The sequence below is a fragment of the Xyrauchen texanus genome, chromosome 39 (genome assembly GCF_025860055.1).
Source record: "Xyrauchen texanus isolate HMW12.3.18 chromosome 39, RBS_HiC_50CHRs, whole genome shotgun sequence".
Taxonomy (NCBI): Eukaryota; Metazoa; Chordata; class Actinopteri; order Cypriniformes; family Catostomidae; genus Xyrauchen; species Xyrauchen texanus.
Window position 1 is genome coordinate 10,389,740 of NC_068314.1, and position 137,563 is coordinate 10,527,302.

Consider the following 137,563-nt stretch of genomic DNA (forward strand, 5'->3'; position numbering starts at 1 on the left):
CATATGTATAATTTCTGAGTACTTTTCACACCTCTTGTCCTATGTTATATTGCTAGCTACAAAAAAAAAACTTTTCATGTCATTGCAGGTCAACGTGCACACCAGATGATGGAGACTGATCCAGACTGGGAACCATCCCTACATCTGGGCCACACACAGACACTGCACACTCTGCAAGATGAAGTGGCAACAATTAAAGAAACACACACTACAGTCAGCTGATATGATGGCCCACCAGGCTGGAGGAGATGGTCAGTTACACACAGAGGAGGGGGAACAGGAGGTTGGAGAAAGTGATCAGCTTTACACTGAGCAGGGAGAACAGGAAGCTGGAGGAGATGGTCAGCTACACACTGAGGAGGGGACACATGATTCCCCTCAGGATGTGGCAGTGGCACAGACTGAATGTAACTTGTGTGTGCACAGATGTGCAGAAGTAAACCGCCTGTTGGAAGAAAACAGATAGCTGCGGCATGAACTCGCTGAGTACAGGATATCTGATGTTTTTTTAGGAGATGATGATGATAACGTAAAGTACTATACAGGTCTGCCAAACCTGTGAACCTTTATGGCCTTAATACATTTTTTGGTGCCTCTCATTTCAGACCAAAAGCAAATTCTCACTCCATTTCAAATGCTTCTGTTAACCTTTATGCGCCTAAGATTTGATCTGCCTGCACAACACCTGGCCCATCTCTATCATGTTTCCCCAAAGACAGTGTACAGAACTTTCAATTAAATATTGTAATTTGTATATGAAAACCTGAAGCATTCAATTGTATGGCCAGACAGAGACACTTTGCACAAAATTATGCCTCACCAGTTTGAGGAGTCTTTTGGACACAGAGTAGCAGTGATTATTGATTGTTTTGGGATTTTCATAGAGACACCATCCAATCTGAAAGCGCATTCCCAAATGTTTTCCAGCTACAAGTACAATCACACTATGAAGTATTTGATAGGTATTACACCCAAGGGATCTATTTGTTTCATACCAAAATGGTGGGGTGGCCGTACATGTGACAAACATATAACACAGAACAGTTCTGCATTCTGTGCTGATGTATTTTGATCTATCTAATGTATACAACTTTTTTTAAATTCATGCAACTTTGTTTCTACTAATTCCACTGTGTCCACCTACAGTTTAAGAATACATTTTGTGCTGATGCTTTATCCTGCTTGCCACATCTCCTGTTATGCATTTTAAAACTTCTTTTTCAACCAGCCTTACATGCACAATAAAGGATGTAATATGGCGTTTTTCGAACATGTGGTGTTCTTGATTGTCCACTTTGACAGCCAAATGAATTATGGAAACCAAATGCTGTACACACAGGGTAAGGTGTAATGCTAGAATGCACAGAAGTCACATGTTGACAACTACTTACAATAGTCATAATAATAATAACTGCAATAATAGTAATAATATTTTAATCTAATATGTGTAATATTTATAATATTAATATGTGTAATAATAAATTTAATAATAATAATCAGTGGTAGACAAAAACAGAACATGTAATGAAGTACTATAAGTAAATGTAAGTACAATTTAGTAAAAAAGTAAATACTGAACTAAGTAGAGACAATAACATCACATGTTTAGAACAAACATGTTTTTGAAATGTACAAATTGGACAAATGTAAACATTACAAATGTACAACTTGGACAAAAGGAAACTGTGCAATTCTTGCTCTCAGGCTGTGTGGGCACATAAGGCCTTAAGATAATCTGATACATGTCTGTGTAACATGAGCAGCATCAACAAGTAAAAATAACAATATTACTAGATTGTTATTACTAGAATGGAAACATCTAACATGCTAGGCAGCTGCTTGGGCTTAGGTGGAACAACAAAAACAGATCCAACTGTCTTCTCTGGCAGGTGCTTGCAATCTCTTTTCTTCACCTCTCTGCAGCCGATACCTTCAAAATGGCACCTCTGTGACGTCACACATAGTAAACACACGTGACTGACAAAGACCGATTGTATGTAAACAGTGAGGTGATTGAAGAACCGTTAGAGGAAAAGGACATGGTTTGTTTAAATGATGGGAGAGGGACGAGACTAGATGTACACAGGGAATATGACAGTATTGGATTTAACTTTGGTGTTGAATAATTTAGCAGGGAAATGTGAGTGGGATGTATCATATGAAACATCAGTCGGAGGTGATTATTATCCAGTATTTTGTAGAAAATTATTACAGGGAAATAAGCAACAAGGAAAAGAAATGGGGAAGTGGATATTTGACAGTGCTCCATGGGAAGAGTTTAGTTTTATTTGTGAGAGATCTGCAATGAAAAATATTTATATAGCACTGATTAGATCAGTGTTAGACTGTTACGTAAGTAGGAGAGGCAGACGAGGAGTGGGGATCTAAACGTGGGTTCTTTATTGAACAAAATGAAAATAAACAAGACAGGAACAAAATGAAAATAAACAAGACAGGAACAAAGGAAACATCCACGAGGGGAAAAATGAAACCAAAACATCAAGGGAACACGAACAGGGTGAACAGGGTGAACAGGGTGAACAGGGCAAAGCATCTACTTCAGACATCCACAAACAACGATCAACAATGACTGGGGAACAAACAGGGTTTAAATACACAAACACAATGATGACTAAATGACATGCAAGTGAGAACAATGAAGTGCATGGGCCGTGATGAGGGCAGGGAATTATGGGAAGTGTAGTTTATGACAGTTGACAGGTGAAACACGGGGCAGACAACGGGATCGTGACATAGACTATGGAAGTATTGCTTATGACTCTGTATTGTAGAAGCTGGATGTGATAAGCTCAAGTTTTGAGATTTTGTTGTGGTGCTTTTAAAACGACTCCTGTATCTGCTCTTCAGGTTGAAGTGGGTGAAATGGCATTACAAATCAGATGCAAGCAGTTAATGATGAACTACTGGGTAAATCTTCAAGATCATTCAGAAGACCATAATCCAACAGTAAAGGTACTGGAAAAGGAATAGTGACAAAGAAGCAAGAGAAATGACTTTAAGTCAGAAAAGATACATTCCTACAGTATTGTTGTCAATAACTCCACCATGGATGTTTCCTGCAGTATTCGTGGATTTTTATATTCTAGAGTTAATGAAAGTGTATAAAGAATCTGGAAATATTGTAGATGTTGTTGAAGATTGGCTACAAACTGTATATCAAGCATTTGTCCAAGTATACACTGATGGATCTAAAGATCCTAGTACAGGGAGAACAGATTTTGCTTTCAGTGTTCCATCCTTAACGATTTCTGTTAATAGGAGAACATCAGATAATTTGTCAGTATGCTCAGTAGAGATGATGGCAATTGCAACAGCATTACAGAAGATAGAAGATACACAAATCAAAAAGGTTTTTCTTTGTACAGATTCATGTTCGCATTAAAGTCACTGCAATCATTCACATCTCACAGTGTCTAATATGTGTAATATATTCAGATATATGAAAATCTGTATAGATTTGGAGTGGTGGTGGTGTAGTGGTCTAAGCACATAACTGGTAATCTGGTAATCAGAAGGACGCTGGTTCGAGCCCCACAGCCACCACCATTGTGTCCTTGAGCAAGGCACTTAACTCCAGGTTGCTCCAGGGCGATTGTCCCTGTAATAAGGGCTCTGTAAGTCGCTTTGGATAAAAGCGTCTGCCAAATGCATAAATGTAAATGTAAATTTAAGAATATGAACATTATGACAATATATTTGTGGATACCAACTCACAGGGGGATAAAGGGCAATGGAGTGGTTGAAGGGTTAGCAACACAGGCTTTGGAAAATGAGGAGATCATGAATATCTCACTTAGTAAATATGAAGCAAAAGCAATAATTAAAGCATATACTACTAAGGAGTGGAAAACAAAAATGGGATACAGGAAACACAGGACGGCAACTTTATGAAATACAATAGGAAGCAGGAGTAGCGAGGATAGCTAAAAGAAGCACCAAAGAGGAAAATATTTTAACAAGATTAATGGTTGGGCATACCATGCTGAATAAAACTTTAAAAATAATAAATAAACATCCAAGAGGTTTGTGTGAGCACTTTGGAATAGAGGAGTCTGTAGAGCATGTTATATGTGTCTACAAAAGTATTCTAATGAACGAGAAACTATGAAGAGGGAAATTAGAAAGGTGGGAGTGGAAGAAATAAAGCTTAAAAATATACTTATTTATGGATTAAAGAGTGCATAGCTTGTTTGCACATGACGTGATGGAAGTGATCACAAACTCAAAATTCCCATGTTTTGCATTCTCAAACTGAGAAACCACAAGGAGCTTTTATCGTGTACCAAAAGTTGTTGTTCATAAGGGGGAAAATGCAAGAAATTGACTGAAAAACGCTGGAAAAATGGCTTGTAAACCTGTGTCTGCTGTCTGGAGGAGCCAAGTTGGATAATGTCATGTGTGCAGCGACCACTTCATCAAAGGTAAGTTAATACAACTTATGTCGCTATGTTTATGTAACGTTAGCTGTTTCCATACTTTGTAAAGTTAAAGTAATTGTTTTTTCTTCTTTTTGAGTTTGTACCTCTGTAACTGAACAAAAATACGTAACTATAGCAAAGTTAATTATAAAGTATTTGCAGGCGAACGTAAATACCCTGCCATGCAATTCATTCTCCGTCATGTTTTGCAATGATCCATGTCTTTTGTGGGGTTTCGGCAAATCTTTGAGAGTGGTTAACCTAATCACGTAAAAAAACGTAATGCTTACAACGAGAGGCGCCGCAGCGTTTAATGTTTGTTGTTAGGTTAATCCACAGGACAAAAAGAAATGCTACTCACTCGGGCGAAAACCAGAAGACAGTCATTGGGGAGCACCTTGGTACCGTGGTGGTTGACCCAACCACTAACAAAAAAGTTGTATGCCTCCATACTTTTGTATGCCCTTTCATTTGTTTTCTGGAGTAGAAGGATGTCTGGAGGACAAGGTAGTTGCTTATATCTATCGCCTCGATGGCAGGCAAGTATTTCAATTCAGTTGAAAAATCGCTCCTCTTCATAACATAAGGATCACGTCCAACATATGTTGTGATTTTCTGTTTATATCTTTCTCTTGTAATCGCGTCTAAACTAGTACAGTACAGTACAGACTTTCCTCCATTTTGTCCATTCTGCTTTTCACTTCCTGCCCGCCATCTGAATTTCATGCGTCATAAGAAACGCGTGACTGCAAACAAGCTATTTCATTATCTCAAGAAAACAGAGCTGATTAAGAGAATTTATTTATTTATTTATTTTTACGAAATGGGTAAACTCTGGTCTAGAGTCCAACACAGTAGGTGGAGATAATGCACCTTAACGTTGGTGCCACCCGCCATAAAACCGAAGAAGACTCATATTCAGCATTGGTTAGTCTGGCAAGTGGGCAGCCATCATCCAGAGATGATATAGTCTGTGAAATTGTACAAAGCATATTTAGAATTAACATAGGCCTACTAGGCAATGCCATTACTTCTTATGGGTACCTTCTCACGTAGGGGTAGAAGGGAATGAAGGAGGCTGATTATCTGGCAAAGCAACCTTAAAAAGATCAAGTGATAGACATCACACTGGGTTAAGCAGAATTAAAGGGACAGTTAAGAGAGCTTGCCAACAACAACTGGCAAGATAGATGGGATAATGAAGAGGGAGACATCTATTTATTATTCAAATACAGAATTGTGTTGGGATTGGCAATTATTGGACAAGGAGAGAAGAAACAACAATCAAATATCTATGTATTGGCCACTCTGGACTAAACAGTTCACTTGATATAATAGGAAAGCATGTATTAGGAAACTGCATTTACTTCGATCAGCTGGAAGCTGTCAAGCACAATTAAGATTAAGTTTAAAAAACAAGGGTATCAACATATCTCAATAGACTTTTTTTTTGCAATATTCATCTAGTCAGTGCATAGTATACGATGCATTGTTGGAATATCTAAAAGAAACTAGTTTGTATAACAGAATTTAGTCTTCCTTTTTCCTCCGCTTCCCGATGTTCCACACTGACACTCCAGTCCAGTTGGTGGTGGTGATGCACCATTTGCTGGTTTGCTAACCGCCAAAAAAAAAAAATGAAAAAGAAAAAAGAAGAAGAAAAAAAAGGCGTGGCTTCTGACACGCGGGAATTGGCGGTTTTGATAGTTGTGAAATGTTTTTCTGTCGTCGGTTTCTTTCCTGAGCTTAAAGACGATTTTAATGTTTGTCATCTTTGCTGTTTCAACTAGGCTCTCCACACAGTGGTCAGACGTGTTGTTTTAAATAGATTGAGAGTGGCCGGATTCCCCGGAAAAAGGGCAATTTGTCATGGAGTCTTTTCAGAAAGTGGAGAAGATAGGAGAGGGAACATACGGGGTGGTTTACAAAGCAAAGAATAAAATCACCGGTGAGACTGTGGCACTCAAGAAAATCAGATTAGACACGTAAGTATCTCTCATCTGGTTTTGTATCGTTTTAGTGTTTACTCCATACATTCTGCTAGGTACTTCATACAGTGCCTCTCTATTTCATCTTTATGCATGATAAAATGTATATGTTACGTAATTTACGATTAATAAGGCACATGAAACCGCACTTTGTCACAGCATTGTTCGTTTCATTGTTTACTCAGAAGTCAAGATAAATGTAGACGAAACAGACTAGCGTAGTTTGAATTGTATCATAATGCTAGTTAACACAAATCTTAAGTTGTTGTTGTCTTCAGAGACTTCAGAAGTGCCGTTAAGGGTTATTTATTTGATCATAAACTAACACTTGCATTTTTTTATTGTTGGTCTTATTTCAGGGAGACTGAAGGTGTTCCCAGCACTGCCATTCGTGAGATCTCTCTGCTGAAAGAGCTCAATCACCCAAACATCGTCAAGTATGAACAGCCCTGTGTCTGATCGTCTGTTTTCATTCATTTAGCCTCGAAACCATTTTATAACTTGGGTTTATGTTCATACTTCGATCATGAAATTTGAGACCGATCACTAATATTTTAACAAGGTAATCGGCTGATACCGATCTGAGTGTGGCCACTGCCACTTTTACAAGTGACATGTTGCCATTATGTTTATGCAACACACTGTAAAATTACATTAAGTTTACATTATGAAATGCTAACATTTATTTGAATTGAAAACGGTTCTAAATTATGTTGTCACAAAAATCAAATATCATTGTGGCATACTTGCAAGTTAACACCACATGAACATCACACACATCAGATATGTTTAAAAATAAGAGAGATATTTCCAATACAAGCTCAAATCATTTCAGAGAGAAATCAAGATTTGTTTACTGTCTTTGGCATTTTGTATAACTGTGTGAAGATGCTGTGTTCCATTCACGAATGCTTAGAATTACTAGTAATTTATGCTTTGAAAGCTGAGCAAGTACTCAATCATTAGAGTAGCAGTGTGTGATTTTGTGTGTTCTGTAATTAAGAAAAGGTCAACTCTGAATCTAGTCACAATCGCCAGTCACAGGTTTAAGCAGGGGCATCACTAGACTTAAGTGACATCCGGGGCTTAGCTCACAAGATTCCTTCCATGACAGGGCCTGAAATTCTGTGCCAGATTGCAGGTATTGCGCACAATTTGAATAATTCCCGCAAGTTCCATGTTCCTAGTGCTGTACATTCCCACACACTTTACAGTCCAGCTGCAAATTACTAAACCAATAAATACAGATGAACAAATCGATAAACTTGTTTTTGTATCAAACTGTAATTCCAGAAGAGGCATGAGTATCTCTCTCTCACATGCAGCTGTTTAGTGTGAGTGTGCGCAGTGAGGAGCACTTTGTCAATTAGTTACTGAATTTAAGATGTTATAGATTCATTAACTTTTCAAAACCAATGCAACACGCAAATTACTTTATACTGCATCTCCGTTAGCGAGCGATGTGATAATACTATCGCTCGCATTTATAATTAACTAAGCTGTTAACATTGCAAGCGCATGACGTTGGAGCTATCTATATTTCGAACGACTGTCCATCAATCATAATGCAGCACATTTTACATGAAAGGCTGCATGGTGAAGAGACAATTAAACACCTGTTTCATCTCTTTAGTGTTCCATCCAGGGATGGAAATTAACAGGGGAAAGAGTTCCTGTTGTTTTATTGATAATCTAATCTATTGATGATCTAAAAAAGGACTAGTTCCAAATACATACATTGCATACACGCTTCATTTGAATTTCGCTGAACATAATTTTTTCGTGCCGCCAGTTGTGCAGATGTTGCAGTCCGTGGCAGATGCCGGATCTCAACGCGCTCAGACGTGCACTCCACTTCATGCTCCACATCAGTTTGTTGTCATGCTCAATTACCTGAACCTTTGCTCCATTCATTCAAAATCTACTGTCCCAGTGAGTAACAATATCGCTCCCTGTGCTATAGTCTTCTATGCCCATCGGCTCATTTGCACCTGTCTTTTTGCAAAGCCTCTGCTAGAAGCAAAAAGTGCAGGAGGGATGGATGTTATATATTAAGTTAAGTCTGCAAGAACACAATATAATGTTACCAAATGCTACAACGCAGTTAAAAATAATATGAACAAAAATAATATCTGGATAAATAGCCTTGATATTAAATAAAATATTATTAATGATACAATAATGATTTTACATTAACCACTTTGTGTTTTAATCACATCTTTGACTCATTTTGATTACGAAAATGTTTTTTTTTGCATTGTTTAATTCAGTTGGCATGGAGTTGCTAAGTATTTAATGTTCTGATCTACTGGCATAACAATCGTACTCCATACAAAATATCCTTATAAAGTTCATTGTTACTGACATACCTTCTTCATTCTGAGCAGTTAATGCTGAATAAATTCTTGTTGGATCGCTGATGAGTGAATTTGTTGCTAATTTAGTTATGGTAATTGTTAAAGCAATGGATTTAACCTGGGAAGATTCCATCTTAGAGAGTGAGTAGGGGTGCTCCGAAAAAGCTGAATGTCATTGGTGCGTGCATTAAATCCACTTGGTGTATGGATCGATAAAAACAAATGAAGATTAGAAATGATGTTTATAGATGATAGATTTAGAAATGAGGCTTGCATAATAAAACCTAATTGCCTCTGATACAGAAAAGCTGCACCCCTCTGAGAGAAAATAGAAAGCTCAAAGCAACTCAAGGCATTCGTAACATGTCTGATGAAATTGAGCCCAAACAGCAGGTAAAATGTCAAAATGCATACTCTCAATTAATGCAAGTGGGAATTAATTTACATTTGAAGGCAGAATTACTGACTGCCTTGTTGCTTTTGTACCCTGATGTAATTAACATTAGGCCAAGCTTTTATTATTTTTTTCGTCGCAAAAAAAAACATATTTGGAGCAATTAACAAAAGATCCAGGGCTTCTGCCCTAATAGCCAGGGTCTAGCTACGCACCTGGGTTTAAGAGATCAGCCGATCGAACAATGCGTCCCTAGTTCAAACCGATATGTCAAAGCAGGGTTCCCACAGATCCTTAAAGTCGTAAAATGTCTTAAATTAAATTTTCCAAAATTATTTCCCTTAAATTTTTATCTTAAATGATACAGCAGAAGTCTTAAGTTTGTTTATTTCAATAGGTCTTATTTGGGTGCGGAAAGACAGGAAACGTGATATGACCTGAAGTGATTATCAAACTTCAAAAGAATATTATTTAATTAAATAAATCCATGTGCTGCATCCTTCAAAGTGAAAATGCAGCACTGTTGTATTTTCTGTAAGCACGCGGGGGTTGTGAATGTTTCCAGCTGTTGCAGAGCAGTTCGCAATCATTAAGCCATATTGGAAATTTATGACAAGCTATCACTAAAGATCAACTGCTGATGATGTAGTGTTGATGAAATATGACAATGTTTACTTTTAATTGTTTATATTGTAATACGTTGTAGATTATTGTAGTAGTGCACATTTTATATCCCTTATTTGTTTGAGTGAGCAGCTGGAAGCAGTGAAATGCAAACATTTCAAAATAAGATTCCCCGGTGTATTTCAAAGTTAAAGTGCCTTTGAAGTAGGGCTGCACAATTAATCGAAAAACGAATCGTGATTACGTTTAAGGCTGCCGCGATTATGTAATTGTGAAAACTGACGATTGTAGCATTCGATTTTAGTCTGCTCCTGTTGCATGTATGGTTTCGATTTACAACGTGTCTTTGCAGCGGTTGAGTATTCTAACCAATATCTAACATGTCCATTGAGCAATGAAAAGGCAATGGCCAATGAGAGCCTCTTAGATTAGCCCTCCGTCCTATCTGTAATGATAACTGATCCTAATGCGCAAGTTTTAAACAGTCTGAATGCCCAGATGCTTGCTTGCTTGATGTTCTAGCTCTGTTTGCGTGGCACACAAAAATTAATACTGAAGAAAAATCACCTTACACTTGAAAACAAGCTGTAGAACAAGAGCGAAAAGCACTTTGTAATTATTTGGATACGTTGCATATTGCACCGCTTGCTTTGAACGTAGAGTTAAATATGACAAAACTAAAATGATCCTGTTCTAATCGAGGCACAGACATGGTGTAAATAATTGATTTATTATGCTGATTAGACAGCTTTGTTTTTAATAAGAGCATTCGCAAGAGTGCAGAACATCGTGCTGAGCATCACTGAGCTTGAGTCGAAATGCAGGGCTCAAACAGTGAGTGACAGCAATCAATGGAAGAGTTTGTCGCGTTGCTCTTTTTGTGTACAATTTATAAAAAATGTAATGACAGATTTGTTTTGCCATGTTAATAAGTGGGCCAATGTGAATTTGATTTGTACAAAGCTTAACTGTTCCAAGTGTGTTTTGGAGGTGTAGCCAACATAAAGAATATGGCATGAATAGCATATTTCAGGAATCACCATCATTGTTATCGCGTCTGCTAATAAGACTCATTTGCCACGCAGCTGGTTTTGGTAGATTTAACATTTAAGATTTAACATTTTCACGAATTACAAAAGTGTAAACTGATCGTAAACAAGATCACCATTGAAGATCTAACAGGACGAATGGTCCCCTGTCTTGCCACCAAAGGGCTCACTGAATGCAATAACTTGGTTGATTTAAATCAGTGTTAATAAGTTTGAATATTGAATATGCCATATTATTTACTGTACGTGGAGTAATAATTTTAGCAGTAATTTAGCATACAATATTAAATGTGTTCTATACCATAGATATCCATTTAAAATAATTTTAATTTGCCTTACCTTAACAAACATTATTACAATATGAAATACAATACCATATAATGCTTAAAAGAAACTGGAGTGCAGCTCGCCATCAATCAAGTCTGCGAAGAATGCACTATTTTCTTTAAACTCCATAAAGAATTCTATTAAATTAGGTTTAATCCATATGAGATTAAAAAAGACTCCACTTAGATTCTTTTGGATGCACTTAAATTGAGGAATTTCAGAGTATCCATTATTTTTGTATTGGATTGTAAGAGGAGACTTGTATGATTCCAGATTTTAGTAGAAGTTACATTAGCATTTCTTATAAGATTTTTTTTTTTTTAAAGCTATGCATCTTTAGATTCACAGAGGTTGATTATTTTTTTTCCCCTACAGGCTGCGAGATGTAATACACACAGAGAATAAGCTTTACTTGGTCTTTGAATTTCTTCACCAAGACCTGAAGAGGTTTATGGACGCCTCCTCTGTCACTGGCATATCCCTGCCACTCGTGAAGGTGAGATTGAGATCTTTTATTCAAGGGATTTCAAACTTTTTATGCCAAGGACCCCCAAATATGACAAACACATTGCAAGGGACCCCCTCCTAAGTTATATAATGGTCACTGTATTTTTGTGTATGAAGACTAGAGAAAATGTGTGATTGTGATATTATTAAAGACAATTTAAATAGTTTTTATATTGTTATTGTACTATAGCCAAAATAAATTAAAATATTATCTGTAGGGATGCACTGATGAATCAACAAATTATTGACCAAAATTAAAGCCATTGCCTATAACCAGCACTGTAAATCACCAATATCGACCACTGGAGTTTAATATCAACATTTTCATGCTTATGATTTTGTAATGTTGCAGTTAAACCCAAGTTCTATTGCTAAGAACTGCAAAAACAGAAGTAGTGCCCGACTGATATATCGTTCGGACGATATTAGCCTTTCACCTATATATCGGGATCGGTGTGTGTTTACCAATATGCGCAGATATGAAAACTTTTGAACATATAATGGAGTAAACAATGCTTTAGGATTGGTGTCATTACAGAGCGCACTCCGACTCCTCTGTTTATAGAGCTGACTCTGAGCTCTTGGTGGCTCTGCAGACGGGGCGGAGTTAAGCGGTGCAGACTTGAGTGGTGTCTTTTCGGTAAGCTGCTAACTAGTTTGAAATAAATACTGGAAAGTTAAACAATGACCCCATCATTTTCACTTTTCAATATAACTTTAACCCGGTACCTTGACAACCATGTCACACATGTCTGTTACAGTTAGCCAGCTATAGTTTGTCAGTGCAGTCAGTAATGTAGCAGATCAAAAGGTAAACATTAGAGCATTTTTTGCTACTCAGCAGATAACTGTGCAGTGGTGGATTGTGTTTGAGTGTTGATTTCATGCTACGCTGTTACCTAGTTAGTGAGATGCAATGCTGGTCCACCTTTACTCTATGTGACAACAAGCTCATTGCTAACTAGCTAACCACGTAGCTACTTTCATTGCTTGTCAGCTAAGTTAAGCTAATATGTAAACATGCTATCACCAAATTGTTTTGTTCAGGATTCACAGTTTGGTGCCCCCTTCAACCGAACAATTCCAGTCATTCCATATTACAAGTCTGGTTTTCCACCGTATAGCAGAATACAGTGTAACGCCGCTGTTTTTCTCTTGTCTCAGCAGGTGTAAATGCTTCTTTCTTTTTTTACAATATGCCCCTAAATGACTGGCAGAATTAAAATAGTCAGCATTTGACTGATACTAAACATACAGTACTGATGTTTTTGTTATTTATTTTTATTTATTCTGTATTTAAATGGTCAGCTTTTGACTGATACTAAACATACAATAAATAGCTTAAACATCAGTTCTGTGTTTTTATTTATTCTTTATTTTCTCAGTGTTCATTTCTAGAATTTGTTGACAATGTATAATAATAATGTAAAATATTCTTTGATAAAAATATTTAAGAAAGCAGCTTTCTGTGTACCTTTGCATAGTTATATTGTTGCACAATCCACATTATCGGCCACCATATCGCTAATCTGTGAATTTTTCCCCTCTAAAAATCGATATCATCTCAAAAATACCATATCAGTCGGGCTCTCTAAACAGGAGTATAAAACTATCTTTTAGAAGTGAATTTAAATAAATGAGTGTTTAATTTGGACACTTTTGTCCATACCGAGTGCAAATGTGTGATAACGGGATGTAACTTCTCAGATTAGTTTGATAGCCTTTGCAATGGCAGATCACAACAAAACCAGGGAGGGACTATCTCAGGTGGTAGCGACCAATGAGCCAAATGTCTGAGACCGAATGCCTAATATTAAAACACAATCTTGAGTAGGCCTAGACCACCTTTTCAATCGGCCTATGCAGCTTACTGAAATGTACTACCATTTCAAATGAAGGACTTCGCTATGCGAAGTTGCTTGAAATAAGAGAGGGGGACATCTACAGAGAGAGACTGTAGCAGGTAGGTGATTTTTGGAATACAATTCAAATTTTAATAACATTAACCTTCCCAATCATAGATAAATGTAATGAAGCCCACCTGCCCACATCACTTAAAATTTATTAACGGGTCAAAATGAACTAACTAATAAATCAGACAAATATGCTGGGAATAAAATACCCAAATAATGAATGCCCTGTGTGGGCCATTGGAAGGCGCCTGGCTGAAATGCCATTACCGGACAGTACGCTATCAGGGCCTTTAAAGAACTTAACAATTAGGAATTAATGGGGAGTCACGTGGCACCATGCGAGGTTTGGACGTGTGAATGGCGAGCTCTGCACACTTCGCTAGTTTTAATACTACTTGTGTCATAATCCAGTAAGATTCGATACACTCTGTTTCATAACTGTTCTATGAATACAATGACAAAGAATTCAAAAGCCTCGGGCTTTAGAGACATTAAAAGTAAATTATGTGCTCAAGCCGAAGCCCCTGAATAACAGGCCGATGTGGTGGAAGAGATCCAGCATCAACTGTCAACATGACGGCAATGCTGACGAAGGTTGTTGCTGACTTCGGGGATCTTGCTGTAATACATCAATCAGAGGTGGGAGCAAGTCACACATGTTCAAGTCACAAACAAGTCTTAACCATCAAGTGCAGTGCAGACAAAGCAAGTCAAGTCAGTGACTCGCCTCAAGCAAGTCGAGTCCTGATGAGTTTCAAGTCGAGTCAAGCCACGGTACTAAAATAACTAGAGGTTCACTTTTGAAATAAATATTTATTTTTGCTCTAAAAAGAACTTGTATTAGAAAATTGCGTTAATGAACATGTATATATTAGTAAATTGCATTAACATGCATGGTATTTTTATCATGGGCACTTAAATACTGTGAATACTTCTAGATACCCTATTATCTGAATTGTTTAGATTTTGAATTAACAGGTTAAAATTATAACACTGCGTGTATGCTAAAATGTGGTCAGATTTTCACATTGATCTAACAAAAACGGCTGAATGAAAATGCAAATTCGCTCTGACAGTAAGTACCGCTTAATGGAACAGCAGAAATATAGCTGTTACCCTGGAAACGCCTGTACACAAAGCAGCCCTGCGCTTATAACACTACTATATTAGGCATTATACGGAGGAAAGATGTAAAGAAAATGCCATCAAAGACTGTCAGTTCCCTTCAGAGATGCATTTATATAAAATAGTTATAAAGGTATTGCATTCAAGGGCTTTAGTTAAAGTCATCAGAAGTCAAAATCACTTTATTCAGTTTTTTAATGCCTGATAGAAAAGGCTGAGCTTATACATTTATTTTACCCTCTCTACTTCCCTGTTAATCTATTATTCAATCTCTACATCAGGGTTCTGTTTTAATAAAAAAATAAATAAATGTATAGTACTTTTAATGTTTGTTGCAAATCGTGCAAATTTACATCTTTTTTTTTTTTCTAAAACATTACCCGTTTACATGCTAAAAGGGTCTTGATGCAGTTCTCCTCGATAGTTTGACTTTCAGCCCACAACTGAATAACAGGCTGCATGACTATGATAAATGATTACTGCAAGAGTTAGATTAACATACAGGCGTGAAGGGACTTCAACATTTCTCAATTGCACAACTAAAAAATACATATATTTATTGGCCTCTGGCTTGCTTTTGCTCGCATGTCAATGATTACCCCTCCGTGTGTCGATGCCGAGATCTACTTTTATATTTAATTTAATCACTGAGAAGGTTTACCTGCAAAATTAGTAGCACCAAATATCTCAAGCAGCCTCAAGAATGGGCACAGAGTTAGCCGTATAACACTTTTCCTTGAGCAGAATATTGCACTACAGATAGCTACGTTTGTTCAAAGGGGAAAGCCAGATAGAAATAGTGCACTCATATGCATGGTTGCCAGATTGCACAAAATAAGTATAACATTAGACAGAATATTTCCAATTTGCGCAAGTATAAATCTCATATAAGTATATAAGTATAAATCATAACTGGGGCTGTTCTGTCTTATCTGGCAACCATGAGCATATTAAATGCTTGTGGAGACACGTTAGGTCCCAATGCAAGTTAACTGAAATATCCAATGTAAACAAAAATGCTTTTACGATTATGAGCTGCGGGCCACATTAAACCATGTGGAGGGCCTGATCCAGCCCGCGGGCCGTAAATTGCCCTTGGCTGCTTTAGCTGTTTGAGAGATTATCATTAAGTCTGCCTCGGCAGTCCTAAATAGTCTATCACTTGGGCGGCCACCGAAATATCTTCAATGGGAGGACCATGGCATTGCTCTTTCCCTGCTGTCCGTGACCCAGTCTAAATAGACCAGTTGAGAAACACTGCTTTAACTCACACACACTCATGTCAGACCCCCCTCGCCTCGCTTCTCTCTGACATTTTCTCCGCTGTGCATGTGTGAGTGACGCAAGTTGACGAGTCTGACAGGCAGACATGGAGGAAAGGTGATGCGCACGCGCATCTGAGATTCTCTGTCCGGTTGCATTTTTTTGTCAATACCTTAGATAAGCTAATGTACATGGTATCATAACCGTCAATTTTCAAACCGTGGTATACCGTGAAACCGGTATACCGCTGCAACCCTAGTCTGATGAAATTCGAGGTTGTGGTGGTTGTATCGGATGTTTTGCATTGCATATTTTCATACTTTTTTATTCACACAGTCCAGTTCGAAATCATTATATTTAAAGGAGATTATTTTGGGAACTCAACAATCATCTGTCATTTTGGCACGTTGTGAGCGCAGCGTTAACTGCGCAGATGCAGATCAGTTTATGCTGGCGGGCTTACATTTTTGCATATGAATTAATTTGTCGCAATATTTTTTAAACATTTACTTTTTATAATAAGTTATTGAGAATAATAACAATAAAAAAATTATTTGCGGCATCCACACACTACTCTCCACGTTCCCCACCGAGAGCAAACCACATTATAGTGGCCATGAGGAGGTTACCCCATGTGACTCTATCCTCCCTAGCAACCGGGCCAACGTCGTTACATAGGAGACCTGGCTGGAGTCACTCGGCATGCCCTGGATTCGAACTCGTGACCCCATGTGTGGTAGTCAGCGTCTTTATGCTGAGTTTACACTACATGATTTTAATCCGATTTTCACTCGTCGAAAATTTGTAGATCACTGACAAAAGCCCAAAATCGTGCTCCCTCCTTGTGCTCGACAATCGCAGTGTATGAATTATCAAAGACACGATTTGAGAGAAGCGCCGATGTGTCACCTATGTCCTCGAGATATCTAGAATGTTTAATAGGGATGCACCGAAATTTCGGCCGCCGAAAATGGCACTTTCGGTTTTCAGCCAAAAGAGAAAAAGGCAGAAAATATGAGCCGAAATTTTAATTTTTGCACCGTGGAACGTTTCTCACTGGATGAGTTTCGGCGGACCGATTATACTGGAGCACCAACTAGCGTTCATGACTTCAGACAACAACAAATCACAGTGAACATGAACGAAGAAGCTGACGAGACCGCTTTGGTTGGCCCCGTGGATGGGAAAGTTTGTTATAAAAAACGAACGGATGGAAGCGTCGATAAGAGCATGGTTGTGTGCAAGCTATGCAACAAGGAATTCGCCGCAGCACATCGAGCCTCAAGTATCACCTCAACGCAAAACATAATACAAAAATAAACAATATTTTGTTGCTTAAGCTTATGTATTCAGTCATTATTCAATGGTATACTAAAAATCCATGTGAAAAAAATTACTTCTCACTGTTCTCAGGTCAAATATTTATGCAATTAAAATGCGATTAATTTCGATTAATTAATTACAAAGCCTCTAATTAATTAGATTAATTTTTTTAATCGAGTCCCGGCCCTAATATATATATACACACACACACGCACGGAGTACAGCAAGATATTCTACAGGAAAGCACCCCGATCCACAGCAGTGCCACAACTAGCGCAGCTACACCACAACTTGAGACGTATTTAGCTGAACTACGCCAGACGCGACAATCCCCTTGACTACTGTCGCATAAACAAAGACCGCTTTCCTTTGCTTGCGCGGATTGCGCACAGGTATTTATCTGCCCAAGCACCAGCACAGAGAGTGAGAGACTGTTCAGTGCAGCATCTCATGTTCTTGATGAGCTTTCAGACAGGAGAGACTGTCAGAAAGTTTAGCAACTTTTGTTCTTGAAGAGAAACCTGTCACTTGTACTTAAATAGAAAGCGGTCCAATTTGATGTGTATAGCAATTACATTACACTTGTTCTTCACTTGAGGATACATCTGTCGTTACAGTTGAGGTTGGATTTAGTTCAATTACTGCTGTTTTGCACTGTTGTTTTGCACCATAATTTTCACTTAAAGTGTACATATGTTTACATAAAAGAATAGAGCACTGATCTATATATATATATATATATATATATATATATATATATATATATATATATAATTATATATTATAGTTATATATACACACTCACCTAAACGATTATTAGGAACACCATACTAATACTGTGTTTGACCCCTTTCGCCTTCAGAACTGCCTTAATTCTACGTGGCATTGATTCAACAAGGTGCTGAAAGCATTCTTTAGAAATGTTGGCCCATATTGATAGGATAGCATCTTGCAGTTGATGGAGATTTGTGGGATGCACATCCAGGGCACGAAGCTCCCGTTCCACCACATCCCAAAGATGCTCTATTGGGTTGAGATCTGGTGACTGTGGGGGCCATTTTAGTACAGTGAACTCATTGTCATGTTCAAGAAACCAATTTGAAATGATTCGAGCTTTGTGACATGGTGCATTATCCTGCTGGAAGTAGCCATCAGAGGATGGGTACATGGTGGCCATAAAGGGATGGACATGGTCAGAAACAATGCTCAGGTAGGCCGTGGCATTTTAAATGATGCCCAATTGGCACTAAGGGGCCTAAAGTGTGCCAAGAAAACATCCCCCACACCATTACACCACCACCACCAGCCTGCACAGTGGTAACAAGGCATGATGGATCCATGTTCTCATTCTGTTTACACCAAATTCTGACTCTACCATCTGAATGTCTCAACAGAAATCGAGACTCATCAGACCAGGCAACATTTTTCCAGTCTTCAACTGTCCAATTTTGGTGAGCTCTTGCAAATTGTAGCCTCTTTTTCCTATTTGTAGTGGAGATGAGTGGTACCGGTGGGGTCTTCTGCTGTTGTAGCCCATCCGCCTCAAGGTTGTGCGTGTTGTGGCTTCACAAATGCTTTGCTGCATACCTCGGTTGTAACGAGTGGTTATTTCAGGCAAAGTTGCTCTTCTATCAGCTTGAATCAGTCGGCCCATTCTCCTCTGACCTCTAGCATCAACACGGCATTTTCGCCCACAGGACTGCCTCATACTGGATGTTTTTCCCTTTTCACACCATTCTTTGTAAACCCTAGAAATGGTTGTGCGTGAAAATCCCAGTAACTGAGCAGATTGTGAAATACTCAGACCGGCCCGTCTGGCACCAACAACCATGCCACGCTCAAAATTGCTTAAATCACCTTTCTTTCCCATTCAGTTTGGAGTTCAGGAGATTGTCTTGACCAGGACCACACCCCTAAATGCATTGAAGCAACTGCCATGTGATTGGTTGATTAGATAATTGCATTAATGAGAAATTGAACAGGTGTTCCTAATAATCCTTTAGGTGAGTGTATATATAGATCAGTGGAATAGAGGCCCTCTGCCATTCTGTGTTCTGCCTTTTTGTTTGAATTAAAATTACTGTTGCATATTTAAACTTCTTCAAAGATGCTAGCTAAGTTAATTACTTGACTGTTGTTTTGCATATAATAGTTTTCTAAAACTTTACATTATTTGGATAATTGTTAATAAAATCTGTAAAATTTGATTTTTACAGAACTGAATGAAGAATAATATTTAATATAGTTTTAATATATTTTTTGTCCAATATTGGTGTGTTACTTTCAATAAAAGTGTGATTTATTTTATTGGTTTGTAGTTTTTCAATTCAGATTCATTAAATTCATGAAATTAATGATTAAGTAATAAAATAGGTAAAAAAAAAAAGTAAATTTCAGTTTTTGGCCAAGTGCATCCTGAATTTTCGGTTTCGGCCCAGAATTTAAATTTCGGTGCATCTCTAATGTTTAATATCTGGAGCTGTCTACGATTCAAAATCGTGAAATATGTTTTGACCTAATGCAACTGCAGCGTTGTCCTACAGCCAATGAGAGAGCAAGAAACGGGGCATGGGAAGTTTCAGTGGAGTCTTGATGTACCTGCAAAATAACAAACTAGCATGGCTGCGGTATCAAAGTCTCATTGGACCGAAGAAATGGAGGAAAAATTTGTGGAACATTGGCAGGAACACCAGTGCCTATTTTGTTTCATCTGATCTGTACCACAACCAGGTGGAGAAAGAGAAGAGTTGGAGTGAAATTGCAAATTTTTTTGGACAGTCTGGAAAGCAAATGGGTAAATTTTTCATTATGAGGTACTTTTTCATATTGTAACCAATAAAATGTATGATGCCTTTTGGGGATTAAAAACATACACCTCATATTCTGAAATAACATATGATCATGCATTTGTTTTCGTATCTCGTATCACTTCTCGCATGTACTCTGCCTAGACTACAAATTACGTTTCACTACAGAGCCGTCAAGGATTCGGCAATGGTGCAATGTTTTGTAATGCGTCGTGTTTATTCCACCTATTGGCTGGAGTTTGTTTTATAGATGTTTGAGTTGGGAGGGATGGATGCCGGTTGGCACGGTCACACGTGGGGTTAATTCGCAAGTTTTTTTTTTTCTTCCTTTTTTCTGTTTGTTTGGTTCTGGGGGAAGTTCGGGGTTTATATTTTTGTCTCACAATAAATTTTCTTTGGCTATTCAGGGCAAGACCGTCATACTTTCAGTAGGGGGACAAAGCAGGGAAGCTCTTGGCTAGATATATAATGCAGAGTTTTTTTTTTTATGTTTGTTTTTTTCAACCATTCCCTCAGTGAAATCTGCTGGTGGTGAAATTAAGAATTCTGTCTTGATCTTTGTAGATCCACATCTTTGTCTACTGATGAAGATATTTGAAACTTTTGTGGAGCCATTAGAACTCCGTAAACTGACGAATGAGCAAAAAAGTTTTCTTGATTCTTAGATCAGTCGGATTCTTAAAAAGCACAAAGATCCAAGCGAATGTAAGGGTTACCGTTCAATTTCCCTGTTTCAGCTAGATGTTATAATGTTTTCAAATTTTTGGCTAAACGATTAAGTTATGACATTTCTTATACATATAGATCAGGTGGGGTTTATTTGGGATCGTAGATTTTCTTATAACATTAGTCTTTTCATCAATATGTGGTCAGTGGCAAATGATCTGACTCTGTCGCTGCCATTCCACTTGATGCCGAAAAGGTGTTTGATATGGTAGAATGGGATTATCTTTTTAAGGTTTTAGAAATATACGGGTTTGAGAATACTAGAATGGATTAAGTTTCTTTATAGTAGTGATGGGTCGTTGCGAACGAGTCTGCTCTAAGAGCCTGCTCTTGTAGGTGAACGTTGGGAGCTGGTGCGCATATCAGAAGAACCAAATCTATTTATATATTATATATATATTTATAAATTTTGATGTGATGAATCAAAAGATTTAAATGAATAGAATTAATGAAAAAAGAAATAAAATAATACAGGCCTAAATACTCAAGTGCACACCTGTTGTTCCTGTCAATCAGACACGGAGTGTCAACCAATGAACCAAAGATGCGTGAGGGAGGGCGGTGCCAACTTATGTTCAGATTGTATTTGTTTTGAATTGTTACATTTACAGTGGGTACGGAAAGTATTCAGACCCCCTTAAATTTTTCACTCTTTGTTATATTGCAACCATTTGCAAAAATCATTTAAGTTCATTTTTTTCCTCATTATTGTACACACAGCACCCCATATTGACAGAAAAACACAGAATTGTTGACATTTTTGCACATTTATTAAAAAAGAAAAACTGAAATATCACATGGTCCTAAGTATTCAGACCCTTTGTTCAGTATTTAGTAGAAGCACCCTTTTGATCTAATACAGCCATGAGTCTTTTTGGGAAAGATGCAACAAGTTTTTCACATCTGGATTTGTGTATCCTCTGCCATTCCTCCTTGCAGATCCTCTCCAGTTCTGTCAGGTTGGATGGTAAACGTTGGTGGACAGCCATTTTCAGGTCTCTCCAGAGATGCTCAATTGGGTTTAAGTCAGGGCTCTGGCTGGGCCATTCAAGAACAGTCACGTTGTTGTTGTGAAGCCACTCCTTCGTTATTTTAGCGGTGTGCTTAGGGTCATTGTCTTGTTGGAAGGTGAACCTTCGGCCCAGTCTGAGGTCCAGAGCACTCTGGAGAAGGTTTTCGTCCAGGATATCCCTGTACTTGGCCGCATTCATCTGCAACCAGTCGTCCTGTCCCTGCAGCTGAAAAACACCCCCACAGCATGATGCTGCCACCACCATGCTTCACTGTTGAGACTGTATTGGACAGGTGATGAGCAGTGCCTGGTTTTCTTCACATATACCACTTAGAATTAAGGCAAAAAAGTTCTATCTTGGTCTCATCAGACCAGAGAATCTTATTTATCACCATCTTGGAGTCCTTCAGGTGTTTTTTAGCAAACTCCATGCAGGCTTTCATGTGTCTTGCACTGAGGAGCGGCTTCCGTCGGGCCACTCTGCCATAAAGCCCTGACTGGTGGTTGGTGCAGTGATGGTTGACTTACTACAACTTTCTCCCATCTCCCGACTGCATCTCTGGAGCTCAGCCACAGTGATCTTTGGGTTCTTCTTTACCTCTCTCACCAAGGCTCTTCTCCCCCGATAGCTCAGTTTGGCCGGACGGCCAGCTCTAGGAAGGGTTCTGGTCGTCCCAAACGTCTTCCATTTAAGGATTATGGAGGCCACTGTGCTCTTATGAACCTTAAGGGCAGCAGAATTTTTTTTGTAACCTTGGCCAGATCTGTGCCTTGCCACAATTCTGTCTCTGAGCTCTTCAGGCAGTTCCTTTGACCTCATGATTCTCATTTGCTCTGACATGCACTGTGAGCTGTAAGGTCTTATATAGACAGGTGTGTGGCTTTCCTAATCAAGTCCAATCAGTATAATCAAACACAGCTGGACTCAATTGAAGGTGTAGAACCATCTCAAGGATGATCAGAATAAATGGATAGCACCTGAGTTAAATATATGAGTGTCACAGCAAAGGGTCTGAATACTTAGGACCATGTGATATTTCAGTTTTTCTTTTTTAATTAATGTGCAAAAATGTCAACAATTCTGTGTTTTTCTGTCAATATGGGGTGCTGTGTGTACAATAATGAGGAAAAAAAAATGAACTTAAATGATTTTAGCAAATGGCTGCAATATAACAGAGTGAAAAATGTAAGGGGGTCTGAATACTTTCCGTACCCACTGTATATGCACTTTGTTTATATACAAACATATGCCGGCGATTTTACTGCCTGCTCTGGCTGCCCTTACTCGCACTTACGTTATTCAAGGACCCGAAAGCAGTTGCAGAACACAGGTTATCGCTTCACACTCATATCACGCAAATAATATATAAAAATATTCAGATAACTAAAATGCATTACATTCTTGTGGCAGAAGAGTTAATCATTGATAAGACAATACAAAAAGTGGCTTTAGAATACAAAGTATTGTTTACTATCATATTATTGAACATAAGCCAATCATATGCACACAGTTCATAGCAATCCATTTCGCAAGTGAATTTGTCAATCAATTCGAGATCTATTATGAGGGCTTGTTTAAGGACCCGTCAGTGTACACCTGCGTCAGGCATGCTTGTGCTACACAAGCATGCCTGACGCAGGTGTACATTGACGGGTCATTAAACAACGTCTCTGGTGTGTTTCATCATAAACATACCATTTTTAGGTCACTGTGTCAAGTTAAATATAGTTTAATATGAAGAACACATCTTGAGATACCTTAGTTCGAATTAGTGCTCCAAGCGTTTTGAACGTAACACATGTTTGTGTTGTGCTGCCTGCTGAAGGGTTGTTTTGATCACTGTTTAAACTGCGCGTTGCCATTCAGCTGAAGTTTCACTTACTGCCCTCTGGTGTAAACAGGTGGTACTACAAGCTTGCATTTCTCAGGAATCTTCCTCATTACAGTCTTGCGGCATTGCGATTGTTTTAACACGTTATTTTTTTTTATAAAATTAATCACCCAGAATGAACTCGTTAAATCGACAACGCTACTTTAAATGCAAATGTTTAATAGCATTCTTTTTCATTACAAACCAATGCATTTTTAAATACATTGTGGTTAAGGTAGAGTATGGTTTAATTTAATTAGGCATTTTTTAACACCGATTGTAGTAGTGTTGTCAAAAATACCGGTACCAAGTCGGTACTCAAACAAAAAATTATTTACGATACCAGAATTTCTGAAGGTACCGAGTACCGGGTCTACCCGGTACCCACGCAGAGGCGGGAACTTTCGAACGCTCGCAACAAGCAAAAGATTGCGTCAAGCAAAGCTGCTGTGGAGTCTCAACTGAATCGTGTCGAAATGAAAAGTGGGAAAAAGCCAGGTAATTTGAGGCTGATGAAAAGGGAAATTTCACAGATCAGCAAAAACCTATTTGTAAACAGTGCTTTCACAATTTTCTGACGAAAGGAGGAAACACATCAAACTTAATAAAGACAGACACCCGGATTTATTCAAGCAAATAAAGCAGGTGAGTTTAAAAGCATATTATCATTTGCATTAGGGCTAAAACGTTTAGTCGACATTATCGACATCGTCGAAAATACAAAATTGATGAGAAAAATGTTAGTTGATGAATAGTCGTTTGATCTCATTTAACGTAACATGAAATCACATTAAACTGTAACGATATCGCGTGAGAGCAGCAGTTCACACCTGCTGGAGGAAGAATTACACAGATCAGTCCAGATGCACTCTAAACTTTCACAGTTTATTTTATGTAGATCCCAAAGTATTAGGGAATGATTAAAAAAAAACTACAGTCAGAAGCATGTACCGTTGTGGAATAAGCGGATGCAGAGCTCTTTAAAGGAAACATCCCGGCGTAACATCTTAAATGCCGTAAAATTGCTTTATTAAAGTTCAAATAATACAGAAGCAGGTCATGTTAATAACTATAAACTCAGAAACTGGCATTTCTCTGTGTGGTCGGTGCCTCTTCTATGAGTTGCGCGAATGTCCCGATCTAAGGGGGAGAGATTGAAACTGCACCCGGCTGAGAGAGACTCTGCCTCGGGGAACTCCTCCCTCGCGCACTCACGCTTAATGCAGCTAGATTAGAATTTATTTAATCATAATATAGGCCTATGTCACTGTGCATTTCTTATCATGAAGAAAATTGGCAATATGCAGCTTTATTAATAAGAGAGCACTTTGCACATTAGTTTGTAAATTGTTTTTTATTAATTCTATCGTATGCTTGTTTATTTAGGCTTTTTTTTAGTACTTGGTAAAAACTTAAATTAAAAGTTGCAAAAGTTGAAGCAAATCTTATATAAGTGTTCAAAAATACTTTAAGCATACATTGTTCAGTTTTGTTATAATTAAAAAATTATATATTTAAATTAAAGTGTTGCTCAATGGCATATTTCTGTTCTTAGTTCTGCTGCTAATGTTTTGTGGACTTTGTTAATAAGAGTGTTGTTTAGTAACCTGTTTTTGCTTTGGTACCGAAAATGGTATAGAGTACCGTGAAATTTCACTGGTATTGGTACCGAATACTGAAATTTTCGCAAACTGAAAAAAATTCTAAACATATATATTTTTTAAAGAGCCATTTGGGAGCCATTTTTCTCACTGAAAAGAGCCGGAATGCCCATCACTACTTTATAGACACCCGGTAGCGGCGGTACAAACATGTGTATTAATTTCAGATTATTTTACTCTGTATATTCCTTTCCCCATTATTGTTCTGTCTTGCCCTGGAACCATTAGCAGCTGCGATAAGAAAGGAGAATGATTTTCCAGGTGTGATGGCATGAGGTGTGCCGCATAAGCTCCTGCTTTACGCAGATAATATTTTGTTATTCATCTCCAACCCCACTAGATCTATGCCTTGCCTCCACAGGATTAGGGCTGCACCTAACGATTATTTTTTATCTATTAATCTAACTATTTTTTTGATTAATCGATTAATCTAACCCTAACCGATTTTTCTAAAGATGTTTTATTATTATTTCTTGATTAATATAACAATTAATTAAACCAAAATAAATATAAAAAAAACTTGTCATTAATATTTCAAAATTGTAATAAATGATCTTCTCTTAAACACAAACAAATGTACAAGAAACAAAGTGTTCACTGCAGGGCTTTATTCTGCAACAAAAATAGCCCTGTTTTAACTGGTAATCTCAGTTTTACAGTACAACATTAATTTTATTTTGGAGAGATTTTATGTTGGACTGCTAATCTCGAGGCTGCACAATGTTTTTGATATTCCTCCTGAAAGTGACTTGGATTTTACATTTGGTTTAATTTATTTTGTTGTTGGATTGCTAAATGTAGAGTACTTAAATTGTATTTTGTAATGATTTTAAGAAAGAACTAAAGTGCAATATACATTTAGCAATCCAACAACAAAATAAATTAAACCAAATGTAAAATTCAAGTCACTTTTAAGGGGAATATCAAAACATTGTGCAACCTCGAGTTTAGCAGTCCAACATACAATTATTTTACAGTAAAATTAGTGCAATTTGAGTAACACTTAAATGTTTTTCTAACAGTAACACTTAAATGTTTTTCTAACAGGAATAACTCAAACTTGTGCATTCTTAATCAACTCTCAGTAAAAGAAACATTTGTAACAAAACAATTCACAAGGTAGGAACCTAATAATGAAAATTAGGGGTCACGATTGTGAAATTTGGCTGAAAATTAATTGTCAAACAAATAATTGTGATTATGACTATGATTACTGTTATAGGACTATGATGATTAAGGCGTTTCACGAATATAATGATTATTTATCATACAAACACAATGTGTGCTTCATGCACACAACAAAGTAATTTATACAAATTTAGATTGGGTCATGTAATAAAATAAGGGTATATGATTTCCTTTTCAGGCTTCAAAAACGTATGAATGACAGTCAAATAAAATTATAAAATAATTAAAATAATATTTTAATTTTCAAAATATGTCTATATAACTCAAATATATCTCTCTTATTTGTCCGATTTACTTTTGATCCATTGGACTTTCAATGTTTTGTTTTCTTTTGTTCTTTTGTAACCCAGCTAACCTGCATATCTATTATATTATATTATGCAATAGTAAAATATTTCTGCCTTAAAATCTTAACTTTCACACTTTATTTTAAGGCTCTCTCTCACAAGCCCTTATTTCTCATTAAGGAAAACTTTGAGATTCTGTTTTTGCATCGCGTGATTTACTCGCAATGTAGAGGGCTGCATGGCCGTTAAAGTAAACAGAAAATATAAAACGGCCAAATAACATAATTAGATGACGCGTGTTGTGAAGTTATGTTAGCAGCGGTGCAGAAATTACTTTTAACATGGCGATGAAACGTTTAGAAAATATATTTGAAGTGACTACTACTAACAGAAACACGTGTTGTAATACTATATCATGTTTGGGTGGGGACAAAAAGTAAACTACTTACGGTGCTGCCGTCTTGACAAGCGATCCGGGATGTTTCGCTTCAAGTGTTCATTCATGGTGGTTGTACGGCCATGTATACGCTATTTCAATTTGCATATCTTACACAGCGCTACATGGTTGGGTCTCCGGCTAAAATACTCCCATGCTTTAGATCACCATGGGCAAGTTTTTTTAGTTGCAGTTTGTTCTTCGGGGAATCCATGCTTAAACCGGGTGATGCCATTTTAATTATTCCATTGCGACGTACCGCATGTTATGCAAATCGACGTATTTCTGTAATCGATTACGTCTATAAATCGTCCCAGCCCTACACAGGATTATTAATTCCTTCTCTAAATTCTCAGGATACAGATTCAGTTGGTCTAAATCCGAAGCTTTGGCTCTGAAAGCATACTGCCCAGTAAATTCTTTTCAACCAGGCACCTGCCAGTGGCCCAAACAGGGCATTAAGTATTTGGTAATTTTTTTCCCAGCAAATCTGTGTAATTTTAGTTAACTGAGCCTTTAATAAAAAGGTTTTTGAATGATATGAGTAGGTGGGCTTCATTACATTATGATTGGGAAGGTTAATGTTATTAAAATTAATTGTCGTTGAATTTTGGAATACATGCTACAATCTCTCCCTGTAGATGTCCCCCTCTCTTATTTCAAGCAATTTGATGGCATAGCGTGCACCTTTATTTGGAATGGTAAACATCCCAAATTACATTTGAACAAATTACAAAGGCAGATTGACAAAGTTGGGCTAGGCCTGCCTCAGCACTTTTAATATTCCTTTCCAACTCCATGTTTCAAGAAGCAACATTCTTGTGCTCTTGGATTTTTTGGTGAATGAGGCATACAGTATCATCCGGCCCCTAAGATCTGCCTTGAGTGCCTCCCAAGCCACACCCATAGAGGATACTGAGGACCAGTTGGTCTACATATAAACATTGGTTTCAGCCTTTAATATTTGTTGGAATTCAAGATTTTGCAAAAGGGATACATTAAAGCGCCAACTATATGAATTCCTTTTCTCCATATGTGGCAGCACCTCTAAACTCACCAGGGGATGATCTGAGACTAAATTGGTTCCAATTGAGCAATCAACAATAGATGAAATGAGCGTATTAGATATAAAACAAATCTATTCTAGAATAAATCTTATGGACTGATGAAAAAAGTTAAACCTTACAAGATGGTTCAAAAGTCTCCAAACATCTGTAAGACCAAGATTTTTACACGTCCTCTTATCCGTAAATGTTGCTCTAGGGGGCTTCCACACTTTTGCTTGACTATGATCAAGGACCGAGTCCACCAAAAGATAAATATCTCCTCCCAATATTATGTAATGAGGGGTGCCAGCAGCTTGCAACCTCCAAGATCTATGAAAAAGCCCTGCTCATCAATGTTAGGTGTGTAAATATTAGCCAAAATACGACTGTGCTTCTGAATTTCTGCTAAAACAATAATAACTCTTCCTAATTTCTTTAATCTGTTTGAGACATTTGAATTGTATATGCTTATCAGTATAATTACTCCCCTGCTCTTACTTGAGCCAGCACTAAAGAAAAGATCCACCCCATATCTTTCCAAATGTTTCAGCTTCCTGTGGGGAAGGATGCATTTCTTGAAGTAACACTATCATATTTCTTATGCTTAGGAAGAAATAACCTTTTTATGGGGTACCCAACACTTTCACATTCCACGTGGAGAGAGACAATCCATTCATTAACATTTGACATTTTGACATAATAGAATAAATGGATTGTGTGTCAAAAACAAAATAAAGACCACATTCCAACATTAGTGCAACAATCAAACCCCTAACCAAACAAGCAGAAAAATTAAAACGTAGGGGGCCTGGGTAGCTCGTCGAGTAAAAACGCTGACTACCACCCCGGAGTCACGAGTTTGAATCCAGGGTTTGTTGAGTAACTCCAGCCAGGTGTCCTAAGCAACCAAAGTGGCCCGATTGCTAGGGAGGGAAGAGTCACATGGGATAACCTCCTCGTAGTAGCAATAATGTGGATTGCTCTCAGTTGGGAGCGTGGTGAGTTGTGCATGGATGCCACAGAGAATTGCGTGAAGCCTCCACACATGCCAAGTCACTGCGGTAACGCGCTCAACATGCTATGCGATAAGATGCGCGGATTGGCGGCCTCAGATGCAGAGGCAACTTCAAAATTCTAATTTTGGCCTTCAAATATTATCAATGTATTTTTTCACAAGGTTCTGGAAAGACCTTCATAGAACATAAAAAGGCAAATTTATTTTATTAAATTACATTTATCATTTAATTATTTTGCAACATACTGAGTAAATTATGTGTGAAAATCCCAGGAGATCAGCAGTTACAGAAATACTCAAACCTGATCTCCTGTGAGTTTTATGTGCAATAGTCTCTATAATTTACTCCGGATGGTGCAAAAAACATCCAGTGAGCAGCAGTTCTGTGGCTGGAAATACCTTGTTAATGAGAGAGGTCAACTAAGAATGGCCAGACAGTTTCGAACTGACAAGGTCTACGTTAACTCAGTTAACCGCTCTGTACTATTGTGGTGAGAAAAATAGCATCTTGGCACTGTTTGATGGCACTAAGGGGACCTACACAATATTAGGCAGGTGGTTTTGATGTTGGGGCTGATCAGTGTGTATATATACTGATATTATATTATCTTTTTTGTTATCTTATAAGTTTAGTAAATGGCAAAATATCAGTATCAGCCTATAGTTTTTGTTGAACTCATTATTGTATCAGCCAAGCTTTTTCATATTGGTGCATTATCTGGAAAAATATTTTGCCTATATGTAATGCTTTGACCTCGAACATTGTCTTTTTTTTGTTCTAACAAATGATTGAGTCATGTTAAATGCATAACCCTGAAGAGAAATATTTAGATTAAACTGAACCTTTTTTCTTTCTCTGAATTGTTTTACGAACCCCCTTCACGGCCCCCTTGGTTGTCCCTGGACACTAGTTTAAAAAATGGACAAACTTGATTCTGAAATGCATAATGCATTACACCAGGGATTAGCTTTAAATATTTTTTTATAGGGTGAAAATGAAATGGGTAAAACAATAGTTTAGTTCTTTGTTTTGCCATTAAATGTACATGTTAAAGATTTTATTCATCATAGAGGTCAAACGAAATAATATATATTCAGATGTTTATTGGGGTAGGTGGGCTGGCCAGGGTAGAAAAATAAAAGGGTTAGTGGGTACAATTAGCCAATACATGGTCTGTGAAATATATAGAGTAGGGCTGCACAATTAATTGAAATAAAATTGAAATCGCGATATGACCTCCTGCGGTTCTTAAACCGCAGAGGTCTGTGATGCAATTAAATAAATAGTCTGCATGCTGCTTGCTTCAAATTATTGTGCACAGCTCTGCTCTCTGTATTATATTAATGTTTTACACATTCTAAGAGCATGTCTGAGGCTCTTGATAGAGTGTTTGAGTCTGTTCAGAGTGGTTCTGTGCACGCTCCACATTCATTTCATGCTGAGAGAAACAGATGTGCTCAGAGTTTGCTTAATTGGGCTGAGTGTGTTTATATTTAAAGTGCTCCTAATTCACTTTAATTAATTTTGCATAATTCCAAATATGTTACTACAAAGGCTACTACAAATTATATGCAAATATAAATAATATACCCTGGCACTGGGTATTTGTGGACAGAGGAGGGGAAGATGTTATTATGGAGAGCACATTGTACAGCATTTATGAGTATGAACTCCGCTATAACCAGAATCTTCTGTGTTCCTGCAGTTTTTCTTAAAAATAAAAGCTAGGTAGCTTACTGTTTACTATTACTATAATAATAATAATAATACATTACCCTGGTGAGCCAAAACATTGACTGCTCACAGGTGAAATGAATAGCGTTGATCATATTTTAACAAGGCCACATTTCAATGGATGGTAAGCGAATAATCACTTCTCATAGACAATTTGTTGAATGCCTGAGAAATGGGCAGGAGTAAAGACCATATCTAAAATTATTTTGAATTTGAAATAGAATTTATACTGTCTTTTGTTTGTGGTGTCTCGTGAGCGCATCTTGCTTTGTCGTGTGCATGTACGGAAGTATGGCATGTCTGCACAGTGGTAAATTGGCACCAAAAATAAAAGCTTTCTATGTGGAGCGATAAACAATGAAATCATACGTCTAAGTTTATAACAAAAGGTTTCAATGGATGTTGGCGCTTATGGACTAAGCCATTCTGAAAGTATAAGCTGAGACAAAGATTTAAAAACTTGAATTTACTTCTATATTTACAATCTATAGTACAACGTTGCGGGGGACAGAAAAGGTTTGGTGCCTTTTATATATATATGTGAGTGAGTGAGCGTGCAACTAGCTTTGTCCTCAAAAAAGCTAGTTTGTGATCATCAGATATAGTCGCCATGTACAACTGCTGAATTATGGAATGCGAAGCACAGAGGCACAAGTGTCGTTCACTTTCGTGTGCATAATGACACGATAACAAACACACAAATTTAGCGACCCGCGTGGAGAGTTTCAAACATGAGCAGTGTTGCCAACTTGGTGACTTTTTTGCTAGATTTAGTGACTTTTCTTACCCCTTTAGCAACTTTTTTTCTAAACCACCTAGCGACAAATCTTTCCCGCCGCAGGCATACCTACAGTGAGTGGCAGACAGTTGACACAGTGGCACGGCAGTTGACACAGAAGTGAATGAGCTGGCACAGTCAACGTACGTGATAAATGAAATGTAAAATTTTTAGTTAAAAAGCTTTAAAGAAAATTAAACTTAGTATATATATATGTGTATAAAAATAAACTATCGTTGTATTTAGAACCCCATTAACATTACTTCAGCCCAATAACAACACAATATAAATCAATCGAACAGACGCCGAACTCAAGTCAGGCTCAACACAACTAAACCAGAACAATCGATTAATACTAAAGCTGCACCGTCCTCTCCATTAATGTACAGAACAATATGGATAAAATAACATGCATGAATACGTGTACATGTTAGCTGGGAGATGTTTAAAAGTTACACCTTATTAAAACAGACCTGAATGTCATTTTTAATCAACTTGGAATAATTAAATTGACTGGGTTCCAAAAAATAATGATTAAAAGGTGGGCTGAGACCCACAAATGGACAAAAAAGGTACACAGTGGAACAGGTACAATTTAAATATGAAGAAGAAAGTTTTTTTTCTCCTAGTTTCACTGTTTTAATTATTTGTTTTTGCCCAAAGAGAGAAAAGGTCTTGGTTGTTTTTAAGAGGACTCAAATGTGAACTCTTCAAGAGCATCCTTAGTCTCTATTATCAGTAGATAGAGCCTGGGCAAATTTCGGTCAAAATGAATCACTTACTAGTTTATTTATCATATCACAGTTTAAATCGCAATCACCATATTTGTCAAAATAATTGCAAAATGACTTTTCCTCAATAACGCAGGCCTATCATATAATCGTATAATATTTGTTATCTTATAGTGATTATTTTGTATCTATAAACGTAAATATATTTACATTTTATAATTATACAAATTATCCCTAAATCTTTCCATAACAGGGTGGACATGTTATGCTTGACAAGATCTGCCTAACATCACAAAATAAAGGAGTTATTCACTTTCAGATAATTATTGCAATATAAACATTGTTGCTGAATGATTGATGTCCACCTCCAAAGTGTGACTTTATTTCTCACTGTAAATATCTTCATTTTAATTTCACAGTATTGTGACATAATGGGGTGGACAATTAAATAAAGAGGGAAAAACAATCTCCACAATCAGTGTTGAAATGACCAATTTCCACAAAATAATACATTCTATGGTATTAAAGGCTTTGTTCACCCAAAAATGATCTCATAATTTACTCACATGCCATCACAGATGTGTATGACTTTTTGCCTGCTGAACACAAAGATTTTTAGAAGAATATCTCCGCTCTGTTGGTCCTTGCAATGTGAATGCTGCAAAAAAATCACATAAAGGAAACATCGAAATAATCCATGTGATTTCAGTGGTTAAATCCATATCTTCAGAAGCAACATGATAGGTGTGGGTGAGAAACAATCAAAAAAGTCTTTTGTATTTATTTTTTTTACTCATTCTCCACTTTCACTTTAACATCTGAAAGTCACATGTGGTGCCTGTTAATTTTCACTCTAAATCTCCACTTTCATTTTCACTTTCAGATGTAAGAGTCAAAAAGGACTTGAATATTGTTCTGTTTCTCCCCCATACACACATTGCTTCTCAAGATGTGGATTTAAGAATAAAAAAAATATTATTCAACATTCATACCCATTAGAACAATGCGTTTGTTTTTATTTTTAACATCGCTAGACTGATATACTGACATGCTATATGGAGATCTGTGTATGTGGATGTTTTATATTGTGTGTGTGTGTGTGTGTTCAGAGTTACCTTTTCCAGCTGCTGCAGGGATTGGCATTCTGTCACTCTCATCGTGTTCTTCACAGAGACCTTAAACCACAGAATCTGCTGATCAACGCCCAAGGCGAGATCAAACTAGCTGACTTTGGGCTGGCCAGAGCATTCGGTGTTCCTGTGCGCACCTATACACATGAGGTGAGAATAGGCATGTGACAGTATTTGGTTATACAGTATATCATGGTAATTAATATGCACAACATTATCATGGGCACTTCAAAATACCATAAATAATTCTAGATAAACTTTTAGCCAGTGTTTCGATTTTTCTGATCACAGTAGTTTTTATCCCACCAACAAATCAAGATTCACAATGCTTGTATGAGGCACAAATGGCACATGCGCACACTGATGTAAACAAACCAGCGTGGTCTAAAAGCATGACTGAAGGAGGAACGCAGCTGGCCCTTTATCCGCCTTCTAATAGGGTTAAGTGTGGAGGTATTTTGGGTTCCAAAAAAAATGCAGATGGAAGATGGTTTTCCTTTGTGTAAACGTGGCAGTGAAACACGAGAACACCTTGCACATGTTCTCATTTGCGGGACAGTCATTCTGTGCAATTCAGTGTGGTAAAATGTCAGCACTGCTCGTTTTTTCCAAACAGTTTTTGAAAGTTGGTAGACAACACTTTAAGAGACACCTAGCTAAGTGACAGCTAAGACGACAAAAAGTTAGCTGTTGTTGCCATTTGCAGATGATGTGTTTTAATGTTTTTATTACTTTTGTTTGTTTGTCATGTTTTTTTGTCACTCTTTCCTGATCAGTTTCACCAGTGATGAAAAATGTAGCAGGTGCTTGATTATTCTGACGTTTTATTAGAGATCTTAGTTGGAGGAGCAGTGGTGTTCTACAAGTGAGCCGGCGTGCTTGTGAAGCTTTATCAGCGCGAGTTTAGGATTCCGCTGCAGAGTATTCATCTGGCGAATGTCTTCTCCCTCGCAAACAAAATGGACAAACTGCTTCTGCTCACTCAAATAAGGACTTTTCTAACTCTGCTGCTCTGTTTTTCACGGAAACCTGGCTGAATGAAACCATCCCGGACTGCGTGTTACATCTGCCTGGCTTCCAGCTGTTCAGAGCGGATCGCATTGCAGAGTCTTCGGGAGAAACGAGAGGCGGTGTAGCATGCTTTTACATCAACAAAAGTTGGTGTACCAATGTAACAGCGTTGGAGAATATGTGCTGTCCTAATTTAGAAGTGCTCTTCATCAACTGTAAGCCTTTTCGCAGGTGTTTTCCTCGTTTATTCTGGTGAGTGTGTACATCCCGCTGATCACATCACAGACACAGTAACAACACACAGACACTTATCATTATTCTGGGAGCTTTTAATAAAGCTAAACTCACCCCTGAACTGCCAAAATACAAACAACACATCATATGAAATATACTGGACTACTGCTACACCACTGTAAAGGATGCATATCGCTCTGTCCTTCGAGCAGCTTTGGGACTCTGATCACTGTCTGGTTCATCATCTCCCGACATACAAGCAGAAACTAAAATCAGCTAAGCCTGTAGTAAGGACTGTAAAGATATGGACTAATGAAACAGAGCTGGAACTACAAGCCTGCTTTGACTGGGCTGGTTGGAGTGGTTTTTAAAGCTGCAGCCGCATACCTGGATGAGCTCACAGATACTGTGACATCATATATCAGTTTCTGTGAGGATATGTGCATCCCTACTAAAACATTTTTATCATTCAATAACGATAAACCATGGTTTACAGGAAAGCACAGATGGCTTCATCACGCACAAGGGGATACTTACAGATGTGGGGATAAAATATTGTACAACCAGGCCAGAAACACACTGACAAAGGGAATCAGACTGGCTAAAAGAAGCTACTCTGAAAGCTGAAGAAACAGTTTTCAGCTAATGACCCTGCATCTGTGTGGAAAGGCCTGAAAAGCATCAAGCGCAGCAAGAACATTGCTATTTATCCACGGTTTCTGGTTAGTGTAGATCTGTATTGTTTTGGTCGGCACTACATCTATGCACTTCCTAATGAAACACGTTACGTATCAGCGTGGACCTCGTTGTCGTCATCGGAGGCGGACCGGAACATCTCCCAGTCCATGTGATAAAAATAGTTCTGTAGCATAGAATCTGATTGGTCTGACCAGCACTGGATCACAGAGAGAGTAGCAATGGTCCCCTTGCATGTTGCAACTGATGTGTTGGAAGTTTTTCGGTGTGATTGACTTGAAGTTGGCTTTGTTAAAGTCCCCGGTCACAATGAACGCAGCCTCAGGGTGTACGGTTTCCTGCTCACTTATACTCCCATACAGATCCTTGTGTGCCCGGTCTGTGGCGGGATGTACATAGATGTGAAAATGACTGCTGTGAATTCCCTCGGTAGCCAGAATGGTCGACACAGAAGCATGAGAAATTCCAGATCAGGAGATCAGAAAGACTTGATGGAATGTACGCTCCTCTGATCACACCAGGATTTAACCACTCCTTTTACCTGAGTGGTTTTCCACAGGTTCGATGGCTGAGACCTCAGCAGACATCTAAGTTTCTGTTAATATGATAATGCAGCAGTCCCTCCTCTCTCTTTGGAAAGATATCCATGCTCTCAGCTAGCAGAGCTTGTTGTCCAGAGACTGAACGTGCCAGTTGAAGGCTGGGTTGAGGGGACGATTTACACAATGTCTTAGTCTGACAAAAACACCGGCTCTTCTTTCACATTAAAACAGCGTGTTGGCATTGAGGAATTTAAAGTCTGGTTTTTAGTGTGCTATTGAAGAATCAATGTCCAAAAGTGTTTGTCTATCCTAGACCTTAAGGCAGACAAAATACAAGGATTGTAGACAAAACAAACTAAATAAATGTAACATTGGATCGGAGCTTGCAGCGCAGCAGTCATACTCGCCGCCATCTTGCATCTATGGAAGGAATATTCCTGGTTCAATGCAGGCTTGGCTAAATCGACAGCATATGTGGCATTATATTGTTTACCACAAAAATTAATTTAGACTTTCCCTCTCTTTAACAAAAAGCAAAAATCTGGGTTATAGTGAGGCACTTAATATAGAAGTGAATGGGGGCCAATTTTTGAATGTTAAAATACACACTTTTTCAAAAGTACAGCCGTGGCCAAAAGTATTGGCGCTGACATAAATTTTGTGTTTTGCAAAGTGTGCTGCTTCAGTATTTGTAGATTATTTTTTCACATGTTTCTATGGTATACTGGAAAACAATAAGCATTTCATGAGTTTTAAAGGATTTATTGGCAAAAACATTAAATCTAGGCAAAGAGTCAATATTTACATTGTCGGTCCTTGTTCTTCATAACCTCTGCAATTCGCTCTGGCATGCTGGATATCAGCTTCTGGGCCCAATCCTGACTAATTGCGATCCATTCTTGCCTTAGTAGTGCTTGGAGTTTATCAAAATTTGTGGGCTTCTGCTTGTCCCCTCGCCTTTTGATGATTGACCACAGGTTCTCTATGGGATTAAGATCCGGGGTGTTGCCTGGCCACAGATCCAAAATTTCAATGTAATGATCTCCAAGCCACTTCATTATCACTCTTGCCTTGTGACATTGTGCTCCATCATGCTGTAAAATGCACGGCTCATCACCAAATTGCTCCTGGATCATTGGGAGAAGTTGCTCTTGCTGGACGTTTTGATACCATTCTTTATTCATGAGTGTTCTTGGGCAGAATTGTGAGAGATCCCACTCCCTTGGATGAAAAGTAACCCCACACATGATTCCATAGCTGACCCCTCAGGACACTCTGGTACGCCCTGAAGCCTTCTTCACTGCAGTTGAACCACTCTCCTTGAAGTTCTTGATCTGGTAAATGGTTCTTTTAGGTGCAATATTCTTTGCAGCAATTTCCTTGCATGCGAGGCCATTTTGATGCAAAGCAATGATGGCTGCACGTCTTTCTTTAGAGGTAACCATTGCAAACAAGAACACAATGATTGGAAGCACTTCTTCCCTCCTTTTATAACAATCAGTCTGCTCTTGTAATCCAATCAGAATTAATGTGATTTCACCTAACTAGTACTCATTCACACTTTCTCAGGAGCTGCTGATATGATTAGTGAAATGATGTTAGCTGGTCATATTGTGCCATTTGCCAAAAAAACAGTGAAATTTGGGTTTTTCTGATAAATTAAATTTTTTTGTCCAATGAAGCCTTTTGCAATTATTTAAAGTGCATCTGATCACTCAGTACGATTATCTAGAAACAATGTGAATCAACACCACTGCAACTGAAGTAGAAAACGTTGCGAAACATAAGTTATGTCACTGCCATTACTTTTGCACACGGCTGTATAGCCACAAGACTCACATGCGTATAAACATTATTTTTAAAAATTATTAAGAGTTCTAAAAATACTTACAAAATTTTTCTGAATAAAGTTATAGCTGATTTTACAACTTCGTTACCATTACAATGTAATGTCAACAAACCCTAAAATGACTGTAAAAATAAAATGTAAACTACTAAAACAAATAATATTTGAATTTTAACAGAACTATTGCAAGTGCTTATAGAAAATTATAAGCTTCACATTTCTGCCTTTTTTAAACTCTCCAAAAATTGGCCACATTCATTTTCATTGTCTCCAATCATTTCCATTGTAAGTTCCTCCACTGCAACCGTGATTTGTTTTTAGTTTATTTGTTTTAGTTTTTTTAGAAAAGGAGGGATGAGTTGAAATGTTTTGTGGTAATCAACATTAAGCTACAAATGCTGTCGATTTGAGCTGAACTTGTATTGAATACGGAACATTCCTTTAAACAACTTTACAGCTCAAATAAAACACGAGATTTAACAGAATAACAGTGCATTTATAGAATAAGCTTCACATTTCTGCCTTTTAAACCTCAACAAATTGGCCACATTCACTTCCATTGTAAGTACCTCATTGTAACCTTGATTTTTGCTTTTTTTAAAGAAAAGGAGGGACGAGTCAATTAAATTTTAACTACAGGTGGGCGATCTGACCAAAACCTTATATCACGTTATGAGTGATTTTATATCATGATAATGATATCATGATGTAGTAAATCATTTTAGGAAAAAATGGCTTGGCCTATGTATTAAATATACATAATATTGTCTATTTTTGGGTAATTCTGTTGGTAAATTAAAGGTGCTGTAAGTGATTTTAATAAAAAAAAAAAAATCATGGAAAGAGTTTGTAAAAAATAGTTCCTACTCCCTTAAAGATTTGAATGAAAGAAGAGTCCTGAAATATCTCACCGGTGTTTGTGACCGCTGCAGTCTTTAAACGAACATTAAAGGAATAGTAAACTCAAAAATTATAGTTTGCTGAATTTACTCTTGTCACTCAAGTGAATGTACTCCATTTTTAACTTCCACTGTTAACTGTGGGACCTTATATGGACAGGTGTGTGCCTTTCTAAATCAAGTCCAATCAACTGAATTTACCACAGGTGGACTCCGATCAAGTTGTAGAAACAACTCAAGGATGATCAGTGGAAACAGGATGCACCTGAACTCAATTTTGAGTGTCATGGCAAAGACATGACATGCGCACCAGCATGTCTCCATGGATCTCTGCCTCCCCGAGACTTATGGTTGTGCCCCTGCTGCACCCTCCTCCATCTCCCTCAGTTCCTCATTGTTGTATTCGGGCTCAAATTGGTAGGGTTGGGCGAAAAAATCTATTTCCTTCTAAAATCAAAATCCTCCATCGTGTTTGAAATTCTCTGAACTGTTTTGGTTTGTGAATTGCGCTTGGTCTGTACAAATTTCTCATGTAAACAATGACACGCTTCCTGCCTCCACGTGATGCATGTATTTACCAATGAGCTTACGTTATCCCTCTCATGAGTGTGCATCAGAGATGTACGGAAGCAAATATTTGTAGTTAAAAACAATATAAGTATTGTTTTGTTTCTTAAAATAATCAATCGTTTTGGTTCAGAAGAACTTTATTTGTTGATTGGACTTGTGTGGTTTATTTTGATGCACCCTAAATATGCATTTTGGATCATCAAAAAAATGGTGTACATTCACTTGCATTGTTTAGAGGAGGAGGCCTGAAATGAAATCTTAAATTCTGTTTTGATGAAGAAACCCATACATCTTGAATGGCCTTGGGGTGAACACTTCCTTTTACGCTTTTCACCTGTTAATAACTTTGCTCATTCTTAGATGTTGTATTTGAAGTGGATCATTGTGGCTATGATTCTTAATATTTGTCAGTTGAGGGCGCTATTCTGCCACTGGTAAAATTAAAGTCTTCATTTCTCAATTCTCAAAATGTAAGGCCATATGTCTTTCATTTAAAAGGGTCTTAAATTTGGGTCAGAAAGACAGGGATATGACCTAATGTGTTTGTTTTTGGCTATTAAAATGTATTTATTCCACCAGAAGACAAGAATAGATTTAACAAATGGAATTATACATTCAGAATCAATTTATAACCCTTTATACAGTTGACTTCCATCCCCTGAGGATTACCTATCTGCCAATCATCATGCTGTTTAGGACCCAGATATTTATATATATTTATCACCTATATTCAGGACCGCCCCATCACCCAAAACACATATTTTGAGATTTGAGTGTTCAGAACCTCACGGGTGAAATCCTGGACTCAGCCAAAATTCTTGAATCTTGGCACAGAACGAGAATGCATGGGGGTGTCCCCCTCCACCAACTGACATCGCCAGCAGGTAGGTGTATCCTTCAGACCAAGGCTAAACAATCTAGAGGGAGTCCAGTAAAAGCGATGTAAAATCTTAAATTGGATAAGACTGATCCCAGCATCTCTAGATATAGTCTTGATGTTCTTAAATTCTTCCCCATTCTCCTGCACCAAATTCAGATCTTTTTCCCATAACCTTTTAAGGGATGCCAAAGTCCATTCCCCAAAACTGGACAGAAAGGGGACTTATTAATGCATAATTTTGGGTTCAGCCACTTGCTGGGGACATGTGAATGGTCGTAAAACATACTTGGCATCTATTCTCAATTTGGCCAGGAACATCAGTGCAATAGCAAACTTCCGTTGATGTAAGAGTTTCTTGAATTCCTTGAATCGATCACGTTTCTCTCTTGTCAAATTCGCAAAATGTGGGAACAAGATCTCCTCGCGTAACAAGATCTTTATAGGATGATTTCAGAAATTTGGGCAGAATTGATTGGGGGCCTGTCTCCCTCAGCAGATTGCCAAGCCGGAACCCTGTGAGCTCGCTCGATTTCCAGCTTATTGCCTGTTATGTCGAGCAGACCCTGAAAGAGCCCGTCCAGGAATTTTGCCATATTCTGACCCTCTTCTGCCTCAGGAATTCCAATAATTTGGACATTTTTCCGCTGGCTATGTTTCTCCAAGTCCTCCAGCTTCTACCAGACATGCTCAGTCCACCTTGGTTGCTAGCGGATTAGCAGATAATTCCCTTTCTGATGACTCCAGATAATCAATCCATTTCTCAACATCCGCCTTTCTTGTAACCATCTCGGTGAATTTCGTCTCCATGGTAGTGATCGATCGACGTATTACAGCAAGATTCTCGATGACCTTTATCAGCATTGCTGACGTGTTCAACATTTCTTGCTGAATTTCCCTAATTTCTCAGACTAAATTGACTCTTTGAATTTGAATGATTTTGAATTCTTTGTCATTGTACTCTAGAACAGTTATGGAACAGTGGAGAAAATCTCACCCGTTTATGACATTAATAGTGTTAAAACTACCAAAGTGTGCAGAGCATGCCATTCACACGTCTGAATCTCACATGGCGTCACGTAACACACCTAATGTGATTATTAAACTTCAAAAGAATACAATCAAATGCATGCGCTGTATTCTGCAAACAAAAACGTGGCACTTTTGTCATTTCTTCAAGTGTGCGGGGGCTTGTGAGTGTTTCCAGCTGTTCTAGAGCAGTTTGCATTTAATTTAAGACATATCGAAAATTCTTGACAAGCGATCACTCATTTCATTTATGCATTTGGCAGACGCTTTTATCCAAAGCGATTTACAGTGCAATTATTACAGGGACAATCCCCCCGGAACAACCTGGATTTAAGTACCTTGCTCAAGGACACAATGGTGGCGGCCGTGGGGTTCAAACCAACGACCTTCTGATTAACAGCCCTGTGCTTTAGGCACTACGCCACCACCACTATCATCTGTTGTTGATAGTGTTGATGAAATATGACAATGTTTACTTTTAATTGTTTATATTGTAATATGTTGGAGATTATTCTAGGGGTCCACATTATATATCCCTGATCTGTTTGAATGAGCAGCTGGAAGCAGTGAAACTCATTCATTTCAAAATAAGAGTCCCCTTGCATTTCAGCCTTTTAAAGTAAAAAGGTCCATGCAATATATCAGATTTAATAAAGAAAGAAATTCCCTGGTTATTGGTGTTTTGGTTGCACATTACTGCATCTGGAATTTAATTCAACATTGACTCTTCAGAGACCACTGCAAAATTATCAGTTTCTTTGAATTTACCATTTATGGTTATGTGTTTGAGTGAAATTTAATATTTTTGTTTTATTCTATAAAGTACTGACAAAATGTTTTCCAAATAAAATGTAATTTAAAGCATTTATTTGCAGATAATAACAATTAGTCAAAATAACAAAAAGATGCAGTGTTCAATATTTGGTGGAATAACCCTGACTTTCAAACGCATCTTTCGTGCGTCTTGGCATGCAATCTACCAGTATTTCACATTGCTGTTGAGTGACTATGCCACTCCTGGCACAAAAATTCAAGCAGCACAGCTTTGTTTGATGGCTTTTGACCATCCGTCTTCCTCGATCACATTCCAGAGTTTTTCAAAGGTGTTCAGGTCTGGAGATTGGGCTGACCATGACAGGGTCTGGATCCCATGGTCCATGTAAATACCATCCGGGTAAATGTATATGTAAAATACAATTTCAGAGCGTCGCCTTAACGCATCTGCATTTCCTCTGAGCGCTTGCCATTGTTTTTCAATTGTCATTAATATACTGCTGAAGCCAGAAGTTTACATACACCTTAGCCAAATACATTTAAACTCAGTTTTTCACAATTCCTGACATTCAAACATAGAAAACATTCCCTTTCTTAGGTCGGTAAAATATCACTATATTTTAAGAATGTGAAATGTCAGAATAATAGTAGAGAGAGTGACTTATTTCAGCTTTTCTTTAATCATATTCCCAGTGGGTCGGATGTTTACATACACTTTGGTAGCATTGCCTTTAAATTGTTTAACTTGAGTCAAACATTTTGGGTAGCCTTCCACAAGCTTCTCACAATAAGTTGCTGGAATTTTGGCCCATTTCTCCAGGCAGAACTGGTGTGTAACTGAGTCAGGTTTGCAGGCCTCCTTGCTCACACACGCTTTTTCAGTTCTGCCCACAAATGTTCTATCGAATTTAGGTCAGGGCTTTGTGATTGCCACTCCAATACCTTGACTTTGTTTTCCTTGCTTGGGATTATTGTCCATTTGGAAGACCCATTTGCGACCAAGCTTTAACTTCCTGGCTGATGTCTTGATGTTGTTTCAATATATCCACATAATTTTCCTCCTCATGATGCCATCTATTTTTTGAAGTGCACCAGTCCCTCCTGCAGCAAAGCACCCCAACAATAAGTTGCTGCCTCCACCATGCTTCATGGTTGGGATTGTGTTCTTTGGCTTGCAAGCCTCACCCTTTTTCCTCCAAACAAAACCATCGTCATTATGGCCTATTTTTGTTTCATTAGACCAGAGGGCATTTATCCAAAAAGTATGATATTTGTGTCACCATGTGCACTTGCAAACTGTAGTCTGGCTATTTTTATGGTGGTTTTAGAGCATTTGATTCTTCCTTGCGAAGCAGCCTTTCAGGTTATTTCGATATAAGACTCGTTTTACTGTGGATATAGATACTTGTCTACCTGCATCTTCAATCCTTTGCTTTTGTTCTGGGATTGATTTGCACTTTTCGCACCAAACTACATTCATCTCTAGGAGACAATGCGTCTCCTTTCAGAGAGATATGATGGCTGCATGGTCCCATGGTGTTTATACTTGCATACTATTGTTTGTACAGATGAACGTGGTACCTTCAGTCTTTTAAGGATGAACCAGACTTGTGGAGGTTCACATTTTTTTGGCTGATTTCCACATGATGTCATGCAAAGAGGCACTGAATTTGAAGGTAGACCTTCAATTTAGTACACCTACCAGAAACTAATTGGCCCACTGGAATTGTGATAGTCGATTACAAGTTAAACAATCTGTAAACATTGTTTGGAAAAATTGCTTGTCATGCACAAAGTAGATGTCCTAAACAACTTGCCAAAGCTATAGTTTGCTAATATTAAATCTGTGGAGTGATAAAAAAAAATTTGTTTTAATGACTTAAACCAAAGTGTATGTAAACTTCATATTCAGAATAAATTACAAAACATTTTTCCTCTAAATTGCTTTTTGACTGTTACTGCTCTAAACTGTGTATCTTGCTTTCTAGTTTGGAAAAGCATTAGGTCTTGTGGAATAAGAAAGAGTAAACCTACAGAAAACATTTGTTAACCTCCCATAAAACTTAAGGGTTGTGGCAAGACCAGGAATTAATCTCTAGGAATATGCAGAGTTGTCATCTAAATTGGTCTAAAAATATTGTTGGGGTTTTGTTCAGCAGTGGGTTTGGTTATTAGCAATGATTAATAATTATCATAGATAAGTGTAATAATTTTTTTTTTTTGGGTAGTAAGTGTTCATTTCCTAATTGCTTATGCCTCAAAAGTTGAGAAAATGGCTATTATTCCCCACAGACTGACCAGGACAGTGATATTTTGAAATGTACCTATTTTCCAGAACATTCCAGATAGATCCAGTGCAGAGTAAACTTGGAGTAACTTCTAGAACTTTCCAGTAATATAAATAGTAGTATAAATACAGGGGCCTTAAGCCCACCAGTTCAGTTTAGTTCCAGCTGCCCAGGTGGATACATATCTGCATTTGTCTGAGATTGTATCAAGAGGCTGCTAGCATTCGGCAGATGCATTTTGCTATGTCTGCGGCCAATTTATCAAGACAAGAGTGAAAAAGTACACCATGGAAGCATCTGCTAAGATGTGTGAGGCCTACAAGGCATATTTTGGTATGCCTGTCAGGGATCAAGACAAACCCTGGGCACCTCGTTTCACCTGCGAGCACTGCAAAAAAAACTCTGGAAGGTAAGATGGACAATTGTTGCTCTGAATTTTATAAAATTATTTATTTTTTTTTTATTGTAAATGTTTTTAATTTTAAAAGTTTTACAATTTTCAAAGTTATTGAAAAAATATATTGTATATGAAAAATGTTGTGAAAATGTATCTCTTATACATTAGTCATGAGTGAAATAAATGTATTTTTGTAGGATGGTACAGAGGGGAAAAGAGAGCCATGAAGTTCGTGGAATCCACTGACCACTCGAGCAACTGCTAATTCTGCATGGTGGACCCAACGTCGGACTGGCAAGAATGTACCTGCTATCACGTATCCGGGCCTTCCTTCATCCATTGCCCCGGTGCCACACTGCCATGAGCTCCCCATACCCACTCCCCATACCCATCATTGAGGGGCAGTGGTGGCTCAGTGGTTGAGGCTCAGGGTTACTGACCAGAAGGTCGGGGGTTCAAGCCCCAGCACCACCTGGATGCCACTGTTGGGCCCTTGAGCAAGGCACTTAACTCCAGGTTGCTCCGGGGGGATTGTCCCTGTAATAAGTGCACTGTAAGTCGCTTTGGATAAAAGTGTCTGCCAAATGCATAAATGTAAATCTTTAGAAGAAAGTGACTACCGTAATTTCCGGACTATAAACCGCAACTTTTTTCCCACGCCTTGAACCTCGCGGCTTATACAATGACGCGGCTAATATATAGATTTTTCCCGCTTTCAAATTTTATACAAAATAAAAAAAAAAACATTCTGTGACGTGCTCAGTTTTTTGGCGGCGTGAAGCTTTCATTAGACCAATGAAATTGCCGAACGGGTTAAGGTCAAAACAACTTTTTTTGTTTACTGTTTATATTAAATCGAGCGCGCTCAAACTTCCCATCAGTCTGATTACGGTAGTCATTTTGTCACCCTCACCATGGCAAAGACATGGAGAAACGCATATGATGCTGCTTTCAAGTTGAAGGCGATTGATCTGGCTGCTGCACGGGAGCTTGGTCTTAATGAGTCGATGATAAGACGTTAGAAACAGCAGCGTGAGGAATTGACTCTAAATCTCACCCAACTAAATCTGAGGCTATACTCCGACACCGAAGGAGATGACTTCAGTGGTTTCAGTGCACAGGACGAGGAAGATAGTGACCAGTGACTTGGTAGGCTACTGTTTACTGCAAATGTTTTATTACAAGCCGTGTGTGGCAGCGGGGGCGTGGTCAAGCGCCCGTCCGGGAGAGAAAAGCTGTAAGGGCGCTTACACCTGCGCTAAATTATGTCTCACACCGGTGTCTAATTTCAAGTGCCCTGCTTCACGTGGCCTTCTTGGGAAAACTGTCACACGGGCACCAGTGTGACAGTTTTCAGCAGGGCACTTGACGTTCCAGGTAAGGCTTTTAATGGCCACAGCAATGTTTACAATCAATTTTATAAAGTTTCTCAATTCTTCTATGCGCCAACACTAGACTGACGTGTGTCACTCTCTCAGCTCTGTGGCTGCTGCCTTTTATGCCGCTCTCCCCATGCTTACTGAAATTAGACACCGGTGTTAGATATAATTTAGCTCAGGTGTAAGCGCTTTACCGCTTTTCTCTCGGACGGGCGCTTGACCACGCCCGCTGCCACACCGTGTTTCGTTAAAGCCTGAGTAAAGTTTATTTGTTTCAATGTACCGGTAGGCACCTGCGGCTTATAGACAGGTGCGGCTTATTTATGTTCAAAATAATATTTTATTTAAAAATCAGTGGGTGCGGCTTATATTCAGGTGCACTCAATAGTCCGGAAATTACGGTAGTCAGAGCGAGGAAGTCGTTGTAGATCCAGATGACAATTTCAGAGGTGGAGCTGAGGAGAGAAACCCATACTTCCCCAACCAAGAATACTTAAATGACTTGATTAGAGATCTTGGTCTTCCCAAGTCCAATGTCGAGCTTTTGACGTCTCTGATCAAGCATTGGAACTTGTTGGATGAAAGTGTGAAAGTCGCAGATCAGAGGAAGTGTCACCAACCTTTCCAGCTTCTTTGCCCGCCATGATGGGCTCTGCTTCAGCCTCAATGTGACCAGTCTGAGGCAATCAACCAGAATGTAACCAGAATGAGTGGTGCTTCTTCATTGACAGCTCATCCAGGAACCTCAAAGCCGTGCTGCTCCATAATGGTAACAAGTATCCGACTCTTCCCCTGGCTCACTCTGTGCACCTCAAAGAGGATTACAACAGCATCAAGACCTTGGTGGATGCCTTGAAGAATGAAGAGTACGGCTGGGAGGTCATGGGAGACTTCAAAATGGTGGCATTCCTGATGGGTCTCAAAGGCAGTTTTACCAAGTTTACTCATTTATCCCATTTACAGTATAATCGTAAATCTCTAAAATCTACTCCTAAATCTATTGTAGTCATTTTTGTATTACTTTAATATAATACATGTTAATTTGGATTCAAATGTTGTTGTTTATGTGAAAGAAAAGACACACATTTGCCCGTTTTCTCATTGGAATTTGGTACATTGCAAAATATCACTGTCCTGGTCACAAAAGCAAAGCAAAGTTTTTGGGGAATAATAGCCATTTTCTATACTTTTGAGGCATAAGCAATTACATTTATGCATTTGGCTGACCGCTTGTATCCAAAGCGACTTACAGTGCACTTATTACAGGGACAATCCCCCCGGAGCAATCTGGAGTTAAGTGCCTTGCTCAAGGACACAATGGTGGTGGCTGTTGGGATCGAACCAGCTACCTTCTGATTACCAGTTTACCAGTTATGTGCTTTAGACCACTACACCACCACTACTCCCAATTAGGAAATAACACTTACTTCCAATGAACAAAAATTGTGTTACATAGTGTAATTATTAAAATCAATAGAACATTGATGATTGTTGAGTTGAATTAATGAAGTAATGTTGATTCTAATCAAATAACTATCAATTATCAAAATACAATATTAATAAGAATTAATATTGCTGGAGCACCACCCTGGAATCAGAAACTAATAACCTGACAGAATAGCAGTCTCAATATAGGATTGTTCACTTCGGAATGTCGACATCTGGAGAACATTGACATTCAAAAGGGGAACAATGAAGGCTTGAATCTGAGCACTGACATCCCCTGCCAGCCCTTGGCACAAGTACATGCAGAACAATGCCAGAACACTTAAGTATAACAATTTATTGATGCAGTAAAATCTATTTATGATCAATATAATTCAGTCGATAAACTTTCGACTTCCACCTACAAACTAAACAGTAACATGATTTAGATATGGTAACTGATACGCCTATAATACATGAGAGAAGTTTAGAGATGGGTGTAAGGTGAGGAGTGCACAAAATGGTGGCCGTGGATCTCGTGGAGAGTGTTTCACACAAGGTTTCCAGCCAGAGAATGTTGTCCGCGATTGTGGGCGGAGAGACTGGTTAATGGCGTCTGCCATTTAACACGTGTCTCCACTGGTAAGATAACTTTGGGACAAAGCTAGGCTCTATCGCCAAGTTATCTGTTTGCCAAATGTGCATGCAGGTATGTTTGTGAGTGGTCGTTTGTGTGAGCGGTTAGTATGAGAGAGAGAGAGAGAATAGGGTGACGGCACCAAAGCCAGTTTAGCGATTGTGAGAGTCGGCAATCGTTAGTTTTATCACTCAGACGCAGTGAATGGCTCTTATTCCGTCAGCCCAGCAGTTGGTTCTTTTAATGGATAAACTCCGTGTGCCAGTCTCACCCACGATGGCAGATATTCACAAACAGCCCAACGTGGTTGGACGACAACACTGCATCATTCGTGGTAACAGTAAGTTACAGTAATACCTTGAGCCAATAATACCTATTATTAGCAGTAATGAGCAGACTCCGCATCCTGTAAACTGTACAAGCAATAACCTTTATACACAAGAATAACACTATAATAATCTGTCTCTGACCAGAAGGTAAACCTCTTTCTTGAGTCACGCGAGTACACAAGTAGAATGTGTGTTATTCTTGTACTCCGTTCTTCAAACCTGGGGTGATGATGAGAGGCTGTTTCCTCGCTCAGTCGGCAGGCATTTCGGCGGCTGGTTCTTGGTGGGTTGGTGGAGAAATCGGCAAAGTCGACTGTTGAAGAAGGAAGAGAAATTTTCTTTTTTCACTTTTGCAGAAAAAAGGGTGAGACACTGATTGCTCAGCAGTATCCTTCGTATCTGTTAGCATGCTCAGTGGAACACCGAGAATCTCAGCTCGTCCAGCGAGATGGAGATTGTATGGCCAAAGTTCAGGTACGTACGTTACTTCCTTGGGCAGCGAAGCTACACCTGGGAGCAGCAGGGCTGCAACTAGACGCTGTGAATACTGTCACTGGAAGCAAGCTTAGGAGGAATCTCTGGGATTCTATACTCTCATTGACATCATGGTTGAGAGACTCGTTCTGTTGTGCGTTTCATCCAGTAGGAGTTTAGAGTTTGATCCTTCTAAATTAATTTAGCGCCTAAGTGAGCAAGGCTTGATGGAACCTGTAGTCTGTTTGGACTCCCTTTGTTTGATTTTGGTCCCGTTTTGGTGTTATCAGGCTTTGAGTGTTCCTACAGTCCTCAGTCAGGCTTTATGACTGTGTGTAGGCCTGCCTTTGTCTCCTATCTGAGCACATGAGGCCCAACAATATGGTAGCATACAATAAGTAGGTGTTAAAGTGCCATCATCTGTCTTAAGGAATACAAGGACCCACTGTGATGCTAAAAACAACTGGTGCATGATCCGATATAAGGATGGGCAGTATATCACTTGTACTTAATTAAGCAACAAAGAACTGACTAAAACCAAATCGATCCTAGAAAATGATTTGACACGTTGAGTAGAATGTGTACTCCTTAACTGTGGTGTTCGTAGGGTGCAACTAATCTGCCAGACTAAGTTCAGAAATAAAATATTTTAAGTGCAAAGGAGGATTGTCATGGAATGGTAGTGGAGTCCACAGATGATCGGTCTAGTGAGAGAGTGACGCAGGCATTAAAGTCTGCGCCCAGAATCATATTGCAAATTCCCTGCAAGTATCATCCAAAAACTGATGGTCGTAATCATTTGTTGCATAAATTGTCGCAAGCAGGAGTTTAACGTGATTTAACCCGACTACTGGTCATTGAATGTAGACATGGGTGTACAACAGCTTGGTCCATTCAACTACGATAAACAAAATTCGAGCTGGAGAAGCATTGAAGGCACGATTTGGAAAAATTAGGAACTGCCATGAACAAGATACAAAAAAAAAAAGACAAGATGGAAACCAACTATAAACTGAGACTATACAAGCTGCAAACGTTGCCACAGTTTGTTAGAGCCGTGACTGGCATGTAGCGTGTTCTCCAAACTCGCCAAATATGGTAATTGTAGGTTGTAGCATGTAAACCTTAATAATATGTGCATCAGTCTTCCGGCATACCTTTTCAGTGTTGTGAAGGTACAATATGCCCAAATGAAGTATCATATAACAAAAATAAAATGATAAAGCATGTAGGACATCCCACCTCCACAATGCTGTCTGCACTTTAAGGATAACAACAAACTTTTTCAGTCCGTACTACTCCCTATGTCATTTTTACTTAGAAGTCTGGCTGGTGAATCAGACGGGATCCATTCCAGCGCATGTTACGTTGGGGCTCTGGTTCTATGGTTTGCAGGAATCGGTCAGCATGAATGACCTTCAGCGTCGCAGGAAAGAGAAGAAATGTACAAAAGCCACGTGCATCCTTCCACTTTCTGACTTTCGTGAATGCCTTCCTTCTTTTGATCATATCAGTACTGTAGAAATGCAGCATGTCACTCCCGTGGATGACTGAAAACGGCCCTCAGGGATGGCCTGTCTTTCTGTATAGTCCAGCAATTTGAATATTATGGTTCACGGACGATTAGAGGAATTGTCAGAGTAAGTTTGCTTGTTCGATTTAAAAAAAAAAAAAAATTTTATTGATTTTTTTTTTTGTAATTTTTTAGTGGCCTTTAGAAAGGCCATTTAGTTATCCGCCGCCTCCCCTTCTTTTAGGCCGACTAACTGGATGTTATCTCCTGCTGCTTTATTCCATGTCCGCTAACTTTGAGGAAATGTCAGTTTTCAACTTCATCACCCTGATCTGTTCCTTGTCATCCACACGGTGGCCTGGACGAAGTCTTGCTTGGACTTTTTCAAGCTCCCGTTTCATGTTGGAAATTTGCGGCATTAATACTTAATATTTTGCCTCCTTAGCTGCGGTGACTATTTCGTTCAACTCAATCTGCTGTTCCACAGCAGCCAAAAGCGTGTGGATATTTAAATCTTTTTTTTTAATAGGAGAGTTTCCACTGGCATGAGCAGCAGTAGCCCAGGTCGCCATTATGGTGGACTGGTGCAGTTAGGTGTCTGGATTATCTCCACAGACCTGAAACTAGATGAGTGGTTTGCGAAGCCATTTTCTAGCACTGCACCACCATCAATGCATCACGTAATCTCCTGATCAACCTGTAATTTTGCATGCTGTGTCTGTCCAAGATCCTATTAATTATTAAAAAAAAAAAAAAAAGTAGAACTTTATTTGGGATGCTATAACAGTGTAATTTAATCATATGGCTGTGGCCTAGACTGCACAAAAGCAATATTTCCTACAGGAAAATTCCTATTTTTATGAAATTTATGCGAGATCATTTTGAAGCATGGAAAATTTGGAGGAGATCAGACAAAATATGGCGCTATAACATGCATGTTTGTGTTTTATCACTTTTTGTGTCTGTGAATGGTTGTATATTCTGCAATGTTTCACAGAGACACGCGTTATATCAAATCTCTATGGTTGTTTACCTGAGAATGCTAAAAATCATATTCCTTTATCCCTATTTTAGGGCTGAATTTTTTTTTTTTTGTCAGAAGTGTGCCCTCTCATTACAACTGTGCACCCCTCTACCCCTGTGATGAGCAAAATGTGCCTCTGTAATCCTTTCATTGATAACTAATTTTCTCTTTTTCAGACTTTAAAGTGTCTGGCCGGGTTTTCAAATTGGCTAAAAATTTCTGGAATTTGGCTTTGTCTTCATATTGAGCTGCTCTCTACAGTTAGGACTATTATATATTTTTTACATGTTATGCGAGTATTCTGGCTGAGAGTGGTCTATGGCAGAGCGCGCACACTTTCAAATCACTTTTATTTTAATTTGATTTATTACATTTAAGCGTTCTTGCTCACGCACCCATCAGCTCCGTTGTCTGTGCACACAAAAAGATCACCAGATTGCTCTGCAAATACATTCCCCAACTCTGCGAATTATTGAATAGAACACCAGTTTAATTACACTTGCACATGCCACATATTGTTAATTTCAACACAAAATGTTGGCTATATCAAGAAAAAAATCAAATACTACATATCAGGAAAATTGTAAATATTAATGATAAAAGATACACCATGATGAACATTTTACAACTATGTCCATCAGATAAAAGTAGGGCAAACTCTGTATTGGACCTGTAAAGTTGGCACTTTTGTGTCAATGAAAAAATAAAGTACTACTCGTACTAAATTGGTAACAAGCACAAAACGCCAAAAGAGCATTTGTCATTCAAATGTGATCTTCAGGGAAGCACCTGGGCACTGCAGAAGGACTGAAAAGTGTGAAGTGTAGAATAAAAAATATTTTTAAGGCACCTAATCTTTTCTGGTTTTGTTTTATGGCCATTATTAAATGTATTAATGTTCCTACCAATCTTAAAAATGAAGTCTTGGCCCTGATACAGACTTCTCTCGTGGGTGTGAGGGCAAGTCTGAAGAGAAATTGAATTGTAAAGTTAGTTCATCTCATGGATAATTATGAATGGAAATTGGTTAATGCACTGGAAGTGGTGACGGGCTTAAAGGGGGATAGTTCAACCAAAAATGAAAATTCTCATCATTTACCTACCCTTATGCCATCCCAGATGTACATAACTTTGTTCTTCACACAAATAAAGATTTTTAGAAGAATATCTCAGCTCTGTTGGTCCTCACAATGCAAGTGAATGGTGACCAGAAATCATAATGTCATAAAAGTAATCCATATGACTCCTGTGGTTAAATTGACTAGCCCCAACCAGTAGGTGGTTGAACGTGAAAGTCGCTTCTATACAAGAATGATAAAATGAAAGTATAGATTGATAGTGAAAAAGGACTTTTTTAATTATGTATCCATTTCTCACCCACACCTTTGGTATCACTTATGCAGATATGGATTTAACCACTGGAGACTTGTATTGAAAGACACGTGTTAAAGTGCTCTAATACCTTCAACTTTTTATAAGGATTAATTAACAAAGGAAAAAAACGTGGGATGCTATACCTGGCTGTTGGTGAAGGAGGCGAGTTAATATTCTTGGTATTTGAACAAAGATATATCGCCATTCAATGGTTGTACATAATCACTTATTTCAGACTATATTATGAAACTACTGTATACTCCCAGCACAATGCAAAAATACAAATAAAATACGATTTCAATGAACCTTGTATTAAACTGTCAAAAATTACAAATGTATATACATCAAAGGAATAGTTCACCCAAAAATGAAAATTCTGTTATTTGCCATCCCAAATTTGTATTTTTTTTTTTCTTCTGCAGACCACAGATGATGATTTTTTTAAGAAGAATATGTAGGTCCTCTCAATGCAAGTGAATGGGTGCCAGAATTGGGATGTTCCAAAAAGCACTAAGGCATCAAAAAAATAATCCATACGACTCCGGTGTTTTAATCCATATATTCAAAACTGTTAGGATAGGTGTGGGAGAGAAACAGATCAATATTTAATTAATTCATTTTTGTTGTAATTCTTCTCCTTGCCCAGTGGGGGGGCTATATGCATGAAGAACGTAAATCTCAAACGCGAAGAAGAATGTGAAAGTGGAGATTGACTAAGGAGCAAGGAGAATTTATAGTAACTATTGACTTAAATATTGATCTGTTTTTCACCCACACATATATCACTTCGAAAGACATTGATTTAACAACTTGAGTCTTATGGATTACTTTTATGCTTGTGTGAATTTTGGATCTTCAAAATTTTGGTACCCATTTACTTTCATTGTATCGACCAAAAGAGCTGAGAAATTCTTGTAAAAATCATAATTTGTGGTCTGCAGATGAAAGTCAGACACATATGAGTTGGCATGAGGCAGGGATGGACTGAGAAAAGAAATCGCCCCTAGATTTGAAATAAAAACAGACCCAAAAGTTGTTGAGAGGGAGGTATGTGCATGGAGTGGGGTTTAGTAGTTGTCCAAAGGTTGAGCGAGGGTGTATGTGCATGGATTTCCCTGTCCACTTCTGCATATCACAGCACTGTTTTGTGGCCCTTTTCACCAGGAAAAGTCCTGGTTCTCCTTATGGCCAGTCCGCCCCTGGCATGAGGGTGAGTAAATGAGAGAATACAATTTTTTGGGTGAACTACTCAAAGTAATGAAACCAAGTCATCCTTGCCTGTTTCAAATTGATTTACCAATTTTCATAAAATATATACATTATACAGAATACAAAATGGACCAGTAATTAGAGTAACAGAGCATAAACAATGTCTTTAATACTAATTATAACAACATAAACGTTAACATAAGCACTACATCGGATATTATAGTGCAGATTTAGAGACTTTAAGATGATGATGAGCAGCCAGAAGAGCAATTACAGGTTAACAAAGTAAAAACATTAGCTACATTGGTCTAAAAAAATTAAATAAAATTCTCGCCATGGTTCTATAGTTTTATTTATAGAGATAAAATTATATTCAAAATATTTAATTTAGAAATTTGAACAATGTAATATGTTATAGATAGATGTAGAGTTGGAGTGCTGTTTTCACTTTTGATAATTCAGAGCAGACCCGAATGATGAATTAATTATTTATCACCAGTGTAGTCTGGGAATAGCAGCAGCTCTAATATCTCAGTGAATATGCTGGATTCAGTAGTGTTATGCCTTCCTCAAAGTTGTCATGATGTTCTTGTCCTATAATAAAGATCTTAGATCTGTAGAGTTGCCAACAAAGCATAAAGGTAGACCAAAGTTAAGCTGGCTTTGTGAAGACAACCTAATGATATAGAATATTTAAAGGGTGTTTATCTAGTTTTGTTGGTTCATCTAGTCCATGTACAGTACTGTGCAAAAGTTGGATGTTTTTAAAAATAGTGTAGTTTATCCATTTAACTGCAGAAAAAGTGTAGTAAACATACAAATATTGATTTAGGTTTTTTTTATTTATTTTTTGCCAAAGGAACATTTGAAAATTAAAAATGTATGTTTCTTACTGATGCCTTTTAATGATACTAATGATTTGTGAAACCTCTAATGTGCCTTAGACTTTTGCACAATACTGTATATATCTTCTCTCCATGTACAGTTTTACTATACTGCAAGTGTTATTTCAAGAAGGTAGGAATATAAGAATAATGTGGTCTGCTGAATTGCACTGTAACAAAAAGCCTTTATTCTGTTAATAATTTGTATTTTTGTTTTTTATAATATTGTGTGTTTTTTTTTTTGTTTTTTTTTCAACAGGTTGTAACGTTGTGGTACAGAGCCCCAGAGATTCTGCTGGGATGTAAATATTATTCCACAGCTGTTGACATCTGGAGTTTGGGCTGCATCTTTGCTGAAATGGTTAGTTGAATGCATCCCTCTCTTTTGTGGTTTGTGATGTTTGGTTTTCTTTCTGGCTTGTACCTGGCTTTTTTTTGCTTTTGTACCAGATTACTCGAAGGGCATTGTTTCCTGGAGACTCAGAAATAGACCAGCTCTTCCGAATATTCCGAACACTGGGGACTCCGGATGAGTCTGTTTGGCCAGGTGTTACCTCAATGCCGGACTACAAACCCTCCTTCCCTAAATGGTCTCGGCAAGACCTGTCCAAAGTGGTGCTGCCCCTTGATGAGGATGGCAGAGACCTTCTTGGGGTAAGAAGGCAAAAGAGTTTATGAACCACAGCTTGGCTGGGGTTAGTTGTATATGACTATAGCAAAAAAACTCTTATTTAGTAAGAAGTTACCTCCAAGTGCTATGTTTAGCATTTTATAAGGTTGAAACGCAGGGTTGTTTTTAAGGAAACGTTGTTACTAGGTCTCAAAGCAGCCTTGGTTTCTTAAAGCAGCCTAGCAAAGATTTTCGCTCATTCTCTTATCTGTTTACAGTGTAACTTAAACCAGAAAAAAATAAATACCCAAACAATTTTATTAGCCCTTAGTGTTTTTGAGGTGCCTGTATGCAATTCTAATTTTGGTAAATAAGCTGAACACTTGAATGTTTGAGGCTGAGATGTCTCAGACATATGTTAGAAGGTTTTAGTCCAGTTAAAGATCAGGCTGCATTATAATCATACAACTGCAATATTGGCAGAAATATAGACCATAAGTATAGACTTACAGACTTTAAGCATGTAAACAATAACAAAGGAATTAGAGCTCTGCTGACCCTTAAGCACTTCCTGTATCATTGCCGGATCTTTTAAATAAGGCTCTTAAGTTGACATTTTCTCAAAGAACAAAATGTAACCTGACGTGACTTATCCTGATGTTTTGTTGATACTGAGTTTCTACGCGCGAGAGGCGATGAAATGGTATCGTAGTTTAGATGCTCATTACTGTTGTGGCAAAAAAATTATTAACCAACCATTATCACTGCGTAAGAGACACTCTGAATCAAACAGTCTTTTAAAAGAATTTATTCTTGCAAGAAGGACCCTGTCATTACTCAGGAGTTAATCTGTGCCATGAGTGAGACGAGAAGGGGAGGGCTGACTTGTATTTTATACCTCTTTTATCCAAGGCCTCTAACAGAAGCAGATCCTCCCCCTCTGCATATCTCAGACACAGAGGCATTCCCTTGCAATGACTATCACTGATCAATGAGTATCAAAATTTCTACAACAATTCCCCGCTTTTTATTATTCAGATTACTCAATCACAATAATAAACAATAAGACAAATTTTAAGTCATATCATCACACTTACACTCTTCTTCTCTGATTTTCGCATAAATGATCATTCTCTTAAACATTTGTGAAATAACATTTGGAAAAAGTAAAAAGCTTAGGCTTTTTTTTGTGTGTGTGTGGGGATAGTCCCTTAAGTATTAGCAAGCAAGTAAAGACTATCTGAAGCCGGGATAAATGAGTAAACACTGTTACTGCACTTCTGACTTAAAATCAGACCCTCAGTCACCTCAGTATAACAAGAAGTAGTGCACAGATTAAGTAGGAAAAACACATCAATTTAATATTTTGGTTATGTCACATCTCTTGGTTATGTCAGCAGGCTATAAAAATACAAAGAATAGAAGTATAATAAAATCCCTCATTTCAAACCCTCTCCTTGTATGTCATCCCGTAACACGGATGACCGCTGCTTATAACCCTCTTTACACATCAAAACTTTCTCAGAAAGAAAAGACATACCTCATTTTAACACATTTCACAGTAGCTCTCGCTACTTGTATCATCATATTTGTGTTCATCATCCTCATGATAGACTGTAATTTTTACCATTTGAACAGACATCCCTGCTTTAACCAGTCTCTGTACTGAGCTGGAAACACGCGTATAACAAGAAGTAGTGCACAGATTAAGTAGGAAAAACACATCAATTTAATATTTTGGTATTAAATGGTAAACATAACAATATCAACAGTCCTATCACCGCAATTGGTAACACCGTTTGAATCAGCCAATACCCCCATCCTCCCCAAAGAGTCATAAACCAAGTAATGTACTCTCAACATGTTCTGGCTCATGTACGGCTTTTCTCATGTGTTCAATTACATTTGTGATGTTGTCGCTGTAATCTGGAATATTGAAACAAAAAGACATTCCCAACATTTTGCAAACTCCCCCTTTCTCTGCAGTTAACATATCAAGAACCGACCTGTTTTGAATGACCACATCTCTTAACTGTTTCATTTTATCATTGTCAAAGCATTTTCTGTGCTATTAGCTATTGCTAATACTGTCCATGCTAGCCCATTTAGCTTATTAATTGTTACCGTTGTACCCACCCCTAAGAACAATGACCACCCCACATTTGCTGCATAGTGCTTTTGTAAAACCCCAGGCAAAATTTCAACATTTCTTTGTAGACGTAGTAGTACGCTTTCACGTCGCCCCACTTGCATGGATCTCTGCAGACATAGAAAGGTGCATAATCTTCGCTGCATCCCTCACAGTTCGGACAGTTCTTTTGAAACGGGTTGCAGTTGAAAGTCACATTTGTTCCTTCCTGAATCGTGATGATTTCTCCTTCCAAGCCACACGTTGGCTCCATGAACATAAACGCGCTTCTCTTGACACGTCGGATGGTATCGTTTGGCGCAGTTGTCTCAGTCCAGTTGGTGTGGTTTTCTGTTGATGACACACTCAGGCCCTCGGTAAGGTGCAGTATTATCATACAAATTGTCACTGCAAGCAAAGTCATTATGTGCATACTCTTACCCAGACCACACATTCCCGGCACTCTTAATGGGTGCCATGGTCTCGGACGCTCCATTTCTTCCGTTTGCTAGATCAGTACTGCAGCTGTGTGACCAGAATGTGTGAAGGAGTTCAGTCTTTGAAGCACTTATCTGCTTTGCTGATTAACTGTGCCCAGCCGGATGCTGTTTCCACTACTAGGGCTGCCTGCCTCTTCCAGTCTCCTCCCTGCTTCTTGTATCTGGCTCCTCTTAAACACACAGTTAGAATGCAGGGGTCTGTTGCTAATACTACTTGAATTATTTTCAGTTTGTACCTTTTCACGATGATTACTGCTTGTGACCACATGATGGGGTTCACTCTGCACACAGGCCGTGTTATTCTCTGTGGTTGGCCTTGCTCTTCCACTGATAGTGGTACTTGGTGTTCAAACTTGATCTCGGCGTTTATTGACGTTCACTCGGAACAATCTCTTCCTGTTGCTGATTCTCCTGCGATATGCGCGGAACTTTCCTGCAATGGTTGGCATGAACCCACGTAGCTTTCTCTGCGACCTTCACTGGCGTGTGAGTCGTTAGTAGCACTTGGAATGGTGCCAGCCAACTTGTCACCTTCCAACTCTTTCTCCTCAGGTCACGAATCACAACAAAATCGCCAGGCCTGATTTTATGCAGGAGTGTTTCAGCAACCTTGCCCTGAGCAGCTTTCACCTTGCATCTTTGCAATAATTCAACATGTCATTCTCACACAGATCTGTTGATGGCAGCCTTTGTTTCCCCTTTCTATTCCCATGAATGGTGGTCTACCAAAGAGTATTTCAAATGGACTTAAATTTGTTTTGACTCTATTTCTCATTCTGGTGTACATCAACACAGTTGGAAGTGCTTTAACCCATGTGAGCCCAGTTTCTTCACAGCATTTAGCCAATTTGTTCTTGATCGTTTGATTCTCCCTCTCCACAGCGCCTCCACTGGCGGCGTGGTAACTGCAGTGTGTTCTCATGTCAATTCCCAAAAACTGACCCACCTGCTTTATTGCTTCATTGACAAAGTGTGTCCCATTGGCCGAGCTGATTTTTCTTGGAATTCCCCATCTCGGAACAATCTCTGTTAAAAGAGCCTTCGCTACTGCTGCCGAGTCTTGTTTCGAGGTTGGGAAGGCCTCAACCCATTTGGACCACATGTCAACCATCACCAGGCAGTGTTTCTGTTTCACACAAGGGGTTAACTCGATGAAATCCATCATCAGATACTCAAAAGGCCCCCCTGATGGTGGTTGAGATACTATAGGTGTTTTTATCCCTCTTGCCACGTTATGTGTGTTACAAATGACACATCTTTTGCAAAATTTCAGCAAATATCGTGAAACCCTTTGCAAACCACAATTCTTTCATTTGCGCAACCATCCCCGCTTTTGATACATGGTCTAACCCGTGTATCAACTTTCCATAATGAGGAAAGAAGTGTTTGGGTAAACAAGGCATGCCATCACAACTCATCCACACATTTCCTTTTGAGACTGAACTGTTATCATTAGTTTGCGCTGCACATTTGCAAATCGCAACCTTGTCTGGTAAAAGAATGGCCTCCAAAAGCTCAGACACAAGAGATGCATTTAATATTGGACGACCATCTGACTTCAGAAATCTTCTGTGCTTCCATAAAGCACCAAAATCGTGTTACCCCAAAGGCATAACGCGAATCTGTGTAAATTGTCACACATTTGTCTGCCATAAGTTTACATGCTTCTGTTAAAGCAACCAGTTCAGCTGCCTGAGCTGAAAAATGTTATGGCAGTTTGCCAGATGTCACTACCTCAAATTCAGTGGTTATCGCGTAACCAACCTTATTCTTTCCTGTTTGTGGATCTTTGGAAGCCGACCCATCCACAAAGAGGATATTGTCACAAGTGTCTAATAGATCTGGACGCGGTGTGCACACCTGTTCAAGCGCTGACAGACAACAGTGATATTCCTCGTCATCCTCCTCTGTGGGGAGGAGTGTGGCAGGATTCGAAGTTGTGCATCTTTTAACAGTTATGTTTGGCATGTCCAATAAAATTGTGTGGTACCTCAGCCATCGGGCTGTAGATAAATGTGACTTTCTCTGTTCTTGCAAAATCATGGAGACTGCATGTGGAACCGTCAAAGTTAAATCAGAATACCCCACAATTCCCTGGATGCCAGTTCTGCCAATTCAGCAGCCGCCACAGCCCTCAAACAGTGTGGTAGACCTGCTTCTACTGCATCAAGTTTGGTTGAAAAATATGCCACAGGTCACAGTCTGTCTCCATGAGTCTGCAAAAGAACAGAAGTCATAAACCCATTTTTCTCATCAACCATCTGAACAAACGGTTTGTTTACATCTGCTAAACCCAAAGTGGGAGCCAGAGTCATTTGTACTTTCATGTTAGCAAATGCCTCTTCGGCTTTGCTTGTCCAAACAATCTTGTCACATGACCTCAGCCCTTTCCCTGTCATCAGGGCTCGCAAAGGCTGTTCAAGAATGGCATAATTAGGAATAAATGTACGACAGTAAGCACACATTCCTAAAAATGACAATAATTGTTTTTTCGTAATTGGTTTTGGCACATCTTTTATGGCCTGTACACGTTTGTCACAGATGGATTTACTGTTTGGTCTGATAACATGTCCCGAAAACGTTATTTCCTGTTTCACAAACTGCAATTTTGAAAGAATGACTTTGTGTCCCTTTCCTTCTAGGTGCTTCAAAAGGGACACAGAGTCAGCCACACACGTAGCTTCATCACATGCACAGATCAACAAATCATCCACATACTGTACTTCAATCTCAAAATCACATTTTGATATAAACGCTCCTACACTTCTGCTGTGTTTCACTCCTGCACTTATTTCAGCCCAATCTGTTGCTTTTATGCATTCTCTCACAAAGGCGCCCAAATCTGCCCACAGCTGCTCTTTGGCCTTGGCCAAAGATACTTGTGTCTCAGTGTTCCCTGCTATCAAATAGAACTGAATTAGTTTTTCTGTCAGGCAAGCTGAGAGCGCGCACACATTTTCTGTCCACAAAATCTCATCAAATTTCAGAGTCTCATTTTCTACCCCGTTAAACCACCCCTCCTCATATTGTGGTTCCCGTTCAATTATGACATGTGACGTGCAATGCAGTTGGTCAGGCGTCATATTTTCTGTGTTAAATGACATTAGTCGATCTTTTGCCAATTTCAAGATCATTTTTGCCCAATCATAGTTTTTCACACGCCATTCATATGCCCACTACGGTTCAAATTTTGAACAATATATTTGTGGTTCTTCCTCAATGCTAATTCCAAAGGAACCCCCCGTAAGGGTCAAATTCAATTCACACATTAAATCTTTGGCCATTAGAGGTTACGGACAAGCTGGTGAACACAAAAACGCATGTTTAAATGTCCCCTTCTCCGTCTCACACTCCAAGGGCACTGTGAATTTTTTTCAGAAACCAAATGGTCCAAGGCCAAAGTGCTTTTTATGCACTGAACCTGTCAATTTTGGGACACATGGCAAGTCACATGGTCGTATCGTAGAGTGGTCAGCCCCAGAATCTACCAAAAAAATGTACTAACGTCCCCTCAACTAACATTTGATATCTCGACATTTGTAAAAACCCCAAACTTTTGTACATTCTCAAACATTCATCCGAAACATTATCACATAAAACTTCATCAGTCACACTGAAAGATTTGCAAGCATTGTCTTCATTGCAGAGAGCAGTATGTAAATCAGTGTGTGTGGTTAAAAAATAAAATTCACTTCCCTTTGCTGTAGTCGAAGCTGATTGCCCTGTGCTCAATTGCCCTGAACTATGGTTCACTCACTTTTATACCAAAAGAAAATAATTTAGTCGTCCCTTACCAGAGATATTTGGGTTGCCACGGGTTCGTTTTCATTTGATTCCAGTGGAGTTTCTCCTGGCCCTGATGCGGTCGGCCCCTCTCTCTTAAGCTTACGAGGTAGAGCTGGAACTTCTCAGTCCAGGTGGCCAAACACCGTCCGCACTCAGGTCCAGAAGGCACTTCCAAGGAATCCCACTATTCTGACACCAAATTGTTGTGGCAAAAAAATTATTAACCCACCATTATCACTGCGTAAGAGACACTCTGAATCAAACAGTCTTTTAAAAGAATTTATTCTTGCAAGAAGGACCCTGTCATTACTCAGGAGTTAATCTGTGCCATGAGTGAGACGAGAAGGGGAGGGCTGACTTGTATTTTATACCTCTTTTATCCAAGGTCTCTAACAGAAGCAGATCCTCCCCCTCTGCGTTCCTCAGACACAGGGGCATTCCCTTGCAATGACTATCACTGATCAATGAGTATCAAAATTTCTACATTACATTTCCCGAGGTATTCTTTTTTTGTTGTTGTTTGAACATTTCCCGCCTTGGGTTGTAAGGTTGAATGAAGACCATCCACGCCTTGCGGATAGCAGAGATTGTCACTTGATGTGTGTGCATTCAGTGTACAAATACAATGATCCCGTGAGTGCTGCTCCAGGGCTCGAGATGTTCTCCATTGTTATTTCAACATTAACAGACTTTGCAATTACATGAGAAAAGACACATTTTAGTTAATTGTACCGTATCTTTAATGATGCCCTATGATGTTTGTTTTTTCATGCTATAAGTTGGAGAGAGAGAGAGCATTGTGCCCTGCTGTTTGAATGGTCAGCTACTGCTATCAGTCATACACACCATTAAAGAGTATAAATACAACATTTATTGTTTGAATTTAGAGATCCAATGATCTAGAGCTGGGCGATATGGCACAAATTTGTTATCAAGATAATCTTTTTCATATTGTTCGATGTCGATATTTATCACGATATACATTTACACATTGCACTTTCTTTTTTTATTTCAAAGTTGACGGAAGAAAAGAAGAAAATATAAATTCTAAACAGTCAAAATAGTCTCTACAAAACTGCACAAGGGCTCCAGAGACGGCCAAAGCAGTGGGGTCTGCGGGATCTTTTACCAATTTTACCGTCTGTTGCCATTTATCAATTGAAAATGAATGTTAAAACATCATCTGTTTTTTTCTGAAGCATAGTGACAGCAGTCCAGTATTTGTTGGAATATTTTTACATTTAAATGAAATATTTTTTTTTATTTCTTTAGATTCAGATACCCAAGTATAGGGCATAGAAGCTAGGGTTGTGCCGATGGACGATGATATCGTCCATCGTGATGGCTGACCAACATCACGATGTAGAGCCACCATCGTGATGCCACGCCCCCTTTTGCGAGTCTTGCTAGTGTGACTCACTAATCCTAGTCTCTTCTATAGTTAACCTAAAAACTTTGCAGGGATTGCTCTGTAAATTAAATTGAGAATATAACTAATACATATATGCTATTTTAAATACTGTAGTATATGCCAGAGACGTGACGTGTTAGTCTGTGAAAATACCGTGTCAGGCAGGCTACACAAATATTGATCTTGACTTTGCTAGCTTCTTGTCTTTTTTTTACATGTCTTACACTGTACATTTAGATTGAAATATTTTATGTTGTAGGCTACAAGAAAATAGCCTAATTAATTATTAGTAGTTGTAGTGTCTCAGAAAATCTTGCTCATTGTCACATAGCTCTTGTATACACTGAAGCGGCAGTTTAAGATAAACCCAGACCAGCGAACGTCAAATAACTTTTGTCTGGTTAATACTTTTAAAGAAAAATTTCCTTGGCCATGAATCCATAATGTCAAATCAAATGAAAGAAACAAGGTGAATATGAATAACACACATTTATTAAAACATAGAAGAACAACAAATAAAGAACTAGAAAACGGGAACAACACTCAGACCGAAACTCGGCATTAACATTTCACTTATAATTAGCAGCACAATTAACTTCAGCACAGGCTACAAATTAAATTGTTATTGAAATATTGTAAAGTGGTGAACTACACAAATGAACGTTTAAAAAATAATATGCAACATCGAATAGGTCCTCAACGGATGGCGAAAAATGTGTAAAGAAGTCTATATCTTTCACCATAGACCATGTTTAAATTTCGATGTTTCTGGCCAGAAATACCAACATATTCACTTTATCTGGTTTTAATAAGCTGCGGATTGGAGTAACTACACTACCCGCTATGCTGAAGACCCGCTCTGATGGAGTACTGGTAGCACATATGCACAGATATTTCCGTGCTAATCTTGCCATGAACGGAAACCTTTTGTCGTTCGTTTACACCAAGTCAGCGGGTCCTCTTCCCCATCAATGGCCAATTCCTGCAGGTACATGGTCATTTCTGCCTCGACCTTTTGCTCCTCAATGAGTAAAATAACGAAATTATAGTTTTTAAGTGGAAAATAGTATTTATGTAGGGAGATATATTAAAATAAAAAGTGCAGAACTCTTAAGTGAAAGCTAAAAAAAAAAATGCTTCGTGTCGTGCAACCTACTGATAAAGCGCCGACGAGTCATTAGTTGGGTTAGTAAAATAACGAAATAATAAATTTTCATATCCTTTTTGAAAATTATATGAAATTATATTAAAGCCCCCCCCCCCACCGACGATATCATCGTTCATCGCGATGTTTTACTGTCAACATCGTCAACTGCCAATTTAGGGGACATCGCCCAACCCTAATAGAAGCCCTTGTGACTGTGGAATGATGCTGAATGTGGGTTCAGGGGTGTCCCAAGAGAACATTTTGAAAACTTTTTTTTTTAATTTAAAAACACATTTGTATATTTTCATTAAAGTGAGAGACTAGTCTACTTAAGTCTACTAAGACTTTTAGTCTTTCCGTATCCATTCTAGACATCTAATTATTTTTCACAAAATTAGAACCGAAATCGATTAGTTTATTATTAATGTTTCGTAACATGCTGATTAATAAAGATACATTTAGAAGGGGAAAAACTTTTGTTCTAAAAGGTGCTTTAACTCATGTGGCGCTTCATGTCTACACACGTGTAGGGAAAAGAGGCAATGTGTGCGGAGTGGGACAGGGCATAAATTATGTATGTTTAGTGCTAGAGAACAAGATTCAAGATTACAGCACAGAACGATCAGAGCTGTTGTCCACATCACTGTTGTTCTGTCGCGCTCTTCACTAGAGACGATGAGAGGGTGCAACCATTGTCATTAAGTCTTGCGGTGTGGATGGAATCAATCCGGTGTTAGACGTAACATAATTGAAGGCATCTAGCATTAGCAAGTTCATCCAGTCTGACCCTACGTTACCACTGATGCATTGTGAGCGAAGCTGATAGCGTTTTCAATTAATTCCTATGAAAGCCGAGCGTCATGCTCGCAAGGTGGCTCATAGGATTAGCTGCGGTGCGGAGCAAGCTCTCTCCTAGCGCTGTGAGTGCCTTTTGAGCGGATTTTGTCCGCCCCAGTGGAAACGCAGCCTGAGAAAGCCGAACTGCTTGTGTTTTAGCGACATGCAGTAAATATCGAAAATTCCTCTAAAGCTTATTGTGAATTTCCTTTATCGTGATGTATATCGATATCGTTTTAATTTTTTATTCATATGCATTACAAAAAATACAAATATTTAAAGATTGAATTTAAAATAAGGTGTTGGGCTCCAAAATAAAGGTAATTCAGAACTCACTTAAGTAATTTGTGTTGGAAATTATGTTTTGAGTTCGACAAATAGCAGCAAATGTTCAAGGAAAAAAAGACGTCACTTCCTTAAATTTCCTGTCTTGAAATGGTCTATAGCACATTTTGAACTACACAATTGGATTTTAATGCAGCAGGAAGGAATACAAATGTAACAGCAGTAGTCTCTTAGCTAAGTCAATAAAAGTAATTTTGACATTCATTATTTTAGTGTCCACCCATTCTGGAGTCAATGAATATAATTCATACTCTAATTCATAAATGTGAAATTGATAAAATACTCCAACACTGCTGGTAAGTTTGTAGAGCGACCATAGATTTCATAACTGTACTTTGGTTTTGTATATATGTTTCCGCCCAGAATGAGAATAGATACTAATATTTTGCAGATATTGCTGCAAAATATTTACATGCCCACATCAAAGCATTGTCCTTCATAGAGACAATGGTGTGAGTAAGCCATTTGGTGATTTTTCATGTTGCTGCCTAGTGGGCCTGACTCACTGAATACTCATTTGACTGTCTGAGGAAGCTGGGTGCCTTTTTGTTTCTTTGTTTGTTGGTTCCACTTAGCGGCTAGAGTTTGTTTTGTGGAATAACACTCCTTCAAGAAACTTATGCATCAACGGAGAGTCACTTTGCAATGAAGTTCCCAGCCAGGTTGAGAATTGATGCTAAGGATGGCCGCAAAGTATTTACTTGTCCTCAACAAGCGATGTCCTTTTATAAAGCGTATGGAATGAGTAAGTCATTGTGTGGCGTTCGCTTTGCTGTCTAGTGGACCTGACTTATTGAACATTTACTTGACCGCCCAAGGAAACTGTGCGCCTGTTTTGTTTCTTTATGTGCTGGTTCCTTCTGGCGGCTGGAGTTTGTGGTGTGGTACTCCTTCGGGACAGTGTGAATCTGTAAGTTCTTTGTGTTTATGCCTCCTATTGGCTGGAGTTTGTTTTGTGGAGTATTCTTTGCAGGGTTTTGGAAGGATTATGCTATCTACTGCACTCATGAACAGTTGGCCCACTTAACATTCGTTTGGCTGTATGAGCAAACTGAACTGCTTTTTTTTTTTTTTTCCTGTGCTATTACCGCTACAGGCTGGATTTCATTTTGTGAAGGATCGCACCTTCGGTACAGTTATGCGAAGGAATCTACACGCTCTGTGTTTATTCTGCCTTTTGAGTTTGTATTATAGATTTTTTTGTGTTATGTATTTCTGTAAATTTGTACAGAAGCACTGGATCTCATAGGCGTACATGGACTGTTTGAGGTTAGAGGGATGGACGCCAGTTGGCGCTGTCGTGTGTGGTGTTAATGCGCTTGTTTTTATTTTGTCTGTTTGTTTGGTTCAGGGGGAAGTTCGGGGTTTGACTGCACTAATGTTGGAATGTGGTGTTTATAATTGTTTTATGAGACACCAATCTATTTTGATGTTGCAAGCCGCTGGCACCCCTCAAGATATAATATTGGGAGAAGACTTAAATCTATTGATGGGTTCAGTCCTTGATTATAGTGAAGCAAAACTGTGTAAGCCCCCTAGAGCAACATTGACGCTTCACAGGATGTGTAAAAATCTTGGTCTTACAAATATTTGGAGGGATATTTGAATCCATCTGGTAGGGACTATACATTTTTTTTAATCAGTCCATAAGATTTATTCTAGAATAGATTTTTGTTATATATCCAAGTCCTCATTTTCTGTTGTTGATTGCTCAATCGGAAACATCTTGGTCTCAGATCACACCCAGCTGAGTTTAGAGGTGTTGCCTCGTATGGAGAAAAATAAATCATATAGTTGGTGCTTTAATGTATCCCTTTTGCAAAATCCTGATTTCCAACAAATGTTAAAGACTAAAATCAGTGTTTATATGGAGACCAACTGGTCCTCATATCCTCTATGGGCGTGGCTTGGGAGGCACTTAAGGCAGTTCTTAGGGGTTGGTTCATACAGTATGTCTCATTCATCAAAAAAATCAGAAGCACGAGAACTTGTGGAATTGGAAGGGAAAATTAAAAGAACCGAGGCAGAGCAGCAGCACCGATTGTCATCTGATGGCCTCAGAGAATTGATCATATTGAAAAACCAATATAATACTCTTTTTTTTTTTTTTAAATTTTTATTCAATTTTATTTGTATAGCACCTTTCACAACACACATCGTTTCAAAGCAGCTTTACAGAATATAAGCATTAACAGACGATAAAACTGTAATGTCTATAAAGTCGATTAATCATCATTGTGTAATTTCGATAAAATACGATTTTTAATAGTGTTTAAAAATAATTAAATGATAATTGTATTAATAACCCCAGTGAGCAAGCTGTGGGCGACTGTGGCAAGGAACACAAAACTCCATAAGATGTTGATTAATGGAGAAAAATAACCTTGGGAGAAACCAGACTCACTGTGGGGGCCAGTTCCCTCTGGCTAACATTATGAATGTAATGTAAATATTAATTATGTATAGGTAAAATCATGGTTTAAAATTATTAAACTAAGTGTTAAGGGTCAGTGATTAAACATCGATTGTGTTTGAACTGTAAGATTAATGACCAAAGTCTTTGAGGTCCATCTTGATTAATTGCAGAAGTTCACATAGATGCAATTGTCCTTGTTAATTGGCTGATGAAGGCTTTTGTTGGCAATAGTTAGTCTAAGCATTTCATTTCAAGATCGTAGTCCATAAATAGACCGAGGTGATGCAGGTTGGAGTTGGCATCATTTCATCCTCTGAAGTCCGTCATAATAGATTGAAGTGATGTTTGGCTGGCACCGGCTGCATTTAGTCATCATCATTCTGCGACTTGTAGCAGTGGAGTCCAACATGATGCAGGAATGGTGCTGGATCCAGCCGGTTCTGGTGACCTCAGGATAGGAGTCCCGAGGTTGAGACAGGGAAACAAATAAAAAGATGCCATTTAATTTATTGCAGAGTTAGAGATCATGCTCAATGTTTGTGGTTCCGGCAGACCCAACTGAAGCAGCCTAATTGTGGGTTGGAGGATAAATTAGGTGTATGCCTGGCTAAATAGATGAGTCTTTAGTCTAGACTTAAACTGAGAGAGTGTGTCTGCATCTCAAACAGTGTTTGGGAGACTATTCCATAGTTTAGGAGCCAAATATGAAAAGGATCTTCCTCCTTTAGTGGATTTTGATATTCTAGGAACTATTAATAGGCCAGAATTTTGCGATCTTAATGAACGTGTTGGAATATAGCGTGGTAGAAGATCACTTAAGTACTGCGGAGCTAGACCATTCAAAGCTTTATACTTAGTTAACAGAATTTTAAAATCAATACGGAATTTAACAGGTAGCCAATGTAACGATGATAAAATGGGGCTAATATGATCATATTTCTTGGTTCTCGTCAGCACTCTGGCTGCTGCATTTTTAACCAATTGAAGTTTATTTATTGATCTTGTTGGACATCCTCCCAGTAATGCATTACAATAATCTAGTCTTGAGGTCATGAACGCATGAATTAGTTTTTCGGCATCAGCAACCGAGAGCATATGCCTTAATTTAGCAATATTTCTTAGGTGGAAGAATGCTGTTCTACAAACATTTGTAATTTGATTTTCAAAGGACAGATTGGTATCAAATATAACACCTAAGTTCTTTGCTGTTGAAGATGATGTAACAGTACATCCATCTAGAGTCAAATTATATTTTAGTGGCTTATTTTTAGAGTTTTTTGGTCCAATAATTAAAACATCAGGTTTTGAAGAAATATATAAAGTTGTGTATCGTCAGCATAGCAGTGGAAACTTATTCCACGATTCCTGATAATATCTCCCAGGGGAAGCATATACATGGAGAAAAGCAGAGGCCCTAAAACTGATCCCTGTGGCACTCCATATTTTACTTTTGTTTGGTTTGACAATTCCTCATTTACATAGACAAAGTGGTAGCGGTCTGCTAAATATGACCTAAACCATGCTAATGCCACTCCACAAATTCCAACATAATTCTCTAGCCTATTCAAGAGAATGTCGCGTGATCTATCGTGTCGAATGCAGCACTAAGATCTAAAAGCACTAGAAGAGAAATGCAGCCGCGATCAGATGATAAGAGCAAGTCATTTGTAACTCTGATAAGTGCAGTCTCTGTACTGTGATGAGGCCTAAATCCTGATTGAAATTCTTCATATATACTATTTCTCTGTAGAAATGAACATATTTGGGAGGATACTACCTTTTCTAGTATTTTTGACATAAATGGGAGATTTGAAATCGGTCTATAATTAGCAAGTTCTCCAGGATTAAGTTGTGGCTTCTTAATTAGTGGTTTGATAATTGCCATTTTAAAGTTACTTGGGACATGTCCTAAGCATAGCAAGGAGTTAATGATATTAAGAAGAGGTTCTGATATTACAGGAGATACCTCTTTTAAGAGCTTAGTTGGTATAGGATCTAACAAACAAGTTGTGGCTTTTGATGTTTCGATAAGTTTTGTTAGCTCTTCATGACCTGTGATAGCGAAGGATTGAAGTTGCACATGAGGGAAATTATTCGACACTGTTTTCTGAGGTGCTATGACAGATGATTGCATAATTCCAATTTTATTTCTGATTATTTCAATTTTATCTGTGAAGAAATTCATGAAGTCATTACTCTTGAGCTGTGACGTAATATCTGGTTCGGTTGAGGCTTTATTCCTAACCAATTTAGCCACAGTACTGAATAAACATCTAGGATTGTTGTGGTTATTTTCTATGAGTTTACTAAAATATGCTGACCTGGCAGCTTTGAGTGCGTGTTTGTAGCTACAGACACTATCCTTCCATGCACCCTGAAATACTTCTAATTTTGTCCACATGCGCTCCATTTTCCGAGCTGCTCTTGAGAGCATGAGTGTGATCATTGTACCCTTGTGCAGGGCTTATTTCTTTAATTTTCTTTAATCGAAGTGGGGCGACAACATCAAGGGTGCTAAAGAAGAATTTTTTGTTATTTCATCAAGTTCTTCTGGGCTTTGGGGTTTATTGAGTATATGAGATAGATCAGGAAGAGTATTAGTGAAGCTATCTTTAGTGGTCGAAAGAATAGTTCTACCTGAACGATAGCGTGATGTAGATTGAGTAACATTAGCTGATTGCAGCATGCAAGAGACGAGGTAATGATCCGAGATGTCATCGCTCTGCTGCAGAATTTCTATATTATCAACATCAACTCCATATGAAAGAATTAAATCTAGCGTATGATTATGGTGATGAGTTGGTCCTGTTACATTTTGTCTGACTCCAAGAGAGTTGAGAATATCGCTAAATGCTAATCCCAATGTATCATTTTCATTATCTATGTGAATGTTGAAGTCACCAACAATTAAGGCTCTATCTACAGTAACTACAAGATCTGATAAAAAATTAGCAAATTCACTAAGGAAATCTGAATAATGTCCGGGTGATCTATACACTGTAGCAAGGGTAAAGGATGACAGAGAATTTGTATTTATATTTGTATTTGACGGTGTCACCTTAAGCATTATTAGTTCAAAAGACTTACATTTATATCCTGTACTCTGAGTAACACCAAAAACTTCACTGTAAATTGTAGCAACACCTCCTCCTCGACCCTTCAGACGAGGCTCATGTTTATAACAATAACCTGGGGGAGTAGATTCATTTAAACTAATATATTCATCCGGTTTAAGCCAGGTTTCAGTCAAACGGAGCGCATCCAATCTATGATCTGTAATCATTTCATTGACAATTAGTGCTTTGGTAGAAAGAGATCTAATGTTTAGTAGCCCTATTTTTATATGATGTACATTTTTAATTTGTTTGTTTTGTTCAAGTTTGACCTTAATCAAATTTTTTCTAAATGATTTAGTGAGGGTTTTGTGTTTGGTAGTTCGGGGAACAGACACAGTCTCTATGAGATATCTAGGTGATACAGTCTCTATATGTTGTAGTTTATGTGACCTGTGTGACGTCTCAAGGCAGCTAGCAGACGTTCGGATTAACCAGTTTGTCTGCTTCCTGACCTGGGCCCCATTTAGTCAATTAATATAATTATTAAGTCTATGAGCCAAATTACTAGAGAGGAGAGCGGCACCTTCCCTGGAGGGATGGAGTCCGTCTCTCTTTAGCAGGTCAGGTCTACCTCAAAAACTTTTCCAATTGTCTATAAATCCTATTTTATTCTGCAGACACCACTCAGACATCCAGCCATTCAGTGACACTAATCTACTATAAACCTCGTCACCACGACGAGCAGGGAGGGGGCCAGAGCATATTACAGTGTCTGACATCGTTTTTGCAAATTTGCACACCTCTTTAACATTATCTTTAGTGATCTCCGACTGGCGAAGCCGGACATCGTTAGTGCCGACATGGATAATAATTTTAGAAAATCTGTGTTTAGCATTAGCCAGCACTTGTAAATTTGATTTGATGTCAGACGCTCTGGCCCCCGAAATGCAATTAACAATAGTGGCTGGAGTCTCTATTTCCACGTTCCTTACAATAGAATCACCGATAACAAGGGCTCTTTCAATATGATTCTCAGTGGGTGTATCACTGAGTGGGGAGAATTTATTGGAAACCCTAGCAGGAGCGGGAGAGTGGTGTCTCTTTGCTGAACGAGTATGCCGCCGAGACGTCACCCAAATGCCCTGCTGCAGGGGCTCTATAACCGGAACCAAAGTGTGTTTGTTGCTCTCTGTACTGCCCGCATCCGAAACAGTATCTAACGGCTTCTCTTTCTCACTAACCTCTACTAGCGTTCGGATGCGAGTCTCTAACTCATTAACCTTCTCCGTCAGCCTGACTAATTCCTTACATTTATCACAAGTGAATCCCTCACTGCTGACGGAGGAGGCTATTTTAAACATGTGACATGCAATGCAAGAACAAATAACATGAGCCGATGCCATGACTTACCGCAGATTGTTCGTTGTTCCTGAGCAGTGAGGGTTTTGAGATTGATTTGAATCCCTCACAAAATTGTTTGCTGTTGGTGGTGGTTGTTCTTGATAAGCGGTGCTTTGAGATCGATGCAATAATCTGTGTACCGCAGAGGAGAAAAAACGGGTGCGCGCTGAAAAAATGCACGCAGTTTAACCGCGATAAAAATAGAACGCGGACACAGGTGGAATATGCGTGCAGTTGAATCCCGATAAGAGAATAATACGGGAAGACCCGATGCGTGCTTAAAAATGACAGATGTTTAAGGATTAAAGGCTAGAAACACAGACTCTAGTGAGGTGTCAGCAGCAACCGGTAAAATACACGCAGATGAATCTGGAGAAAAAGTGGAAGAATCTGAAACGCGGTAAAATTACAAAGGATATAACTATGAACGATGACTATAACGTTGATCGTATGAGAATAAGCAGTGCTAAGCAGGCCACAAACAAACTCTCGTGCTGCGTGCGTGCTGTGCCGTCAGAAACAGGAAGAAACAAAATGAATAATATATATATATATATATATATATATATATATTAATAATGCTATTAAAGCATTTGATCTTGATCTTTATAGTTCCATGTCTTCGTCTACTGATGAAGATATTAGGAACTTTGTGGAACCATTAGAACTCCCTAAACTAATGATTGAGAGAGAAAAATGTCTTGATTCTGAGATAATCTTGGAGCTTGGCGAGGTATTCAAGCCTTGCCGCAAGACTCCGGGCCAGATGGCTTTGCCGCTGAATTTTTTCGATCTCATGATACAGATCTGGCTCCACATTCGTTATATGGAAGTAGAAGTTGATACGGAATTATTAAAGAATGGAAAGCTTCCACCAACCATGACACAGGCCCGGATCAGTCTTATTCTTAAAAAGGACAAAGATCCAAGGAAGTTTAAGAGTTATCATCCAATTTCCCTGAACCGGAAAGACGTAAAAATATTGTCAAAAATTCTGGCTAACCGATTAGGTACATTTATAACATCTCTGATACATATAGATCAGGTTGGGTTTATTCAGGGTAGTAGCTCATCTGACAATATTAGGCGTTAATGTTGTCAGTGACGAATGATCAGACTCTGGTCGCAACTATCTCACTTGATGCCGAAAAGGCATTTGATATGGTAGAATGGGATTATCTTTTTAAGATTTTAGAAATATACGGTTTGGGAAAACTTTTATTGGATGGATTCATTTTCTTTATAGACACCCGGTAGTAAAGGTACAAACAAATGGTTTAATTTCAGATTATTTTACTCTGGATAGGGGCACTCGGCAGGGTTGGCCTCCCCATTATTGTTCTGTCTTGCCCTGGAACCTTTAGCAGCTGCGACAAGAAAGGAGAATGTTTTTCCAGGGGTGGTGCCGGGAGGTATGGCACATAAGCTTTTGCTTTACGCAGGTGACATTTTATAAATTTTCTCTGACCCTACTTGATCTATCCCTTGCCTCCACAGAATTATTAATTCCTTTTTCTCAGGATTCAGATTCAGTTGGTCTAAAGCCGAAACTTTGACTCTGACAGTGTACTGCCCAGGAACGGCTTTTCAGCCGGGCTTCTTCCAATGGCCCAAACAGGGCATTAAGTATTTGGGCATTTTATTCCTAGCAAATTTGTCTGATTTAGTTAATTTTGACCCCTTAATAAAAAGGTTTTCGATTGGTGTGGGCTTCATTACATAAACTCAACAAAAAAGAAATGTCCTTTTTTTAGGACCCTGTATTTGAAAGATAATTTTGTTAAAATCCAAGTAACCTACAGATCTATATTGTAAAGGGTTTAAACAAAGTTTTCCATGGACGATGGAAAACTTTCCATGGATTTAATTAACCTTAAACAATTAATGAGCATGCACCTGTTGAAACATTCGTTAAGACACTAACAGCTTACAGACGGTAGGCAAATAAGGTCACAGTTATAAAAACTTAGGACACTAAAGAGACCTTTCTACTGACTCTGAAAAACACCAAAAGAAAGATGCCCAGGGTCCCTGCACATCTGCGTGAACGTGCCTTTGGCATGCTGCATGGAGGCATGTGGACTGCAGATGCGGCCAGGGTAATAAATGGCAATATCCGTACTGTGAGGCACTTAAGACAGCGCTACAGGGAGCCAGGAAGGACAGCTGATTGTCCTCGCCGTGGCAGACCATGTGTAACAACTAGGGCTGCCGATTTAACGCGTTAATTCAGTGCGATTTAAGTTTTTAAAAATTAACGCAATTAATCTCATGCCCACTGACCATAATAAGGAAGATTCCTGAGAAATGCAAGCTTGTAGTACCACCTGTTTACTCCAGAGGGCAGTAAGTGAGATTTCAACTGTATGAGCAACACGCAGTTTATAGAGTAAAGAAAACACTTTGTAGGCAGAACAACACAAACATGCGTTACGTTCTTGCGTTCAAAACACTCGGAGCGCAAATGCGATCTTAGGGATTTCAAGATGTGTTTAAAGATTGAGTATTAAACAAAATTTTACTTGACACTCTGACCTAACATTTAATGTTTATGACGCAACACACCCGAGACATCCGTCGTAGGTGTAAATTGACAGGCCCTTAAACAAGCCCTCATAATAAATCTCCTCATTCTTGAAAAGTTTTTCCTTTTGAAAAACAAAAACAAAAAACAACAAAAAAAAAAAAAAAAAAAAGCCACAACAACATACAATCAATCAGAACAATCGTTTGGTCACTAATATATTCTTACATAAAACAAAATTGATTGAAGTATATATGTCAGATGGTACATTGGTCAATAAACATGTCATGAATTCGTAAACACAATCCATCTTTCCCAATACTGCAAATACTTATCCATCTGTAGGTTTAAAGCGAAAGTCAGCCTCTCCATATTTTGGACACTGGTCATAATGTCCAGCCATTCAGCCTTTGTTGGGGGTTCAAATTGTAGCCACTTTCGTGTTACAGCTTTCTTGCTGGTGCTAATAATATCTTTAAAAGGTACTTGTCTGTCTTCATCAATTGAGCTGCTAAGTTGCCCAGGTAAATTGTAGAAAATGAGCAGTCAATTCCATCACCGAAAATAAAATGTATTACTTGTATTACCTCCTGCCAATATGACTGAATGGCTGGGCAGCTCCAGAATACATGAAAATGGTCTGCCAGCTGTTCCCCACATTTCCTCCAACATAGACCACTTCCCTTCTCGCAAGACTGAATAGATTTTAACTTGGGGGTTATAAAGTATCTAATAAGATTCCGCCAACAGAATTCTCTCCACAGATATTCAGCCAGTCTTCCTCTGAAATATCAAGACCAGATTCTTTTTCCCATTTTAATCTAACTTTATTTGTTGATTGTTTCTTTATGGATTGAATGGCTAGATATAGTTTTGAAATAAGTTTCCTATTATCTTTATTTTTATACATGTCAATAAATAGATCAATTAAATTGGTGTCATGCTTCTCCATGTATCATATCTCTTTGTTAAAATAAGTCCTAGTTTGTAAGTACCTAAAAAAATCTAGTTTTCCCAAACCATAGTTATCAGAGATCTCCTGAAAGCTATCTAATTCTCCCTTTGATGAAATTGAACTAAAAGATGTGATGCCAAGCCTATACCAGAGCTGAAACCTCCCATCAGCCCTTGCTGGTGTAAAGTCGGGGTCGAAAGCAACCCATTTTAATATTCTAGATCGGGGGTACTCAATAGGCGGACGTCCGGACCCAGACGCAATACAATTTGGACCGAAGCCAAAATCAACATTATATAATTTAGTCATGATCCAAGCGAGTTTTCATTGGTGCGTGATTTCACGCCTATATTGTTTTCCTACTAGATGTGGTTTATCTATCTTCTGTGTCTGTCCAATCCAAAGATCCAATCAGGATCTGTAATAACTGTAATCACCATGACAACTCACTCACTCGTTGGCCGCGCTGTGTGTGTGTGTCATTCGCAACGCAGGCGCTAATCCATCTGCGTTACCTGTTTCCTTGCAAGCGAAAATCATGGCGTGCTCAAAACCTGACAAAAAGAGAAAAGTCGATTCTGAAAATCGCGAATTTAAGACAGAGTGGACTGACAGTTATGCATTTGTGCTGCCGGCGGGGAGCACAAAACCAATGTGTTTAATTTGCAATGAGACGGTTGCCATTGTCAAGAGTGGTAACGTGAAACGTCATTATGACTCAAAGCACGGACACTTTGACCACAATTACCCGCTTAAATCTGAGGTAAGAGCCAGAAAAATCAAACAACTGCAATCATCATACCATGCAACATGCAGTGTAATAGTTAGATCAGCCACCCAACAAGAACGTGCAACTGAAGCCTCATTAAGAGTGGCATGGGTCTTAGGAAAGCACAAGAAACCATTCTCTGACTCGGAGATTGTGAAGGAATGCATGAATGAAATAGCAATTGCCCTGTTTGAGGGAACTCAAAAAGATGACATCGTACAAAAAATAAACCAAATATCTTTGTCTGACTCCACTGCTGTAAAGCGAACTGAAGTCCTTGCTGAGGATTTGCTTGACCAAATGAAGTCTGCAATAAAAAATGCTAAATGCATTTCATTGGCTTTGGATGAATCCACAGACAACACAGACAACGCACAACTTCTGGTGTTTGTCAGATTTTTTGATGAAGAGAAGGGAGAATTCTGTGAAGATGTGTTAGGCCTCACAGCCCTCCATGGACACACAAGAGGGGATGATATTTATGAAGCACTGATGCAGATGTTGAGAGACAGAGAGATAGACCTGAAGCATGTTATTTCCATTGCTACTGATGGAGCTCCATGTATGACTGGAAGAGAGAGGGGATTAGTGGCACGCTTGAGAGCTCATCACCCTGACCTAATAGCATATCATTGCATAATTCATCAGATGGTTTTGTGTGCCAGTCTTGAAGAAAAGTATGCAGAGGTCATGACAACAGTAATGAGACTTGTGAACTTTTTGAGGGCATCATCTGTTCTGCAGCATCGCTTGTTGCGCTCATTCCTAACAGAGGTGAATGCAGAATTTGATGATTTGCTCCTTCACAACAGTGTCCGGTGGCTTAGTAAAGGCAAGGTACTGGAGCGCTTTTGGACATTACGGAAAGACTTGGAAACCTTTCTGTTGGATCGGAAGAGTGCAAAAGCAAAACAATTTGTGGAATTTATGCAGAATGAAGAAAAAATGGAAATTGTTGCATTTCTATCTGACATTACCTCCCATCTCATTGATCTGAACATGAAGCTCCAGGGCAAAAATAACACAGTGTGTAACCTCACATCAGCTGTCTGTGCCTTTCAGAAGAAACTGGAGCTGTTCAAGTGTGACTTACAGCAGGACCTGCTTCACTTCCCAAAGCTTTTAAATCAAACAGCAGGAACGCATCATCATCACAATCATGCTGAATTCCTGGACAAGCTGATAAAAAATTTCCAAACTCGCTTTGGAGATTTCCCTCTGGGAAAACAAGTCTTACTATGCATGGAAAATCCATTCCTTGTCAAAAACATCGCAGAATTTTCAACTGAAGCCCTGAAAATCTGCACATGGGCTTGTGCTGCTTCTCTTCAATCAGAGCTAATTGAGCTTCAGGAAAACCTTGCACTGCAGGAGCCTCTCTGTGACCCTACCACCTTCTGGACTAAGATGGTCCCTGCAGCAGGTGTCCCTTCCTTGCTGAAGGTGGCCCTTCAAATTCTCACCATGTTTCCCTCAACATATTGTTGTGAGTCTGCCTTTTCAACCATGAATATGGTGAAAAACAAATACAGGAGCACCCTCAGTAATGAACACTTACATCAGTGCCTCCGCCTGGCCCTCACACCTTTTATGCCCAAGTTTAAAGAATGTATTTTACACAAAAAAGGTGTCACTTTTCACACAAATAAGGCCAGACGACATCACCTTTTGTACATAGTTTGAACGTTTTGTGGGATTTACCACCTTTTTTGTTGGAGTTCTGTTTTTGGATTTTGACTATCACTGTTCCGGACCCTGGACGCAAGGAAAATTTGGTGAGTGGACCTTTTAGGTTTCTAATTGAGTACCCCTGTTCTAGATTGTCTTTCAAGTAACAGAGATTTGCATTCTTTAAACCAGATTTTAAAAGGAACCTTAGTCCATTGATTTAAACTTTTAGAATACTGTTCATATAGTGGTCTGCTACCCAGCACTGCTTGCAATGGTACAGTCAACTGCGAGATCTCCAAATCCTTCCACTTTGCTGTATACTCTGGGTTACAGCAGCATGCTAAAGGTTTTAGCTGGGCTGCTTTGAAATAATCTGATAAACATGGCAGTGATCTGCCCCCTTTCTCTTTCGGAAGCTGCAGTGTTTTAAATTGAATTCTTGGCCTCCTACCCCCCATACGAATCTCGAAGTCCACTTATCCCATTCATTAAATTGTTTCAAAGGGACTTCGACTGGTAAGGATTGGAAGAGGTACAAGAGTCGGGGGAGCATGTTCATTTTTACTGTATCAATCCTGTTATGCATCTCTAAGGGCAGGTGGGACCACCTATCTATATCTGATTTAATGTTCTTATAGGACCATAATTGCTATCAAACAATTTAGAAATATCCTTTGTTATTATAATCCCCAGGTACTTAATACTTGATGAATTCCAATTAAATTTTAATCTACTCAGCATGTCATTCTGAGGGGTGTAGTTATAACTTAAGATTTGTGTTTTCTGAACATTTAATTTATATCCCGAGTAAGTGCCGAATTTTTTTTAAGATGGACATCAACCTAGGGATACTAACCTCTGGTGCAGCAACAAACCACAAAACATCGTCTGCATACAGACAAATCTTTTGTTCGAAACCTCGAACCGTAATTCCTTTTATCTCCTGTTCATCTCTAACTGACTGTGCTATGGGCTCAATAAATAAAGCGAAAAGGGCGGGGCTGAGAGGGCATCCCTGGCGGCAGCCTCTTTCCAAGTTAATACTCTTGAGTGAGATGTCCATTGATCCTTATTCTAGCCTTTGGTGACAAATACAATATTTTAATGCATCTAATAAAATCATCCTTAAAACCAAATTGTCTCAATGCCAAATACAGGTACTCCCAGCGAACAGAGTCAAATGCCTTCTCGGCGTCTAACTGATTACTACTGCTCTGATGTTTTCTTTAGTGACATGATAAATTACATGCAGCACCCGCCTAATATTATCTTGTGTCTGTCTGTCACGTACAAATCCTGTCTGGTCTGAATCCACTAATTCTGGTATTATATCTTCCAATCTTTTAGCTAATATTGATGCATATAATTTGTAACCCATGTTTGATACAGAAATTGGCCTAAATGCACTACACTCCTTTTTGTCTTTACCCTCTTTAGGAATAATTGAAATTATTGCCTCACTCCATGTTCTTGGTGGTTCACCTCTTTTAAGTGTATAGTTAAAGCAATCAAAAAGTATAGGGACTAATTGATCTTTAAAAGCCTTATACCACTCGGTTGGAAAGCCATCTGTTCCCAGCGCTTTATTAACTTTTAATCTAGAAATTGCTTTCTTTATTTCCTCCTTTGTGATCTCTGCCATTAGGGCTTTGTTTTGTACTTCACCTATGGAAGGTTAAGTCAAGTGATTCTAGTAATTTTCAAAAATATTGTGAATATAATCTTGCTTATGACAAATTTTTTCGGTTTTGGGATCCCTAATTTCATATATTGTATTCTCAGCCTGTTGCTTCCTTAGCCTCCATGCCAACAGCTTCAAAGCCTTGGGGCCATTTTCATAATATCTCTGTCTAATGAATTTAGCTTTTTTCTCTAATTCTTCCTCATATAATTTATTTATTTCCTTTTTAACATTGTTTATTTGATTTAATATATATGGTTTCTTCTTCTCAACATGTTCTCTCTCTAAGAGGTTCAGATTTTCTTGTAATTCAAGCAGCTTTTTACTTTCCTTTTTTCTATACGATGTGAGAGCTATGAGTTCTCCCCTGATCACTGATTTTAAGGCATCCCACAGGACACTTGGTGATACTTCCCCATTATCGTTGTTATCCATATAATCTCCCAGTTCTTTTAGGACATATTCCTTACATGTACTGTCATTCAAAATGCTTGTATTAAGTTGCCACAACATATCCTTCTTTTTATTATCTAAATGCAGGGTCAAGTAGACAGCTGAGTGATCAGAGATATCTCTGACTTCCTATCTTGCAATCTATAATTCTGTGCCTGTCTGATTTACCAATAAAAAAACTTCTTGACTTGCAGAGTAGAATGTGAATTGTTTGTCTGTTGGGTGGAGATCCCTCCACACATCAAACAGTCCCATCTCCATCAAAAGTTTTTTTGTTATACTAGCTCTAGAAGTTAACCTCTTTAGTGCATTAGAGGAATCGAGTTTAGGCTGTATTTGGGTGTTCCAGTCTCTGCCACATATTAAAACCCCAGAGGATTCAGAAGCAATTAACTGAAAAATATCTTTAATACAGGAATTGTCCTGCTCAGGGGCTATATACACGTTAACTAGTGTAACTTCTTTCTGATCTAGAAATCCCTTAACTAAAACATAACGGCCCTCTTTATCAGTAAATTCAGAAACCACTTGAAAATTCACACTATTAGAAATTAGTATTGCTACCCCTCTTTTCCCTTTCTTATAGGATGAGTAAAATACATTCTTAAACCCTAGTTTTTTTTTTTTAATTTTTCGTGTTCTGCACTATTGAAGTGAGTCTCCTGCCAAAATATGATATGTAACTTTTCCTTTTTCATCTTTGCAATAGCCTTGCTTCTCTTAATTGGATTGTGTAGACCATTTACGTTAAGGGTAATCACCCTATATTCCTGACATTGCATTTAAACCACAGTAAGACACTGTTTGTAAACCACATTATTGGTGACCAAACCTGAACTCTATTTGAACTATATAACAAAATCAGAACATCACAACAACAAAAAATAGACCAAAAAATAAAATAACACAGGTAGACCCCCATTATGAAGTAATAACCACTTCGTAATGTGGGGGGAATAGTCCAGCAGCTAACCACCAGAGCCCCCCTTAAGTGCAACCTATAGTACACTCAAGAATGTACTGTATATGCACTTAGAAAAGTCAAAAACAAATGTATTACCCGTACTTGTCGGTCAGCTATATTCTCATTAAAGGCTAAGGGTGATTTTAAACAGTTAAATTGGATATTTAAACTCCAACGGAACTGAAGAATCAGCAATAGATATATTCAATAGGTAAAATATAATAAATAAAGAATATTAGACTTAAAGACCATAGATAACTTAACCTAGTCTTTACTCCCACACATTAAGGGGATTAAACCTTGACCCTTGGTGCAAATGTCATTAAAGCATTAATGTCCATAAACAGACAACTGCCTCGTTTGCTCGATATTTTTTACTCTTATAATGCAGTCACTTAACGGTCTGTTGTCTCCCGATTCCATTACCTTAATGGCTCTAACGTTAGACCTATCTGGGCCGGTGAAAACTCCGTAGCTTCTCCTTGATCCATTCCTGGCGGCTCTGCCGATTTGCCCTGTTCGCGCTCGTTGATCGCTGCCAGCCGGCCTTCGGTGCTTTTTCCTCAGCCTCAGCAGTTTTCTCCCACTCAATCGGGAGTCCCCTCTTCTTCAGGTCCTCTGCTGCTTCCGCTGCGTTTCCATAAGTAATCGGCCCACTGTCAAAAAAGACTCGCAGTTTCACTGGCGGCGGTGTTTGAAACCATATTCCTTTTTCTCTGAGAACCCTCCGAATCTGTGTATATGCCTTCTTTTTTGCTAGCGTTTCTGCAGGATAGTCATGATCGAAGTAGATCCTCCTGTCGCTGTGGTAAATCTCCTTTTTCTTCCACGCAGAATGCAGAACCATCTCTTTAATTTTAAACTGCTGGAAGTAGACAATCACCGATCTGGCTTACGCTTCTCTAGGCGGTTTGGGGCCGAGCGCTCTGTGGCATCGTTGTATTCCAAGGTCAACTTCAGCAAGGGGTTCCAGCTCTTTTCTAATAAAGTTTTCTATGAATTGGAAAATATTGTTTCCCTCAGTTCCCTCCGGTATCCCGTAAATGTGAACATTGTTACACCTTGAGCGTGCTTCCAAGTCTGTTAGTTTTAACTGCAAACTTTCCTGAGCTTGTAGTGACTGGCTCAGTGCCTCTCTGAAGTCCACGGACCACTCTTCAGCTTCGGCTATCCGAGCCTCGGCCTCACTCACTCTGTCAGTAGTCGTTTTTAAATCGGTTGCGACCTCGTTAAGCTTCTGGTGAATTTCCTCTCGAATTTCCGCTAGCTCCTTCAAGTCGTCTCTGATTCTGTCTCAAATTACTCAGCTCAGTCTTCATCTCCGTTGACATCATCTTTATATCTGTGCAGATGGCGGCGATGTTAACTTCCATAGCCACCTCCTTTAATTTAGCATTTTGTCACGCGCCATTGCTCTCTACTTGTTCCTCGGCCAAGTCGTTATTTTCTCACTCTTCTCCGCTTTCCCAGACTGCTTTCCCTTGCCTTTTTTGTATTTTTCCCCTTCCATCATTGATTATTCAAAAATTAAATCTTACTTATATTCAAATTGGGGAATAAACTCCGACTGAGCGGGAGTGCGGGATTATGTGTCCATACGCTTCGGATTACCACCGGAAGTCATAAATCTCCACATTCAGTTGTGAAATGGATTGCTGTGAACTGTATACCAATGATTGACTTATGATCAATAATATGGTAGTAAACAATACATTGTATTCTAAAGCCGCTGTTTGTATGGCCTTTCAATGATTAACTCTTCTGCTACAGGAATGTAAAGCATTTTAATTATCTGAATATATATATATATATATATATATATATATATATATATATATATATATATATATATATATATATATATATATATAATTTTTTATATTTAAAGATAACTATATGTATAATTATATATTGATATAAATATGTATAATCATTATATATTGAGTTATTGTAATGTGAGGTGCTTTCTCAGCAAATATTTGTATATGCGATTAATCGGGACAACATGTAATTAATTAGATAAAAAATTGTAATCGATTGACAGCCCTAGTAACAACACCTGCACAGGATCGGTACATCCGAATATCACACCTGCGGGGCAGGTACCGGATGGCAACAACAACTGCTCGAGTTACACCAGGAATGCCCTCCATCAGTGCTCAGACGGTCCGCAATAGGCTGAGAGAGGCTGGACTGAGGCCTGAGGACTTTAGGCCTGTTATAAGGTAGGTCCTTACCAGACATCACTGGCAACAACATCGCCTTTGGGCACAAGCTGGACCAGACAAGACAGGACAGTTCTTTAATGATGAGTCGCCGTTTTCTCTCATCAGGGGTGATGGTCGGAATTGCTTTTATCGTCAAAGGAATAAGCGTAACGAGGCCGGTATTCTGGAGCGGGATCGATTTGGAGGTGGAGGGTCCATCATGGTCTGGGGCAGTATGTCACTGCATCATCGAACTGAGCTTGTTGTTATTGCAGGCAATCACAACGCTGTGCGTTACAGGGAAGACATCCTCCTCCCTCATGTGGTACCCTTCCTGCAGGCACATCCTGACATGACCCTCCAGCATGGCAATGCCACCAGCCATACTGCTCGTTCTGTGCACGATTTCCTGCAAGACAGGAATGTCCGTGTTCTGTCATGGCCAGCGAAGAGCCGAGATCTCAATCCCATTGAGCACGTCTGAGACCTGTTGGATCAGAGGGTTAGGTCTAGGACCATTCCTCTCTGAAATGTCCAAGAACTTGTAAGTGCCTTGGTGGAAGAGTGGGGTAACATCTCACAGCAAGAACTGCCAAATCTGGTGTAGTCCATGAGGAGGTGATGCACTGCTGTACTTAATGCAGCTGGTGGCCCCACCAGATACTGACTGTTACTTTTGATTTTGACATTTTAGTCCCTATTTTGCCATTACAAAGCCTGTCTATTAAACTAACAGGAGAAGTTAAGTCACACCCCGTTATCTTGCATTTTGCGTGGTATGGACTAAAGTGTCCAGAGTGTTTAAATCATTTTATTTAAATGTTGCCTCGAGCATTTGGCTGAACCTTAAATTATGTATTGAAATGCCCCCTTTCTGCTGGTCAGAGTGGATAGTGAGGGGGTTACTACACTCGGTGACCTATATATGAGTGGAGTGTTGAGATCTTTTGAAAATTTGGTTCAACACTAAGATTCTCAGATCTCAGTTCTGTAGGTATTTACTGCTGTGCCATCTGCTTTGTAATATATTTAGGAGTAGCACACACGTCCCCTAAAGCGGCAGATACTCTGGGAGAGGCAATTACTGCTTTTGGAAAAGGTCATGAGACATCATTGTTTTATTCCCTGTTAATTCAGAGTCTCTGGGACGGAGCTTTAACTTCTGTCAAGAGATTATGGGAGAAAGATTTAAACTTGGTGGTCATAAATTTGGGGGATAATCACATAAATTGAGTTCTGAACGGTCTCATGATAGGCAGGCAAATTATTTTAAGGATATTGAAGTCTGCAGCAGTGCCCTAATTTTCGGAGTGATGTGTGGAAATTGGGAGGGTGGCTGCTTTCGAGGCGGTAGCAAGTAGAAGGCTGCGGTTTTGGGATTTATTTAAGAAATGGAGCAATTATTTGGCATTTTTGGGGGACTCGTGAGGAGGGGATGTGGAGAGTGTAGTTTAGTTTAATTATATATGTTTATTATATACATATATAATTATTATAATTTCTTTTGTGTGTGTGTTTGTGGAAACCGTGGTGGTCATTGGGGGTCAGGGTGGGGTTGGTGAATCAGGAGGGATATTAGTGGGGTTGAATGTGAAATGTTGATTTGTTGTATGTGTTGGGTTTTTCTTTGTGCATATATGAATCAATAAAAAATCTTAATTGGAAAAACAAAAACAAATGTCTCGTGGTATTCTGAAGTTTTTCTACCACACACTATTATAAACTGACGTGTTCCAGCGTCTTCCAGAAAATGCTGATCCTCAGTGGTGCCACAGGTGTACAAGAATGTCAGCTGTAAACCCAATGTCTGTTATTGCTTGGCCATTTAAAAATTATTTCTTGTATGATGGCTGGTACATTTATTTTAGTTGCAGTAATCTACAGTTTTGCTTTTAAGCTATTTAAACGTGGGCATCTGTCACAGTAATTACTAAATAACAAGTTCTGTGAATGATGATCATATAGTCCTAGAAGTAAAATATAAATCAGGGGTGGCCAAACCCATGGCCCTTATGTCTTCGAAATGGATTAAATTTGGCCTGCTATTGAGAAATTATATGAATTATAACGCTATCATTTACAGCCACATTTTATAGTGCATTGTCTCCACTTTTGCGTTCTCTTTGCAGTCAGCACCAGCTTCCTCAGAATTTAACAGGAGTTTGTAAAACTCCAGATTCTCATGGATGAAGCGCCATGAAAAAACAATTATGCTGTTTTATTGGACAGCTGTCACTACTTTACACATGTACTTGTTCTCGTTAAAATATCCTGATAACATGCGGTGTACGTCGAGTAGAACTGTCGTGTGAGCAGCTGAGTTATTTTTTTTCAGCTCTGGGATGTTAAATTATTTATAGTGAATAGATTTTTTTAATAATGTTTAATTGATTGAATCATGAAAAAAATAAAATAAATTCACAGGCTTCCCAGTGCCACTTAGGGAGGATAGAGGAGAGAGTGTTTACAATACACTTGTGCATCTCTGCCTGTACTATGTGCGCTCAGCTTGCACATCATTTTTATCAAATTTGTATTTGTAACAACCGAAACTATTTTTTTTTAGTAATTCAATCATAGAGTAATTCCTTCAGTCGTGTCATCTGGTTCTCTAAGCATCTGGTTCTGATTATTATGATGCATCACACCCAACAGCTGCTCTGTAACAGCTCTATGTGTGCTTTGCAGTGACACTGAATGGACGTAAAACATAAAAATCCAATATCCAAGGGCTGTGAAAGGATCAGAAGCTCTTACTCAATAATTTTTCATATAAAAATGTTACATACTTTTTACTTGTGTAAGTGTGAATTAAACTTGTATAATAAGCATGCAATATAATGATGATGCAATAGTTATTATTAGTAAATTATTATTATTATTACAACGATAAAATTAAATGGAGCACTTTGAGTTTTCAAAGCTTGTATGTGAGAACTATACTTTTTACATACTTTACAAGCCAAAATTCTTGTAAAATTAAAAACATCTGAAACACATCAAGAAACTATATAGACCAGTTGTTCTCAACCTTTTTGAACAAACGCCCCCCTGACCTCTTCATGATCCTCTTAACGCATGATCCTGAAGTTTTTGGTAAAAAAAAAAAAAAACTGAAACAGAAGTTTCTTATTGTATTTAAACTACATGTAAAAGCCTCAAGTTGAGTAATATTGTGTTTGGAAAAAAATGCAAAAACACATGGATTGTTTGAAAGGTATTGCAAATGTATTTAGAAATTCAAACAAATTCAGGCTCACACACATTTTTTTTAAGATGAACCAATCACGTGAACAATAACGTAACTAACCTAAATGGCCAATGAAAAAGCAGCGGTCGTTCAAGCACTCAATTAGGCAATATATACTAGGCTTCAAATTTGAATAGCTTACAAACGGTCATTTGATTTCAAATGACGAACAAAGACGTACAACAGCTCGGCCACCTGAACTGAACCGAAGAAAAACGACGCCAAAAACAGCCACTTTTTTTTTTATTAATTACGGTCATTAGTGTGAGCCCTGAGCACTAATTATGCGCCTAATTATGTATTCCGCGTTATGTACAGAAAAAGCCGGTGAAAGCGCGCCTCTATTTTGCGCTGAAAATTCTCCGCCTCTTAAAAGCATGTGTAACTTAGGAAGCGGCTCTCCTGGCATATCCTCCTGGTGAAGTGGCAGCAGTAATCCGAGCAAGACGAAGACATAGGCTAAGGAGAAGAGCTGAAAAGATTTTTGCGCAGGCCGCCTGTTGAGTACCTCTGAGTAACGCCCCCCATTTGTGCCTGAGCGCCCCCCTCTCTGCTGCCTCATTCACACCGCCCCCCAACACTGTCCAAACGCCCCCTAGGGGGACTCAGGGGGACTTCCGTTGAGAAACGCTGATATAGACATTACTTTTTTTGCACGACTCGAGTAACAATATTGTCCCATAGACCTACACATGATTATTTTGTTTGCAGTCGCATCATCAATTGTGCTCTTTCTTTCCCCCTCTCACACATACAGTATATATACACAGTTGAAGTCGGATGTTTACATACACCTTAGCCAAATGCATTTTAACTCGTAGTTTATTAATTCCCTGTCTTAGGTCAGTTAGGATCACTACTTTTATTTTAAGAATGTGAAATGACAATAATAGTAGAGAATTATTTATTCCAGCTTTTTTTTTTTTTTTTTTACTTTTATCACATTCCCAGAGGGTCAGAATTTTACATTTGCTTTGTTAGTATTTGGTAGTGTTGCTTTTAAATTATTTTACTTGGGTCAAATGTTTTGGGTAGCCTTCCACAAGCTTCTCACAATCAGTTGCTGGAATTTTGGCCAATTTCTCCAGACAGAACTGGTGTAACGGAGTCAGATTTTAGGCCTTCTTGCTCGCACATGCTTTTTCAGTTCTGCCTACAAATTCAAGTGCAAATCAGATTGAGATCAGGGCTTTGTGTTAGCCACTCCAATACCTTGACTTTGTTGTCTGTAAGCCATTTTGCCACAAGTTTGGAGGTATGCTTGGGGTCATTGTCCATTTGGAAGACCCATTGCGACCGAGCTTTAAGTTCCTGGCTGATGTGTTGAGGTATGTTGCTTCAATATATTCACATCATTTTCCTCCATGATTCCATCTATCTTGAAAAGTACACCAGTCCCTCCTGCAGCAAAGCACCCTCACAACATGATGATGCCACCACCATGCTTCACAGTTGGGATTGTGTTCTTCAGCTTGCAATCCTCACCTTTTTCCTCCAAATATAACTATGGTCATTATGGCCAAACAGTTCCATTTTTGTTTCAATAGACCGGAGGACATTTCCCCAAAAATTTTGATCTTTGTCCCCATGTGCACTTGCAAACTGCAGTCTGGCTTTTTCTTAAGCCGTTTTGGAGCAGTGGCTTTTTCTTGCTGAGCAGCTTTCAGGTTATGTCGATATAGGACTCATTTACAGTAGACACTTGTCAACCTTTGCAAGATGCTGTTTCCTCCAGCATCTTCACAAGGTCCTTTGCTTGTTCTTCGGTTGATTTGCACTTTTCACACCAAACTACGCTCATCTCTTGGAGACAGAATGCTTCTCCTTCCTGAGCAGTATGATGGCTGCGTGTTCCCATGGAGTTTATACTTGCTTACATTTGTTTGTACAGATGACGTGGTACATTCAGGCATTTTGAAATTATTCTGAAGATGAACCAGACTTGTGGAGGTCCACAATTTATTTTCTGAGGTCTTGGCTGATTTCTTTTGATTTTCCCATGACGTTAAGCAAAGAGGCACTGAGTTAAAAAGGTCCACAGGTACACCTCCAATTCAGTACACCTCCTTTCAGAAGTCAATTGGCAAATTGTATAAAGGCTTGAAATCAATTTCTGGAATTTTCCAAACTTCTTAATGGCACAGTTAACTAGGTGTATGTAAAGTTCTGACCAACTGGAATTGTGATGGTCAATTAAAAGTGAAACAATCTGTCTGTAAACTATTGTTTTAATAATTGCTTGTCATGCACATAGTAGATGTCCTAAACGACTTGCCAAAACTGTAGTTTGCTAATATTAAATCTGTGGAGTGGTTAAAAAATGAGTTTAAATTACTTTAACCGTATATACACCGGTTAGCCACAACATTAAAACCACCTGCCTAATATTGTGTAGGTCCCCCTCGTGCCACCAAAACAGTGCCAACCCACATCTCTGAATAGTATTCTGAGATTAAATTCTTCTCACCACAATTGTACAGAGCGGTTATCTGAGTTACCGTAGACTTTTGTCTGTTTGAACCAGTCGGGCCATTATAGAAATACTCAAATACACAAACCAGCCTGTCTAGTACCAACAATCATATATGCGATTTTCTAATCAGCCAATCGTGTGGCAGCTGTGCATAAAATCATTCAGATACAGGTCAGGAGCAGCAGTGAATATTCACAACAACCATCAGAATGAGGAAAAATGTGATCTCCGTGATTTGGACATTGGCATAATTGTTGGTACCAGATGGGCTGGTTTGAGTATTTCTGTAATAGCTGATCTCCTGGGATTTTCACACACCACAGTCTCTAGAATTTATTCCGAATGGTGCCAAAAACATCCAGTGAGTGTCAGTTCTGTGTATGGAAATGCCTTGTTGATGAGGGAGGTCAACAGAGAATGGCCAGACTGGTTTGAACTTCCAAAGTCTACGGTAATTCAAATAACCGTTCTGTAAAATTGTGGTGAGAAGAATAGCATCTCAGAATTTTGGTATTGGAGCAACCCTACTTTGTAGCCAGTGGAGATTTAGCGAACTACTCTGGTCACTAGAAAGCAAGCTACACATTATCTGCAAATGGCAACAGGAGTTCACTTTGTCATCTTGGTTATCTCTTATCTAGTTGTCTCAGTGTTATCTCTGTTTTCAAAAAACAGTTTGGGAATTCGAGCAGACCTGTCACAACTTACCTTTTATCTTGCTGAATTGAATGCAATGATTGTCTCCCGAATGAGCGGACATGTTGTCCGTGGCAGTTTCGCTGCCACTTTTCTCCCACATGTTTTAGACTACACAAATGGAAACCATCTCCAACCAACAATCCCTCTGCATTTTCATGGAACCCAAAATACTTCCACTCTACTGAATTAACTGTGGTAGTAGTTAATTTTTTTTTATAATTTTTTCTAAATAACATTTATAATAACTAAACACTACATGGTAAATGGTAAATTGTCTGCACTTTTTAACCTTAACGGTATTCAAAGTGCTTTACACTGTGACTCATTCACCCATTCACACACACATTCATACACCAATGGCGGCAGAGTTGCCATGCAAGGTGCTAGCCTGCCATTGGGAGGAACTTGGGGTTCAGTGTCTTGCCCAAGGACACTTCGGCATGTGGAGTCGTGTGGGCTGGGATTCGAACCACCAACCCTGCGATTTAGTGGCCGACCCGCTCTACCAACTGAGCCCCAGATACATATATTGTAGCCAGTGACACACTGGCTGATAAATTACCAAAACCACCAGCAGTAATAGGAAAGAATAAACAAACAATATATATATTTAGTAATTATGATGTTGCTATGAAGTTGTGAAAGTTGTTAAAACTAGTGTGGATTAAGTGCACTGAGCTTTGGTATGTTTTAGATATGGGACAGTTTTGAACATTTACGTCATGTCATGTGCACGTGCATTCAAGTGGCCAAGACTGCAAGTGTGTGTATTGGGACAGGGCCTATCTCTCAAAATGATGGACATCATTTTCAAAATGTGGAAATGAGCGGAATAAATTTAGGTTAACAAATTTAGGTTAACATAGTCTACCTGGCTAATTTGTACCCAATGTTAACCAATCTGGTGTCTTTCAGAAGGACACATGGATGCTAAGCACAGCCATTTAACAGGACATATTCAACAATTAAATAGGCTAAATATCTATAACATCATATCCCACAAAACTACTAAAGAAATTTTAAAAAAAGGGAGGCCTGGTTATGCTGACTACCACCCCTGGAGTCACGAGTTCGAATACAGGGCATGCTGAGTGACTCCAGTCAGGTCTCCTAAGCAACCAAATTGGTGTGGTTGCTAGGGAGGGTAGAGTCACATGGGGTAACCACCTCGTGGTTGCTGTAATGTGGTTTACTCTTGGTGGGGCTTGTGGTGAGTTGTGCGTGGATGCCGCGGAGAATAGCCTCCACACGTGCCATGTTTTCACTGTAACACGCTCAACAAGCCATGTGACTATGATGAGATTGACTATCTCTGACACAGAGGCAAATTGAGTCACTATGCCAGTATGAGGACTTGGAGTGCATTGGGAATTGGGCATTCCAAATTGGGGAGAAAAAGAGGGGAAAAAAAAAAAAGTGAAGTCATTTTTATTTGTATAGCGCCTTTCACAACACACATCGTTTCAAAGCAGCTTCACAGAAGATCAGTCATTAACAGAACATAACAACTGTAATATCTATAATGTCTGTCATCATTGTGTAGTTTGATAAGTAAAAATAATCACTTTATTTGTTTAAAAATAATTAAATAACAATTGTATTTATAACCCCAGTGAGCAAGCTGAAGATGACTGGTAAGGAACACAAAATCCACAAGATGTTGGTTAATGGAGAAAAATAACCTTGGGACAAAACCAGGCTCACTGTGGAGGACAGTTCCCCTCTGGCTAACATCATGAATATAATGACAATATTACTTCTGTATAGTGCAAGTCATGGTTTAAAATCATTCAACTAAGTGTTAAGGGTCAGTGTTTAAACAATGATTTTGTATGAACTAAGATTAATGACTAATGTCTTTTGAAGTCCATCCTTAACAGCAGAAGTTCACATAGATGCAATTGTCCTTGTTAGTTGGCTGATGAAGACTTTTGTTGGCAATTCATTGATAGTCTATGTATTCTAATGCAAGAGTGTAGTCCATCATTAGAACGTGGTGATGCAGGCAGAGATAATTTCGGTGAGGTCTATCTTAAGTCCAAGGTTCAGGCAATGGAAAATTAAGTATCCAATGTCTTTGGAGTTGGCATCAGTGCATCCTCTGAAGTCCATCGTAATAGACTGAAGTGATGTTTGGCTGGCACCGGCTGCTATTAGTCATCACACAGCAACACGAAGCAGGAATTGAGCTGGATCCAGCCGGTTCTGGTGACCTCCGTATTGGAGTCCTGAGGTCGAGACAGGGAAACAAATAAAATTATGTTAGCATAGATGCTATTTCAATTTATTGCAGATTTATAGATCATGATCACTGTTTCTGGTTCCGGCAGACCTAACGCAGCTTAATTGTGTGTTGCAGGATGAATTGGGTGTATGCCTGGCTAAATAGATGAGTCTTTAGTCTAGACTTAAACTGAGTTTGTCTGCATCTCGAACAGTGTACGGGAGACTATTCCATAGTTTAGGAGCCAAATATGAAAAGAATCAACCTCCTTTTTGATATTCTAGGAACTAGGAACTTTTTGGAATCATAATGAACGTGATGGAATATAGCGTGACAGAAGGCCACTTAAGTACTGTGGAGCTAGACCATTCATAGCTTTGTACGTAGTTAACCGAATTTTGAAATGAATATGAAATTTAACAGGTAGCCAATGTAATGATGATAAAATGGGGCTAATATGATCATATTTCTTGGTTCTCGTCAGCACTCTGGCTGCTGCATTTTGAACCAATTGAAGTTAATTGATCTTGCTGGCCATCCGCCCAGTAATGCATTACAATAATCTAGTCTTGACATCATGAACGCATGAATTTGTTTTTCAGCATCAGCAACAGAGCATGTGTCGTAATTTAGCAATATTTCTTAGGTGGAAGAATACTGTTCTACAAACATTGGTAATTTGATTTTCAAATATAACACCTAAGTTGTTCTTCGCTGTTGAAGATGATGTAACTGTACATCCATCGAGAGTCAGATTATATTTTAGTGACTTATTTTTAGCGTTTTTTTTTTTTTTTTTTTGGTCCAACAATTAGTACCTCTGATTTGCCAATCTTTTATTTCATAGATACACTGCTAATTTGGCGAATTGTGAAATTATATCAGGTTTTGAAGAAATATAAAGTTGGGTATCGTCAGCATAACAGTGGAAACTTATTCCATGATTCCTGATAATATCTCCCAGGGGGAAGCATAAACATGGAGAAAAGCAGAGGCCCTAGAACTGATCCCTGTAGCTCTCCATACTTTTGTTAGGTTTGGCAATTCCTCGTTTACATAGACAAAGTGGTAGCTGTCTGTTAATAGAACCTAAACCATTCTAATGCAACTCCACAAAGGCCAAAATAATTCTCTAGCCTATTCAAGAGAATGTCGTGATCTATCGTGTCGAATGCAGCATTAAGATCTAGAAGCACTAGAAGAGAAATACAGCCACGATCAGATGATAAGAGCAAGTCATTTGTAACTCATAAGTGCATTCTCTGTACTGTGAGGCCTAAATCCTGGCTGAAATTGTTCATGTATACTATTTCTCTGTAGAAATGAACATATATGGGAGGATACTACTTTTTCTAGTATTTTCGACATAAATGGGAGATTTGAAATCGGTCTATAATTAGCCAGTTCTCCAAGATCAAGTTGTGGCTTAAGCGGTTTGATAACTGCCATTTTAAGTTTCTTGGGACGTGTCCTAAGGATAGCAATGAGTTAATAATATTAAAAAGAGGTTCTGAGATTACAGGAGATACCTCTTTTAAGAGCTTAGTTGGTATTGGATCTAACAAACATGCCTTGTTGATGAGGGAGGTCAACAGAGAATGGCCAGACTGGTTTGAACTTCCAAAGTCTACGGTAATTCAAATAACCGTTCTGTAAAATTGTGGTGAGAAGAATAGCATCTCAGAATTTTGGTATTGGAGCAACCCTACTTTGTAGCCAGTGGAGATTTAGCGAACTACTCTGGTCACTAGAAAGCAAGCTACACATTATCTGCAAATGGCAACAGGAGTTCACTTTGTCATCTTGGTTATCTCTTATCTAGTTGTCTCAGTGTTATCTCTGTTTTCAAAAAACAGTTTGGGAATTCGAGCAGACCTGTCACAACTTACCTTTTATCTTGCTGAATTGAATGCAATGATTGTCTCCCGAGTGAGCGGACATGTTGTCCGCTCATACGCATTTCCAAACACATCTGTGCACATGGTCGCCATGGAGATCTGATGTAAACAATACTACAGCTCAAGAAAACTGAGGTGATCTTCCTGTTTGAGGTATGTATTATTACATATTACTATAATATCTGGAATTGTGTCTTTGTATACTTATTTATCATAAGTCATATTTATAGGTATTTGGTGCTCATTACATCTAGCTAAAGTTACCTAGGAACAGTTTTCTAACCACAGTTAGCTATCTATGTTAGCTAAGCTATTAAGCTTAACATCAACAATATTCTAGAGTGGACAATGTCATATTCAGAGTATAGATGTCTCATGTTTATTGAGAGTAGCATTGTAGTTGTTACAGTAAATTAACATTTTAAATACATGTATATTTGCAAGCACAGCTAGCTACTCTGGTAGTGATGTAACGGTAAGTTATGATGAAGTTAGACTTTGTACAGCTAAAATTTGAGGCTTATGCAAGAATGGTTTATCATAATTGAGTGATATTAAGTATAGTAAGATATGATTTTAAACACTTTCCTTGAGCTTGTATCCTTTTCATTTGCAGGCACTGCACAACACAGCCCACCCCAGGATCCAGCTCTCCTAAGATGCTGCCTTCACCAACTGGTCCCTGCCAGAATAGCAGTCGCAGCCTGGTCTTTGGTCTGGGCCCCAGCATCACCAGTGAGGATGGCATCATCACCGGCGCCAAACTGCCAACTGGTCGTCAGATCTTACGCTGCATGCTTGCCATGAAACCTGGTGCAAATGGAGCATTGTCGCAGTTCGAGGCAGCCAAGGTTGTCCTGGAGCAGGTGCGGCCATTTTACAAGAAAGCCGACATCCCAGTGGTGAGTGACAAGCGTGCGTGCCACAAGGTGGTAGACTTAGTCAATGCTAACAACAAGCTGCGGAAAATCTCCCAGGCCAAGCGCTCCAGTGAGACTACAGCGAAACAATTGGACTTGATGCCACATTTCCGCTGTGGCCTCCAAATGTTGAAAAGCTGATTGATAACCCAGAAGACCTAGCTTTCTTGGCCAGCATGAAGACTGACAGAGTGGCCACATTTGGTGTATTGGACAAAAAGCTGCAGCTCAAGGTGAATCGTCGAGAGGAGCGTCAAGCTGCCGCAGCAGCCAGGCAGTCCCGCTGTGAAAAGGAGCTGGAGGAGATGACTGCAATGTCCAGCTTGGAGTCGGAGAGTGATGGGGAGTCAGAGGAGGATACCAACACAGTCTATCAACCATCTGAGGGCGAACCATCCCACAAGCATAAGAAGACTGGAACAAACGTCTTCATTCCACATGACATCCTTAGCCGACCAAGTGTCGTGTCACTGGCTACAAGGTTGAAGATGTCACCAATGCAACAGGCTGCCTTCACACGTGGCCTTGTTGCAGAGTCAGGCGGTGAATGTACACATCTCTCTGCATCTTACGCAACAGCTGACCGAGCAAGACGCCAAGTGCTGGAGACAATCAGTGAGGAACAGCACAAGCAGTGGACACCACCTCCATTGTGCACCCTACACTGGGACAGCAAGTTAACTCCGATGCTCAGCAATGTGTGCCAGTTGGAGGAGCGTCTTACAGTAGTGGTTGGAGATGCAGAGGCTGAAACTGCTTGGTGTCCCGCGTATAAGAAGCAGACCAATGAAGCATTTGGAGTGATCATTGCCCGGTTGGCATGCAAGTTGCTGCAGGACTGGTGCTGCGCTGACCAGGTTGTCAACATGGCATTTGACACCACTGCGTCAAACACCGGCCATCTCACAGCAGCCTGCATTGCCATACAGCTCTCACTGGGCCGACCACTGCTTTGGTCTGGGTGCCGGCACCACATTGGTGAGGTCCTCCTGAACCAGGTTTTCACAGACCTGAAGGTGGAGTCATCACGCTCACCAGAGGTTACCTTGTTCACACGTGCGTTCAAAAAAAGTGAGGTCAATATATGTGCAATGAATGTGGTCAATGACTGTGCTGAGCGTGGCGTCAAGCTCACATCCGACTTCGTCGCAGTGGCAAGGAAGGAGCAGCACCTGCAGAATGTGCTGCAGGCAGTTGAACATGACCGCAACCAACAGCCTAACCTTCGCCGCTGCAAACGCAAGCTAATCCCTGAATAGGACCGTTACTCTTGGGTGGCGGGTGGGGAAACATATCTGGGGGGAGACGCACTGGCTAGGTTCAGAGTTCAGGTTCAATTTCCTCTCTCTGTCTCCCTGGTGATGTTGCTCAGTGGAGCAGAATCTGGCACAGACTGAGCAATTAAGTTTGAAGTTTAGTTAGTGTCAGCTCTTACCATTAGGCCCTGTTAGTTGCCGGTGAGTTAGCCACTAGAGAGGGTTTGTTCTTTTAAGTGTGTCAGTATCGCCCCTTGTGTTTAACAATAAAGTCATTAAACTTTATATGTGTGTCCGACATCTATCACTGCTGCACAAAAATCAGGGTAAGGCCACGTGAACGTTCCATTGACCTCCATTCATTTTGTCTATAGGACAAATTAATGGAAAATCTTGAAAGTTGAATTCTGAGAAATGCCCAAGTTGCCCAAAGGGCAAACAAACAACTTTTACTTTGATAACCCTATAGAACATGTTACTGTATAAAAGTTCACTGTACTCAACATTTCCAGGTCATCCGTTTGGCAATTAGACTAAAAATTGCACATTTTTCAAAATTTCGCAAAAGTTCATGTGTTAGGTGGCACCCCTAAATCTCAATGGAATTCCTCAAAACTTTGCAAAAGTCATTTTTATGTTAATTGGAACAAAATGCAATGCCAGCCAAATTGATATTTTGAAATTAAAATTTCCCATTCAAATTTGGTGCACAGCCATTTTCGGATCTCTCCAGAGATGTTCAATCTGGTTCAAGTCTGGGCTCTGGCTGGACATTCACAGAGTTGTCGCTTAGCCACTCCTTTGTTATCTTGGCTGTGTCCTTAGGATCGTTGTCCTGTTGAACCTTCGCCCCAGTCTGAGATTCAGAGCACTCTGGAGCAGGTTTTCATCAAGGATGTCTCTGTACATTGCTGCATTCATCTTTTCCTCAATTCTGACTAGTCTCCCAGTTCCTGCTTCTGAAAAACATCCCCACAGCATGATGCTGCCACCACCATGCTTCACTGTAGGGATGGTGTGTGTATGTATATATATATATATATATATATATATATATATATATATATATATATATATATATATATATATACATACATATATATACATATATATATATATATATATATATATATATATATATATATATATATATATATACATATACATATACATACATACTGTAGGTGATGAGCAGTGCCTGGTTTCCTCCAGACATGACGCTTGGTATTCAGGCAAAAGATTTCAATCTTTGTTTCATCAGACCTTACATAGACAGGTGTGTGCCTTTACAAATCATGTCCAATCAACTGAATTTACCACAGGTGGACTCCAATCAAGTTGTAGAAACATCTCAAGGATGATCAGTGGATGCACCTGACCTCAATTTTGAGTGTCATGGTAAAGGCTGTGAATACTTATGTATATGTCATTTTTTAAACTTTATACATTTGCAAAGATTTCAAACTAACTACTTTCACATTGTCATTATGGTGTATTGTTTGAAGAATTTTTAGGAAAATAATGAATTTAATCAATTTTGGAATTAGGTTGTAACATAACAAAATGTGGAAAAAAGCGCTGTGAATTCGTTCAACATGCACTGTATAGCTGACGGTGTCATATTAAGCATTATTAGTTCAGAAGACTTAAATGTATATCCTGTCCTCTGTGTAACACCAAAAACGTTATTGTAAATTGTTGCAACATCTCCTCGACCCTTCAGATGAGGCTCATGTTTATAACAATAACGTGGGGGAGTAGATTCATTTAAACTAATATATTAATTCGGTTTAAGCAAGGTTTCAGTCAAACGGAGCGCATCCAAACTATAATCTGTAATTATTTAATTTACAATTAATGCTTTGGTAGATAGACATCTAATGTTTAGTTGCCCTATCTTTATATGATGTTTATCTTTAATTTGTTTGTTTTGTTCAATTTTGACCTAAATAAAAAAAAATCTAAATTATTTTGTGAGTGTTTGGTAGTTTGGGGAACACATAGTCCCTAAATGATATCTAGGTGATATAGTCTCTTTGTGTTGCACTTGTGTGACATCTCAAGGCAACTAGCAGATGTTCGGATTAACCAGTTTGTCTGCTTCTTGACCTGGGCCCTAGTTAGTCAAATACTATCATTATTAATACTATGAGCCAAATTACTAGAGGAGAGTGGCACCTTCCCTGGAGGGATGGAGTCAGTCTCTCTTTAGCAGGTCAGGTCTACCCCATAGACTCTTCCAGTTGTCTATAAATTCTATGCTATTCTCAGGACACCACTCAGACACCCAGCCGTTCAGTGACACTAATCTACTTTAAACCTCATCACCATGATGAGCAGGGAGGGCACCAGAGCTTATTACAATGTCTGACATTGTTTTTGCAAATTCACACATCTCTTTTTCATTATCTTTACTGATCTCCGATTGTTGAAGCCAGACATCGTTAGTGCCGACATAAATAACAATTTTAGAAAATGTACTTTGCATTGAGCCTTGATTTTTGCTGCACAGTTACACTGGACTCTGCGGCTCTGGGTGTAGAAATCAAAATTAATCAGGAGATAATAGAAAATAAACAAAAGCAAATAAAAAATGCAAGTTGAGCCTACAATACACTACAATCTGCATAAACACAAATCAACTAAAAAGAATTAATAAATAAACTGCATTGCTTTTGCGCGCGGCGTGTGTGTGTGTGTGTGTATGTATGTATGTGTGTGTATATATATATATATATATATATATATATATAGGGAGTACAACATTAACTGGTCAGGACCACGATCTCTGATAAACATAAGAAAATGCACATGACTGCCCGCCGTTTTCGTTGAACCAACAATTTACCTAATTCGAAATTGCATCGCCACAACAGTGGAAGTTGAGAATTAGGCTACAACGTGCTGTACAACACTCAGCATTTCTTATACAAGAATGTATTAGCAAAGGAAAAGGTGTGGGATACAGTTGCTTCAGTAGATTTGTGAAGATTTTAAGTTTGTTTTAATTTATTGTAATGTCTGTCATGCCTTTTTGTCTTACAATATTGTTTACCTAACAGTTTTTACAGTTATATGAAAGAAAAAAATGCTGTTGTTTTAATATTATATTTCATAATCATAATTTATGGGCTGTCGGGCTGGATACAAACTCTTGACGGAGGAACACAGTTTTTGTTCTCAAGAACCCAATACTGTGTGGGTTATTGCCATGGTCTGTCTGTAATTTATTTATCATTGTGGTCGTGTAAATGTTGTTCAGTTCATGTACAAACAACTTCATGAAGACCAAATTTGGTATATTTATCAATTACCCCCTCTCAAAAAAATTCTTATGGCCTTATTTAATCAAATGTTTAGTGTAAGAGCCTAGAAATAACTATTCTCTGCACAGAGCCACAGCTGTGATCAGAGAAGAGACAGCCAATGTGAAATCCCAACCCTACTTCAATGCATATGCCACGCTCATGAAGGGTATTGTGAAACCGGTGTTATTGTCCGTTCGACTACTGAATGTGTGAATGTGCAACGATGTGCTGCAATGTATTGTGTATTAAATGGAAAAACAGAGTTGGGAATTGGTCTGTGCAGTCCATTTCTTATTCTTCATTTCCAGTCGCCAGTCATACACACATACATCAAAGTATGCATTGACGCACAAGTGAGTGTGGACATTTACGCCAAGTAATTTTTTTTTAATAAATCCTGATGTAGGTTTTGGAATATGCGTATGCATCTTTCAATGACTGTTTCAGTGTTATGCAATGTTTATAATCAGGCACCAGATGTTGAGGTCACATGCTATAAACTGCATATCTTTCATTTTTACTGTCTTCATTCTGTGCTTATGCTTATATCTATCATTTACTGAAGGATTCATGAGCAAATGGAGATGTCTCTACCTGAGAACGTTATATAATTTAATTAGAAGTTTTACATTTTCAAACGTCTAACTTGTCATTTTTCCACAGCAAATGCTAAACTATGATCCCAACAAGAGAATCTCAGCCAAGAATGCACTTCTTCATCGCTTCTTCCGTGACGTCACCATGCCAGTGCCCCATTTACGCCTGTGAGATACCATCCGTGAGTGTTTCGACACCCCAGGACTGAGTGTTGGGTCCACCTTTTTCTGAGAATTAATCAGTTGCTAAGTTGTTCTTCAGTTTTATAATCGATGAGCTGTTGTACCTTTCCTCAAGTCTTTCTGGTTTGTTTTTAATCTATCCGCTGTAAAATTGTCATGTTATTGAAATACTGTAGTGCTAGTAGTAAGCATTTAATTAACTTTGACATTGTTTTCCCAAAATTATCTGGAGGAATGTAGATGTGCATTATAGAATATTTTCACTTATAGAAGATTGTATTTCTCAAGTCATTCTTGTTTGGAGAACACATCCCTTGGTTAGACAGAGTTAAATTTGTTTAATTGTCTTGGTCAAATCCCATGATTCATAAAATATGGAATTCTCTGTTTACCAGCCTTATGTATGTAATATTATTTTCGACAGCCAAACTCTTTCCTTTTCCAAGTACTAATGAATGTTTTTAAACCTAAGGTGTTTTGACAGTTTTTACAAATTTGAAGAACCTTACTGTGAAATATTATAATTTTTTTTCATAAACTAGTTTTTTCTACAACTTCCATTGAATTCAAGTCATGTATCATGTTTGGGAATTATTGCTTCCTCATTCTATTCTTTGAACTAACTTCTAGGGAAAACAGCTAGTCAGTTGAGATTGTTCAGCTTTCACATGGAGCCCGTCAAGTCCATTTTATTTGTATAGCACCTTTCACAACACACGTCGTTTCAAAGCAGCTTTAAAGAAGATTATGCATTAACAGAAGATAAAACTGTAATGTTTATAATGTCGATGAGTCATCATTGTATAATTAGATAAAATAAAATTTTGAATCTTGTTTAAAAATAAGTAATTAAATAAGTAATTAAATAATAATTGTATGTAGAACCCCAGTGAGCAAGCAGAAGGCGACTGTGGCAAGGAACACAAAACTCCATAAGATGATGGTTAATGGGAGAAACCAGACTCACTGTGGGGGCCAGTTCCCCTCTGGCTAACGTTATGAATATAATGCCAATATTACTTATGCATAGTGCAAGTCATGGTTTAAAATTATTTAACTAAGTGGTAAGGGACAGTGTTTAAACCTTGATTTTATATGAACTGTAAGATTAATGACCAATCACTTTGAAGTTCATCCTGGATTAACTGCAGAAGTTAACATGGATGCAATTGTCCTTGTTAATTGGCTGATGAAGGCTTTTGTTTGCAATTGATAGTCTATGTATTCCATTTCAAGAGCATAGTCCATCAATAGACCGAGGTGATGCAGGCAGAGATCGGTGAGGTGCATCGCAGTTCAACCTGGCTGGTGAGGTTCGGTGTGGTCCATCCTAAATCCAAGTTTCAGACAATGGCATATGAAGTATCCCATGTTTTATGGTTGGAGTTCGCATCAGTTCATCCTCTGAAGTCCATCATAATAGACAGAAGTGATGTTTCGCTGGCACAGGCAGCATTTAGTCATCACAGGGACACGTAGCAGTTGAGTCCAACACGAAGCAGGAATGGAGCTGATCCAACCGGTTCTGATGACCTCAGGATAGCAGTCCCGAGGTTGAGAGAGGGAAACAAATAAAATAATATAAGCATAGATGTAATGCAATTTATTGCAGAGTTATCATGATCAAAGTTTCTGGTTCCGGCAGACTAAACTAAAGCGGCCTAATTGTGGGTTGAAGGATAAATTAGGTGTATGCCTGGCTAAATAGATGAGTCTTTAGTCTAGACTTAAACTGAGGGAGTGTGTCTGCATCTCAAACAGTGTTAGGGAGACTATTCCTTAGTTTAGAAGCCAAATATGAAAAGGATCTACCTCTTTTGTGGATTTTGATATTCTAAGAAATATTAACAGGCCAGAATTTTGAGATCGTAATGAATGTGATGGAATATAGCGTGATGGGTCACCTTAAGGACTGCGGGCCTAGACCATTCAAAGCTTTGTATGTAGTTAACAATTTTAAAATGAATATGAAATTTAACAGGTAGCCAATGTAACGATGATATAATGTGGCTAATATGATCATATTTCTTGGTTCTCGTTAGCTTAGTAAGTTTATTTATTGATCTTGCTGGACATCCTCCCAGTAATGCATAACAATAATGTAGTCTTGACGTCATGAACGCATGAATTACTTTTTCGCATCAGCAACAGAGAGCAATATTTCTTAGGTGGAAGAATGCGGTTCTACAAACTTTTGTAATTTCATTTTCAAAGGGCAGATTGGTATCAAATATAACACCTAAGTTCTTTGCTGTTGAAGATGATGTAACGGTACATCCATCGAGTCAAATTATATTTTAGCGGCTTATTTTTTATTTTTATTTTTTTTTTTTTAGAGTTTTTTGGTCCAATTATTAGTACCTCTGTTTTGTCAGAATTGAGTAGAAGGACATTTCTGGCCATACTGTCTTTTATTTAATTGATACACTGCTAATTTTGAGAATTGTATAATCTCATCAGGTTTTGAAGAAATATTAAGTTGTGTATCGTCGGCATAGCAGTGGAAACTTCTTCCACGATTCCTGATAATATCTCCCAGGGTAAGCATGTACAAGGAGAAAAGCAGAGGCCCTAAAACTGATCCCTGTGACACTCCATATTTTACTTTTGTTTGGTTTGACAATTCCTCATTTATATAGACAAAGTGGTAGCGGTATGCTAAATATGACCTAAACCATGCTAATGCAACTCCACTAATGCCAACATAATTCTCTAGCCTATTCAAGAGAATGTCGTGATTTATCGTGTCGAATGCAGCATTAAGATCTAAAAGCACTAGAAGTGAAATGCAGCCACGATTAGATAATAAGAGCAAGTAATTTGTAACTCTTATAAGTGCAGTCTCCATACTGTGATGAGACCTAAATCCTGACTGAAATTCTTCGTATATACTATTTCTCTGTATAAATGAACATTTTTGGGAGGATACTATCTTTTCTAGTATTTTCGACATAAACGGGAGATTTGAAATCAGTCTATAATTAGCCAGTTCTCCAGGATCAATTTGTGGCTTCTTAATAAGCTGTTTGATAACTACCATTTTAAAGTTTCTTGGGACATGTCCTAAGGATAGCAAGGAGTTAATAATATTAAGAAGAGGTTCTGAGATTACAAGAGATACCTCTTTTAAGAGCTTAGTTGGTATCGGATCTAACAAACATGTGGCTTTTGATGTTTCAATAAGTTTTGTTAGCTCTTAATGACCTATGACAGAAAAGGATTGAAGTTGCATGTGAGAAATTATTAGACACTGTTTTCTGCGGTGCTCTGACAGATGATTGCATAATTCCAATTTTATTTCTGATGATTTCAGTTTTATCATTAAAGAAATTCATGAAGTCATTACTCATGTGCTGCAACGAAATATCTGGTTCCGTTGAGGCTTTATTCCTAACTGATTTATCCACAGTACTGAATAAACACCTAGGATTGTTGTGGTTGTTTTCTATGCGTTTGCTAAAATATGCTGACCTGGCAGCTTTTAGTGCCTGTGAGTAGCTACAGACGCTATCCTTCCAGGCACCATACTTTATACTTCAAATGTTTTATTCTTCCACAGGCGCTCCATTTTCCGAGCTGCTCTCTTGAGCATGAGTGTGATCATTGTACCATGGTACAGGGCTTATTTCTTTAATTTTCTTTAAACGAAGTGGGGCGACACTATCAAGAGTGCTATTTTTTGATAATTCATTAAGTTCTGGGCTTTGGGGTTTATTGAGTGTATGAGATAGATCTGGAAGATTATTATTGAAGCTATCTTTAGTGGTCGAAAGAATAGTTCTACCTGAAAGATAGTGTGGTGTAGATTGAGGAACATTAGCAGATTGCAGCATACAAGAGACGAGGTAATGATCTGAGATGTCAGCACTCTGCTGCAGAATTTCTATGTTATCAACATCAACTCCATATGACAGAATTAAATCTAGCATATGATTATGGAGTTTAGTTGGTCCTGTTACATTTTGTCTGACTCCAAGAGAGAGTATCGATAAATGCCAATCCCAATGTATCATTTTCATTATCTATGTGAACGTTGAAGTCATCAACAAACAGTCTATCTACAGTTACTACAAGATCTGATAAAAATGTGCAAATTCACCAAGGAAATCGGAATAAGGCCCGGGTGATCTATACACTGTAGCAAGGGTAAAAGACGACATTGTTTTTTTTATTTATGTCTGATGGCGTCACATTAAGCATTATTAGTTCAAAAGACTTAAATTTATATCCTGTCCTCAGTAACACCAAAAACTTCACTGTAAATTGTAGCAACACCACTTCCTCGACCCTTCAGACGAGGCTCATGTTTATAACAATAACCTGGGGGAGTAGATTCATTTAAACTAATATATTCATCCGATTTAAGCCAGGTTTCAGTCAAACAGAGTACATCCAAACAATGATCTGTAATATCATTAATAATTAGTGCTTTGGTAGAAAGAGATCTAATGTTTAGTAGCCCTTATATGATGTTTATCTTTAAATTTCTATTAAATTTCATAAAACGATTAATGTAAGAGAATAAGAATAAGCAATGCTAAGCAGGCTACAAACACTTGTGCAGCTTGCCCTCAGCAACAGGAAGTCCAGTGATGTCAGCCTGAGGGGGGACAGGGTTCCAAGAGGTATGTTGGAATTGTTAACTTTAACCAGTTTACTCAGCCTCACACTCCAAGAGCAGTGTATCATTTCCCCACACACTATATATACACACAGACTAGACCTATATCAAGTAAAAAATTTAAGTGCCCTACAAATCTGCACCCAAATATTCACAATTCACACTGGCCTGCCCTTTTATACAGTTTTTTTTTTTTTTCAGCTCTCTTGTGCATCCGTCATTTAGCAGCTGATGCTTGAGTTTAGTATGAGCATGTGCAGGGAAGTGCATTTTTACTAGTACTCAACTTACTACGTTACATATGTATAAACCTTCAAAAACCTATTAATCAGAAATGTAAATCGTATTCTACATTTCTGTGAGCGATGCGCTAAAATTATCGCTCCTGCTTATAATTGACAAAGCTGTCAACGTTGCAATTTGCAAGTGCTCGAGGCTGGAGCGGTCTTTTGGTGCCTTTCAAATCGTGGTGCTTCCTTATTTTACATTTCTTTTTGTCAATAATTGTAAAGCTAACAGAACTATTAATCTGCAGTTACATCTCCATCTCTCTAGATCTGACATATATCTAGCACATTTTCTCAGCCATCTGAATGTCAATTTAAATTTTTTGTAATAATATACAAAACAATAATAATATACATAATATATATTATTTACGTGACAAGTTTTGACTTACTCAGAGGTGGGTTTAGTAGCCAAAAACTATACTTTTTTTTTTTTTAAGAAAGTATCTAATTAAAAGAGTACTCAAGATGTGAGTAACTTGTTACTTGCACAAATTACATAATAGATGTTATCCCTCTGAGGTCGACGGACACGTCCTGTGTACCTGTTTTTCGTCATTACAACGGAAACAACATAAAATTCTCTGTCATTTTGGGGCATACAGATAAGTGTAAGACATCATTAGAGACTATAAAGGGTATTCTTTTATTTGTGTATACTCACAATAACAAAACCTTGTGTTTTTGTAAAATATAGAAAATAAAAAGGGTGCGTTTTCAGACGTCTTTGTCTCCGCGAGCATATTTCTGCAACATGTCATAAAAATGAACTGAAACTCTGCGAATACTATCACACAAACATGAAACATATATCTAAAGAAAGCTTAAAATGTCTAATTCAAATTTAAAACAAATATTCTCCTTCAATGTATTCTGTTTGAAACAAAGCGATGTACAATTTTGCCTGGCTCAGCTAATTATCCCAAATTTTATCACATCCACGGGCAGAGGGTGCTAATCATACGGAAATGTGCAGAGGCGATCAATGCAAATGGTAAACGCCCCAACAGTGTCTTAAAAAGCATCAAGTTCATTCACTTTTCTGCACGTTTGGAAGATGGCATGATACACAGGTGAGGAAGAGTCCACATTTTCCTCAGAAGAAGAGCAGGACTCCGATGACCATTTGCATTTTGAAGAGAGACTTGATCCAGCCAAGTATACTATTTCGGATGAGTAAGTCATTTTGTTTTACTTACATTAGTTGACATGATTTTTTATATAAACGTACATATTTTACTAGTGGGACTATTTCCAGACTTTTCAGCCAGGTTTCAGAGTATTTAAATTTGAAATATTTCCTAATAGGCAAGTTATAGTTAAATTTAAATGCTGTTTTGGATAAATCAGGTATTTAAATTATATGCTGTATGATATGTAATATGATATAAAAATAATATTAATGTTTAGATTATATTTTAACTTGTTTATGCTGCCTCATTATCATCAATGAAGCACGTGCTTGTAAATGTGTCAAATGTGATGTAAATATGCCCATATTAGAAAATCAGCATATTAGAATGCTTTCTGAAGGATCATGTGGCACTGAAGACTGCAGTAATGATGCTGAAAATTAAGCTTTGATCACAAATTGCATTTCACAATATATTCAAATAGAAAACTGTTCTTTTAAATTGTAAAAAGAGTTCACAATATCATTGTTTTTACTGTATTTTGGATCAAATAAATACAGTCTTGGTGAGCAGAAGAGACTTCTTTTAATTGGTAGTGTAGGTCTAAAAGTAAGTGAAGTCTTTATGTAAAGAAAATGTATAGTCAGATTACTTTTAACTTAAAACTTGATTATGATCATTAAGACTCCTTTCATTCTCTTTCTGTCACATTCCTCAGTGATAGGCCAAAGGGAGGGGTCTTTGTCTCCTCAGGTGTGAATCACATCAATATTCATGATCATCCATGCCTCCTCGCATATGACCTTTCTAACACTAAAAGTGTCTTACAAAAGTTAAATGACTATATTGTTTTGTATGAATGAGTTATCAGGATGGTTTTCACATAAATTTGGAGCAAAAACTCAAGGCTGCAAGATCCAGTTCTCAAAAGTCTTGTGGACAAATGTTTCGTATGTGTTATACGGCCTTATTTCAATTACTTAAATGTTTTGTTGTTTAAATGTTTGTTTTTCAAAAACCATGCATAAATGTTATTTTCTCAAAAATACAAACATATACACATGTGTTGCTCACATATTATTGTAGCCCAGTTTGTGCTGAATACAGTGTTATCAGACTTTATCCATTAATATGTTTTTAAGCAACTGAAAAAAAGCACAAATGTCAAGGCATATCAAAACTTCTCCAGGGCCCAAAACACCCTCAGACCCCAGAGGGTTAACATACCTCAGTAACAGCATAGGTAAATTGCTTAATATGAGAATATGTCCCACGGTGCCAGAGGAACTCTCAGACATTTACAGTAGCCTGGAGCGCCATCTGGTGGTGTTGGAGCAGACAGCGGGTTTTTAAACCACCAGTAGATTGTTTGCTCTTGCAGCTAAGCACTGAGGTGCTTATCAATCCTTTTTTCATGTAATTTCACTTGGTTTTTTAATTCTTTTCAGTGTTTTTCATAACTTATACATTTATATTTCAGTGCATAGTAATTTACTTTTAATCATAAATGCATACACAAATGATTCTAATTTTACTTGATTAAACATAGGACACTATAACTTGAGTGTTTAAAAGAAGTGGACTTAAGTAAAAACTTAAACAATAATGAGTAATAACTTCAGGAAAGGATAACAAAATAACAAACGTAACATTTCTACCTACTCCATCCAAACTAAAGTACTATTTAATTTGATTATAAAAGAAAATATAATAAGTATACTATCTCCCTTGCAATCCAAAACCAGGAGAAAAGTTGAAAATAAAAGAGGCTCCCCTTCCCTACCACTCTTGTGTAGCTCTAGGGCGTCACTAGAATTCATCCAGAATTGGAATTCATCCCATTCTTTTTTCAATCCAGCACCTATGGGTACATAGTGGCCCCAATGTGTATTCCAGATGGTTTTATGGATACATTGACCATCTGTTTAGCTGCAACATTGGCCATCATTGATCTGAGAAAATGTATAACAGAACAGTAACACAAAAACAGCAACACCTGTAGCTATCATTTTTCCCACTTTAAGTAGCCATTCTTTCCAGGATCCAAAAAGGTTATCAAACCAATTTCCAAAGTTTTGATCTTATCCTGCGTTGGCAGTTACTACTTCTCTTAAGTTTTCAATTTCTTCATTGCTACTATAAAATAGCCATCAGGTGCTGTATTATTGGGAATATAAGTGCTACAGTCAGCACCAAACATTACACAGACACCTCCCTTTTATCCCTTTTTAATTAATAAATCTCTGCTGATTGTAATTTATGTAATTTATCCACTCTATTTTTGTATGGATAAACCCAATAAAAATGCAGACTCAAAGCCTGATTTTATTTCATGCCTAACCTTGAATTCCTGAGGTATCCCTCTAGGTTGTCCATTTGCATCTAGATTAACATTAGGGTCTGATGTATGTGCTCTTTTTGCTTTGTTTGCTCTGGTCAATTGTTCTTGGTTGAGTCTAGAATTCAGGTTCCTGGTTGTCCCATGTTAACATGGTTACTTCTTGGACTAAAATTACTCTAGTTCCTGTCCACTTTTTTGATATGACTCTCAATTGTTTTCCTCTGCAAAGCCAAAAGTAATCTGCTATGGCTTCTGTTTGTTCACCATATATAATTATCACAGGGGAAGATAAAGTCTGTTTGTCGCAATTTATAAGGCAGTTCCCCGTAAGTCTGCCCACACATCTTGGAGTTTTAATTACGGTGAAATGTTTCTATATTGTTGCTTTTGCATATAAACTCACCTAAAGGATTATTAGGAACACCATACTAATACTGTATTTGACCCCCTTTCGCCTTCAGAACTGCCTTAATTCTACGTGGCATTGATTCAACAAGGTGCTGAAAGCATTCTTTAGAAATGTTGGCCCATATTGATAGGATAGCATCTTGCAGTTGATGGAGATTTGTGGGATGCACATCCAGGGCACGAAGCTCCCGTTCCACCACATCCCAAAGATGCTCTATTGGGTTGAGATCTGGTGACTGTGGGGGCCATTTTAGTACAGTGAACTCATTGTCATGTTCAAGAAACAATGCTCAGGTAGGCCGTGGCATTTAAACAATGCCCAATTGGCACTAAGGGGCCTAAAGTGTGCCAAGAAAACATCCCCACACCATTACAACACCAGCCTGCACAGTGGTAACAAGGCATGATGGATCCATGTTCTCATTCTGTTTACGCCAAATTCTGACTCTACCATCTGAATGTCTCAACAGAAATCGAGACTCATCAGACCAGGCAACATTTTTCCAGTCTTCAACTGTCCAATTTTGGTGAGCTCTTGCAAATTGTAGCCTCTTTTTCCTATTTGTAGTGGAGATGAGTGGTACCCGGTGGGGTCTTCTGCTGTTGTAGCCCATCCGCCTCAAGGTTGTGCGTGTTGTGGCTTCACAAATGCTTTGCTGCATACCTCGGTTGTAATGAGTGGTTATTTCAGGCAAAGTTGCTCTTCTATCAGCTTGAATCAGTCGGCCCATTCTCCTCTGACCTCTAGCATCAACAAGGCATTTTCGCCCACAGGACTGCCGCATACTGGATGTTTTTCCCTTTTCACACCATTCTTTGTAAACCCTAGAAATGGTTGTGCGTGAAAATCCCACTAACTGAGGAGATTGTGAAATACTCAGACCGGCCCGTCTGGCACCAACAACCATGCCACGCTCAAAATTGCTTAAATCACCTTTCTTTCCCATTCTGACATTCAGTTTGGAGTTCAGGAGATTGTCTTGACCAGGACCACACCCCTAAATGCATTGAAGCAACTGCCATGTGATTGGTTGGTTAGATAATTGCATTAATGAGAAATTGAACAGGTGTTCCTAATAATCCTTTAGGTGAGTGTACTTGCTCATTAAACTTAATCATACTCTCCTGATTATACATATTTTCTCCCAGGTGCCACATTACCGCACAATTTCCTCTAGACTTAGTTCGATTTTTGGCCAGCAAACAGGCCTCAGTTTATGCTTTTAATTCAGCCAATTGTGCGGAGCATGGTTGTTCACAAAGCTGAACCACAATTAGGACAACATTTTTGTCTTCCCTCCTGACAATAGCATACCCAGCATGACTTACCAGATGATCTCTAAAACATGACCCATCAACAAAATAATCTGCCTCTGCATCATTGATTGGTGTTGATTCCAAGTTTGGTCTTAGACATGTAAAAGCTAGAGAATCCACAATACATTCATGAAGTGTCCCTTCTCCTTCTAGGTAATGTAATTAGCTGGAATTACTGTTGCACATCTCCTTATGGTAACATCTGGATAAGTTAACAGTGTTGAGTGTGTCAAACATCTTGCTTGAGTTGAAACAAATCGTCCTTTTTCTAGTAATTCTGTACTGGGTAGCCCATGGTCACAGAAGAGGCTTTGCAATAAGCATAATACACTGCTGCAAGCCCTTGATAACACGGTGGATAGCCTTGCACCACATTGTCGAATTTAGCACTATAATAGGCTATTGGTTGTTTCTTCCACTGCAAGTCTACTGCATTAAAACTGCTGATGCATATACATCATAACTATATACAAATGGAACAGTTTTGTATAGTCTGGGGTTGCCAAATCAAGTGCTGTCTGAAGTTTTCAAGGACTCAAAGGCCATCACAGCATCAGTATCACATGTCAACCTCCCTCAGCCAATTTCACAAGTACCTTAATAGAATCTTGATAACACTGTTCTATTGTTGTTGAACAAATTATTAGGTAATCTACGTACTGTATTAATGTGCTATCAATTCTGAGATCTTCCAAGTCGCTTATCAGTACTTGGTTGAAAACATGATGTGAGGGCTTGAATCTCTGGGGCATTCTAGTGTATGTATACTGTTTACCTTGGTAGGTGAATGAGAAAAGGTGTCTGCTTCTGCTAGAGGGATGCTGAAAAATGCAGAACACTGATCAATTACAGTGAAATAATTGGCAGCAGGAGAAACATTAGTCAGCAGCGTATGTGTGTTTGGCACTTCTGCAGGCCAGTCTTCCACTACTTCATTAACTACTCCTAAATCATGCACTGTTAGGCACACCTTCCTTGGTCTAGGGGTATGGGAAGGTGTGCCTACAATGAAATTCAGAAATTGGCATGCTTGGTTCACCAAGCTGTACTTCAATGTATTTCCCCATTTGTTCACGGTTTCCATCACATCTTTCCCTAAGTCTCCTAACCAGTATACGTTTGCTTGTGGTTCTTGGAGTTTTTTTTTGGCTCTATACACCACCACAATGGATTTGAAATGAAACGAACAAGATGTGCTTTAACTGCAGACTTTCAGCTTTAATTTGAGGGTATTTACATCCAAATCAGGTGAACGGTGTCGGAATTACAACAGTTTGTATATGTGCCTCCCACTTTTTAAGGGACCAAAAGTAATGGGACAGATTAACAATCATAAATCAAACTTTCACTTTTTAATACTTGGTTGCAAATCCTTTGCAGTCAATTACAGCCTGAAGTCTGGAAAGCATAGACATCACCAGACGCTGGGTTTCATCCCTGGTGATGCTCTGCCAGGCCTCTACTGCAACTGTCTTCAGTTCCTGCTTGTTCTTGGGGCATTTTCCCTTCAGTTTTTTCTTCAGCAAGTGAAATGCATGCTCAATCGGATTCAGGTCAGGTGATTGACTTGGCCATTGGATAACATTCCACTTCTTTCCGTTAAAAAACTCTTTGGTTGCTTTCGCAGTATGCTTCGGGTCATTGTCCATCTGTACTGTGAAGCGCCGTCCAATGAGTTCTGAAGCATTTGGCTGAATATGAGCAGATAATATTGCCCGAAACACTTCAGAATGCATCCTGCTGCTTTTGTCAGCAGTCACATTATCAATAAATACAAGAGAACCAGTTCCATTGGCAGCCATACATGCCCACGCCATGACACTACCACCACCATGCTTCACTAATGAGGTGGTTTGCTTTGGATCATGAGGAGTTCCTTTCCTTCTCCATATTCTTCTCTTCCCATCACTCTGGTACAAGTTGATCTTTTTCTCATCTGTCCATAGGATGTTGTTCCAGAACTGTGAAGGCTTTTTTAGATGTTGTTTGGCAAACTCTAATCTGGCCTTCCTGTTTTTGAGGCTCACCAATGGTTTACATCTTGTGGTGAACCCTTTGTATTCACTCTGGTGAAGTCTTCTCTTGATTGTTGACTTTGACACACATACACCTACCTCCTGGAGAGTGTTCTTGATCTGGCCAACTGTTGTGAAGGGTGTTTTCTTCACCAGGGAAAGAATTCTTCGGTCATCCACCACAGTTGTTTTCCGTGGTCTTCCGGGTCTTTTGGTCTTGCTGAGCTCACCGGTGCGTTCTTTCTTTTTAAGAATGTTCCAAACAGTTGATTTGGCCACACCTAATGTTTTTGCTATCTCTCTGATGGGTTTGTTTTGATTTTTCAGCCTAATGATGGTTTGCTTCACTGATAGTGACAGCTCTTTGGATCTCATATTGAGAGTTGACAGCAAAAGATTCCAAATGCAAATAGCACACTTGAAATGAACTCTGGACCTTTTATCTGCTCCTTGTAAATGGGATAATGAGGGAATAACACACACCTGGTCATGGAACAGCTGAGCAGCCAATTGTCCCATTACTTTTGGTCCCTTAAAAAGTGGGAGGCACATATACAAACTGTTGTAATTCCTACACCGTTCACCTGATTTGGATGTAAATACCCTCAAATTAAAGCTGAAAGTCTGCAGTTAAAGCACATCTTGTTCGTTTCATTTCAAATCCATTGTGGTGGTGTATAGAGCCAAAAAGATTAGAATTGTGTCGATGTCCCAATATTTATGGACCTGACTGTATTCCTTCTGGAGAGCACCATACATATAAGTTAATTTTACATATAGCATCTCTTCTTAAGTAAGTTAACCGTCATTGGAATTAGCTGCGTTAATTCCGAGAATCCTACTGTCTTTACATATTTTCCAGACTTTGGGAGGTGTGAGGCATAATTTGGATATATAGTGAACGTAGCTCCAGTACCTAGCATAACTGTTGTTATTTTGCCCTCTATTTTAACCTACAGCATAGGTTCTTGATCAGCATCAGATGAGATCATTGAAAGCTGACCCCTCCCTGTAGGATTCTCACCGGGGAGGGGTCAGCTTCCACTGGCAACAAGTATACCAGGCTCAAGCACAAGGTCCAATTAATGACCATGTGCTTGAGCCTGGTATCCTTGTTGCCATTGATCATTGTTTGTGTTTACTGGTTAGACATTCAGCCATGAATTTATAGGGCAAACTTTCTTGTTGTATCCTGGTTGATTGTACCACCAACATATTCCTGGGAGGCCATAGTTTCTTGGGCCATTATTCTCTCTTCCTCTTCCTCCTTGGGGTGGTCGGTTCCAGTTTCGGTTACTTGGTTGTTCTGGTTTCATATAGATTATCATTGGTGCTGGCGGTTGCATTGCAATAAAATGTGGGCACCAGATTATGATTTACAGGTGCAGGTGACATTGATACACCATGGGCAGCTGGCATGGGCACATTTACAGAAGCCATAGGCATAGGTGTATTTTCTTTCACAGCCGCTTGAATCTTTTTCTTCTTTCCAGTTAACTCTTCAAGTTGTAACTGGGCTAGCCTTCTCTGTATTGTTCCACAGCATGAGCTACATATTCACAGAACTCTCTTTGTGTTTTGGAGTTCAATCCCACAACATCTTCCAGTTTATCCTTGACTAGTGTTGGCATAGCATCCACTATGGCAGTTCTGAACAATGCTGACATCACTGTATCTTTTTCCGGATCTCTTTCCATTTCTTGCTTCCATCTTATTAGTTCTCGCTGATTCTAGGCATTGGGATTCTCTGTCTCACCTATTGGTTCTCCCTTCAATGATTTTGAGTCCATCCGTGTTGGATATTCTTTTCTAAGGGCTGTCCATATTCTGGTGTCACACCTATCCAATGGAACTCCATCCAATCCCGCAACAGAAATGTTCCTGCCATTTTTCTTCTACTACTTTGATCAATTTTCCTGCCCCCTCATATATGTCTGGAAGGCAAGCCGTCAATCCATCAAGGTCTTGATTGACCCATGGCACATCCTGTTCATGATTTCCTTTTATTAAAACAGGGTACTGCTTTGGACTATCACCAAATGTTTCCATGTCTATGAGATCTTCATTGCTGGATTGACTCATGGAGCTCTGCTCCTCATCATCTTTTTCATGCAGGTACCTGTTATTTGGGTAGTCTTTAGTCAGGTCCGTATTACTTGTGGCTCTTATCAATCTTCCTGTTTCACTTCTTTCCCAGTTTAGTTTTCATTTGGGTAAATCTTCAATCAGTAAATTGCCTGACACCCTTTTGTATTCTTTTTTTAGTGTGTCCTGGCTGAGCTTTTGGTGTTAAGAATGTTTGTTTTTCTTCAGATTCATCCTTCTCTCTTGACTTCCTATCTTCGGTTTTCATTCATTCTTGTTGAAATCAGTCTACTATTTCATTCAATTCTCTCTCAGGTATGAGCTCTTCCCTTGTCATATCTTCATTTTGTCTAGCTGTTACTTCTGTTAGAATCTGTAGCATTTCCTGACGAGTATACAATCTTCATTCACCTATTTGTATTTTTCCTCACTTCCTGTCTGCCTCCTTCCTGCATAGGTTAAAGTCTCCCTTTTTCTTTCTTCATTCCCTCTCTCTTTGTATGTCTTTCCTTATTTCTACTTTACCTATTATATCCACTACTCCTGATATGACAGGCATTTCACACTTCTCACTTTGTTCAAGAAGTGGAGCATATGGATGTGGCCTTTCTGTTTTTTTCTTCATTTTCACCACACAGTTCTCCTTTTTGCTGTCTTTTCACCTTTCAATCACTTTATTCCTTGGTTTTTGAAAAATTGCAATATTCCTTTCTCCCTATCTCTTTTCTTTCCGACTTCTGTCCTTTGTTTTTAGTCTTGTGATTTTTTTTATCTGTGCCTCCATTTCTCTGCACATAGCCATGTCAAATGTTCCTGCTACTAGTCATTTTGTGTTCAACCCTTTTGCCCTCTTTTCCCATTTTTATGATGTCCCTGCATATTGGAAACTCAGTGCACACTGGTGTTAGTGCCATTGTTGTTTATTACTATAGTGTAAATTATGCTAATTATTGTACCTCTCTAACCCCAGCTTGTGCTTATTAATGAGCTAATCTTCACCAGGCTGGTCAGATGTGGACCATTAAAAGTATCCAACCCCTGACTTCCCCTGGATGTTTGCTGGGTTAAGGACTTATTACTATTCTTTAAGGAATTATATTAGTTTTTCTCAACTATTTTAAAACAGCCTTTGTTTGTTTTCTATTCAATGGTCCTAGCCTGCATGAATTATTCTGTATCCAGATAATGTCTCCTCTCAGGGTAATTATATCGGTGCTCCAGGGCTCGTCCACAGCAAACCAATGGCCTGATGCAATTATCCCACCTGCCCAGTGCATAAAAGTGAGAGATGGGGTTAGTTGCACTTGACATCCTCCCAATCAAACCACGGTAACATTTAATTAATTTCTCTCTCAGTACTCCAGATGAAAAGGTTCAAGAAAGCTAATTAGGGCTTCTCTTTCTTCTTTGCGTAATATACTCCTCCCTCTTCTTTCTCTTTTTCCTTCTTTTTTGTCTTTGCACAAGTCATTAATTATTTACAAGGATTGGATACTTATACACTATTTATTATTTGCTAAATTGAATTACTAAATATCCCTCATTCTTACAAGGCCGTTTGCTTATTGTTTTTTATTTTTTGACCAAGTTTAGTTATTTTCTCTTACATCTTTTATTGTTTACAATGTTTAATTATTTGCTTATACTTCTCTTTATTATTTACAAGGTTTAATTGATTTGCTTATACATCTTTTATTGTTTACAAAGTCAAATTATTTGTTCATACATCTTTATTGTTCACAAAGTTTTGTTGGTAAATGTATTTATACATCACTCATTGGTTACAACGTTTTATTGCTAACTATGCTCATGCATCATTGTATTGTTTACAAAATGTTGTGACTAAAATATGCTAGTACATCACTATGTTGCTAAATATCCCTTGTTATACAAGGTTGATTGGTTACATATCATTTTATTGTTTACAGAATTTGATTACTACTATGCTTATACATTAATTTATTGTTTAAAAGTTGGTTAATACACATACTTAAATATCACTAAATTTACTAAATTGTATTGCTTCATATGCATATACATTATTAAGATTACAAAGTTTTATTACCTCATGTGCTTTTACATAACTAAGATTTTCTGCTACGTATCTCTTGTTTTCTAAGTGCTAATTACCAAACATGCTCTTCCCTTAATACTTTCTTTTTTCCAATATACTGTATCTCCACCCACAAGTGTCGTATTTCTTCTGGGGCTCTCATAACAATCTCTACTTCCAATACTACCACTGTCCCATTTGTTGTGTAGACTGGCATCAACTCTCCTTCAACATCACTATAATACAACACCTTACTTTTCCACTGCACTGATCGTATGTCTGTAGTGACATTTAGGACAACATTATTCAAGATTGTTGCTCCTCTCTGTCCTGACCTCTCTGAGGAAGTCCTGTAATAAGGAATTTCACTTCTAAGATAAGGGACATACACTAAGATAATAGGTATTGTTGCTGACCCTATCAATTGTTCCAGTTGGGAAGGGCTCAGTATGTACAATCCCTCCAATGGTTTTGCAAATGGTTCGACTGCTAAATACCTATTCACTATGTCTGTTCACTCTACCCACAGCCATTCACGTTCTACTCCCTTCAAATTTATGATCTTAGTCAGTTTTTTCAGTAACTCCTTTCCACCTTGTAATTCCTTTCTCTGACCCGTGTAATCTATGTACTCATTTAGGAGCGCATGTACTCCTTGGGAAAAAAGTTAGCGTAGAGCCCTGCTAAAGTAGAGAATTGAGTTCTAGATTTCAGGGGGCCTGAAATTTGCAGAGGTCGCATGATTGCCCAGAAGAAGGGCTCTAAGAGGAAGATTATGCAGAAGCAGCATATTTTGCCCAGAAGCAGGGCTCTAAAAGAAAGATTATGCAGAAGCAGATAAATGTTAGGTAGAGATAGCATAGACCTTCTTCTGGCCCCACTATGCTATCTCTACCTAACATTTATCTGCTTCTGCATAATCTTTCTTTTAGAGAAAAAAGATTTCAGGCCCCCTGAAATCTGGAACTCAATTCTCTACTTTAGCAGGGCTCTACGCTAACTTTTTTCCCAAGGAGTACATGCGCTCCTAAATGAAAATATGTAGGAGCACACAAAAACATTTAGGAGCACAGTGAAAATGTAATACAGAGTTTATTAACAAACAATTTATTACATACATATTTATACTGCATGTATGAGTGTGTGTACTAAGGGACACAAAGTGCATATAAATCTAACCATTCAAAATGAATACAATCTGAACAGCATAATAGACGGCCACCACTGGCCAAATTGATGCCCTACACGTGATATGAGCGTGAAGCGATTGTCAGTGTTCTGCAACTGCTTTCGGGTAACAAAATAACGTATAGCGAGCGAGTAAGGGCAGCCGGTGGACTTTCTGGTGCCATCCTAGGTAAGATGGTGCCCCCCCTAGGGAGTTGATGCCCTACGCAAACTGCGTAGTATGCATGTAGGTAGCGGCGGTACTGATAATAGAATATTGCACCATATCAAAAAAATAAAAATAATTTGCAAAACTGCAGCATCCCACAAATTGAAATAAATGTAAAAAAGAAGGATCCTATTTCACGTGTGCATTTAAAGTATAACTTTTCAATGTATATAAACAAAGTGCATATAAATGTAACAATTCAAATACAATCTGAACAACATAAGTTGGCTCCGCCCTCCCTCAGGCATCTTTTGTTCATTGGTTGACACTGCGTGTGTGATTGACAGGAACAACAGGTGATGCTTTTAGTCTGAGCAGACAGTCAGAACTAATGTGTGTGCTTGAGCATTGAGGCCTATATTATTTAATTTGTTTTTTCGTTATTTTTAAATCTTTTGATTATTCGTATCTTAATTTGTTTTTAAATATTTTTATAAATAGATTCTGATATGTGAGCCGGCTCCCAACATTCACCTACAAGAGCCAACCCATTCGCAAACGACCCATCACTATTTCAGATGCGTGTTTCCTGACACAAAGGACGAGATGCCCACCTGTTTCTGCCCTCTACAATATTTGCAGAACATGACGTTGTTTTCGAACTCTAGCCATGGGAACATTTTGAGCCAATTTGCCTCCACCGGTTCCAGTCGAAGTTGAAGTGACAGCTGGTGTCACGGTAGCTTTGCTCTCAGCATCCCTAATGTTAGCCGTCTTAGGGAAACCTTGTGAAGAGACTTCATTAGTTGAACCTTGCGAATCCCCCTCGCCAAATTCCTCTCTCTCCTCGTCTCTTTTTCGCTTAAAATAAAATGCGATGTCACCTATACCGATACTTTTTTCAATTGTTCACCTTTCTCTCTATGACTGGACGGTGTCATCACAGAAAACTCTACTGTGGTTGGCACAAGCCGCTTGTGGAATGTGGGTCTTGTAATTTTTAAACAATTATCTTAAAAAGGGGGGGGGGGTTACGTTTGTAATCTTTATTCGCACACTGTGCTCGTAAATAATTTTTTCGGTTCGCACATATCTATTTTTAGGGGCAAATGTGAGTGAAATACTCTAGTAATGTAGAGCCCTGTTTAGCTAATTACTAGTTTTAATTAGATTTGGACGGGCAAGGCCTCAGTGTTACCACAGCCTAGGTCAAACCCTCACAGATTACACAAAACACACTTTTTAAGCAAAAAGCTTACCTCAGTGTTGGTGCCAGTGGTTTTTGTGCAGTCTATAGAGGCAATCCCATGTTGGATTCCCCTTTCTCGGCCTTTTGACCCGTCCCTTTGTGGCTGCCAAGAATATGTTGAGGAGAAAAGTCGAAGTTTGTTCACTATTTGCAAGAAATCTCTCAAGAGCCAGAGGTTGCAAATGTCAGAGGTATAGGTTTATTGAGCAACTAATAAACATGAGGTTCTGCCTTCCCAGTTCCATGCTTTCAGCTTTATACGTTTATGCTACCCTTTCTGAGCACATAAATCGTTCAATTTGGTTATCTTCAGCCAATGGACTTGCATCTTACATAATTTCAGCTCTCCACCAATATTTCCCAGGCCATCGGACTTCTTTCTATTTGTAGAAAACTAGCAAACTATCTAATAAAAAAAATAAATGAAAAAAAAATTCTAGAAACTACACATTCTTAAAACAGGATAATGAAATAAGCACACAAGGAGTCTTTAATATAATTAGCCATAATGATCCTCTTTCTTAATGACTGTGCTGCACGTACTGAGCATCTGTTTCCTGCTTCTGTATGTTGGCTTAGAATGTTACACACATATGCTTTTCTCATTACAATGGTTATGTCACATGTACACGTTTCTACTGATATAATATTTGTTAAAAAAAAAATTAAATGTACCATAGCAACACCTCTAAACTCAACAGGGCGTTATCTGAAACTAAGATGTTTCCAACTGAGCAATAGAAGACAGAAGAAATGAGGGACTTTATATATATATATATATATATATATATATATATATATATATATATATATATATATATAATCTATTCTAGAATAAATCTTATGGACTAATAAAAAAAATGTATAGTCCCTGCCAGATGTGTTCAAAAGTCACCAAATATCTGTAAGACCAAGATTTTTACACATCCTGTGAAGTGTAAATGTTGCTCTAGGGGGATTCCACACTTTTGCTTCACTATGATCAAGGACCAGGGGTGGAAAGAGTACTGGAAAATCAAAAGTACTGTTACTTCCCAAATAATGTAGTGTGAGTAGAGTAAAAGTAGCTGTCCTATAAACTACTCTAGTAAGAGTAAAAGAGTAGCTCATTTAAAAGTAGTAGGCCATCTACCGTCCCCCGGCAGATGGCCGTGGCTGCTCCGTTGGGGTGTGCGGTAGTGGCGAGAACTCTACTACGGCATATCCCTCCTCCTTCCCGGGTTTCGGGACCAGTGTAAAGTGATCAATGGAAAGGAGGTGGCGAGAACCGGCATTTCAATATAAATAATAGTTTAATGATAAACTTAAAAGACAACATAAACACACACATGACGGACATGTCCGTTAACGATCTCTCTCTCCCGCACAATCCTCTGGAGTCGACCTTTATCCCTCACGGAGGCTTAATTAGCCTAATACGGGACCGGGTGTGTAGGATCACGACCTGGCCCCGCCTTCTGCCCTGCCACAAGGATAAATATAGAAAACTACTCAAAAGTTTGATCAAGGACATCACTCTTTTTTCAGATAAACACCCAAATCATTTTATTGCCCAGCCCTATTGATAACATTGCATTAATCTCTCACAGCTGCCCAGTAATCTCAGTGATAGTTTAATTACAGGTTACATTATAGACACACAGAATCTAGTAAGCAGAAATATTAAATTATGTTTCTTCAAATTAGAGGCAGGATTAATGCTGATATGTGTCTTGAGCAAGTTAAACTCACTTGACACTATCAAGCAATTGGACTTTTTCCACTGCGAAAAGCCCTTCAAGGTGTGGCTGAGATGTTCAACTGTAAACTATGCTTGAGGTATTCTCCAGATCCATAACAGATGGCGCCAATTATACAGCTGCTGTTCAAGTGTTTTAATTATTTGATTGGATGAGAGTCACGAGACTCTCCCTAGCCAATCATGTTGATAAAAATTTAATCAGGACAGGGAAGTAGCGAACACAGACAGTGGGAAAACAGTGCAGTAAAAGTACAGTTACAGCACTTAAAATATACGTGAGTATTTGTAATTTGTTACTTTACACCCCTGTCAAGGACTGAGTCCATCAAAAGATTAGCCTCCTCCCAATATTATATAACGTGGGTGCCAGCGGCTTGCAACATCCCTTCAAGATCTATAAAAAAGCCCTGATAATCCGCGTTAGGTGCAAAAATATTATCCAAAATCAAACTTTGTCCCTGAATTTCTGCTAAAACAATAATCTGATCTTTAATCTCTTTGAGATTTTTGAATTGTAGATGCTTATTTATCGGTGTAATGACTCCCCTGCTCTTACTTGATCCAGCACTAAAGAAAACATGCCCACCTCATATCTCAGGCTTCCTGCAGGTAGAGATGCGTTTCTTGAAGAACTATATCATATTTCTTTCGTTTAAAAGAAATAACCTTCCTTCTTTTTATGGGGTGCCCCAACCCATTCACATTCCACGTGGAGAGAGACAATCCTCTCATATTAACATTAGAAAAAATGTATTGTGTGTTAAAAATAAAATTATAAAGATGACATTCCAACATTAGTGCCACAGTCAAACCCCGAACATTACCCAGAACCAAACAAACAGAAAAAAGAAAAATGTGCTCATTAACCTCACGCACTAAAGCGCCAGCAGACGTCCATCCCTCTAAACACAATAGGTCCATGTACACCTATGAGAGTCCCCGCGAAAATTTTGCCATGTCTCCCTTTCACCATATCTCAGCCTTCTTCTTGCTCAGGAATTCCAACAATTCAGACATGTTTCACCTATTATGATTCTCCAAATCCTCCAGTTATTCCCGAATGCGTTCCAAGTCTATCTTGGTCGCTAGCAGATAAGCAGCTAATTCCCTCTCTGATGACTCCAGATAATCAATCAATCTCTCGACGTCCCTGATTCTTGTAACCAACTCAGAGAATTTAGTTTTCATTGCAGTAATCAATCGACATATTACACTAAGATCCTTTAAGCCAGCAACAACTTTCTTCAGCATCGTAGACATGCTCCCCAGTTGCCGTTGAATTCTCCCGCCACACCTTCCAAACCGAGTCCCTGGTCTGCGGGCCCGTCCGAGGCACCAGCTTGAGCTCGTAAGTGTCTCTTAATTTTTTGAGATATTTTGAAAAAGATTTTGAATTATTTGCCAAGTTGACTTCAGATATGTAGCAGTGTATTGAATCTCACCGGTTTATGACATAAAATAATTAAAAACTAGCAAAGTGCACAGAGATCACCATTTACACGTCCGCTCCTCGCATGGCATCACGTGACTCCTTATTAAAGCTTAATTCAACATTAATATTACTATATATTACTTGCCTACATTATTGTTTAATAGGTAGACCGTTATGTTATTTGTTCTCACTGAACTTCATAATAGGTATTAGCATTCATATTCTATTAGTATAATAATATATTAGGTTTTATAGCTATATATCTGTAACGTTTGGCAGGAGGCAGCAGACGAGGAGTGTGGATCTACACGTGGGTTTATTAATCAAAAGTGAAAACAAGACAAACAGGAACAAAGGAAACAACCACGATGGGAAAACTGAAACTAAAACATGAAAACATCAGGGGTGAAACATCAGGGGTACACGAGCAGGATGAACACGGCAAGACAGGCATGACATCTACTTCTCAACATGAGCAAACAACGATCGAGCATCAGAGAGATACATCTTTTCAGTGAATCACTTGACTATCAGCATTGTAGGTGATTAAATGACAGCATGTCTAATTTTTATTTTCAGATAATAAAGCGATTACAATGAACAAGTCTGGAAATGTGTGCATTTATATGTACAGTACATTAATTAAAGGGATAACAAATAAAATCTCTGGAAGTTGCGTGGTGCCATGCGAGGGTCAGATGTGTGAATGGCGAGCTCAGCGCACTTTGCAAGTTTTTAATACTTTTTGTCAGGGGCGATTCTAGGGTCAGAACTTTAGGGGTGCTGAGCACCCAATGAGCCCCACTGCCACCACCCACCCTCTTTTCACACAAAAACAAAAAATATGTCTATTGAAAAATAACTTTATCATTTTAACATTGGTTCAACTAACTCCAAAATCCAGATTTATTTTTCTTTTTTTTGGAGACCTTTTCAGAGCACCAGCTTAATTGTGAGAGTTCACTCAGCTGGTTTTCCTGACCGTTAACTCCATGTCCCTCCTTTTGTATCAACAGTCATCAGATTGGTTAGATTAGATTCAACTTTATTGTCATTGAACAAAGTAACAGGTACTTGGACAACAAAATGTAATTCATCTTCTGTATATTATTTACAAAAAAATGGTTCTTGTAAGGCACTTTTTTGTGTGCCAAACTGAGTATGAGGGTATTGAGACAGCTTTAACTGTTTAGGACCAGTGTCCTTATCCCCTAAGTCTGAACAGCTCTCTTCTGTCTCTGCTGCTTTGGCTTGGTGGTCTCTATGTTGCACTCCCTCTGTCTCTTCATTTCTTTCACTAGTCAATTCCCTCTCATCCCTTATGGACTCTCCCTGTTGTTTTGCTCCTCCTTTATTATGAAAACATTTGGTGTAAAAATAATGTTACAAAAAGTAAATGTAATATAGGCTACTTAATGCCAATAAGTTAGTATAGGAGTATGAGTAGTTACTGTTTTGCTTGCCACTATTCACTATATGTCAATTTATTGTTGTTGTTTCCTCACCTGGTTCTTCCTGCATGCTCTCCCTTTCCCTTTCTCCTTCTCCATCTCCCTCTCTTTCCCTTTCTCCTTCTCCATCTCCCTCTCTTTCCCTTGGCACTAACAATCATACACAAATATATTGTAGGCAGGAGAGTTGAGGTCAGTTTTTCATGTCACAAAAATGTTATGGAGACAATTTACAGATTCTAAGGATATCAAAAGGCACACAGAGGCGTGCCATTTTAAATGTCTTTATTATTATTATTATTATTATTGGGCTTAGAAACTTTTTTAAATCACAAATTCCTTTCACAAGAGATTCTCCATTGTGGGTTTGAAATAAATAAAAAAATAAAAGCAGGAGATTGCCTAGATAAGTAATTTGATACAACAACAGATAGCTGGTTTGCATTATCTGTTACTTTAGCTTAACACTTTTCAGAAGAACAAAAAAAAAAAAAAAACAAGACAGAGGTCATTATGGACTGTCCCTAGTCTCTCACCTGAATCTGTCTTTTTTCTTTTAAAGAACTGTTGTATGTCCATTGCTCACTGGCAGGCCACACACACACACACACACACACACAGAGAGAGAGAGAGAGAGAGAGAGAGAGAGTAATGCTAGGAGTTCAGGAGTTAAGCCTGGTTCAGGTGAAATCCTCTGTGTGTGAGGAATGAATAAATACAGCAAAAGAAAAACATTAAACTTTCTTTTGTGTAGTTTGATAGTCAGCCACAACTGAAAAATAACAGATATAAATCTAGGAATGAATAACAATTCATTTAAAAAGCCACAGTGAGTCTTTTCACACATAGTGGTGGTATACAGTGATATGTTTGTTTTACTCTGGTCCAAACGCCAGGGCTTCATGTTTCCATGACGACTGACCAGAAAAGACGCACGTGATGTCATGTTTACATGACTCCCGATTGTTAAAATGAGTATCAAATTAACGATAAACTTTAACAACAGAGACACACGTACGCACTACACAGGTACGCAGTTTATTTGTCACGCTGCTGTTTTTGTTTCACGCTCTAGCAGTTAATAAACAGAACTGCATGCGTCTTGCGGAAGAACATTGTAACCGGCGCTACTTCTCTCCGTTTATGACTATAGACGAGTCGCCCAGGTCCTGTGCTACTCCACAGCGGCGGCGACCCTCTGGACTAAAATAGTCCGAAAATAAACACTTATTATAGGTGTACCATGGTGATTCAGGATACTGACTCCAATACTCACCGATATGGTTTCGGAATCGGAACAACTCTAGGTAAAAGGAAAGAAGTGTGAGACACAGCTTTGGAGCAACTTAGTTGATTCACAACACTACATAACGGGTTCTCCCCTCTGCGTGTGTTTCGCGCTGGATGACGGTCGTGCTGAGCGGTGCAGGTACAGAGGAGAAGTAGAAGAAGAGAAGAGGATGACACCATTTGCTAAGCGGGGGTGTTTTCATTTTCATCCTTAACACATACATTTTAAACCACAAACTACGGAGTATGTTTTGGACATTATTTAACCTTGTCAAAGACGAACAAAAATTTTAGAATAACAACATTTCTTACTCCAAGTTTTAGGGGTGCTAAGCTCCTTTTAGACTCGCCCTTGCTTTTTGTGTCACAAACCTGTGAGATTCGTTACACCCTGATCCATAACTGTTCTATTAACATAATATGTCAAATAATTCAAAATCCTCAGGCTCTGGAGACATTAAAAGACACTTATGTGCTCAAGCTGATACCCTAGACAGGGCTGCAGTCCGGGGACTCAGTTTGGATGGTGCGGCGGAAGAGATTCAGCATCAAATGTCGAGCATGTCGGCAATGCTGGCGAAGGTTGTAGCGGACTTGGAGGATTTTGCTGTAATACGTTGATTAATCACTTCCATGGAGAGGAAATTCTCTGTGATGGTTACAAGAATGGTGGATGTTGAGAAACAGATCAGTTATCTGGAGTCATCTGAGAGAGAATTAGCTGCTAACCCGCTAGTGACCAAGATAGATTTGAAATGCATTTGGGAAAAGTTGGAAGATTTAGAGAATCGTAGCCGGTGATTCCTTAGCATGAAGATGGTTGAGATATGGTGAAATTCCTTGACGAGATCTCAAAGAGTCCCGACTTTGAGATCTGCTGAGGGAGACAGGCCCCGATTAATTCTGGTCAAATTTCTGAGATCATCCGATAAAGATCTTGTGTTCTGTGAGGCGAGGAGTAAAGGAAGGCTTTCTTGGAAGAACCACAGCATTTTTATTTTCCCAGACTTTGCAAATTCAACGAGAGAAACGTGATCGATTCAAGGAGTGCAAGAAACTCCTCCATCAACAGAATGTCGCTTTTGCACTGATGTTCCCAGACAAATTGAGAATAGATACTAAGGATGGACGCAAAATATTTACATGCCCACAACAAGCGATGTCTTTCATAATATCAATGGACTAAGGAAGTCATGGCGTGTTTTTCACATTGCTCCCAAATTAGCTTGTCTCGCTGAACATACACTTGACCGTCTGAGGAAGCTGGGCACCTTTCTTGTTTCATTTGTGCTGGTCCTGCCAAGTGGCTGGAGTTTGTTTTGTGGAATAACTCTCCTTTGGGAAATTTGTGGATGAATCGGCTCGTTCTTTGTGCTCATGCCTATTGGCTGGAGTTTGTTTGTGGAGTTTTTTTGCAGGACATTGGAAGGATTAGGTTATCTGCTGCACTCATGAACAGCCGGCTCACTGAAGATTAGTTTAACTGCCCGAGGAAACTGAAGGTTTTTTCCCTCCTTTGTGTGCTGGTTCTGCCTAGCGGCTGGAGTTTGTTTTGTGGAGGAACACAACTTCGATTTAGTTTTGTGAATGAATCTACACATTCTTTGTTGGTTCTGCCCATTGACTGGAGTTTTTTTTTTATATAATATTTTTCTGTTATAAAAGCAATCAGAAGAGGAGGCATTGCAATCAAAAGGGAACAGTTGACCTTCTGATAGGACTGTAATATTTTTCCTGACATTGCACCTATCGCAGATTGGCACTGGTTCCGACATGAAAGCAGATCGTCATGGCCCTGTTCAAGCTGGCAAACTGGACCAAGTAGTGGCAGAAACTTTCTGTCTCAGTATAAGTAACATCAATCGATGTGTATATGCTGTGTCTGTTTAACCAAATTTTCATAGAAACGCCGGACTTGAGCAATCCGATGGCAAAGTTGTAGCGAGGGTTCTCGTAGGTGTACATGGACTGTTTGAGTTTAGAGGAATGGATGCCAGTTGGCGCTGTTGTGCACAGGGTTAATGCGCATGTTTTTCTTTTTCTGTTTGTTTGGTTTGGGAGGAAGTTCGGGGTTTGATTGTTGCACTAATGGGAAATGTGGTCTTTATAATTTTAATTTTGACACACAATCTGTTTTTGTGATTGTCAAATGTTAAATGTTAATATGTGTGGATTATCTCCATGTGGAATGTGAATGGTTTGGGGCACCCCATAAAAAGAAGGAAGGTTATTTATTTTCTTAAACGTAAGAAATATGATATAGTGTTTCTTCAAGAAATGCGTCATTCCCCGCAGAAAGCTGAAGAATTTGGGAAGATATAGGGTGGACATGTTTTGTTTAGTGCTGGATCAAGGAAGAGCAGGGGAGTCATTACATTAAGTAAACATCTACAATTCAAATGTCTCAAACTGATTAAAGAGAAATTAGTAAGAGTCATTATTGTTTTAGCAGAAATTCAGGGGCAAAGGTTGATTTTGGCTAATATTTACACACCTAAAGTTGATGATCAGGGCTTTTTTATAGATCTTGAAGGGATGTTGTAAGCCGCCGGGACCCCTCATGATATAATGTTTGGAGGAGACTTTAATCTTTTGATGGACTCAGTCCTTGATCATAGTGAAGCACAGAGATGGCAAAAGTACACACATCATTCACTTAAGTAGAAGAACAGATACTCATGTTTAAAAAGTATGGGCTCTAACATGTACAAGTAAAAAGTAGCCATTACTACTGCCTGTTTTAGTGTCATGCTGGTAACTGGACCTCACATCATATTAATACATTAATACAAAATAACTTACATTTAAAATTTTGGTAGCTAATGAATGTATCCTGGCTGAACAACCACCATGTAGAACACAAGCAGAGAAAAGAATAAGCTGACAAAAAAAAACTATTTGCCATCACCTAGGCCGTTGTGGAAACAACGGTGTAAAAAAGTTCTCTTGTCCTTGGAAACAACTAAAATTTATTATGATGCTTTAAAAATTACAAAAATGTCTTTCATCCACACCCAAATTATTTGCACACATGCATACATACAAATGTACTAATTTGTTTATCACGCCTAGGTGTGGTGGTGGCGTAGTGGGCTAAAACACATAACATTTAATCAGAAGGTCGCTGGTTCGATCCCCACGGCCACCACCATTGTGTCCTTGAGCAAGGCATTTAACTCCAGGTTGCTCCGGGGGGATTGTCTCTGTAATAAGTGCACTGTAAGTCGCTTTGGATAAAAGAATCTGCCAAATGTAAAATGTTTGTTTGTTATTTTATTGTTCATCTTTTCCCTAAAGATTATCTGTTTTGAAATATGTTATTGTCCTGTATGTTCTAACATATACCCATCTTTCCACTAAGAAACAGAAAATAAATTTTTAGTGCAAGCATCATTTACACTTCACCTGGTTTACAGGTTCTACAGCATATGGAAACTATCTGACAAAACCTGTCAGGTTTCAGATAATAGCTTAATTCTGGAGAAATGAAGAGCAGAGTATACGTTTCCATATAAAAAAAAATATATATTTCTTTAAATCAGTACTGCTCAAATTGGCGACATGACTGAGAACATTCCAGACACAGGCCTATTCACTGGCCTGAACAATTTGTCCTAAAGACTGAATATCAATTTGTGTGCCATTAGCACTAGCAACATGTGGCAACATCCCATATACAAAACTGAGAAACAAAATTGTAGGGAAGAATCCTTAGCCTCTCTAAAATCTGGGGAATAATAGGCAAGGCATACACTACATATCTAAGAGAGCCTTCTTTTTAGCCTCAAATTAGTGTGTGTGTGTGTGTGTGATTGTGTGTGTCTTCATCTTTTGAGGAATGTGAGGCCTCACCTTCATGCACTTCCATTTGTTGTTTCAAGTGGCTTTTGATATAGTCAAGACCTATGGAATACAAATGTATTAATAAATAATATGGCATCATATTGAAATCAATAATCTAAGTTCTGAAAACTGGGAATTTTTAACGCACTGCAGACAGCTGTAATGGCTTTTTCTCCTTGTACCCTCACAATTCTCTCGATCCTCTCCACAGCTAGGAAAAGGGAATTCCACCTAGTATCATTTGGCCTCAAGAGCAGGAGTTTGCCGTTTTCCTCAATTATCTCAGCTGTGGTGGATCTTGCGCTTTTGTTCCACAGACTTAAGCACTTTGAAAATGCTGAGTGGGAGTGCTGCTTGTAAGCTGAATTGGAATTGGCTTCCAAGACATCAACTGTAGACACCAGGTTGAGAAGGTGGCAGGCCCAGCAATAGTGTTTAGGCAGTTGATATTCCATGCCATATATCTCTCCAAGTGAGTGGCCTGCTTTCTCTAGAAGTGACAAGACGTATGTGCAAGAAACAGACAGACACACAAGACATAGAAAAGTAATTAAACTAACAGAATTACAATTCCATAAAAATAAACATTATGCACCCAGGGGTGATATAGATTATGGTCTTCTGATGGTGAATTTATTTTCCAATAAAAATGAGAGCTAGATAGCTAACCTTGCAAATGTATCTAGCTAGCAAAATTAACCCTCTGGAGCGACGAGTGCGCCGGCGCGTTCTGCTGGATTTTTCACTCATGACAGTGGAAACAACTTAAAATACAGGAATCCTTTTTGATGCCGACAATTTTGAACTTCTCCCTCATATGTGACCATATGTGATCAGGAATGTCTCTATTCTCAGTCATGTTGACATCCCTAACTCCCTCTGTCTCACCCATAACGTTAGCTATTCTTCTTGTTGCTTTCTGCCTTGCTCCGTGGTAGCTTCCTAGATTAGCCTGCGTCTGTAACTGCGTTTCCATCCTTGGATTTTTTGCGGCAAAAGTTTTAGCGCATTAAAATAAAGCTTATGGAAGGGCACATGATCGCTAAAATATCACAAATGTCGACTTTTTATAGCAATAAAATTGTCATTGACGCAAAAATATAGTGTCACATGACAGAGTTTGCCCCAATCTTTAGCCTGTGTTAATTATGACGACAGTATTGAAAGCCAATTTATTGTACGTGATTATGGATTGATCTTTACGGCATATAGAGCTGATCTGCAAACCTGACACTTCCAGGAGTGCCAACACACATATCTTGTGCACATTGAATGAATGGCCACTGTTTGCGATTTAATTTTGTCGCAGTATCCATCTGTTTATTTATTAAAGTTTTATTAAAAACTTTAAAACAAAATAATAGACGGCAGTCACGGAATTAGCCCACTGTACAAAAAGCATATAATTTCTGTGCACAAAGATGTTTTATATTAAGAATAAATACACAATACTAGGTGAAAAGCTTCAGCGTGCTTTTTTTTTTGTGAAAAAAAAAAAAAATCCCCTGTATAAAAAAATTAATTACCAAACAAACAAAAAAAGTTTTTTTTAGAAAAAGAATATATATATATATATATTCTTTTTCAAACTTAAATTAGCCTTACCCTGTTCTGTAGATGAAAACAGTCTGACAGCTGAATTACATTCTCAGAATGTTCTGCATTTTTTTCAAGACTATAAACTATCAGTCCAATGCGGAGTTCACTTTCAGAAAATGAGCTTTTGAACATTTTAAAACGTTTAAGTATTTTAAATCTAACCCTCTTTACTTTGGATCACATTTACTGCTTCTTCAGAAAATATGAATTTGCATTTGGAAGCTAAAATACATTTTAGATGATAATCAAGTTCAGTTGGTCATTAAAAGTTGCTGGAGAAATATGCGGAACCAGTGCCAACCTGCAATAGGTGCAACATCAGGACAAATATTACAGTCCTATCAGAAGGTCAACTGTTCCCTTTTGATTGCAATTCCTCCTCTTCTGATTGCTTTTATTTGTGAAATTAAAATGATATTAAACTGGCTAATTTCAATGAATTGTCTCAATACTCTCCCCATTTCACCAAAAAAATTAGGGACATCTGGGAGGCGAATTAGAGATAAACGCACATTTCTGAATGGAAACGGCTTCTGGGCAGATTTCATTGGTGCTGAACAGGAAGTTCTTGCCCCATTTCGCCATTGCAAAGCCTTTTTATCAAACGAATCGGAGAAGTTAAGTTGCCCCCCGTTGTCTCGCATTTGCAATTGGTGAGGACAAAAGTGTCCAGAGTGTTTAAATCTGACATTTATTTAAATGTTTCCTCGAGCATATGACTGAACCCCAAATTATCTATCAACAAGTCCTCTTTTTGCTAGTCAGAGTGTATTGTGAGAGATGTATAATACACTCGGTTACCAATGTATAATGTTGTTTGCGATATTTGGCAGTATGTTCTTTCTATACATTTGACTCTGAATCAAGTTTTTTTAATCTCTAAATATTTCAAATTATGCTTGTTTTTTGCCATAGTTATTTGTGCCCTTTTTCAGATGTTCTTGATTCAATTGTCTAATTCTTTATTATCAATGTATTGCTTGTAATCCTTTAATAAAAACAAATATTCAAGAGTAAGTTTAAAGTGTGTTCCTTTACCCTTTCAATCAATGCCATGACTTTTTTTTTTAATAATTAGTAAAACTGCATTTATAAGAAAAATATTGCGTCCTTTGATAGAAGTATGTCCCAAATGTACATTTTTATCGCTCATGCACCCTCATGGACTTGCTGACTTGGATCCATCGGTGTGCACTCGCTTACGTCACCAAAGTCTGCACTCAGAGGAAGGCCACAATGGCAGAGTGTGCGGGTAGCGTGCAAGATGGCGCCCTGATCACATGTACGTTTGTGAGGTCAGCAATCCCAAACTGTTTTATAGTAGTTATAACGAACTTAGAGGGTTTTTTTTAAAGAATTTCCGTTAATTAATGTTTTGAATTCTTGGAACAACAATAATGGGAGGATCTGAAAAGAGGAAAGGTGCGAAGAAGTCAAGGAAAACAGTGTCGGATACTCCTGCTAGAACTGCTCGCACAGGTGACGATAAACAAGCAGTTTATCCTGCATCCGGGGTATTGAAAGACAGTTTGCATGATTATTGTGAACAAATTGGTGAGTCTGAAATTATGCTGGTGGAGGAGGTGATTCCACCGCTTCCCGACACTCCGTGCAGTTCCCCGGCCGTTAAACTTCGAAGAACTGATAACGTAAACGCGGCAATTATTTCCACACAACTCTCTGAGCTCTCTCGGTGAAAAACATATCAGACGGTTTGGAAAAGTTGATTGGCGAAAACTCGCGGGTGATTAAAGACATGAAGGAAGAGATCTGTAGGAATACGGAACGAATCTCTGGAATGATGGAAACCATTGAGTTTGTTTGCAGCGAGGTTAAAAGTTTCGCCTGGCTCATCTAGAAGCCTACACACGCAGATGGAACCTGAGAATCCACGGAGTTCCAGAGAAAGAAAGAGAAAACGTCCGTCATGAGGTTATCAACGTGTGCCAACGTCTTCTACCACAATTTAAAGATAAATTCCCCGAAGTAGTTGATGTGGCACACCGACTTGGCCATGTCAATTCAAATAATAAAGCTCGTGGAATCATCTTCCAATTCACCTCGCGTTTTTACCGAGATGCTCTCTGGCGTGCCGCCAAGGCTGAGTTTCTGATTGAGAACGAACTGAAAATCACGGAAGATCTGGCACCGGCCGATAGAGCGAGGAGGATTACGCTTTGGCCCATAGTTGAAAAGGCCCGTAAAGAGAACAAAAGAGCTTTTTTCGTCGGTGGACGAGCATTTGTGGATGGTACGGAAATATTTCCTCCTGCTTAAAAGGTAACGGATCGGAATTCTGCTCTGTCTGATGCTACGCTGACTTGACCTTGGAACTGATATGTGTGTGAATTCTGGAACTTCCACTTTGAGCCAAAAATGCCATTACATTTTGATGAGGACTCATTTTGATGAGTAATTTTGATTTCACCTCAATTCTTTGCATCACCGTCAAAGTGGGCGTGGGACGGTGATGCGTCTATATAATAGCCTATAATTTTATTATTTTTTTTTTTCTTAAAAGGGGTTTTTTAGTTGTTGTTCCTCAATTGTACATATTTATTTTCTAGATAGATTAATGAATGGATTGTTGACCTCATCCCTTGCTTGTTCTGACCGGTTAGGTTCTCTGTCTCGGTGACTTAGTCCTTAAACTTGTTCATAGAACTAATTCTTTCTTCTATTATTGTTCTGTTCTTTTTCTTCTTTTCTTTATTCTTCTATGTCCTTATCTGTTATTTCTTTAAATTGTAGAGGGCTACGAAACATTCTTAAGCGTAAAGCAGTCTTTCTGTATCTTAAAAGTCTCAACACAGATTTTTGTTTTTTACAAGAATCTCATTCAACTTTACAAGATGTCAATTTATGGAGATCACAGTGGGGGTTGGAAATATGGATGTCTCATGGAAATGAATATTCTGCTGGAGTTTGTATTTTAAAAAATAATTTTTGTGGAAAGATTCTGGCTACTGATTGTGACATCAATGGTCACTACATTATACTTGCTTTTCAGTTTGCAAATATGACTTGTATTACTGCTAATATCTATGGATATAATTCACCAAAAGATAATAAGTTTTTTTAAATAAATTAGAAATGTGTATACGTCATATTTTATCTAAATTTCCAAATTCTTCCATAATATTCGGTGGTGATTTTAATGTTGTTTTGAATTGTACCTTGGATAGATGCCCCCAATTTACTAATGCTAATTCTGAGTATATATTATCCTTTATGCAAAAATTTTCTGTTGTTGATGTGTGGCGAGAAACCCATCCCTTGCAAAAAGTATTCACATGGAACAATAATTCCCTTTCTAGACAATCCCGTCTTGATTTTTGGTTGACCTCAGCAGAGTTATCAAATATAAAGACTGATATACTTCCCTCACTATTTTCTGACCATAAGGCCATTTCTATCTATATTCCATTTGTATCCGCTCCCTTGAGTAAAAGATCCTCATATTGGAAACTTAACACCTCAATTCTTCAACACAACGAAGTTCTTACTAAGATTGATAACTTAATTTCCTTTTATTGGCATAAAGCTAATAAGGAGAATATTTTTTGCATTAATTGGGAACTTCTTAAATACGAAATTGGGAAGTACTGTCGGAAATACAGTAGTTCGTTAGCAAAATTAAGAAAAAGTAATGAAAACCAGATTATGGCTAGAATTTCGGCATTATCATGTAAAAATGTAGGTGATCTTACAGACTCAGAAAAAATTGAGCTTGTTGATCAAAAACACAATTTAGAGGGTACAAATGCGCCTTCATCAGATCTCGCCGGAATTGGCTAGAGGAGGGTGAGCAGAGTTCTGCCTATTTTTTTAGGTTAGAAAGGCAGCGAGTTAAAAAATATATTCAGCAAATATGTATTGATGGGAATGTAACTGTTGAATTTAAGATAATTGCAGACTTTTGTGCTAAATTTTATAATGATTTATATTCTTCTAAATTTTGCCAGCAGTCCACCACGGAATTTTTTTGAGTCCTTATCTCACATAAAACAAATTAATAATGAAGATTGTAGTCTGTGTGATGCACCCATTAGTCTTTCAGAAATTCTTGATTCCATAAATAATTTAAAAAGTAACAAATCCCCAGGTACTGATGGGCTATCTGCAGAGCTTTATAAAGCATTTAGTCAAAAATTAGCACCTTTTTTACATAAAATGTTTTTAGAGAGTATTGAGAGAACCACGCTTCCTCCCTCTTTATGTCAAGGGCTAATAACCTTGATTCCCAAGCCCAATAAAGATCCCCTTCTATTAGAAAATTGCCGCCCGATCTCTTTATTGAATACCGATTATAAAATGATTGCCTTGATTTTAGCAAAGAGGCTAAAACTTATTCTTAATAATATAATAGATGAGTGCCAGTCAGGTTTTATGCATCAGAGACATATTTCTAATAATATACGCTTGATTTTTGACTTGTTGGATTCAGACCTTATTTCTACTGATAGTTTTATCCTCTTTCTTGACTATTATAAAGCATTTGATTGCTTAGAACACGAATTTATGTTACAAGGCCTGCACAGATTGGGTTTCGGTAATTTTTTTTGCAAATGTATTAAAATGCTTTACCGTAATGGTAATAGCTCTATCCGACTCAATAATGGCACCTGTCCTAGGTTTTTTTTAAAGCGTGGTGTAAGACAAGGTTGCCCCATTTCCCAATATCTTTTTCTAATAGCTACTCAATTTTTAAATTTACATATAAAAGAGAGCCCTGTGAAGGGAATTTCTATTGCTGGTACGGAAGTGTTTATTAGCCAACTGGCAGATGATACAGCATTGTTTCTAAGAGATGCCTCTCAGGTCCCAACTGCTTTAACCTCTCTTCAGTCTTTCTCTAATGCATCTGGCCTTTTGCTTAATATTAATAAATGCGAATTACTCCCAATTAAAAAATGTGCTGCAACCTCAGTCTCAAACATTGCCATCAAAGAAAGTGTCACCTATTTAGGAATAAAAATAATAAAAGATACTAAATTAAGATGTCAGATGAATTTTAGTTCAGTTGTGGAGAAAACACAAAAAAAATGTTACCTTTGGTTGTTAAGAGATCTATCTTCGAAAGGCAGAACTCTGCTTACTAAAGCAGAAGGGATTTCCCGCTTATCCTATGCTGCTCAGTCTTTATTTGTGGATAAATCTACTTGTAAGTTGATTAATGTAATGTTGCGCAAATGTTTTTGGAAAAATAAAACTCATTATATTAGAAAATCAGTTATTTTGAATTCTTATAATAAAGGTGGCTTAAATTTCATTGATTTTGATTCTCTTAACAATACCTTAAAAATTAATTGGCTTAAACGTTTCCTTCACAATCAATCTTCTATTTGGAGTATAATCCCAAGATATATTTTTTCTCAATTAGGAGGTATACATTTTCTTTTAATGTGCAATTATTCAATTAGTAAACTTCCTGTCAAACTTTCCAATTATCATCAGCAGATGCTTATGGCTTGGAAACTTATTTACAAGCATAATTTCTCGCCACACAATTTTTTAATTTGGAACAACTGTAATATTCTTCATAAGAGGAAATCTTTATTTCTTGAAAACTGGTTCAATAATGGGGTGATATTAGTAAACCAGCTATTTGATAGTGAAGGTAATTTATTTAATTATTCCGATTTTGTTTCAGGATACCAATTCTCAGTATCTAGTAAAGAATTTAATATAGTTTTCAAGGCCATCTCTTTGGAAATCTGTATGCTGTTTAGAAACAATAATAGTGCTACAGTGACTTCTGTTTCTCCCCTAGCCCTGAATCTACTGTGGTTGGTTCTATTTGTTTTTCAATACATAAATCCAATTATAAAATTAGGTCATTATTTTTGGACCCTGTTACTTCAATTCCTTCCTCCATTTCTTATTGGAATAACCTTTTGATGATATTAAATGGTCATATGTTTGGTCACTTCCTCAGAAATTCTTTCTAACTAATAAAGTTAAAGAAATATCCTATAAAATTATTCATAGATTTTATCCAGTTAAATACTTTTTAAAGAAATTTAGAAATTATATTGATACTTCCTGCTCTTTTGTGAAGCCTCCTCTGAAACTGTTGATCATTTGTTTTGGGAATGTCTTTTTACTCAGTCTTTCTGGAACAATATTGATGCTCTGATTGTCCAAAAGGTTTTATGTAACTTTTCTTTATCATATAGACACATTCTTTTTGGATTTTATGTTAAAGACAAGCATCTAATTAATGCATGTTTTTGTATAAACCTTCTTTTATATATTGGAAAGTTTCATATCCATAAATGTAAATATATGAAAAGTAAACCCCACTTTAGCTTTTTCAAAGAAGAATTGAAGATGTATTTAAATACAATTTCAACTTCTGTTAACAAGAAAGCAATGAAAATATCCAGAATTTGTGCCATGTTTAATATTCTCTCTTAATGTTTTTTTCTTTTGTGCCCCCTTCTTCTTTTTTTTTTCTTCTCTTACTCTCTTTTCTTTTTAGACTATTGTTGAATATATTTAAATTTCTTTCACATTTCCTCTCTTAATGTATTCCGAACCATAATTTC

At 38.4% G+C, this 137,563-nt stretch overlaps 1 protein-coding gene across 2 annotated transcripts; it reads left to right on the forward strand.

The window, feature by feature from the left end:
• Positions 1 to 6,113: 6,113 nt before the first annotated feature.
• On the forward strand, positions 6,114 to 101,397 carry cdk2 (cyclin-dependent kinase 2). 2 transcript variants are annotated; one of them, XM_052111700.1, is made up of 7 exons: positions 6,114 to 6,424; positions 6,787 to 6,864; positions 11,554 to 11,674; positions 33,712 to 33,882; positions 55,403 to 55,504; positions 55,594 to 55,797; positions 100,696 to 101,390. In XM_052111700.1, the coding sequence occupies exons 1-7, from the start codon at positions 6,309 to 6,311 to the stop codon at positions 100,798 to 100,800; spliced, it is 897 nt and encodes a 298-aa protein (XP_051967660.1). In that variant the 5' UTR covers positions 6,114 to 6,308; the 3' UTR covers positions 100,801 to 101,390. The 2 variants fall into 2 exon arrangements, with proteins under 2 accessions (XP_051967660.1, XP_051967661.1); XM_052111701.1 differs by lacking the exons at positions 55,403 to 55,504; positions 55,594 to 55,797 and having other exon boundaries at positions 100,696 to 101,397.
• The last annotated feature ends 36,166 nt before the right edge of the window (positions 101,398 to 137,563 follow it).

What these genes read in the sequence shown, in the direction of transcription:
- cdk2 (XM_052111700.1), top strand. Translation starts at nt 6,309, where the DNA reads ATGGAGTCTTTTCAGAAAGTGGAGAAGATAGGAGAGGGAACATACGGG. An exon ending in AAGAAAATCAGATTAGACAC is followed by an intron (nt 6,425 to 6,786) that starts GTAAGTATCTCT and finishes GTCTTATTTCAG; the next exon opens with GGAGACTGAAGGTGTTCCCA. An exon ending in GCTGCATCTTTGCTGAAATG is followed by an intron (nt 55,505 to 55,593) that starts GTTAGTTGAATG and finishes CTTTTGTACCAG; the next exon opens with ATTACTCGAAGGGCATTGTT.